Source organism: Gobius niger (genome assembly GCF_951799975.1).
Source record: "Gobius niger genome assembly, chromosome: 7".
NCBI classification, from domain to species: Eukaryota; Metazoa; Chordata; class Actinopteri; order Gobiiformes; family Gobiidae; genus Gobius; species Gobius niger.
In genome coordinates, this window is record NC_136858.1 from 29909433 (window position 1) to 30031328 (window position 121896).

The window sequence follows — 121896 nt, forward strand, 5'->3', positions numbered from 1 at the left end:
CGTGCTACCTACTGCACCGTAGTAGCACTGTATTAGCATGGTAATCGGACGGAAATAAAAGTGTAATAATTATAGTAGATTCACATGGAAAGAGCCAAAAACACGTAAATTATTTCTTGGTAATATGACCACCCCTCCTGGAACCGCCACCTTAACGTGGTGGAGGGGTTTGAGCACCTGAATGATCCGGGGGGCTCTGTTGTCGGGGGCTTCTTGCCCCTGGTAGGGTCTTCCATGGCAAACAGGTCCTAGGTGACGGGTCAGACAAAGAGCGTTTCAGAAGCCCCTTATGAGAGACAAACAGGCCCGGTTAAATCGTGACGCCGTTCTTCTGTGGACCCACCACCTGCAGGAGGAGCCATAGAGGGCTGGTGCAATGTGATTTGGGAAGCTCTAACAGCTGCCCCCACGACCCGGCAACGGAAAAGTGGAAGAAAATGGATGGATGGTAATATGACTAAACTTCACCTAAAACTTAGTATAAAGTCTTTAAATGCCCAAAAAACATTAGCTGTCAACCTTTTCTTTGTTGTAAAATGTAAAACAGGGCTAAATTCCTTATTCCACGTTATCCCTAGTAACTAAGCCCTTTCCATGTTGTAATGTAAAGTAAAGTAAAGCCTCATAAGTATATAGCAGAGATAATTGTTGATCTGTGAGCTAAAAGTTTGTGTAGTTAAAAGTTGTACTCTTTCAGTGAGACTTTGTAAGTCAGTTTACTCTACAAGAAAGAAGGTGTTTTTCTGAGACAAGCCGCTGTGAACCAAGCTGAACTCATTTGGCTGTTGAGTCATGGTGCCAGTCCAGCCGGGGGGGGGGACCAGCCCGGCACCAACATTTCCATCTTCGATTACTTTTCTTTTTAGTCTTTTTCCCCTCACACTGGCATAACCACAGCAATTTCCATCGCTGTCTTTTTTCAAATCACCTCAAAGAATATTGTTTAATGTCAATATAAAGTCAATTCAGCCTAATTGGGAATCTCACTTCTATAAATACACCTTCCAGTCGCAGTAACAACGAGAATAACTCTGGACAAAGTAATCCAAGAGGAAGAGAGTAGACATCAATCACATGAAGTGATTTTGATGTCTTTTTAAAAAGGAGCAAATCCATGTCCAAAACCAAATCAAGTGTTTCCTCTGTACGATTAGCTTTCGCAGCGCTGCGCCAGTTACTGTTCGGATGCGGATATCGACCCCAAAGCCACCAGTAAACCTGTTCCAGTTTAGGAGAAACCATCCCATACTGTGACCTAAAAAAGAGGCCTTCCCACCATTAGAGCAGCCAGTCCTCCAACCACAGCCTCCTCTGACATTCTCCTGTGTATTTTTTTTCTGTACAAACCAACAGCAAAATGGGTGCAGGCCTGCAAACTGTTTAGCAGCGCACCCATAAAAAGAGCAGACGGGGAGATGGAGCCTTAAAAATACAGGAATGTTAAGCGTTACGCCTAAGAAGATTAGGGCTCTCCTTAGTTTAGCACACAGCTTACTATCAATGTTCCAATGGAGCATCAAAGCTCGCACGGACTTCCTCGTCATTAGCCATGGCTTATCCCGAATGCCGCTACTGCTGACCCCTCCTCTCCCTCATAACCCAGCAGCAAAACCATCGCTCGGGTCGGCTTTGGGACCAGCGCAGGGCTCTGGCGCCGGATGTGGTGCCCCTAAAAGACCCCATTCCACTGTTATTGAAAAAGTTACACTCACTTACTCAAATTCACATGTAAACAGTGAAGGCACGCATGGTCTGGAACAAAATTGGCCTTTGTGAATGCGTAGTAAACTGTCAATAGCCCAGTGCTTTCCAGGTATTGTAAAAACCCTCCCTGGAAGAAGTATGAAAAGCGTAACAGCAAGATCTGATGGGAAAAGTTACATAGTCTTGGTCGTTGCCCCTTTTCTTTTTGCCTTTTCATTTGTTTACAAAAAGTGAACATTCCTCCACTGGCTCCTTTGCGTCTGGAAACCATTATTGTCAGTGCGTTCCTGCCAACTCCATTATGGGCATATTTACACACTCATAGCTCGGATTCAAAACAATAATTGCCTGTCTGGGCCAAACAATTACTCTATATATTGTGGGTAAAATAGAAAAGCTTTGGATGCTAAGCGGTTGTGGTCGCAAAAGACAATTACTAAAACAGAATTATCGCTAAAATCAAAATGCTGATGGATTGCATTGCACCTGGTACAACTCTCAGGCATCGGCTGCAGTGACCTCCTCCACTGAGTCAACAGAGCACAATTAGCCTTACGGGAAACGCACAGTAAGTAATGTTGAGTGAGGCATTCCTGTGCGCTATAAAACATCCATCTATTCAGGGAAACAAGGCCACGTCTGTCCCGCAAAGGCGACTTTTATAAAAATGCAAGGCTAACAGTGTACAGTGCAGAGTAAAGCAAACCAGGCTTTGAGTGTGTTTGCCGAAGGTGTGCGGCAGGAGGGTTACTCGGAAGGCCACCGGAGCGAGAGAGAGAGTCGGTGCACCTGTGCTATGTTTGGCCAACAACGTAATCGCACATCGGTCACGACGGGACAATGCTATCACTGACAATCTGCACAGTCACTCATATCTTATCGTATTGGTGCAGCTCAGTGAGATCCTGCACTGCAGCACTGCGGAGGTTCCTGGTTCAGGCAAAGGGGAATCAAACTGGAGGAGAGTAAGTCTATTGGAGCTACATGGAAAGCGGCCGTGGGTGATGCAAAATAAGGACCATTGTCATAGCAAATAAGAATTCATAGCAGAGTATTCTATCTTTCGAATAGTGAAAAGTTTGCAAAACCGCCCCCACAAAAAGGTTATGTGACTGAAATCCATTGACAATCCATCTATAGTGGCAAACCCCATAGATTTTTTTCCATTGGAGGAGCTGAGACATTTGTGGAAATCATACAGGCACATCAATGAAACTGCCGGCTAGTTTTCTGGCATGTGACCCTGAAAGTTGTGGAAGGGCATTATGAACTCATCCCTATGAAAAACTGGGATGTAAAAATGTATAGGAATGAGTTTAGACTAACAATTTAATTTAGTGCCTTCGCATTTGGCCTTTAATTTAATCATCCTATCCAGCAATCAATGTTCTGTGTTTTCCATGGACAGTTTGAGACCCATCCATCCATCCATTTTCATCCACTTGTCCGTTTCCGAGTCATGGGGGGCAGCTGTTGGAGCTGCCCATGTCACATTGCACCAGCCCCTTCTGGCTCGTCCTGCAGGTGGTGGGTCCACAGAAGGACGGCCTCAGGATTCAAACTGGGCCTGTTGGTCTCTCATAAGGGGCTTCTGAACCGCTCTTTGTCTGATCCGTCACCCAGGACCTGTTTGCCATGGGAGACCCTACCAGGGACACAAAGCCCCCGACAACAGAGCTCCCAGGATCATTCGGGTGCTCAAACCCCTCCACCACGTTAATGTGGCGGTTCCAGGAGGGGACAGTTTGAGACATTTCTTTATTTACGTTTCTAAATTGACACTGGCATTATTTACACTGAAATAACAATTACATTTAGATTCTGCAAATCTTAAAAACAAGATGACAAATGTGACACACTTCGGACAAAAACAGATTCTAAACCTCTTTGTATTTAGGCCAAAATGTCTCGCCAGCATTTACTCTGTCTGTAAAGCTCGGCGCTTTACTCTCAAAACCTGAGTCGCACTTCGATTAAACTAAGCCCTCTGCTGCACTGGGGAGGATCAGGCCTGAATAGCAGTGCCACATCGTAATGGCTCTACTGTATGTGCTACTTTACACACTTCAGAACCTGCTTTGTGCCAAATGTCTTCCGTGTGAGTAAAGCAGCGTATGGCACTGAACCTAAATGGGGGGAAAAGGGGTGGGGCTCGTAACCTATTGCCGTGGTGACGATTCACAGCCCAACCATTAACGCGCCGGACAGCTCCACACAGACCTGGCAACATGAGCTATAATGTCCCCACAAATAGTCCATCGAAAGCCCAATTTTAGATCCCAAGAAAACAGAAGGGATCGTTTTACACCTGAGCTGAGCTGGTGGCGGGCGATGACATCAGCGTCATGCCTTACCCACGCGGCGAGCAGCACCGAGCCGCTGAGTGAAAGAAACCAATGTCAAATGAATGCCAACAGCGGCCGGACTGTAGTTCCATATATTGACTTTGCATCATATTTACTCAGCTTTATATTAATCTTAAAAGCCCATGGGTTCGTATGTGTTCCCATGTTTCCCATATTTGCAACAAGAAGATTTGAAGCAGGTAAAGTGATAACAATTATGCCAGCGGTCCCTGCTTAAAATAACTTAAAACAATAGCAGTATTGTATTATGAAAATGATAATGATGTGATTTTGCTTCCTACAAATAATCATTATTTCACATTAATTATTCAATAATCAATTTGCACCTGCTCGCCAGTCAGGATTCTTTTGGTTTGTTTTTATATATTTGTTGAAAATACCAAGCAAACACCACAACAAAGTATCGTTCTCAAAATGATAGTTCTGTTATAGTCCATACTCCAGTCCAGTTGTAGTTACAACTCAATGTTGCTTGCGTGTAGGGCTGGGTACAGTTTTTTTCAATACCAGAAGTTTAACAATACTTTTGTCAATACCTATACTCAAATATTTGTCTAGAACCAGAAAACAGAACAATAATGTGTGGAAGAGCTGCAAATGTACAATATCAGGTACATCTCCAATGTCAAGAAATGCAAGAAAAATGGAAGAATAATGGGGGTAAATAGGGACAATATTGGTAATAAAAATGAGCAAAAATGAGGGGAAAAAATTGGGAAAACGAGAAATAATTGGGGCAAAAATAAGAAGAAAAAAAAAATGGAAAAATGGGGCGAACACTGGGCAAAAAAAAGGAAAATATGGGGCAAATTGGGAAAAAAATCTGGAAAATATGGGGACAATTGGGGAAAAATTGGAAGAAAAGAGGGAAAATCAAAATAATTAAAACGGGCAAAATTAAGAAGAACTGTGCTAAAGAAATTTTTCCGTATCTGCTTCCAATACTTTTATTTTTTCGATACCGTGCTGTTAAAGGAATTTGTGTTGTAAACCTATTCTAAATCAAGTTTCAGCTTTCACAAATGTTTAAATAAAAGTCACATCTTGGGTCATTTAGCGCAAATCAAAGATACTCCCAAACATTTCACTTTTGCTTTGATATTTTCACTTGGTTCCTTTGATAATTACATGCTGCTGAACTGCAGTAGTAATAATAAAGGTTTGACGGTCGTTTGACTCTTTTAGAAATATATCTAGATTAATTACAGCTATCGCAGCACACATGAAAGGAGAAAATATGAATTAATGAAACACATATGATCTGCAGAGTCGTCTAGTCATGGAAATTATTCTTGGATCGCTTTATAAGGCCGCCAAACCGAGCCGCATTCAGAGAGAGATTCAAACATGTGGGGTACGCTCCATATGAAAGTCTTTATAAAAACCCTATAGTGTGCCTCCTTCTCAGTTTCACCCGCTCCCCGCTCGCCTCATCTTGTCTTGAGTGTGCGCTGTGGTTTTGGCATGCCCCTGCACAGCTCTGCTAGTTCCTGTTGTGGGGAAAAGGGACTATTAGGCCCCTCCGCCGCTACAGTTCACAGCACAATTATCATAATTATCATTTCACCAAACAGAGCTATGATATGCCCAGAGATGCAGCCGCCACAGGGTTTTGAATGTCAGAGAGATGTGCCAAAGATGTTTCTATTTTGTAGCAGGTTTTAAACATAGTCCCTTCGGTGCCTTGGAGCTTGGGAAAAGTAGGAACACGCACAAATGTTTCGCTTCACTGGAAGAGCAACCACTGTGTCAAATTTATGGGTTAACCACCTCAGGTAAAAATGAATGACCGATTCTAAGGAAGAGATAAATGTGCACTTGGGTACCATGTCAGAGGAAGGAGGTTTTTGCATTTTTAAAGAAATTGCATTGGACATTGTTTATAAAAATGATAAAAGACTTTCCAAAACATTAGAAAGACTTGTAATCCCTTGAGGAACAAAACAGTCTTATTAAATTTAACAGCAAAGATCTAATGCGTCATCAATGTTTGTCTGTTTTCAGTTTATGAAATAAGTTACGTTGCTGCCGGGACATTGCAATAAAACCGCTGCCAGTCACTGTCTATGCTAAAGCAAAGCCAAAGAGCTAAATATTTGGTGGAACTGAATTAATTTCATTCTCCCATAGAGGATTTGTATTTATTTTTTACAATCCAATTCCTTTATTTGATGCATTTCAATTCATTTCAATACTTTATTGCAAAATGACAAGTCATTAGGGATTTGTGTGGTACAGTTACTGCGATGCAATATAGTCATAACCAACTCACACGAAAATTCCATAGCATGCTAGGTCAGTCTCTCTGCATGAGAGCAAGTTCTGAGGTGTTTAAGAGGTGAACAGCACTGGGGTATGTGCTGGTTTATGCTCTTGTATTAGAGGAATAGGCCACCATTTTTGCATACTGAGATATGTTCTTACCTTAGCTTAGACGAGTTCATTTGTACCTGTCTAGTCTTCACGCATGCCCTCAGTCACGCAAACACAGCACAGACGGCGTTAGCATATAGCCTCTCCTCCTCTCCTTTATAGCTCCAAATGAGGTGAAGAGCTCTTCCACGTTTTTTCTATTTAAATATGGTTTTGTAACACGATCCAAGTAAAGTTACACAAAATTAAACAATGTGGATTTTCAAAGCGGATAAAAAGGGTAACTATATTGTAAGGCGTAATAATACCAGGAGTACTTCGACATCCGCACATAACATCTTTCCCTTTAAGTTTTTGGCTGATTTAGCAAAAATGTGTCAACCTCAGTAATTTTGCGATATATTATGTCTTCTTGCAATAATATTGTGCCAGCGAATATTGCGATCATTTGCCGATGTACTAACCACTGGCTCCAAATCAAATGCAGCCTAGTTTTCTTGTCAATAAGATGCAGCAATTACTTTTTTCTTTTAACGTTTAAAATCATGAAATCAATCAGAATAAAAGTTCACTCTCTGAGCAACAAAACCATGGCACTTTTAAGCACTGTTGATATATTTGCTGTTGTTACATCTGCTTAATATCAGGACTGAACATGAGACTGAAAAAACGACACCTCAACATGGTGAAAGAACATTACTGGTCATTCTGTTGTAAGAAGCAGTGGTTAAGGATTGAATTCTGAGTAATTTCTATTGCCCTCATAAATTTCCGCTCTCGTCGTTGGTGGGCTCTTGCGAAACATTAAAACGTCGAGGAAAAACTGCTGATTCAAACATCGACTTCCTCAGAATCAGTTCACAGGTTCAAAACAGCGTCTGGTCTTCTCTCTCCTGTGGACGCTAAAAGGCCGTACAATGAGTCCGATGATTTATCCTCACACACACACGTCTCCTAAAGTCACACCTCCTTCATTTCGTCCCATTCCCGACTGTACCACTTCGTTTAACAGCACACTCCAACATACTTGTGGCAACTACAAATTCCCACTGAGGCCGCGTTTCCTTCATTAAGATATATTTCACTGGCAAAAAATTCTGGGTGCAGCCTGTTTCAATAAGAGCCCAGGGGACTCAGTGTGGCTTATTTATCAACATTAGGGAGGTTTTTGGAGCTCCGGACAGGTGCTCAAACCTGCACAAAACTGTGAAAAACGGACAATCCATTTTTACAATCCTCTTATTGTCATTTCGGAACACCTAGGCTTTGTTTCTCCGTGCAGCCGACTCACTGAATCCTTTTGGAAAGCTGCTTATGACACTGTTATTTAGAAAAGCTGATTTATTTCAATTATATGCTCTTTGAAAAGCCCATTTTTATTTGCTGAAAGGGCTTTGTAACTAAACTTTACTGACTTACTTAATACATTTTGGCCTGTATTAGACGGGACAATTCACGGTGAAAGGAGTAAAGCGGGGGAAACGAGCAAGTTGGGAAACAAACTCATAAACCTTAGGCCAGCAAAGTGCCATGCATATGCATTGAACCCTGCAGTCTTAACTTTTCTACGCTCCTGGATGGAACACGCCTTTCTCAAATTAATTCACAGAAAAGCAATATATATAGAGAAGAATTTCAAACCATTTTCAACATTATCTTGATAACAGTCTTTTGTGGACATGTAATCCACCCACGTATGTGTAAAAGTTCCTGAATCACTTTGTAGTTTTGTAATTTGATCCGCAAACTCCTCAAAATAGCTAAATCTGGTTTCCATTCAAAGCACTTAATTTAACTACTTAATGGTTCTCAGCACAGGCTCAGATATGTTTCTCTTCAAAAACAAACTCTGGCCTGATGTCTGCTGACAATCGGTGAACAATAGTTTCAAACATTCGCAGATTGTCAGCAGTTGGGACTGCGACATTTCACCGCTGAAACATCAGAAGAAAATTATGTGTTTTATGACTTTAAAATGTTGTGAAAATTTTGAAAACCTAGCAACCAGATAGAAAGCTTAAATGCAAAAACACTTCATACATGATTTTCAATTAAATCAAACACAACAAGGAATGAACCGTGAGTTACAAGAGCTGATCTGCACATGATTCAGGGTAAAGCAAGAAATTATTTAGGACATGCTACTGGAAAAAGGTGCATTATGGCACTTTTTATGCCAAAAAAGATGATATTTGTGCGTAGTTGACCTTGTAGTGAGCCTGTGTCTGTATGAGTGGTCAACATGGCGCCTTTATCACAACAATCACAGTGGTCACAACAAAGCTCCAGGATCAATTGTTTTGTAGGTGTTCTGGTGAGAGGGTCAGCAGAAGCAGTGAAAACCCTCCAAACAACTGATCCTGGAGCTTCCAAGAGACCACTCTGACGGAATGTAAGGGCGCCATGCTGACCACTCATACACTAAAAGGTCAAATATGCACAAATACCAACTTTTTTTTGCACATAAAAGTTGCATTATGCACCTTTAAAGTTTCTTTGAATCAGCTATTTTGTCAAGCAATTTGTTAACATCACTTAACCCAAAACCTTATTGCAGTTATCAAAAACAATTCTCACTTAAAACAAAGGATGTGTCTTTTACTACAGGTTCTATAAAAGATTTACATGCATAGCTTTTCTTGTTATTTGCACTACTTACGCTGGTGACTTTACACACTTTGAGATCACAATTAAAAAATTGTGTGCCAGTGTGTTGAGTTCTTTGTGAGTAAAGCTCTTCCCCGTGTTTCCACCATACGCCTCGGCGGTGTGTATGCAGCCCGTGGGTTACCTGTGGGGCTGAATGTGAGGAATCCATCACCTGGCCCAGGTGCTTGCTCCTCACCTGACTGTGTGGGTCACTGCAGCAGCTCATCCTGCTTCAGGCCTCTCCTCCTCCTGTCCAAGCAGCCATGTAATGGAGCTCTAATGAGGCTGTCACTCCAGCTGTCACTGGCTCCACCTGAGAGGCACATGTGAAACACGGGGCTAAAGGTAAAGCCAGTGGGCAGAAAGAGCAGGCGAGACAAGCCAGTGACAAATGTGATTATGTTAAAACCAGAAAATGAACTGCTGCTATCTGCTGCTCAGTGAAGTCAACACGAGGGATATTCACTGTTTTGACAGCTCTAATTTACTAAGTTTCCCGTCTGCTGCGCATGATGAGAGCAACTTTTCAAAACATGCAACGCGAGATCCTTTTTCAGGCTCTAGTTCATTTCTGATGCGCTGTGGTGATTTTATACGCACATTTACTATAAATAATATTTCTTCTTAATAAATAGGGGTGTTCACCAACTCCAATCTGTCCTTTACTTACCAGCCCCCTCTTGGTGTAAGGCTGCCTTACTGGCACCTGAGTAATTGTTAGAGAATTGAGAGAATTTTTCCTTAACGTTCATACTGATTCTCTCAATTCTCTAACAATTACTCAGGTTCCAGTAAGGCTCCAGGGAGACAGCCTTATGCCAAGAGAGGACTGGTAAGTTAAGGGCAAATTCTCTAACAGTTCATTTTTATCATTTTGCAAGAGAAAAGGTCTTAATCGTCTGGAGAATCGACAAATCAATTAAAGAGAATGTGCATTGCTATTTACTGGCTTATTACTGTGTTATAGTGTGAACCAAAGAGGGAAAAGTCATAGATTAGCTCAGTTACACGCCTATAAGGATACCAACTAATGCTATACATGCATTTTGAATATATCTTTATTCCCACAGAACCCTGAGCACAGATTCTGTTCATTCTACTCCAGTCACAGCTTGACGTTACTCCTCATCTCCACAGCGTGGCGCCAGTGAGCCTCTCCCTGAAATGTTTTTAATAAAGCTAAGTGCAGGGAAAGTCAGATGCAGGGAGAGAGAGTGAAAGAGGAGGAGGGAGAGGTGAGCAGTCGTCTGGCAAACCCTGCGATTTCCTGATTAGAAGCATGTGCAGCGGCCTGCGTACAGAGCTGACGGACAGACCGCAGCAGATACACAGACAGGAACAAAGGGACCTCCACGTATGAAACACCGAGACGTGCACGTTTGGCTCCTGCTGAAACACATTTGGAAATGATAGAGCGTATATATATGTTTAGGGAGACATGTCATGGGTGAGGGAGAGAGGGCGCCTATGCAACCATAACGCTGATCTGTGTGTTCACGCTGAATTGACCGATTCAATCACTCGCTGACAAAACGCTACCTGGGACAATAAGATAAAAATGACTGTATGCTGTCAGATTGAGGTAGTTTCGAGAGAAGTACTGTCTAAGAACACGAGACGCTCGGTGACAATTATCCATCTGCTGCTTCACTGTCGACATCTGCGTGTCTATTTCATCGTTGGATAGCCCCCGGTGTTCTTCTGTTCCTCTGTTCGATCAAATCAGCAATTTTTGTGAATCTCTGTGAGGCGACGCTCTACAACAATAAATTGAATCACAGTCTGTCAATCAATGAATCAATGAATTTGGAGACACAACACAACATATTGACCCCCTAACTTTTGGGAGGAAAAATCACCAGCTTTGTTATGTGATTAAATGACTTGAGTAAACAGATCGAGTCCAGTCATTGTTCAACAAGCTAATAGGTTTGCTGACACAATAGGCAACAAGAGGCCAAAACGACAAGTATTCCCAATGTTCAGCAACGATCAAGCTTCAGGGGAAATAGCTGCATAACACGAGGCTTCATATCAAAATAATCGTAATGTTTCAAGCATCAGAACTGGGCAGAGACCGGCACAAAATGACAACATAGCAACTGCTTTGTTCTGCAAGTGGTTTGCTGCGATGCCAAGGCTTTGAAGCCGACGGAGCCGACATATCGAGACAAAAGGCATAAAAATGTGGGGACGGACCATGACCCAAATAAAATAAATGTATTTTTTCCAAGCTTCATTCTGAGCTTGCATGTGGTTTGCGTTCCGAAGTCATCTTTCAGCATGATTTTGGTGTGGCCCGTTTTAGAAATCGTAAATATTTATACAGTGTTTGGGAGACATATTTCAGTCTTCCCTCACTGCTGTGGGCTTCGAAAACACACACACACACACACACGCTGACTGGTTTACCTCTGGACAAATATTTAAGGTCTGGGGGTGGTATGGAGCGCAAAAATACATTCATTTATGAGTGTTAGTGCAAGCCTGACATTATTACCGGCACGAAGCATTAGCCACAGTGTAGTAAGACACACAAGGGGAGTTTTTGCAAGACTGTACCCGAGCAGAGTGGCCACATCTGGGCTTACAGCGTCGTCTGCTTGTCCCTCTTATCTTGTGTTTATCGGGCCAGCCGTCACACAGACCATTACAAGCCCCTGTCACAACGTATTTATGTTAGCCCTGATTAATGGTCCGCACTCGCTATGAGAGACAAACAGCGATTGAGAGGGCAAAGGAACGACTTGTTTGACTTAAAAAAGAAGTTCACCGTGTCCCTACCTCTGTACCGTGACACTTCAGTCCTGCACCACTTCAAACGAACAGACGAGGCCGATGTCTGCAAAGACCTTATGCAAACAAGTTTAACTACCTGGAGACTGAAGCGAGTTTGTAAGTTACACAAAACTTTCAAGGCATGTTTCTAAAAGTCTGTGATTTCTTCCCTATGGCCTTTTCTTACCTAATGAAGCGCGTTATTGCAAACCATCACTTCAAATTGATTTTATAATGCAGTGGTGCCCAACCTTTTTTGTCTTGTTGACCCTTTGGACCCTTCAGTGGTACTCTGTGTACCCCCTACCTCAAGAGTGAAGTGAAAAGTAAATGTGTTCAAATAAACTAAAATACTCCCAAACCTATGCATTATATATTTTTTTCTTTCAAAATAATATTGACTTTCACCTTCAATCTCAAGGACTTATCTCCTGCTATGTACTTGAGTACCCTGAGGGGTCCCCGTACCCCTGGTTGGAAAACACTGTTATAAAGCATTTAAAGCAGTCAGTGCATCTTCGTTTCCCTCGTGGCTGATAAAAGCACTGCATTATCTAACATACAGGACTTGCAAACTAGAGAGTTTTCACTTGCTTTTAAAAACATTAAATATTCAAATATACTACCTTGGAATGTAAGAACATAAATCAAATTACTAACTTCTTGCTTTCTTCTATTAGCTATAATTGGCATTGAAAGATCTGACACTTTACACTGTTACAAGGTACTTGGCGAGTTGCATATTGTATTGTAAAAATAAAGAACTGGCAAAACAACAGCAGAATTTTTAATCAGAAATTATTATTAGACGTAATGACTTGATGAACCCAAAAAACAATAAATCTGTCAAACAGCACTTAAGATTTACAAAAGTGATTTACAAAGTAATCTACAGTGTAAAACTGATTTACTGTCTTGGAAACTTGTCCAGGGTTAACTGTTTAGCCTTGACAAGCACAAATCTGTAAGAAATATTATTGGCACCTGCAGCTAAGCGTGAAAGCACAACTGCACATTTGAACAAGTAGCTCTGTTGTTAACAGGGCTTGCCCAATCCCTTATGTAAACCTCAACATTCCCACAACCACAGAGTCCTCTGGCGCTCACCTGTCCCGGCCTGAAGACTGCTGAGAACAGCAGGAGGCCGTGAGGGATGTGCCACTTTTATCTCTTGGCTTTGGGGTTGCTATAAATACTTTGCCAACACATTGCGTTACTACGGCTTTGAGCAAGTAGCAACAGTAAAATTAATTGCAGAGGAGGACACACTGCGCCTCGACACGCCGCTTTATGCAGAGAGGCCCATGACATGTTGTGTACCATAGATCTCAGTTATCAGAGTGGAGGGTGACAGGAGCGGGCTGTGCCGGTCAGTACAGCTGTGTACACTTGGCCCCACTTAAGGCTGCTTTGCATTAGGGCTATTCCCTGATTCCCTATTGTGAAATTTGTTATCAACCAAACGACTGCAGGCTGGCTTCCATTAAACCCCACACTTTCCTCAATGATTTCCACTGTACTACCTTTCAATGACGTGATCGATGAAGCCTCTCCGCAAGATTTGGTCTGAAGTTTATTTACACATTAGAAGCGTCGGCAGGAGCTGACTTAGACGTTTCCCCTTTGCGGTGCCCCATCTGAAGCGAGACATGCACACAATCGGCAAAATACGCAATCTCTCATTTATGTGTTTATACGACATGTCACTTCTATCAGATCCACGCTCAAAAGTGTGAGACAATTCAAATAGAGCATGAAGTTGCCGGGCCTTATCTGCAGCGCTCATAGCAGTCATACAGTAAAAATGTAGTAATGCATATTTATGATAACCTAAACCTACATAAACCTATTGGCCTCTGTAAGGGTGATAAGGCATTGGCGCCCGAGCAGAGCCGATAGCACCCGACAGGATGAGTGATTGCGAGAGAGAAATGGCTCTTTCAAACATTTGACCAAACAGATAACTGCAGCTCTGTGCCAGGCCCTCAATCTCTCTGTGTCATGGCTTATCGCCGCCCTCCTTTAGCCATCCCGGTGCGCCATATTCTGATACTATGAGGTGAGAACAAGGCAGTCAAAAGTCACTATTACTACGAAAGCTGTGTGAGGAGGTTAACAAAGCTATAACCATTTTTTTAGTAGAAGAGTCACATTTGGTTTGACCTGTTGTAGACCTGTCTAAAAAATATTTTTAAATTAATTATTATCTGCAAATAATGTGCCATTGTCAAGTCTCTGTGCTGTCTAGTGATCATCAGAGTAACCATGTAAAACTCTTCCATATCAGTAAATGGCCACAGGAAGCTAATTTCATTGAGACAAGAGAATTAGTGGTGCATAGATGTGGTGGCGGTGACAGAGGCATTGTGGCTGGCGAGACTACGATGTTTCTATTCAAGACACTTTGATGAGAACCACTTTATATTGTCAATATATGGGCTTCAGAGTTACATTTTTTAACATTTTCTGCTGGTGGTGTGCTTCGTGATTTTTCAAATAAAAAAATGTGCCTTGGCTCAAAAAAGGTTGAAATACAATGGCTTAATATAGATGCTGCAGTTACTGACATGTGCATTTGTGCACTTAAAGAATTATTGGATGAATACAATATGCAGAATTCTACTATAATTATGTGTTTTCTGGATTAATCTAAAGAGTTTGATCAGATCAATCATGTAAACCTTTTTGACAAACTATCTAAACTTGGTGTCCCTGGCTATCTAATCAGAACACTTGTTTACTGGTACTCCTCCCAGGGCATGCAAGTGGAATGGGGTGACTCTGTCTCCGACTCTTTTAGGATCACTAACCCTAAAAGAGGGTTCACCAGGGTGGGATCCTGCCGCCTGGCATAAAGCCAGACTGACTTTATTTATGTATTTATAAATACATATAAAGACATTCTGGAATTGTCGTAATAGGATAAGATTTCCAAATTGAGACTTGAGGCGGGGCTAACAATCGCAGCTTGAACGAGAGAGCCAATCAGACACAAAGTGTCCTACACTTTGCATTTATGTCCTATGCCATGATTGGTAGTACTCCACAAACAATCACGGCATGCAGTCGAGTAACTGTTCTGGTGAAAGCCCTCATAGCGGTTTTCAGGTCCTTTTGCTCTCCTTTGTATACAGCGCAGGAAAAAAGAGGAACCTGTACAAGCCAAGACATTCATATGCAAGTGCAATGTTTGTAAACTGTAATGTAAGATCCTGTGAAGCAGTTATCGGCTATTGTATTTATTCATTTATGTGCACACATGGCATGTCGCTCTAATCCTATAAATGAAGGCTCTTGTAGTAAGAGCTCTGTCAGGTTCACATCTAAATTGTAGATGCACTGGAGATCCTGTCTATTTGTGTGATAAACTGTAAAATGTACTGTACTCTACTCTAGGGACTATGATTTTGTGCGTCTTAATAAAGTTTTGACAATAATATAACAATAATTTACTTATAAATAAATCCCTGCGTTCATAATACATTAGTAAAGTTAGGAATGAGCTGACAGTATCTCCCAGTGTCATGGTTGACAGATGTGGAAAAATTGGTACAAGGAATTTAAAGACATTCACTGTAGACAAACGATTAGGAGAAGTTGTCTGTCAAATAAAGTAAATCCAAAAATATTGACTCACGACGAGGGTTTAGTTAGCTGAGCTTTATTTGCTCAATGCATCACTTTAGTCAACCAGATTCACCCCATTCCCTGTCTATCACTGCCTCTATAAAATAACAATTAAATGTTGCTGTTCAAGACTTAATATGAACAGCAACGTTTTCCACTTAGACCTTAATTAAGCAGCGTTTTTTGACACTTGAAGTTGTTAATCATACAAGAGGTAGAGAAGTGTCCGTTACAGGAATGTAGTAAAAGCTCAGAAAAAACTAGTATAAAGGTGAATACTTCTGCCCAGAATGGTTATTTGCCTTACATCTTATTATCTTATCATCTATTTTATACCTTTTCTCACTCTTCTGTTGTTGTAGCTCCATTTTGGGGGGGATGATGACCACACAGCTGAGCCGGTCCCTCCTCCAGAGGCCCCACCTTGACACCGCCCCGGCCCCAGTGTCAGGGTGATTGAGAGGGGTTATCATCCCGGACACCTCCCTGTTCGTCTCTTCCTCCACAGAAAGGCCTGGGAAAAGAATCAGAGGTGGTGAGCTGTTTTCCTGGTTTAAAAGCAGTGGATGTAGCTCGCAGAAAACATAAACAACCTAAACACCATGTATAATCTTTATGTAATTGTGAATTGTTCAACATTAGAAATCTGTTAAATCAATATTAGATTTGAACTGGCCTCATCTGGGGACACATTAGTCATGTCGAGTCAGGCTAATTCAACAAATAGACAGAAATAGCCAGCTTTTCTCTCCATGTCAGTATAAGCATTAATGCATTGATAAAACTATTACAGCCAGTTTTGTTTCTTGAAAGGCCCATTCAGAGTGATTCATTGCTGTTCAATACGGTATTAGTCAACTATAAAAGCAGACTTAATACACACTCCTCCATCTGTTGACAGTTACTCATTTCAGGCTCACTTTGATGAATGTCGGGATTAGAGTTTCAGGCTAAAAATCGTTTTCAAAGTTTTCCTACATAGCTCTTCTGCGGCAGCATGGCAGAATGTGGACCAGTACAAAAGTCAGTGGATTTAAAGGATGGAGGGAAACCTTTGGCTAATTGGCAACAGCTGCTTCATTACTGCGATTAAATGAAAATGTGAAAAGCACTAAGTAGGTGGTAGGCAGATATAGGGTTTGTCCAGGTCCAGTGGAAGAAAAGGCATTACGTAAAAAAATAAAATAAAAACATGATATTTTTAAACTTTGATTCTGCGTTGCATCCAAGTCCTGTTTCGTTTTGAAGATAGCTGATCTAAAGCTAGAGTGTGTTAGCTCAAGGCTACAATTTAGCGCCAGTCAGATCAGATCACATGTGTTTTTTTGTGTGTTTTTATTTTATTTTTTTTGCAATAAAAATACAAACAAAACGGCATTCACTATATCAAATGATGTGATTAAAAGGAAAGGGTTTTGTCAAAGTTTTCTTTAGCAAAGTCTTACCTGGAGACGCGTGTGTTACTCCCCCTAGCAAAGCGAGTGCTCAAGGCTGACACCGTGTGGCCAACATGTGTAATGGAACAGAGCGTTATTGCAATAACAGTAAAATATATATGTGGAAGCCTGTTGAAAAAGATGAATAGAGGATTGATTACCATGAGTGCAACCGCATATATTGTACTTGTTAGGCCGGTGGCTCTCAGGCTGGGGTCAGAGGCACTTCAGGGCCCCCCAAAGCTTACATGAACACATTTGATTTTGAAAGGGAATCTCCTATGTATTTGCTTAAAGGAGCTATACCTGATTTTACTTCTAGAAATGGAATTCAATTTATTTTGTCCTCCTTTGTTATTGTAAACTCAAACGTTTGTGGGGAAAACAGCGTGCATTAAATTATATAACATTTGTATCAATGTTATGAACATCCAGGCTATTTTTCTACCATTTTTGTGAAAATGACCGTGAAAAGTGCAAGTTGTGAAATGCGCCGATTAACTTGTCCCTGTCAAGAATTTTGATGCTACAAATATATTAGTAAAGTTTGGAATTAGTTTGGACCACAACTAACATTTTAATTTAGTGGCTTCCCCTTTAATTATTTGCAGTCAAAAAATCAGGTGCTATAAGACAGTTTTTTTTTTTAGCTTACTGATGTACTAATTCTTATATGTACTTTTGCCTATAAACTACTGACCTATAACTTTCAATCTCTTAACCCCCACTTGAACCAAGCACATTTTCTCCAGTTTGGTGAGTCAGAGAAGAAACAGTAACACAAGAAAAACAAAACTGAAAAGTGATGAAAAGCCACAAAAAAGAGCGACAAAAACCTGCAGCAAATGCAACAACAAAGCCACACAAAAAACGACCAGCCAGACGGCGACGGCCAGAAAAGCGACAATAACACAATAATAAAGTGGGGGGGGGGGGGGGAAACACAACAAAAACACAACAATAAAGCAATGAAAAAGTGGCGAAAAAACACTGTGGGATTTTGGGATTGATAAGGGGCGCCGCGATGTCCTGGACTTTGGAAATGGCGGTGTTTTGCAGAACCCACTTTACATCCACAGAGTTGGAACTATCAAACTATCGGTGTACTTTATCATGTACGATATTGCCTTAATTCAAAGCAATCGGTGGGAACTTGTGAAAACTCCACCCACAACATTTACCACAAAAGTACATCTGAGTCTGATAAAGCACAGTGTATCTTTCTCTTTCATTGGCACGATGTTTATCTTTGTGCAGCTCGTATTCTGAAAAAGCAGAAATATCGTCCAAGAACAACGCTGTCTACATGTCAACACGCACACACAAAGGTCACCCGGCTGTGAAAAGAAGCCAAAATACACTTTACTAATCTGCTTCATCTTGCAATTTATTGACTATGAAAACTTCAAAACGGGCTGGAAACTTGAGCCGCATGCATCCCCCTAAGCATGGCCAATGTAATTTCCACTGGTGGTCAGGGGGAGTGAGGGAGGTGCTTGCTATGGGGAAGAGTCACAATACATTTAATAAAACAGTCTCAATAGTAACAGGCTATTACGATTTCAACCAAGCCAAGTAAATAGCCTTAGAAAACTATTGGGGACAAGATGTTCTACACACACTTTCACACATAATCTAATCTAATCATTTATTTCTTAATTCTAAATCTACTCCACTCTGCAAATCAGTAAACACGACCATATTAGTCCAGTGCTCAGGTCCCTGCTCTAGTTTCCTGTTGCTCAGGGAGTAAACCTTTAAACACTAGTGCTAGAGTGTAAACATCTCTCACATAGGGCTGTGCAATTTTTTACGCTTTTGATTATTACACTTAACGAGACTAGATGCTAGTTGGTCATTTTATGCTCACTACTGCCACCTCAGGTCTTATGCGTAAATGCAGCTTCTATATCAAGCTCATGCATGGCACTTCGGACCTGAAGTAACAACTTTTTGAGTGACAGTGCAGGAATTTAGAGGCAGTTGTGGTGACAGGTCTGGGCTCATTCTATTAGGACATGGCTGGAACATGTAGGGAGATGAAAATACATTTTTAAACTCTGTATAGTTTTAAAAACATTTTTTTTTAATTATTATTATTATTCAAAACCCCAAACAAAGACAAAAAAACAATACGTAACAATTTCAACAGTTACAATACAATTGACAAACTAACACCAATTGGATTACAAAACACAAAATCAACAAACCAGCACTTCAACACAATGCATTCCAAAAAAAAAAAAAAGTAAAAGTAATATATTGCCTTAATAAATGTTTGGTTGATGATGAGGATGTTCATCTCTTTAACTTATTTTAGAAAAAAACAATGATTAAGGATGCTTTCCCTCTTGTCCATCTGAAGCCATGGCTTTCAAGAGCATCTGGCATAAAACAAACAGCGCCGTGTAATGATGTCATCAGGCCGCGCTGCTCAGTTTACTTGTGCAGGTGTGAGGGCTGGCCAGCAGGGGGCAGGTGTGAAACAGAGACCTCACCTCAAATCGAGGCATACTTGAAATCATTTGTACTTTTATGACAGTTCAGAAAACACAAAATATTCAGCATTTTCTTGCCTTTTTGTAAGTTTTGTTGCCTATTTTTTTGAAACATTTCTTCCTGTAAAGCACTTTACTGTACAGGAATTGTACCCTACAAATAAACTTGCCTATACTCAACGTTTATTGGTGGTTACAAAACAACCCACAACTTTCTATTACCTAACAAAATAATCCTAACAAAATTGCCCACTTTTTAGTTATTTGTCGCCCAGGTGTGAAAATGTTCTATTAACATCGTGATTGCTTCGTCCTAGTCAAGAATCGTTCGTCCTGCATCGTGTTTCGAACTAAATCGTGATACGACTGCATCATTACTCCCCACAACAGGAGCTCTATTTATTGGCTGCATTTAGCACGAAGCTGATTTAGCCTCGATGACAGCCCATAGCGAGGAGTGAAAGATGATACGCATTCTTTTCTCCCCCCCTCCTTAAACTTAACTGCCTGCTTTATTAGCTGGCCAGTCTGGGACGCGACCGTTCATTCAGCCTGACACTTTTCTGTTACCTACATACCTCCTGCACGAGCAGAACGCATTTCAGCGCTGAGGAATTTATATCATTTTTGGAAAGAAAAAGTCTGCAGTGTCTGGTGCAGGGATCATCGCTCAAATACGGACTGCCCTTTATGGCTCGCACAGAAGTTAGGCCCCCTTATATGCAGAGGGCTTGAAACACACAGAGTCCCAGATAATCGGCCATCATGTGACGTGGAATGAAAAAGTCTCAGTAAGGTTTCCATTTAAAGACAGGAGAATGTGGATTAGGAGCATTACACAGACAGGCGCTTCATCTTGATTAGATATTTTTACATCCAAAAGCAGAGGGCCAAGCAGAGTCCATGTTCTTGATTGGCCTATAATTCTTTTTAAAGGAGGAAAGTCCACAGTTTTGAATAAGATAGACAGGGAATATGTGCTCCCAGTTTGGATATATAGAGAACACAGGCAGTCAGTAAAACCAAGGGGGCTTTTCAAACAATCTGAGGCATCAGCAAACATGCTTTTAGGGCTTCAAAACAGTACCTCATAAATATGTGGTTCGAGACCCAACATCACCAGGATGACAAGCCATGACCCAAAAAACACATTGCGGTTGGAATCTGTTAAAGTACTGTATTTTCCTACAGATTGTTATTGATTTCTTTATCAAATAATCATAATTTAAAAAGTAAAATCATAGTCAAAAGGACTTCACACTACTCATTTTAAGACTCTGGAGCTTTCTCAGTAAATAAATAAGAAGTGCTTCCTGGGAAAGGCCCCTGGCCCACTGAAAATAGTCCTGCGACTCACTTTGAGTCCTGACCCACAATAAATAGTCTTATAGTCAGAGATATCATTCACATTCGTTGTACAAAACTGTTTTAATCCCTTCTATATGATTCATTCCAAACCTTTCATGTCAAGTACCGTTTAAGAAAATATTTTGCTGTCTGAGTCAGGCTCTAGACTTAAACACAGACTAAAACAGGCCATACCGCCTTTGCTCTGCCTGGTCCTGTCAGACCTCAGAGGCTAAGCAGGGAGAGGCCAGGTCGGTACTTGGATGGGAGACTGTTTGGGAACACCATGAAGCTTAGTGAGAGAGTGAGTGGTTGGAGGGGCCGATGGCAAAGACTTGTTGCCTCACTTCCGTCAGTCTTACCCCAGGGCAGCTGTGGCTACAACAGTGGCGTACCTCCACCGAGTACGGAGTGAATGAATAACAGCAATACAGTGTAGCGCTTTGACAAACGTACTTACAGGCTTATAAAGCGCAATACAAGTGCAAACCGTTATTATTAAAACCCAACCAATCAGGTCTAAAATATGCCCAAACAAAATAATCCTCGTACCAACGCCGGTACCTGAACCACCCTTTAAAAAACAAAAACAATTGTGCTGCGTTCACTAGAGTATTGACTTTAGCCAAAACAACAATTGGTGAAAACAAATCTCTGAGGACTAAACCAAAAGTGCAGGAGACAGTGCGGCAGCCAAGCACTGGCTCTGATGCAAGCGCTTAGTTTGGGAATAATTGTGGTATACTCTGAGTCTCTGACATTTCCAAGGTGATTTGACCTCATTTAAAGCAAACACGAGTAAGGAAAGCTAAACTGTAGAAATTGATCTGGAGTAAGTTCAATTTAAGATCAGATTTCCCCAACTTTCATGAGCACAATATGCAACTTACAAGCAAGGTGTGTGAGGCATTACCAATCACAGGCCTAGCAGCAACTCAAGACTCGATATCCAACGGATGATTAAACATTATAATAAGCAAACAATGAAACAAGGCCATAGATAAATGTCCCTCTATAATATGGTTCAGGGTCTGTGTGGAGGAACGAGCCCGTCTTCAGGTCTCCTCTGTGGGCTTCATGTTGAGCTAGAGCTATATTGGCTCCTGCCTCCAGCGGCTTCGGCCCTATCGGGTTACCCACAATCCTCTGCTCGGCCCTCCTGGTTTCACTTAGAGCGCTGTTTCATTATTTCTGATTTATCACTGCCATGTTTGCCAGTCGCCATGTTTTTCTTAAGCTTGTCCTTAAACATGTGATTCATAGCATTTAATGATGACAAACCATGGCATTTTAGGGGGAGGCTGCTGGAGGTGTTCCCAGTTGTGAAGGATTAGGGGCCGTCCCAAGAGCTGCCCCATAAGACAAAGTGCCTGTAGCGCCTATGGACTGAACAAAACACATAATTACCGAGTCGTGATGTGTTGTTCAGCATTATAGTTACCCATGAGAACTGCATGTTATCAACAAAACATGCCATCCTGTTTTACAGCATTGCATGTTTTTCCTGGTAAATAAATGGATTAATTTGAGATGATTTTGATCACACAGAGTGAAGTCTCCTAAATGAGGGGGGGATTCAATATTTAAGAATATGGCACTCCCTCCTGACACGATTGGACTTTTGAACCCCATAATTATACTTTCCCTAAAAGCAATGCTAAACTAAAATATGTGTAGTGCAGGGCTCCACCAAGGCATTGACTCACAATGGCAAAGAAGCAGTGCTCGTTCAAGGACAAAAGTTTATGTTTTACCCCTTATGACAGAGATTGTTTTTTCTTACCTTGACACCTAAAAGCTCCTATTCGGTGCTTTAAAGAGACTATACAGAGTTTAAAAATGCTAAAATTATGTATTTTCCTCCCCCTATATGTTCCAGCCATGTCCTAAAGTGTAGAATGAGCTCAGACCTGTTCACCACAACTGCCTCTAAAATCCTGCACTGTCCGAAGTGCCGTCATAAACCTAATTCATATAGAGAGTGCAGCTACGCGTAAGACCTGAGGTGGCAGTAGTGAGTATAAAAATGACCAACTTGCATCTAACCCCTTTAAGCAAAGAAATACTAACTTTCTGTCAAATATTTTAATGTATTATCAGAGAATAGTGTACAAAACATAGCCACTTAAAGAGACTCGACGCAAGTTGGCCATTTTGTGCTCACTACTGCCACCTCAGGTCATGCGTGTAACTGCACCTTCAATATTAAGCTCGTGCATGACGGGACTTCGGACCCGAAGTAACAACTTTCTGAGTGACAGTGCAGGATTTTAGGTCTGGGCTCATTCTACACTTTAGGACATGGCTGGAACATTTTTAAACTCTGTATAGTCTCTTTAAGTCAAAATAATAAATTAGAAGTTTATTTGCACCCTTATCAACCGCAACCTCCTAATCTGGCATAGCACACATCATTAAATGCTTGCACGGTCGCCAAAGCTCCAAAACATGCACCAGTCTCCCCGTCTGTTGTTTGTTTTCTGAACACAGTTATCGTATCATTATCTCATCTGCTGTTGATTTGGAAACAATGCTCCTATTGATGAACTGAAGTAAAATGGGAGCTCGCAAAACTGCCCAGATGCATAAAGTGATTGGGACATAGACAAACATTAGTGACAGGAAGAGAAACCGAGCCTATTTCACAACTCTCCCCCAGTGCAACTCGCATTTAATCTGCCGGGGGCCTCGAGGGGCCATTTAACAGCTCGCTCTTTCCCCGGAAGCGTCCGGGTGGGGGCACATAGGAGCAAGGAAGGAGCAGCAAGTAAGGAGGAAAGAAAAGGCGCTTGGATTCACTCTTCTATTAGCATAATAGAATTAGCGTGCGCAACAAAAGCAGCATTAGTGCACCCATGGTGGCATTTGGAGAAGATCCATCTCTCTTTCCTCAAGGGCCGGTCCACATCGCTTCAGGAAAAGAGGGAAATCCAGTCTTTGTTCCTGCTTTTTTTATGGGACTTGCCAGTTTGCAACAAGGGCACAGATGCAGACATAGGCTCTGTGTGCAAGCAGTGGTCTGACCTGAGATAATGTCTAGATTAATGGTTCTCAGGAACAACCGGTGGAGCACAAGGGTCTCCCCGCGCACTCAGTTCAGTTCCATTCTACATGTACGCTAGGCAGCTCACATTTATTCCACATTATTAATAGGGGCATTGTTTGCAAATCAGCAGCAGATGAGAGACTGATACGATAACTGAGTCAGAATCAGAATGAGAAAACTTTATTAGTCCCATAAAGGGCAATTCTTTGCGGCGACCCGGCCAAACATGCACAAGGAGAGAAAACAAGTGCAACTATAGTTCACACTCAGACTGAGAGATTCACAGCGGTCCAGTGGAGGTGATTGAAACACAAGTATGAGTATTTAAGATGTACTGTGCCTCTGGTCCACGTCACCTCTCTGTCAAACACCATGCTGTTCAAGTCACATCAACGTATGTGCGTGTTTAGTACTTAAAGGTGCATTCTGCAACTTTTTATGTGAAAAAAAAAAAGGTCATATTTGTGCGTATTTGATCTTGTAGTGACCCAGCGGCTGTATGAGTGGTCAGCATGGAGTTTTTACTTTTGACCATGGTGGTCTCTACAACGATCCAGGATGAATTGTTTTGTAGGTTTTCTGAAGAGAGGGTCCTCAGTGAATTGCTCGTGGAGCGTCCTACAGACTACTGTGACAGAAAGTTCCGACATCATGCTGACCACTCATACAGCCGCTGGGTCACTACAGGGTAAAAAAAAAAAAAAATCCACATAAAAAGTTGCATAATGCAGCTTTAAAACTGAGTCTGCATTATTTTATTAGTTGATTTTAACCAATCCTTCTTCCATTTCCAAAATCAGTTGGATTTTCTCTGTGTGAAATGTGCATGTTCTCCTCCGCTTGGGTGGGTTTACTTTGTGTTTTCCTCCATCTACTGAACAGCCTGCACCAAACCTGTGGTGTAGCTCAACAGAGGAGTCCCCGTTCACGGCAACAGGGATTCCCACTGCTCTTGACAGAGCATCGTTGAAAGATGGATCAAACCACACACGTTAATATAACCTGTAAACCAGGGGTAATACTTGCCATTTTGCACCTATAAACCTAAACAAATTTAACCCAAATGATGTGGTCCACGCTGCAGTTTAACCTGTCCATCAGGACATATATCTACATAACTCTACAGGACAGTGTCAGACCTAACCCCTCCCCTCTCCCTTCTCTCCTTCTCTCTCCTGTCCCGGGCCATCCCCCTCCTCTCCTCCTGAACCCCTCTCCTTCTGCAGCTCTTTTAGATCACACTGTCCCGTCTGATGTAATGCGTTTACAAGTGGCAGCGCTCTTTCAGCTGCTTTGCATCAAACAGCACTCGCCGCCCGGAGTGACTGAGTGATGACCTAAGACTATTTCATCTGGATTTTTAAGGGTGTGATTTGAAAAATGGTGATGAGCAAAATTGCGAGAAAAAGAGCTTATAATTTTAGAGTTTGCTTTGTTTGATTGTGCCTGACAGAATGAAAAACAAACATGTTGATATGATTCAAGAGGAAATTGAAACACTTCTTAAGCTAGCTTTTGATTTATTATATTTTCCATCTGTAAGAAAAAAAACTTACTAACTACTAAAAAGTCATCCTGAATATAACTTATCCAACATGTTTCTTTTGAAAAAAATCAAACAAAAGACCAAAAACACTAGTTCCCTAAAAAAGCAACAACAAAAACTCTCCAAAATATTGCTGAATCAACCCCGTGCATGAAAAATTAAAATGGCAAAGTACAATATAAACCTGTTTATGAAGTCAGAAATATTTATTTTTATCCATTTTTGCAGTTATTTCAAATTGAATTTGATTAATTGCAGATGTGCTAACACCTACTGTATTATAACATGGGTTTAAAAGAATCCACTGATGGAAAAAAGAGAAAGTTGGAAGTGATTCAACCTTGCAAAATATACATTGAGACTCGGCAAACACAGTGTTTTCCATAGACCTCTGCTGCCCTCTGCTGTAGATATGGCAGGATAATACACTATATGCTCACTGCAGTCTGAGATGGGGTGGTCTGTGGTAGTTTTAATGGGGCACAGGGGCCGACACAATGGGATACATCATACTGATGGCTTGAGCAGACCTCTTCACTGCTTAAACAGAGGTACAGGATTCATGTGTTACTGCAGCTGATACTGTACTACAGCCTGGCAGGGCTTTAGAAAGACTGGCCTACAGCAATACCTTGAGTAAACACATTTGGAGTAATACAATATGTCTGACAAATGTCTGCAAAGGGGAAATTGAAAGAGTTATTATTGGCTTCTTTTGCTGCCTCAAGCTTCAACATGACGTGTCTGGCTCTTTTGTGAAATGTTAAATGTTTTATCCATAATTAGATTTACAGTCAGAGAGCCCTTACGGCACTCCTAACAGCAGCTTAGTCGAACTGAACAGAAACGATTTTGACAGTAATGAACAGAAACTATATTTATCCAATTATTCTGACTTTACCTTCTGAGTTATAAGATGTTCAGAAAATTCCCAAAAAAGTTCATAAAAGACGTAAAGCGGAATTGTTGGCATCAGAGTTAATAGATGTAGTAACAAATAGTATTATTGCAAATGCTGTACACTACCAGCCAAAAGTTTGGAAAGCGCTTTGGTTGTGGCTTGTGTCATATAAAAAGCGCTATACAAATAAGATGCTCTTCCCTTTTATTTTAAGACTATCATAAAAGACATAATAACATAGAAAATTATGTTTTAAACTAAAAAAGGTGAAATACATTCTTCAAAATAGCCACAAGACTTCACAATGTCGTCACCAAAAATGGTTCTCATTTCACAGACCAAAACCATTTCAGATGACGACCTTATGAAGCTCATTGTGAAAATGGCAAGATTAAAAGGTGGCAATTTTGAAGAAACATATTTTGAGTTATTATTCGTTGCCTACATGATCCCTATGTACATTCAGTTTAACATCTTCAATGAGAATCACACATTGTAAATGGTGTTGAAAAAACAAGTTTGCAAACCTTAACAGGTACTTTATTTATTGAGAAAAATATTCAATAAAAACAAGCCAAAATGTACATTGTGTTATTAAGCACTTACTTCACATCAGTATTTCACATCATTTTGTGATCAGACTGCCTGCCAAGTTTTACAAGTGTAACCCATTTGGTTGTTGAGGGGAGGAAGATTGGAGCACGCAACCTGTTTTTAAATGACAATAAAGCATTGATTGATTAATTGTTAACAGAGACACTGCAAGCTTTAGGCTAATATGATTTATGTGTTTAAAATTCCCCTCCTGGAACCGCCACTTTAACGTGGTGAAGGGGTTTGAGCGCCCGAATGATCATGGGAGCTCTGTTGTCGGGGGCTTCGTGTCCCTGGTAGGGTCTCCCATGGCAAATGGGTCCTATAGGTGATGGGTCAGACAAAGGGCGGTTCAGAAGCCCCTTATGAGAGACCAACAGGCCCGGTTAGAATCAGGAGGCCGTCCTTCTGTGGACCCACCACCTGCAGGAGGAGCCATAAGGGGCTGGTGCAATGTGATTTAGGCAGCTCCAACGGCTGCCCCCATGACCCGACATAGGAAAAGTGGAAGAAAATGGATGGATGGTCTTTAAAATTGATTCAGTTCAGTTCAGTTGGTAATGTTGGTGGTAGAATTAACAAGAGTTTATTGTTAATTCTGCCACATTTTGGCTAAAACACAGAGACTCAAACTGGTGTTACTCTTTAATGGGCCGACCCCAAAATGAATGACATTATGCTGAGCAATAGTCAATCAAATATATGGTACATTAGACTGAAGGGGAGAGTTTTTCTTGCTGGATGAAGCTGTCCTTAAAACTGTCCCTATATAACATTATTGGGAATGTACTTTCTCTTATTAAAATCATAACTTTTCCCTCGCCACATTATCATACTAGAAAACGGCTTCACTACATTATAATAGTTTGTGAACAGGGGGGACATAAATCAAACTAATTACATGAAATTTCTTTGACAGAAACATTTGTAGTCATCTGCAGCCATTTCTTTCTCAGAGCAGGCGAGGTCTGTTGACTTGTTAAATCACTCCCATTTTGACAGTGGTCCAGCAGCACACATGTAAAAACACACCTGACTTTGGGATGATTTACGGTGGCCATTGAGGGACAATCTCCAGTGAGCGCTGTCAGGAGAGCAGCCACAAAACAAAGCGCATGACTTATGTGTTCGGACTGCAGCGTAGATACAATTCAGTTTGATAAATCGACATTTCAACTGAACCGCTCGCCGGATGTTTTGCCTTGAGCTCTGGGGGAGGGAGATTTTGGGGCTGATTTGTCCGAGGGGCGCGTGGTTGTACCCAGAGGAGTGTAGTCCGAAACGGGCCAAAGCTCCAAAAAGTCCGCCCCTTCTCTGTTCCCCATGGTCTTGGGACAACACACAGAGGGGCCAGTGTGTGTCCGGTGCGAGTACAGGGAGGAAACCTGAAGAGAAACACAAACAGACGCTCCCCTCGCTACAGGACAACCCCTCCACAGGCAGCAGGACGGGCTCTGAGTGCTCACAGGAAGAGACAGGTTACTCAGGGATTTGACACTTAACTGGTTTGAGAAAGAAGAGCCTCAAACTGACTCAAGTTGGGTAGAAAACTCCAAATATGTGCTGTAAGAATAGTAGCTTGAAGGCCAGCTCTGTATAATGGCACACACTGTATCATGGCACATTTCGGTGACACCGTGACGATTTTCTCTTGCACTTGTCATCAACATCATCATCCTCGACCTTGAGCTGTGGATATTTCCCATGATGCTCCGGCACGCTGAAGTCTCTCCTGTCAGTGAACGGACACGCTGTTATCACACACCTGCCCGCTTTCTCTGAGGATTACAGTGTCAGATATAAAACATAAAGATACACCACACTGGAGACCGACAGACCCGAGCACAAAGAACCCATTGATCCACATTCACTTCTGAAAGTATTCACACTGAACATTACACAAGACTGTTCGATTAATTACAAAGAGATTAATGTGCCCAGGAGTCAGTCGCTTCATTATACTTTACTGCAATGAACGAACGAAATGCAACAACACTAAAGGTCCGGTGCCATATTGTTTTTCCTGTAGTAGTGGAATGACTACTATGTTATGTGACTACGACTGCGTGCATCAAATACGAGCGATCGCGATGTCGTCACATCCGAGGGCTGTAGTCTGCAATTCACTGTTTTAAAGGAACAGGCCACTGTTTATCCATACTGAAAATGTGTGATATGTTCTTACCTGAGCTTAGACAAGTTGATACGTACCTGGCTGGTCTTTGTGCGTGCCCGTGGAAGAGTGTGCTTGCTTCTAACTTCACCCCGTTTGGAGCTATAGGAATATGTTGTGAGAGGCCAAATGCTAACAACATCTTTGGTCGTTTTGCATGACTTAGGGCACGTACAAAAAACAGACAGTTACGCATCAACTCATCTAAACTCAGTTAAAAACACATCTCAGTATGTAAAAACGGTGGCCTGTTCCTTTAAAGAGGGGGTATTATGCTCTTTTCAATCACATAGCACCAGTCTATAGCGCACTACAATGATGACGAAACCTTCTGTTGGTCTGTAAATGCAGTAAATTAAAATAACTGCCTTGTATAAAATTGCTCTCTCAAAATGGCTGTAGCAAATGTCTTGAAATAGGCCTCTTTCCGACATGCCCCCTCCACACGCTGTCTGTGGCATCAGAGGGGAGGGGGTTCTGCTGAGGAGCAGTGGTTGGTTACTCGACTGGTGACGAAAGCTCGGAGGCGTCTCCAGGAGGTGGGGGCGTTCCTAGGAGGACTCAGGCAAACCTATCCCTAAAATTGCTGCCATCAGAGTTTTTACAGATTACTCAAAAATACGTGAATGTGCCAAGGCAACACTTCAGGCATGTTTTTAATGAGGGAGTGACATATTAACATGATGTAAAGCTTGAAAAAGTCAATTTGGCATAATACCCCCCTTTAAACAAATGATACCATGTTCACTGTGTTCACAAACAGGGCATTGCTTCCCTTGCACTGTAATATATTAGTATTTTTTTTCACAAAACAGGGTTTGAGGCCTACAAATGTCTTCTTATGAAACACTAACAAGGCACCAAGAGCCCCCCTCACCTGTGAGAGGCGTCACAAGAGACGCAATAGGAAACAAAAAAGGGACAAATGAGGTATCCGGGCAAGACTCGCAGCTAAGCCACACATGCCTTCTATCCATACTAGTGTTCTGGCTAATGTACGTTCACTGGAGAATAAATCAGATTAACTGCTTTCCCAGAAGATGGTGGAAGACTGTGGAGCGGAGGGAGCTGCACAGGAGAAAGAAAGGAGATGGATGAGCTGACCAGTGCAGGATGCCACGCTCTGAAACAGAGATGAACACAGTAGGCGCTGCACCGTTTCAGATGATCAGAGGAGCACTGAAGGCAACCAGCCAGGTTTCCTCCAGGTGCTTCAGTTTCATCTACCTCCAAAAACATGCGGGTCAGGTTGGCCCACAATGGCAGCGCGGCTCAGTCGCAGCAGCTCAGGACTAACACCCGAACACTATTTCATTGTACAGTTGTAAAATGACACATACAGTTCTTAGCTAATTACTGGATGCCTCAGCTGTTTGCCTGCCATTCACCAAAACACCCTGTGAAAATAGTGGAAATAAACAACAACAGTGATTGCTCGTATCACAAATATCAACCAAAATCTTGAAGTACTATCCATAATAACATATGAATACTATTAAATCCTACAGATCTAAAAATAGGGCATGACAAGGCCAAAACTGTCCCAGACGCACCATTAAAGAACATTATCTCACCATCACTCCAACCAACATGTGCCTCGACCACAAAAGTCATTTTACAGTAGTCTATTCCATCCGCGAGTCATTTGTGGAAGTTGATAAGAGTTTGTGATGGTGCGGTAATGGGGCAGAGATCCGGTGGGACCCCTATGCACCCTCCCCACCTCCCCTCTCTCTGAAACGCCTGCTGTTTCCAGTGGGGGCCAGCGTGTTGTTTTGAGGTTCAGGACATGGCTGGCTGAACACTGACAATCACTTAAATAGGATTGTACATGGAGACTGAAGCCCGTATAGTTTTAACATCGCCTGAGGGCTCTACGGGCGCAGTGCAGGTACGATCAGATGGGACGTGTGCGTTTCCTTCCTCCACAGTGTGAATTAGGAGGTGAAGTCAGGGGTAGACGGGTGTAATGGCCTGAGCACATGTGTCGGGGCAGAGGCGGGTAACACTCAATTGCAAACAAAGATGTGTTAACTGTGAATGTCATGTGGTATGTTTCAAAGAGGCCGCGAGAGTTTTAGAGAAACTTAGTGCAAACCATCTCAAAAACCGAAGCAGAGTTGTTGAGATTTGAGATCAGGTTGGGACTTGCCCATACAGCGGTCTGTCTGCCCCAAAGGATCATGGGAACTCAGTGACCCGCTGCTGCCTCTGCGCGCTGCACATAGGGGCACAGTCTGACTCCACCAATTCATTTACAACAGACTGTTAATCCTTCTGTACGGAGCAATGCAACACCAGCTCCTGAACAAAACTCTGTGCTCTTTCGTCCACGTCCAAATGTGCTTAATCTTGCTTTTCTTTCACCACGGTATTGCGAGCAAGAACAATCCCCCCCCACCCACACCCCCCCTCAACGGTGTTTGCCAGCGGGCACATGGAAAGGACCTTGAGTTGAGAAGGTTAGAGGGACATGGGCTGGCAAGGAGTCCAGATTTAAGTCCAAAAAAACACTTTAAGTGTTTGAAAAAGAAGAGGAGGGGCAGGTGGGCTGATGGATGAAAAAAGACTGATTAAGTGCTCAAGAAAGAGTACAATTAGACTCAATTCATCTCGTGTGTTGTGCATTGTGTCAGCTTCTGAAACAAATACGTGATCAAATTTAAGAAGCACAAAGCTGAGTAAATAAATACGTAAATCTACAATGACCACAAAACACTAATAGGTTTGAAATAGGTTTTCTTCTAATGACTTTATTTTTTAGTTGTTTTATGGTTGTGTTGTGCAACTTCATGTGGGTCATGTTTGCTAAATCCCCTAAAGTTGTGACCTTAGATCTACTCAGCATGTTAAAGGTTCACTATGCAACTTTATATGTGGGGAAAAAAAGTTGATATTTCTGTGTATTTGACATTGTAGTGACCCCGTAGTTGTATGAGTGGTCAGCATGGCACCTTTACTTTCCATCACAGTGGTCTCTAGGACGCTCCAGGATCCGTTGTTTCGAAGGTTTTCACTCCTGACGGACCCTCTCACCAGAAAACCTACAAAACAATTGATCCTTAAGTGTTGCAGAGACCACCGTGATTGAAAGTAAATGCGCCATGCTCACCACTCATACAGCTACGGGGTCACTACAATGTCAAATATGCACAAATATCACCTTTTTTTTACGCATAAAAAGTTGCATAGTGCACCTTTAATAATAATAATAATAATAATACATTTGATCTATATAGCACTGTACATTTCAACAAAACCTCAAAGTGCTAGTTGTTCATAAGCAGAGAGTCGCTTCTAACTTCACCTCCGTTTGGAGCTATAGGAATATACTGAGAGAGGCCAAATGCTAACAACATCTTTGGTCGTTTTGCGTGACTGAGGACACACAGTTCTTCAACACTGTAATATGGTCTTACCTGAGCTTAGACGAGTTGATGGGTACCTGTCTGGTCTTTGTGCGTGCCCGTGGGAGAGCGTGGTAGCTTCCAACTTCACCCCCGTTTGGAGCCATAGGAATACATTGGGAGAGGCCAAATGCTAAACACATCTTTGGTTGCTTTGCGTGACTGAGGGCACACAGTTCTTCAATACTGAGATATGTTCTTACCTGAGCTTAGATGAGTTGATACGTACCTGTCTGGTCTTTGTGCGTGCCCGTGGAAGAGCGTGGTAGCTTCCAACTTCACCCCCGTTTGGAACCATAGGAATACATTGGGAGAGGCTGAATGCGAACAACATCTTTGGTCGCTTTGCGTGACTGAGGGCACACAGTTCTTCAACACTGTGATATGATCTTACCTGAGCTTAGATGAGTTGATACGTACCTGTCCGGTCTTTGTGCGTGCCCGTGGAAGAGCGTGGTAGCTTCCAACTTCACCCCCGTTTGGAACCATAGGAATACATTGGGAGAGGCCAAATGCTAACAACATCTTTGGTCGTGTCGCGTGACTGAGGGCACGCACAAAGACCAGACAGGTACGCATCAACTCGTCTAAGCTCAGGCAAGAACATATCTCAGTATGTAAAAACGGTGGCCTGTTCCTTTAACTCAAGCGTGTGTTAAAAATAAGCTGCACTTTTCAAAACGGGCAGAAGTCGTTTCATGTTCTCTCATGTAAACACTTAGAATCCAATCATTTAACTTTATTCGTTCTACATATTCAGCTACCTGAAAATAATGGACTTTATATGCAACTTCCTAATTAGAAATCCCATTAGGCCGACTCACTTCAGCGCAGATTTTGGTCTCTCTCCATCCCTTCCACACCTCGCTCAGTCTCTCTGCCACTTTCTCTCCTGGTCCCGTGCCTGAATGTGGTGTTCTCGTCGGGGGCAGGTGCTGCATACTGATGTCCCGGGCGCTAAAGGCTGGCTTCGCTCTCCGGCAGTCATTCATTAGGCCATTACAGGAGCACAATCCGCTCGTTTGTGCGGCCTTCTGTCCCGGCACAAGGTTTTCTTCTGCTTTTTTGGACGAAACAGGCTCAGGCCAGTGAGTAAATGTGAGGCGCACAAAGGAGACCCCTGGCCAGAGGGCTGCGGCCAGCTGTTGGCGGGGCATCTGAGCGAAAAGGGAAAGCAATTAATCCCGAAAAACAGATCCAACAGGAAGTTATTCATTAGAGAGACAGTTTGATTAATGCAGCAACACTGAATCTCAATCTACCTGGCAGTGGGCCGGACTTTAAACACTATTGAGCGGTGATATATTAAGCTTCTTTTGGTCAGGAACTGTTTTATGAATACGAGTCTACGAGGGGATGCAGTTTTAAGGGGAACAGTGCCCTCTTGTGGTGAACATGTAGTAATTTGGAATAAATGGTTTCACTTCAATCTCTTAACCCCCGCCTGAACCGAGCACATTTTCTCCAGTTTTCGCAACCTAAAAGCTTCTTGAACAAAGTGTCAAAACAGTGACGAAAACAAGGATGAAAATACAACAACAAAAAAGCAAAAAAGCAACAAAAGAGCGACAAAAACGTGCCGGAAAAGCAACAATAACACAATAACAAAGCTGCAAAAACACAACTAAAAAGTTCCAAAAACATCATAAAAAAGCGTCAAAAAGCAAAGATACAAAGCAACAAAAAATGACAAAAAACAGACAAAAAGAGACTTTTGTAGATCTTAGCTTTCAAATGAGGCTCCAGTCGAGAAGCTTTTAGATTTAGGTGAAGCCGAACTGGAGAAAATGTGCTCGGTTAAACCACAAACTTGGAACTATTTCAAATTTAAAAAGGTGAAAATGAAGTGTCTGATTGTCAAAGAAAAGAGAACATTTGTAATAAAAAGGGGATATATTAATTTTATCGAGGCCCACGAGATAAAAAGGAGGGAAATGTTATGCTGTAATTACAGGGCCACAGATCAGTGGTCAATGCAGTCAAACATTCAACATTCCACTCTGTCTCACAATAAAATGCTTGTTTTTGAGGTTTTAATCATGCAGAATTATTAAACTTGCAGTACAAAATACTTTCTCTGGCAATGTTGTTAAGAAGCCTTAGGGTCACCATTTGGCCCCCAGGCTGCACTTTGGGCACCACTGCATTATACTAAGCATTCTTAATAAGAAATTACACAATACTTGTATACGGATTCTAAGGTTAAGGTTAAGGTACACTTTATTGTCCCCGTAGGGCAAATTGTCCTCTGCAAATGACCCATCCTCCCTCCTTCCTGTCAGAATCACCTGGCTGGAGGATTCACCTATTGCACATGTTTATTTTAAAAGGTGTTTTAATCTTGTGTAAAAATTTAAATCAAAGTAGTGCTACTGCCCTTATGACCAGACTGAAACTTTGAACTTGGAACCGGAGACAACTAACTGAACAGAAAACAGTACCAAGGATAAGGCTAAGGATGTTAAGGATGTTTTGTGAGATCAATAAAGGTTTATCTTATCTTAAAGGAGCTATACCTGATTGTACTTAAAAGGAATGACATTTATTTTGTTCTCTTTTTGGATATTGTGAACTCAAACCTTTAAGGGAGAAAATAGCGTGCATGAAATGATAAAACATTTGTATCAATTTTATTATCTTTCAGGCTATTTTTTTTTTTTTTTTTACATTTTTGTAAAAGTGTCCCTGAAAAGTGGTCACTTTTCACTTGCAAAGTGATCCTGCAAGTGAAATGTGCTTATAAACCTGTCCCTAATAAAAAAAATCAGATATAGGGCCTTTAAGGTGAATGCAAATATTTCAAACCATGCGAAAAAACAAATTTAAGTGAGGGTGTGTTGCATTCGAACAGCTATTTCAATCATAAACCTTGTCTAACTGGGACTCACCATACAAAGTCTGGGGGATAACCAGCGTTAATCATCCTTTGTGTAGCTAGAGATAACTGACAAATGAGAGGAATGCTTTACAAACTCTCAGTTAGTTAGTATAGTATAATTAAAGCTTTACTCTTACAGACATGGAACTGAAGCTCTTTTGTTCTGTTGTCCTCCTGTACAACTGTCCAACCACTGACGGTCTGGAGTAATGATCATGGTCGAACTTCACAAAACACCACAACAAATAATATTGTTAATAACATTTTAATCATAATCCATATTTACATAAATATTTTCTCTTGTTAAATTTCAGTTTAAAGCGTAAAGCTGATAGTAAACAATGAACCATGTACGTACAATAAAAATAATGACACTATTACAATTCAGTTTCTCAAAATATCCTGTCTAGGCATTTCTCCTCCATTGACCATACAGAAATATTTTGTTCTTACAGACGAGCAGCACAGGTTAATGACACTAGAGGCTGTTAATGTTCCTTACAATGTTTTTGATATGAATAATAAAGAATGATGTTTCGATGTCAGTAGATTGCACTGTGAGGGTCCATGTTTCTAGACCAAGTGTGATCTGGGTTTTGCCGTGGCCTAGAGACCAAAACAAAAACTAGGGAGTGTAAAATACAATGACAGGTTAGAAACTGATCCCACACATGTTTAAGTTTCAGCCTCCATAATCGGGACGACTACACAGCACCACAAATCCACTGCACCAGGTTTAAAGACCCTTTCGGATGTGAACAAACAGGCTGTGCACAGACAACAGGAACATTTCTTTCTAAACTTACGCAAAAATAATGAAATAATGGAAGATATGGCTGCGACTTTGGTGGCATTTTATCATCAGAGGAGCACAAACCAAACACATAAATCAAATGGGAATGACATTTTATTTCTTGCTTCTGCTTCTTACAGAGCTCCCCATTTTGTATTTGTGTTTGATCAACTGTAGCTGCTAAAATGTGAAAAAAAAAAAAAGCTGATTGTCAGTTGCCAAATCAATCTCTTTATGTGGGTAAAAGTGAATTGTCGATGTACGCACCACAACACATGCACAGCCATGTTGTTAACAATCCTTATACAAGTCTTCAGTGAAGAATACAAACACAGTAAAGTACAGACCTTTAGCTTGCAGATCCAACACTATTTTTCCACAGCTGATCCTGTATATTACAACCACCAATGGGACAATCTAGTCTTACAAAAAAAATCACACAAAAAAAAACACAAAAATAAAAAGGTGCAAGGACCCTCTCCAGTTTTAAAGTGGGAAATAAAAGCACAATTTGGACTGAGAGTGAGTCAATGCCAGACTGTGCAACAAGTGACTGCATCTCTAAAAACAGAGTACTTAGATGAAAGTGGATCAGGGTCAAAATCATCTCCAGATGTGCGCAAAATCACTGGTTGTGTTAAGAAGTGCAGACCGTGTTAATACAGCTGCAATAGAGAGGAATGAAGATAGTACACAACTTAGGCTTTGGTCACTTACTTCACCAGCGGCTGCAAAGGAAGTCATTCAAAATCACTCCAAAAGTGGCAGATTTGGTAACAAAAAATAAAATAAAAAGTGCAGTACAAAAGATTCAGGCATACGGTGTGAAAGTCGAGAGCCTTGTTTCCACCAACAGCTACGGCAGAGTCCAGTTTAACATGTGACTGATATGTTAAAAATGTATTGGCTTTATTTTTTATATGATGCTCTGTTGACTTCAGGGTAAACAAAAGTCCACATTCGTTTAGTGCTGGACTCAGGGCGACATATTTCTTACGTAGAATAAGACCTACTTAGTGACATATCGCCCTAAGGACGACAGATGTTGCTTCTATTTATAGGGAATACAAATTATGTTTTTATATGTGAGTCAACATGATTTTATTTGGCAGAGCATGTGCCAGGGCAAAATCCGTGTTTTTTATTTGCTTATGATTTCTTGTGCTTTACTGCAGATGATGAACCTATTTTTCCACAGATATGTTTTTGATAATGTGCATTTTATGAGGAACAAAGACAAAAACGTATGTACACACAGGAAAATTCAAGTTAATGTCCAAACAGAGCAGCTGGGTTTTGCATCACACCATGCACCATAAAAAATGATACTAGCTAGCGTATTACCGTATTTTCCGGACTATAAGTCGCACTTTTTTTCATAGTTTGGCTGAAGGTGCGACTTATACTCAGGTGGGACATGTATATCAAAATATATCATTTCATACGCTTGTTTTTTTCATACTGACAGCTGCTAGAGGGCGCTCTAGGCTTGTGTACCAGTATCTGCTACTCCTGCACCACTGAAGATTAAAAACAACGGTAATCAAGCAGCAGAAATAGCGTGGAGTAAGGGAGGAACTTGCGAGGGACTGGCTAAAAGTGGAGGTTACTCTTACTGCAATGAAGAAAACAAAAAAAGCAAATTGAGGGCTAAAAGCTACATGGCCACAGTTAGAGGAACGGGTTTGCAAACTGGTGCTTGAACAACGTGCTGCCGGAAGAGGCTTGTCAATGGTGCAGTTACGTCTCAGTGCCCAGATAGTTGCCACGGTTGGTGTGACTTATACTCCGGAGCAACGTTTTAGTCCAGAAAATACGGTAAATGAGTTTACAATTATTTCTTAATGTTGCTAAAACCCAAATGGGGAAGTAATTGTAATTTTTGGTGGAATCAAGGCTAAATTCAACAATTACAATTTCAGAAATGCTTTCAAGATTACATTAATGGTAAAAATAAAGCTTAGGAAGTAAACATTCAAAAATCAAACTCATAAAACATCAACCACACAACAATAATCGTCAACAACGTGCGTCCAGTTGCCCTTTCAGGCAATCTTAAGGAAAATTGCATTTTTTTTAAACATTGCATGCAAACACATCTGCGCACTCTCGCAAAGTGGAAACATCACACTTCAAAAACACATTGGAATCACAACCAGACTTCAGCGACGTGGATCTTTATATTAGTGGGAGGAGACGTGTCTGTGGAGGGTCTAACACAAGGGTTCATAGACAAACAGATAGATGGTGGCCTGCACCTTAAAGTAGTCATAGTAGAACATCCAAAAGTGTGTGTAAACAATCAAGCTGTGCAGGCGTAATGATTTAGATCAGTGGTTCCCAACCTTTTGGTCTTGCAAACCCTATGAGTCTTTCATTTCAACTCAAAGTACCCCTCACCTCGTGTGTGCAGCCAATTAATTAGAAAATGATCCACTAAACTCAGACTAATTAGCATATGACAGTGTGTTTTGTTCAAGATAAAGATAAAACACACTTTCCTTTTGACCTGAAACATTAATGAAAAGTAATGCATTGAAGAAAGTTTTGCTGGCTTGTAACGCACACAGGGTTTTGATTATTCACACACACACACACACACACACTGAGCGGCAATAAACTTCATTTTTCCAAACGTTATCCCCTTCACTCAGTGCTCTCCAAACCCACTTCCACCTCATCGTCGGCCAGTAGATTCTCCTGGCCGCCCCCCTCCCCCTGGAACAGCTCCTCCATCAGGGCCTCTCCTGCAGTACCGGCCCGGGACGCCCACAGAGCAGAGCCCTCCCTCAGCCCCAAGGTGCGCAGCAGCCGGGCGTAGTCCAGGAAGGCCGCCTCGATCAGCTTATGTGCAAAGGAGGTCAAGGAGAAAACTGCAATCTGCATACATTATGAAAAGTTTGGAAACGTTATGTGCTCTACCACTGCTGAGAACGGTTTTAGATTTGATGACGCGTGGGCATGAACATTTTATGCAACTGGGACCAGAATTCTGTAGATTGACCAACAGAACAGAATAATAAGGAACGGTGCCCCGCCCTAACCTACACAGAATGAATTATATATTGTGCATCTTTCCATTGGAACTTCCATCAACTATTTATTGGTCTATTGATTTGACCACTTGGGCCTGTCACAAGAGCAGGGGATGCTCTACCCATAGAAATGTGTTGATAGTTTTGCTCCAAGCTCGCTGCTCAAGCATGGCTCTTAAGAAGCTGAAGTGTTTTGAACACTGCTTCAGCTCTCACATGGGTTACAAAGACACGGAATTGCAGGCTGCCAACAGATAGAGGTACTTCTGAATCAAATTATTACTTCTTTCTGCTCCTTTTCATTCATGTGTTAAATGCTGTTGTTGCATTTGCCTTTTAAATTAATGAAAGTGGTTCAATGCTTCAAGAGGTTTTGAATACACCAGCTCTAAAATTAATCAAGTCCTAATTAACTCGCTAATATCTTAAAGCTCGCTCAGTTTTCCTGCTTGTAAAACAAATATATGAACTAATCTAAGCTAACCAGTACAATGAGTCACCCATCAGTGGCCATGTACTGCATCATCTTCAAGATACATCATCACTTAACATTTTTCTGTGATTTATCTTCACTATACTCCGTGTTTGTCTGAGAATTTATCCAACCACATTTTGTTGAGAAATATAGTTGGATAAATCTTGCCAGACAAGCCTGGTCCAGCGCGGCCCGGTGTAATTAATCATTGGCTGGAGCAGAGCCAAAAGTGACCAATGAACAAGCCAGAGGTCAACTCGTGCGTTTACTGTAGGCAATAAATATACTTCAACTATAAATATTGTTTTTAGGCTCGACGTTTAAGCGGCTGAGGCTAAACCAAGTCGAGACCATGGAATAGTAATAAACAATAAGATAAGATAAGATAAGATAAGATAAGATGATACTTTATTGATCTCACAGATGGAGAAATTGCATCTGAGCATCCCCTGCTCTTGTGACAGGCCCAAGTGGTCAAATCAATAGACCAATAAATATGTATGCAATACTAAGAGACTTGAAAATAGCATGTGCAGAACTGCATATAAAGTGCACACATGGGACCTAAATTACATGTTTTTGTATTCAATAGTATAATCTTCTTTAGTTGAGTGTTGCAGCACAATTTGTACTTTGTGTATTGTGGCACAAAAACATGACATTTCTAAACCTAAGGCAAGTGAAACTCTCACCCACTAATGGAGTAATATTTCTAGTGTGACTGAGGAAAAGGTATTCCCCTCTAAATTCAAACTATCAACCTGAAGTTTATTTATTTAATTGACAGGGACATTGCACAACAAATGTGTTACACAAACTAGCTATAGCTACAAGCTAAGTTTCATCTGTAGTCCCTGGGCAGAGGCAAAGTGACAGCAGGTTTATACAGTGGCCAATGAGCATTCTTGTTTAAGAGTCCATTCACAATATAAGATATAAAGCACCGGCAAAAGGATAAACATTCAGATGCAGTATTTACACTTGCAATTACAATTATATACAGTTTTTTTTTTTTTTAATTGTACCTTCTTACATTTGAACACTACCCCGATTAACCAGTTTTGTGCTAATGATCACAAATCATTGAAAGTGAAGTGATTCGCTTAAGTAGTTGCTTGAAACCTTCCATCTGTGTAAACCAAATAACAATAGTGAAAAAGCATTAAAAACGATTATATTTTTACTTTAGGCTCTTGTACAGCACTTGATTACTCACATAAATAATGACGAAACGAACATCTGGACTGGAGTTCACTTTTGTTTGTTTTTGAATTGGTATCAGTATCTAATTAAGTCCTTTTTGTTTAATACAATTTAATACAATGTGGGACATTTTTTGGGTGAATTTTGACAGCAAAGGGGGTCATAGTCTTGAACTGTTGAGTGTTGGGACAATGTGACCATTTTCTGTCGTGGACACTATTTTAAAATAGGCCCAAAGCGCTTTACAGCAAAAAAAACCACTCACCCATTCACACCCTCATTCACACCCCAATGTGTACACACACTGGAGGCAAGGTGAGTGATGTCTTGCCCAAGGACACAATGTACAGCTGCAGGAGCTGGGATTCGAACCCGTGACCTTTTGTTCATGAGACTCTAGTTCTCTTGATGCTTTGTGTTCCCATCAGTGTCCAAATCAAAACGTCCAATGTAAATGTAATCTGGACTTGCCAAGGCCTCAGTTTGTGATCATGTCATTGTGCTCTAATGGATTTAGTTATATACATGTTTCTCTCTTGAAAAACTGACTGGCTCTTCTTTTGTTATAAATGTTGATGATAGTAAAAGATAATTACAAGACAAAATGTTACACCCCTGACCTTTACTTTCATCTGTTTAGGCTTAAATCAAAGTCCATTGTGTAAGAGCTTTCCTGTGTTCACCGCTCACTTATAGAAATGGATGAAGAGAGTGAAGTGCTTTAGCCCTGAAATGAATGCTCCTTGGTAATGCCGTTTTTGAAAAAAGGATATTGGATGCGTCGTTGGCCTCCATCACCCCGTACTTCAGACAGGCCTCGATGAAGAGGGCGGCTCGATCAAACTGACGCATACTGCCCCGAACATGGACATAAGGGACAAAGAGAGGGAAATGAGAGCGAGGAGAGGGCCATTGTCCTAAACTATCATCGCTACAGCGGTGATAGGTGTGCGGCTAAAGCGGATGTCAGCCTTGTGTTCATGATTTACTGATAACGGTCTCTTAAGTGCCCGGTTATGTCAGTGAGACGAAGAGGTTGAAGAAGTCCTGCAGATCAATACTCGACTAGGACAAAAGAGTAAAAGAGTCCTTAGGTCTAGGGAGACACTGAAACTAAAAGCAAAGTACGCTTGTGTGGTAAGTGTTTCTGAAATTACATTTTATGGTACATCCTATAGTTCAGATGTTTGTGCTGTATGGTGAGACAATGTTAAAGTAAAGCCAAATATTATTGGAGATTGAGGAGAATCCGAAAATACATTTAATCTGGTCATGAAGTATACTGAACTAACCTCCCATTTGACGCAATTGTGCTACTTAAAAAAAGACATTGAGCATATTTACTTAACTAAATAAAAGAAGTGAAATGTACAGTTTTTGTGTTTATAGAAGAGTTAAAGAACGCAACATGAATGATCTGTATTTTGTATTGATAAACGTCAAAGCTTCTCGAACAGTTATAATCTCTTGAGAGGGCACACACCAAGGGTGCGGGTACACAAGGCAATGCTCGACTATGTGTCACGATTCGAATCTGTTGAATTCAAAAGTGCAGCCGCAGATATTAACACAAGAGTAAAAATATGGTAATTACAGTGATTACAAGGAACAGTCATTTATTATAAGGTAATATGATTACTAAAGCTAAAGCTCTAACCCCGTAAGATCACCAGTAATCATGGTTAGTGTTTTCCCTTGTTATCCCTAATTGTCATGAACGTCCATCCCGTTATAAAGGTTATTTCTGTGCTGTAACGTTAAGCGCCCTAAAGACTTAACTTTCGTGTTATTCTACCTCCACATGTCCTTTCACTAGGCCTCACTGCGCCTCACCTGTGGAGCATCTCTCCCACTTTGTAGAAGCAGCCAAGAGACAGCAGCACCAGGATGCACTTGGATTTGTGATTGACCTGAGGGGAGCAGAGGTGTTCGGCCCAACGCTTCAGGACGTCCGAGCTCTCAGAGGGGTTCAGACGCACCTGGCAACAAATTTACGCATTCATACATTCAATAAAGCTTCACTACCTAATGGGAGAGTCGCAAGAATAATCACAACGGAAATGACAATGGTAATTTAAAGCAGTAAAAAACGAGCAAACTTTATGTGTCTTCATGGGGTCTAAAGAGTTCAGACCTCTAAAACATTTTGCCATCACAAACATTCACCTATTTTGAAATATAAAGAGTCACAATACACCCTGCGTATTGTGAAATGTAACCACGGTCTAAATACTGCTTTATATCTAAAGCTTCATGTAGATGGATGTGTCACACAGCGTTACCTTCGCCAGCCAAGCAGCGCGGTTCCACTCCCCGTAGGTCTGCAGGTACCGGCACGCATCCGCCGCCTTGTCAATCAAACACAGCAGCTGGACGCCCTCTGACAGAGAGAGAAACAGTCGATGTCTTATACACGTGGGAGGGACCGTCAATATCGTGCACACAAAGATGGGTATTGAGCAGCTCTATGGCTTTAGAAACGGGATAGATTTTTCATGCTTTTCATTGTCTGTTGCAGTCAACCATGGCAGCTATGAACTGGAAAAATATAACACAGAAATTACATAATTTTGTAAAAAAGTCACAGTAGCAGCATTAGTACTAGAATGAACTGTGTGTTTTGGTTAATATTAGAGCAAGGGAATGTTTCCTTTCCTTTAATGAAGTGTACCTGCTGCTACTGTGTCTGCAGTGAACTGATTTTATAATGAACTGATTTCTGCCATCATTGTGCATGGTAGACAATAAAGTTTTTTCTATTCTATTCTATTCTATTCTATTCTATTCTATTCTATTCTATTCTATTCTATTCTATTCTATTCTATTCACTTCTGGGGATAAGCTAATCAATGTTACAATCTATTTCAAATAAGGGTAATAAATGGGACTTCATTTAAATTTTCCTGTTGGAACATTGACCACAAGCAGCAAATATAACAGGCCTCATTATGTTTTTATTGCAAGATAAATAAAGTTCTTATAATTGAACTCAAAACATTCCCAAACAACTACGGCTGTCACAATAATCACGATATCCACTTATTGTTCAATACACCTTATCGCCTACACATTTAATAGCATTTTTCTTTGTAAAACATAGATTTTTAACTGAAGCACATTGGATTACATTATATTTCATGAATTAGAGTTTAGAGCTTTAGAGTTGACAGCATCAAGTATCTTTAGAGTCAATAATATTGTTTATTGCGATAATGTTCTGCTTCAATATATCAAATCTACAGTGAACAACAGATGAACCATCACCTTTAGGACCAAGTGGTGAGTTTTGTTTATGTATATGTGAGAAAATACACTCCCTACTTGTGACTGGAGATTTGAATGGCAAAATATATATCAAAACACATCACAAACCTGCTAGTTTGCCATTCGCGATCATATTGGTGGCCACTAGTTTGATGGTGGACTGGGACGGCCCTGATGAGGTGATGGTGGTGACGAGACAGGCTTTGAGCGAGTCGCAGTAGTAGCTTGGGTTGTCCGCGCTGGTCTCCAAGAGTAGCTGCACCGCTCTGTCCGTCTGAGCGGCGACAGACAAGAGAAGAGGTTACGGAGAAGAAAGAAGCCAGGTAACCACAAAGACACATCCAACAATGCGGAGCGGCCCGGGGGGAAATTATGTTGATTATCTAGGCTCTTCATCTGGGCGAGACAATGGCAGTAGCTCATAGCAGGGTCAGAGGAGTCGGCTTATTGGAGGTATGCTCTTTCATCAGAGTGTTTCCTGATTGCGCCGCACGATAAGGGGGGCGCCGGAGTGGTGACATTGAACGCGCTGGAGGTGTCTTAAATCCCCAACAGATGAGGCTCTGGGGAGAAAGGGGGTGGCACTTATCCTCTCGCAAGCATCATTACCTCAGACAGCAGGCATATATCCTTAGAGCCATTATAGAGCGTGCATATATGCGCAGCTAAGTGCAGGGAGAGGGGGATGTTTGGAGGCACAGGCCCGTTTGTGATTGTAAATTTGTGGCTGGAGTTCACGTTGTAAAAAATAATCAGAGTCTGTTTTGAAACTCACATTTGGTGGGTAAAGTTGGCTTAAAATGGGATGTTTCAAAACAAAATACTTATTAAATCAAATAAATTCATGGGTTTCAGTTGACAAAAATGTCAGAAAACTACTTAAAAAGACACTTGTGTAGTTAATATACAACTTTGGCGGCAAAAGGATACAGTAGCGCAGCGGCTAGTGCTTGTGCTACACAGCTAGAAGGTCCTGGGTTCAATTCCCAACTGAACGGGGCTTTTCTGTGTGGAGTTTGCATGCTCTTCCCCTGTTTGCGTAGGTACTCCGGTTTCCCCTACTACTAAAAACATGTATAATAGGCCAGGATGAATGGAGTGTGTTTGAGAGTGTGGGACAACAGATGCAAATTAGCCCAACATTAGCCTTACAATCCGGCGCGGCGTGTTTACATGCATGAGTCCCATGTTTGTAAGGAAGAAATTTTGAAAGCCTTTGGGGAGCTACATGGAAAGGGCTGGAGTAATACTGGTCGGAGATCCTTGTCTTAAATTATGCTTTTATTCAGGCTTTTATGAATACTTTATACCATTAAGCCTTTGTACTTTTTGTAGTGCAACTAAAAATAGCGTACGTGCTTACAAAATATCATTAGTTAGTTAGTTTGGTTTATTGTCTCCAAGTGGACAACTGCTACTGTCCCCAGTTGTAGTTTTCACTGTAGTACAGGCAGGAAAGCACCAGGACACACACAACAATTGCTTGGTTGCAGGTTCTAGAATGTGATGATGATGTCACAGGGCCCACAGGGGGCCAGAAGCCAGTTTTTCCCTATTAACAGCAATACACTTTCACCAGTTGTATCCAAAAAGAAAATTTATGAATTACAAAAATGATCATTAATATCAGTCACTGGGTCCATGATCTCTCTGTACAAGATCAAAAATGTCCTCAAAAACTAAATAATTTTACCTCTATATAATATTATCGGCCTTTAGAATGCTGTGATGTCACCTGCAACCCAGCAATACATTACAGGCAGACAAAATATTTAATAGGTTTGATCAAGTTTAGTGAAGGACCTTATAAACAGAGGCTTCGTGGATTTCTGTGTGATAGCGTCACGTCCTGTTCATTTAGAGTCTCAACATAAACATATTTTTCTCACTAATAAATATGTAGAATATCTCTTTATAAAAATGGCCAAGCTTTAATTTTAAAAGATGGATGGAAATGTACTTAAATATCAGAAACTATCTAAACTATGAATTAACAAAATATGCTGTCAGTGTTACGTGTGAATCCTGTGGTGGTGCAGTACCTACCTGTCCCAGCAGGAGGAGCTGGTCGGCACATTTCTTTGTATGGTCGTAGCTGGAGCGCTTCACTTCCTGCAGGTGCACTCTGTCCAACTGAAATTTCTGTGGAGCATTAAGAGCGTCATGATGGATTCCCTATTTGCACACACTCAATCAATAAAAAAATAATGAGAAACTGTGTGTAAGCTCAGGGGAGACTAAAAAAAAAGGGAGAGATTTTGCGAGGAAAGAATGAGCCAAGATGAAAAGTGTAATTTAAAAAGTAATTTCAAAGTCTTTAAAATATTCATATTAAGATTGTATCGCCTCTCGGTCTGCTGTTTATTGTGTTTATCTTTTCCATTTTTTATGACATGGTCCTCGGTAAAAGATCATCGCAAATTGCTTTCAAACATCAAAACAGGAATAGATTTTCCCGGCACCGCATCTCATTTTCTTACGAGAGACTAGAGAGCACAAGATCCAATGTAACGCCGGCGTATAAAGTGAATAAGAGCCTGTGCTGGCAGTGCGATGGTGGGAGTTGTGTCTTTGTATCGAACGCGAGGCTTTTCTTTATTATGATGAAGCCTTGTGTGAGCTGTGGCCCTGAACATAAATCCTGCAGAAAGGGGCGGATTGAGTTTAGGAACTTGGAGTCGAGGGTATTAGTAATTATGGCCGGGCGGCTGCCACTGGAGATGCTTTATGACAACGGAGACTGATCCAGACAACTGTGTGAGTCCAAGAAAAACAAGGAAAAGGCGTATCCGCAGTGCAGAGTCAATAAGCAAACGGTACTGAAAAATACCACGATCACAGTGCGTTCGGAAATCTGATAATTCAGTCTGACGTCCTGCAACTATGGGCTGGAGATGGGGACTTGTTCGCTGTGTTGACAGAGAGACACGCATTGATCAATGAGGTGATATTTCAAACTTAGCAAGAGACAGATTGATGCTACAGCGCAAAAACACCACCACAGTAATATCGATCAGTCATGACCTTCGTTGAAATCGTTCGGGACGAGGATAAACTTTCAGCTGAGAATTTGTTGCCGATTGTTGTTTTGCTACTAAAACAAGTCGCATTTAATCCAAAGTGCTATGAAAGTAATGTAATTATATATTTCTGAAGACTTATTTTCAGATTTGTAAGTGTATAGCAACATACTGCATGCCCTCATCGTGTGTTATTAAAAAGTAGTAGTTTAATTCCTTGTTATTGTCGTCAAATGTAATAAATCAAAATGCATAATAGTGTTATGCACCATAGTTCTTTGATTGACTCTGATTCTATATACATTCAGTTGATGAATTGTGTTTTTGGAAAATGGTCTACCTGAAAGTCATGTTTGAGTTGAGTGCAGATGGTAAAGCCTAATTGCTTTTTTAATGCTCCACTTGGGAAAAATGTTTTGCAGCAGCAGCAGCGAACAAATACTTCATGTGTTTCCAGATAATGGCCAAGCATGTATTAAAAATGAAATGCACATCAAAGAGGATTTAACATGATAAAATTAAAATGACAAAATGTACTTTAAATATATATTTTACTGCTCTTACCAGTGATATAATTCTTTTAAATGGATTTCTATGATTCTTTTTAGCTTTTTTCCAGAAGGCTCGTGGGCTTCATTAGACAGGACATATCAAGGTGAACGCAGTTGAAGAGCAGGAGTTAAAAAAACACCTTTAGAGCCAGGACTTAAACCCACTACTACAATAGGGAGAGTAAAGAGCTCCGCCACATGTGCAGCGCCCCATCTATTCAACTTCGGTTTGCGAAAGAGCACTTGGACGCTCCACAGCACACAAAGTTGAATAGTTTGGGAGGAACACACAACGTCATGTGTGGACAAAAAATGGATCAGCACACCAACATCAAAACCCTATCCCCACTGTGAAGAAGCAGCAGGGAAAATCATGGTGTTGCCTCAGGGCTTGGACAATGTGCTATCATCAGTAGAAAATGAATTCACAAGTTTATCAAGATATTTTGCAGAAAAACCTGAGACATTCACAACAGCGTGGAATAAGTAAGTGAACCCCTGTATGTACCTCTTTACAAAATTGCTGCTGTTCAGTGAGATTCAGGCGGTGTACTTACTTATTCCATGCTCTCCTGTGAATGTTTACATGTTATGGCCAGTAAAAATATGATAAAATGTAAAGGTGGTGGGTGTGGTGTTTAGGTGCTATTAGTTTAAGCAGACACTGTTTAATCATTCTTGTGATTTTAATAAAGATCAGACCACATTTAGTGACCAATTTAGGCAGAAATGTGAGAAATTCCAAACAGTGTGGTACTCACTTTTTCCTCCCACTGTAGGTGAAAGCAATTGAATCAATACAAATTCTACTAAAACAGTTTTTAAAATGCCATTAATATATATATACATATATAACAACAAAGCATTACATTAGCTGACCCTTTAACAACGTCAATGTGTAAAGAAGGTGGGAAAAAAGACTTCAGTTTCCAAAAAATGAAAAATGTCCAACCTTCTCAAAAAACTCCACACCAAATGCAATCAATACAAAGGGGCAAACAGAATATACACTTGTAGCTCCTATCCCCTATCTAATTCTATGCTCCTGAAGCAACATTTTAACACAAAACAGTGAAGAAATTTGCACAAAGTGATGCCTCACCTTGTATTTGTAATAATTAGTGCTCATACTTGTTCCAGGAATCCATACCGAAACATTTGTGTTGTTGAGGTAGTATTTATAAATGCCATGGCGTCAATCTGCCTTCAGTAATTTCAAGTTCTGAAATTGTATTCTTGAACAAGGAAAGCTAATATTAGGATGCATTGATGTCTGGCACCGCCCGGGTGTAGAGTAAACTTTTACATCGAGTTTGGAGATGGAGAAAGCCCAATCAATCTTCAGCACAAACTTCTCCATCCCAGAGCAAACAGAGTGGATAATTAAAGTGAAAAACAGAGGCAGAAGGACTGGAGCGCGTTCAGCCATGTCATCTCAAAGACGAATGGGTCCAAACAGTGACGCAGCAAAACACAATGCTTGGATTTTAGACTGAGTCATTTCAATGCGGGGTCATGACACTGGGGCAGCAGTCAGAGAGTTGGTTACTTGATCAAAACACTACTTATTTATGACTATTACGACTTGAAAATGACAATGGAGATCGAGTTGAGAATTAGAGCTTGCACTTACATGTGATACAAGTATTACTGTAGTATTTCTGATATATAAATGTGTGTGTTGTGAAGAGAAAACCATCGTTTGTATTCCAGCTGTACAGCAGAGTGTATTGTACAGCGGGCAGAGTTGTTGACATTATGGCTGGCCGCGCTGCTGTCAGTTTGTTTGCGGCTTAGAGTCTCCTCCAGTGGTTTCTTATTGAGGAATGTACAACTTGTATTCAACAGAACTACATAGCGACCCAGTGAACTGTGTGGTGTTGTTTCGCACTGACCTGGAAATAGGAGCTCTCACAGAGGACGTCGTGGCAGATATCCAGGTGATTCTGAGGCGATGGTTGAGCCTCTTCATTTTGGGTTTCTCCCGTCGACAAATTGATCAGTCGGGCCTGAGCGAACGACTGCAGGTAATGGGACGCCACGGTCCAGAAGTGCAGGTCCGACTCGTCTCCAAATAACCTGAAATAAGGCACGACAATAACTCATTGGAAGAAAAACAAACAAACGGGCCACCTCTACATGTATAACCTCGGAAAATATTCGGTCTTACCATGAGCATCAGTAGACTGCAAGAATATGAGCCTAGAGAGCTTTTCTCAAACTGCGGTAAATGAGCAGCTTTAGTTGGTTCTAGTCTTGGCTTACATAAGGGAATATTTAAATATTGTTTTTTATGGTTTTTAGTTAGTCATTGTTCAGAAATAAAATGTTTGTCCCCCTATTTTAGTCCTTGTTAAAGGAATAGGCCACCGTTTTTACATACTAAGATATGTTCTTAGCTCACTTTAGTCGAGTTAATATATCCCCGTCTGGTCTTTGTCCGCGCGCTCTGTCACGCAAACGGAGCACATACGCAGCCTCTCCCACATGTCACATAGCTCCGAAAAAGCTCACGATAGAAGCTACCAAGCTCTTCCACGTGTTCCCTATTTAAATAAAGTTACGTGAAGTGTTTTCATGCGAAGTATATTTACCCAGAAATGTAGCATGTCGATTTTATAAGCAGATAAAAAGGGGTACTATATTGTGAGGCGTAATGATACGAGGAGTAAAACGTCCGCGCAGTAACTCCTAAAGGTTATTGACGGAAGTGAGCGGGGGAAGTCTTTAGGAGTTACTACGCGGACGCTGTGCTCCTCGTATCATTACGCCTCACAATATAGTCCCCCTTTTTATTTGCTTATAAAATCGACATGCTACATTTCTGGGTAAATATACTTCGCATGAAAACACTTCACGTAACTTTATTTAAATAGGGAACACGTGGAAGAGCTTGGTAGCTTCTATCGTGAGCTTTTTCGGAGCTATGTGACATGTGGGAGAGGCTGCGTATGTGCTCCGTTTGCGTGACAGAGCGCACGGACAAAGACCAGACGGGGATATATTAACACGTCTAAAGTGAGCTAAGAACATATCTTAGTATGTAAAAACGGTGGCCTATTCCTTTAACCCTAGTTTAGTTTGTGGTACTTCTTGTGAAAAGATTGCAAATGATGACAAACCCAGAACTAAACGAGTGCGGCAGATAAAAGATCAAGGACCCGATCTCCCGCTTGGCGTAACAACAGCTGGAAGTTGGAATCTTGCATACAAATAATGGTGCGCCAGTGCTTTTGCCGGAAACCTAAGGGCGTTGATTAGAGAGAAAGGGGTCAACTGAGGCGCGGTGTGCTACAAACAACGCTGACTACGATGAGCGCTTGCTGCTTCCTCTTCGCTCTCTTCTACATTAACATCACGCAAAGCCTCGTGCGTCTCATTAAGCGCTCAGAGGACGAACAACAAACTATTTATCCCACTGTGAGTTAAACACTGTCCGTCTAGCGAACATACATCATATTAAAGAGCGCGGAGTAAAATCTATGCCGCAGAAATCTGAGCAAAACACTAGCACACAGCTCCACACTCACAATGGCAGAAAATATTCCAGTCAATAGGAGGTAAAGCTTGGGGGAGGGACGATCATCATGGGAATCCGTCCAGCCCACTTACTGCTACAGGTATGAAGCTGCTCAGAGCAGATCCCTTCTGCGAAAAAGTCTAGTCTACGGTCTGCGTTTAAAAATGCAAGATCGGGCCGATCAAAGCCACATAGTCTGGTGGTCTTTTGGTAAAGCTTTAATGGCTACATGTCTCTCTTTTCTATCTCTAATATTCATTTACACTTGAATATAGCCTTAAAGAGCAAGAAAGGGAGGGGGGGAAAGACTGTAGTTTCAATAAGAACCTTCTCAAAAAATTCCACACTAAAGATCTACCCAAGTCATGTCCGTGCATTAACGGCCAGTAACACTGAAGCCCTGAAGCCCTGGAGCCAATGTAGCTATATTTACTCTCAGCTCATTCTTCGGCCTCTTCTTCTATGGTTTACAAGCACACGCCTTGCATCTGGGCTTCTACACAGCTGTTGCTAGGCTACAGACCAGACCACGTTAACAATGACATAAAAACCTGCGGCCAATAAACTCCCAGTGAACCACAAAGGTATAGTGCTAATTGAGGAGAAAAGGGAAAGGTCCGGACTACGCCTGTTAACTACAATTGAACCAAAAGCAGCAATTATTATTCTCGACTGGGATTTATCATGTAAAGAACCTGCTCTCTCTGTAGTTTCAAACATCTACAAGCATATTCTGCAGTACATGTGATTCTTGCAGTAGTTTAGCAGGACATATTTGAGTCCTCTCTCAAATGTTAGTGGTTCTGAACTTGTTAAAACGGTGCATGTCAACGCAGCTCTAAATGAGGACTAAACTAAACTATGCCTGAAGCGATACGGATGACTAAACAAGATCTAAACTATTACTACATATTGCCGAAAATCAGACATTTTTGCTAATTAAATAAAAAGAAGCAGAGTTTTGACGTCCCAGGTAAACCGTGTCTTAAATAGAAAAATGCAAACGCGGGAAGGGTTCTGCATATCAAGTGAAAGGGCTGCTCCAGATTTCGGATGAATGCTCTGGGGAGACGAGAAATGGGGCACAGATCAGAGCTGCTGACACAAGCTCACACTGTCATGCCTTTTGGAGAGGATTTACATCAAACTGTAGTTACAGCAAAGATACAGCCAATTATTTTGTCAGGCAACTTAGATATATGTGGAGAACTAAACCTCAAATGACTTTTTTGGGGATTACGTTTCTGTGATGTAGCTGTAGCAAATTCTAACGCCACTACGGCACAAACAACAAAGACAGAACGAGAAGAAAGAACATTTCTGGAATTTTCTTCCTTCTTTTTTTTTTTTTTATGTCCCAAAGGCGTATGCAAAGCAAGACCTCGTTTTTGACCTAATTTGTCAAGCGTGGCACATAGAGTTTCCTTTGGTCAGTATTAACTTTGATGGGAAGCAATACCACACAGGACCTAATACAGTGGGACAGGACCAAAAGGGTAGCTGGGGGGAAAAAAAAATGTTCATCAAAATGTGGCATTTAGAAACTGAAAATAGGGATCAAAACTATCACAGTACGTAAACACCAAAACTTGTCCCTAATATGTATTCACAATGATTTACAACACATTCTCCATCTGTCCAGTGGGCTTTATTACATGGGACAGCAGAAGGTAGATTGCATTCACATTGTACTGTAGAATAAGATAATGTCAGATAAAGGGCATGAGCCAAAACGACTCATGGGAGAAAGACTGTTTTTGAAAGTAATCTCCACACACAAAATATACAAGTGCTTTCCCAGATCATTATTGGTGAGGAATTAGGTCTCCAATCCTGCCAAATTCATCTTTTGGCTAAATGTCCCTTCAACTAATATCACGCAAATGTTTTGATTCCACTTTTGATTCAGATTCAGATTCATTCAGATTCAGACAACTTTATTTATCCCACATGGGGCAATTCCTTCTGAGCAGAAAAAAAAGCCATACAACCAAACAATATAAAAACAGCCACACAAAATGCATAAAAGTGGACCTCACTCATAGATTACAATCTGCAAAGCCTGAACAACAGGCAAGAGACAACCTCAAATTAAAGAGAGTTCAGGAGTCGTACAGCCTCAGGGATAACCATGGCCACCTTTTGGAGAAAATCATTTAATCTTAGTTATGTGGCAGACAGATGGCGTGAAACTAGGTCCAGAAATTACAAAGATATTAACCACAAACCAAGCCAAAAACATCCACATTTTAAAAAGCTGCTCTTAATTTATAGGAGTCCAGCTGAAGGACTTAAGTTCACTCTGGAAGAATCGAGCAACAAAGAATCGTCTGTTGATTAACTGTTGTCTTTCATACCTTAAGCTATTAAGCTGCTAAACAGTGATGAGTCTCATTTTAATCATTCATGTGTCGTCTTAGATCGATTATGGCTCCAGGTTGTTGCCATCGTGCCGACGTATTTAATTTGTATGTGTTAAGCCTATTCTTCCACGTATTGTATTTAAGAGATGAACGAATGTTTGGCTGGGAAGCTGCAAATCAATTGCCCCTCGGGAAGAAATAAAGTCTTCTGAATCAGAATTTTCACAGGTCGCATAGTTGCAACCTCAGAATTTGTAGCTGCCCACTTCAGTTTTAAACTATGGACTGTTTAGAATGATGTAATGCCACGTGAACGCAACCTATTGGGTGATGAGAGGGAAGATGCATGAATTCATGATGCTGAGACCGACAAATGCCTGTAGCCTGCTGCCATCGGTAATCTTCTGTAGTTTATTGGTTTATTTGATCCTTAGTTTAGTTCGAACCAGACTTAGCTGCTGCTTTATTCCATCTTCCATGTTTCTGTAATTTTCTTGAGTCAGTAGTTTAGAACTTTAGCCATGGTTTTGCTCTATGTTTGCGTAGGACATTTTGCTCATGATCATATTAGCGGGGAGGAAAACAAGAAAAGAAAAATGGTGGGGTTATGACAGTCCTGATCCAATCAATGGTATTTGAAAATCCCTTCTATCACGGTTTTGACCAATCTAAGACTTACTTTTGGACCTGATAGTATGGATCTACTGTAACCGTAGACAGAGAGCTACTTTTTACACAGGTGCTACCTGGTGTGAAAAGAAACCCCTGCTTTAGCAAAACTACACAACCCCAGTGTGTGTGTAAACCTCTCACACCTTTAAACCCCCCTGCCGTGAGAGTGACGTACCGTGACACCAGGAGGCACCGCTGCAGCAGGCTCAGCTCGGGGTCCAGGAGCACGCTCTTCATGTCACTGCAGAGACAATCAGAGCAACAGCATAACACACAGCAAGACACTGCACAGGGGGGAACTGAGTGACTATTCATCTGCCACAAAAATAACAAAGACCTTTTACAAAACAATGCATTTGATTGCTGAGACACTTGAATTGATTGATATTTTGATATTAGATTAGACACTTTCTTTGTGAGTCTGGAATATCTGATTCGGAAGTTGATTAAAAAGAATTCACTTAGTCAAAATGATATGATACAAAGTTCCAACTACACTTGATGAGTAAGGGTGTGAGCAGCATACAAAATAAATATCTTACCCAGAATGTGCTTTTAATGCTCAATAAATCATCCAGCTAATGCTATGGCTGTGTCGCACTGAGATGAAATATCTGATGGTGATTTTTACAGTTAATTCTCTGGTAGTAACAGCTCATTGTTTGGATTTTGGACTTCATTTCAAATGTCTTGATTTGTTTTTAATATAAAAAAAAAAATCAAACCAACTAGAAAGATGTCCGTGGTATAGAAATGCATATTGATTCTACAGACAAAAGCTTCTGGATTAAATATGTGATAAATATGAATAATATCTCTTCCTGCTTGGTCTACTATCAAGAAGCCGACACGCTTATACAGAAGTTTATACAAAAAGGCCATTGAACTTTTTCACACTTCCACAGCATCTTTCATGTCTGAAACGTCTCACTAGAAACTTTGCATGAAAGGGAATGAAAAGAACCACATGTTTTTCTCTGGTTCACAAGTCTTCAATGAGCGATAATGAGCAAATGACCACTCAAAACATCCACTTTGAACCCGTGTATGCATTGTTAAGAACAGGAAGTGAAAAATCTTACTTAGACAAAGAGTTGAGCTGTTCCTGTATCAGTCCTTTTATCTCATTCTTCTCGTTGTAGTCCCTGAAAGTGAGAAAATAGAAAAATCTTTAACTGAAATGAACCCACCTGACCCGAATAGACGTGTGCTGAAAACCTGCTTGTTAAGACGGTCAGTGATTTAAGCAGTGGGCTGTAATACATGCCTTTATTGAGACATTATGCTGAGGTCAGACAGTACCAAGCTAATATAAACTCCCCAGACAAACGATAAGATGACTGTGTGCGTGTTTTACAGCGAGTGTGGCGCACTGGGCTCACTTCAACAAGACTTTCATTACGGCCACTTCACTTGCTTACACAGGCAAATTGGGGATTATTTGAAATTCATAGTGATGAATGGTGCACTTGGGTGGTCGGCAGTATCTTAATAATTGCTTCTTGGCCTCTGCATTGAGTAGTGTAATAACTTAATAATGATGTGGTGCGGTGAGCGGAGGAGTAGTGGTGCTTACACTTGAGTGATGTCCATGGTGAAGGTGCCGGACCAGGGCTGAAGGAGCAGGAAGGCTTTCAGAGTGAGGGCAGCCCTGGGCAGCAGCAGGTAAGGACACCAGACTGGATCTACAGTATGAAGATGACATTTAAAGTCTCTTATCAAAGACTGGCAATGTTAAAGTGGAGTCATTGTTCCATCATTATATTGGTGAGTTGAATTTTAAAAAAAAAGTGACATGCAGACTGACGTGGAGCAAAAACACAAAAGTAAAATGGCAATATTTGTAATGTATTGAGCTGAAACATTTAATCTAGGGCTGTGCGTTAAATCCGAAATTAAGTATTTGGAAAGTACAATGCAAGATTTTTGTGCAAATTGATACTGAAATGGAGAGTTTGTTATTTATTTAAAATGTTCATAATTAGTGTAAAAGTAGGGCTGGGCAATTAATCGAATTTTAATCTAATCGTGATTTTAACAAAGGTCGATCACGAAAATCACGTGGTGCGTTTTAATTGAGGTGAATTGGCCAGTCCTGTCGCATTCTGGGAAAAAAATTGGACAGCGCAATGCTGCAGCGCCTGTCAGGTCAATCCCAGGGAAACACTCGGCCCAAACAAACAGGAGGCGCAGGATGGCACATGCGGTAGCTAGAGGAGAGGACCTGGTGATTTGACGTGTAAAATCAGCAACAAAGTTGCGTTAACTTGCAGGGCAAAACCGAAACACGCGGGGAGCCTCAGAGGACCAGGATGCGCGCACGGGGATGAAGAGTTTAAACCTTTGAGGATGGAACACTATTGATCGCTATTTAGACCATGTGGATTTGATTTGAGGCAGCGGTGGCATAGCTGGACTTCTAACAGTGAATTGTAAAGTTTGATCATCTTTTTTTTTACCAATAAATGCGTGGTTTATTCATTTCTTTATGTACATAATAAGTTGCCTATCTATCTATCTATCTATCTATCTATCTATCTATCTATCTATCTATCTATCTAGAAAAGATGAAATCAAATAATAATTTGAGATTCTTTCCTTTTTCATCCCCTTTATGTCGCCTGTTTTGTTGCTCTTTTGATGCTTTTTTTTGTTGTGTTTTTGCCGCTTTTTGTGAACAAACCAATCATGTTGCCTTTTCATCACTTTTGTGTCACCTGTTTTGTGGCATTTTTGTCACTCTTTTGATGCTTTATTGCTGCCCTGTCATCCTTGCTATTTTGATGCGACAAGCTTTTAAATTTAGGTGAAGCCGAACTGGAGAAAATGTGCTTGGTTAAGGCGGATGTTAGGAGAACCATGACGTGTGTTCTCATGATATATGTGGCTTTGCTCATCACTGAATGGAGAAAAACGAATTGCTTTCCACTCATGTTGGTTCACGTAACTCTCATTGCACCCACTGTCTGCATACACTGGTTAATGAATGACGCAGTAAAACGGGTAAATGGTTCCTCGATGTAAAGTGCTTTGAGCGCCCGGCAGAGGTAGAAAAGTGGTAAACTGTGATCATTTATTCATTTGACTTAAAGAAGTGTATGAGAGATCTCACCCGTCAGGTCCTGCTCGTCCATGCGATAACTGGCAGACTTCATGGCCATCTCCAACACCCTGATGCAGCCGTCATCTGAGGCCAGCACCACTTTATCTGAAGTGCACCAGTCGATGTCCAGAATCCTGTAGTTTACATTTCGCCCGATCCTCATGCTGCTCACCATCTGGACCTGCAGCAGACAGAGGACAAACAAAACACGCGCTGAATCAAAGATGGTGTTGTGCTTCTAATGCATAATTTATGACCGCAAGTTAAGTAAAGGCAATTTAGAGATAAAAGACTGTGTTATATATCCCAATCAGCCTTGTACTAGATTACAATGTTATCGATTTTTGGCTTCCTTTTATCATTTGTCCCTTTTTCCTAATACACCAACTTGAAGGACAAATTTCCTTTATACTTCTATACATTCTAAAAAAACATGACATAATGAGGAGTAAAGCATCATTTAATAGAAAAACAACTTCTCGAACCATGACATTGACGTGGTTTTGCTGTATTTTTTCCAAGTTTGAATCAGATGTACATTAGAGAGAAGACTGAAATATAAACTGTTAAACTAATGAAAGAATTCCTTGCATTTCAGACAATGTTTTTGGTGTCCAACTACAAGGTTTCCAGGTTAATACACAAGTATTACTCCATGGAGATAGGATTTTGTCGACTGCCAACTATATACCACTGCCAAAATGCCTGCAGCCTTTGCGTCTTGATAATTGCAACCATTCTACCATTTTTATCCACTTTCCAATTTTTATTCCATTTTTATCAGATGGGAGTGAGAAAAAGCCCCCTGTTGCTTGATTCTTCTCCAAGGATTTTCACAGGTGTGGGTGGGATTTGACGCGGCGCCCCGAAGTCAGGAGATCAGTGGAGCATTTCCGAGCTCCATCCTCCCCTGGCTTTACCTTTCCCCTTACTGTTTCTACACTCAAGCTGTTACGCCATCCCCCTGCAGGTCTGTGTTCTGGCTTTTCCGGCGGCATCTTATCTGAAGGAAACCTATCCATCCATTTAACAAGACGCTAGTGCTCCAACAGGACCGCCCTCCTCTCTCTGCCAGATGTACCATAATGTCCTGAAGCATCTATGCATGTCCACATTCATCTTATTTTACATTTAAAGCCTCAGTGGGCTCCCTCAGGAAGACACCGTTCAGGATATAGAATATAATAGTAAGTCTGGTTTACGACATGATATACAATTAGAAACTGGGGCAAATATTACACATACTAGATCATTTCACAGACTCTTTAAGAACACATGTTCTTTGAAAAAGCAACAGGCAAGAAAGTCTCATTAAACGCAAAGCTCAGAGGAGAAATTCACTTGTTACAGCAGCTCTTAAGACACACAGTAAGACACAGATTGTTAGAGAATGTGAAATCAATTTTCTAACTACCTGACTGTGTGTCTTAATAGCCTTGGCAGAAAAGTAGCCCTAGCAGATTTACTAACTACAATATCTCATAATCTGCAGTATAATATGCCATATAGGTAATGAGTTCGTGGTCAACCTATTCTTTCAACAAGACATCTTTCCCATGAGTACACTGCAGAGAATATCATTAGCTTCAAAGACACAGCTTAGCAAGTGATTCAAACCCCAGTGATTAGAGCACGGAGGAAACATATTCATTCTGCCATAGTAAATGTGATGAGGGCTGTAAACCATTGCCCTGAACCAGCAGACTGTTACAGATGCTCCCTGCTCATCGCGGTTATGGCGCTTAATCTAGTGCTGCACAATGGGGCTTCATCATGTGGATATAATGTCCATATGCGACTGCCAAAGCACTGGTGTGATGGCATTACCTCTTTGGTGTCCCACACCTCGGCTCCATCTGTGTACATCACCAGCAGTTTCTGGTTTCCTTTTCCCGGGGCAAAGCGGATTTTCTTCACCCAGCCTCTGTGCGTTGGTATGCCCCTGTTACACACAAAACACACTGACTTAAACAAATATTATGATCCATGAGCGCTCAGCTGCAGTAATGACAGAATACTATTTGTACTGAAGACATGTAAGTATGCAAGATGTAATTCCATAAAAACACAAGGAAAATATAGACCTTTGTTCACTGGTGTAACACAAGGCATTGCCCTAAACCTTAACACACCCTATAAAGAAAGGCATAATTGTGGTTTATGTGTAAAATCTAATCCAGGTCAATGTTAAATTGTGCTCTGTCCCTGTCTAAATAAAACCATACCATGTGACCTGCACTTCATCGATACACGATAAAGGTTTATCATCCCACGTAAAATTAGAGTAAGCTTATTTATACTCATAGGTAGAAATGGTTTGCAGTTGAGTGTTGGCTTACAATTAGACACAAAACATAAAACACAAAAAGTACAAACTATAAAGAAAATATATAGCCATATAAAATCATCATTAGAGACTGCCCTAGGTTTAGAACAAAACTAAACCACATACACAACAAATTACAAGGTGCAATAAAATCTTATTCATCAATAGAATGGATCTAGCAATAAAGCTAGTGGAATAAAGCTGGCGGGACGGAAAACAGCATGTTCAGTTGTTATGACTTAACTGTGAATGGAGCCGCTCACCTCACAATCCACCATTGAACTCCACAGCTTGAGGATTCTCTATACATATATCCGTGCAACTGCCCCACATGAGACTATAGCCCCAAAGAACCTGGCTCTCTTCCATATTAAAACAATTATGCTGTAAACATGTTGGCTCCGTTGGCTTTGGATAACAAACAAATTAACATGGCCAGATCCGCTGTGCCTACAAACCATGTTTATGCGTCCTCAAACACACCGCGGAGCAAGTGACGTCATGGCCATTTATTGATGAACATAATATCACAAATCTGTTTGCTGACTGAACATAGTAACCTTGCCATCTGAGTAAAAAACCTCCTGAATGGGTATAAGCAACAGAAAACTACTGCCAAAATCCCGAAACAGAAACCATAATCATTGTACCTTGACAAACGAGCTTTGAGATCCCAGAAGTTCAGATTGCCGTCCACATCCCCGAGCACCAGAGTGTCTCCTTTCCAGGCAATGCAGGCGATGCTCCCCATACTTCCCTGTGACACCAATCCACGTTACAGAATTACAGGGAAATAATGAAGACAAACTATGAGCTCCGTGTCTGTGCTTCTTACATAATGTTTGATGATGATGACAATCAATACAACACAAACAACAATTTCTCACCCAAATGTTTGTATTGGATTTTGAGTTAGATCGCTGTAAAATAAAATCATTCCAACAAGGGAGAAAATGTCAGAGTGAAAACTCATTACAGGCTCTGGAGGAGAACAGTGTGTTGTTTCCATACGTTATTAGCTCAGCATATTAGTCCATATTCAGCAAATATGAAGGTGATGGGCATATTATACCCGGCTAACAAGATATGAGCTTTAATTCCCTTTTGAGGCAGACAAAGTTGGTCAGAATCATGCAGTGTGAAAGTAACTTTGCCAAGTCCAAGTAAATGTGCCTGCTTTTTAATAATCTTGTCATGCAACTGAAGTCAAACTAAGTAAAGCATTTAACATTATTTGTGTCATTCTAATATTCAATGTTAAACAGTATTTGTGTAAGTTCTTGGTCGTTAAGAATGATCATATCAACAGTTATCAAAGGGTTCAGTTGTTGAGGATTCTTTGTCTCTCATCCAGGGCCAGGGCCAAGCAAATGAGTCACAGTGCTCAGTTTCACCACTGAGCTGAAAGAAAACAACCGGCGCTTTGCCAGATCTACCTCAGGAGGAATAACGCAAATCCTGTGCCATTTAAAAGTGATGGTGAAATACATAAGACTTTAATTGTTACTAGCAACATGCCTACAGTTCTAGGCCTAGCTTCTAAGCTCAGTTATCTTATGAAATCCATTCTTGCTGTGTGAATTATCTATACTGGTAATAATAACAACTCCTCTTTCAATACTCTTAATACTATTCATAATTTATCAACAATAATCTCAGTCCATTTGCTGTTGAAGACACACACAGATATGATTTATTCTAATAAATTTAACATTTAACAGACTCTGCCATCATAAAAAAGTGTCTGATTGACAAAGCCTGTCATGACAGAAACAGAATTGACACCACATAAAAAACACACCATCCAGTCTGTCAATTTATGATGGAGTGCAACATTAAATATACACAATTTCAAAAAGTGGTGACAGGAGTAAACAAGTTTGTATCCTCTGAGTAGGAGCCAGACAGAGAGAGCACACTAGCATTAAGTATCTGAGAGTGTATATTAGAGCTAGATTAAAGTTGATGGGACAAAACTTTTTAAGGGAGTTTCAATCAGTTCCTTGACAGGGAGATGAAGATGCTCGATCATCCTGAAAGCACCATAAACCTTTGGGCTATGCAAATCCAGCAGCAATGAATCTACAGCTGTCTTAGAGATAAGGCTGTATAAATGTCTGGGAAAACCTCCAAAGACTGTGTAGACTGTGTGCGGCATTTGAATAGAGGCTAAACACAGAATAGACAGACTCAATGATGGACTCCGAAATCAGATATTTGACAGTGGCTGTCCGCACTCTGCCAGTCCGACGTCTAACAATGTCAACAGTTGGGCGCCTCAAAATAAGTTACAGTAGCAGATAAATATGAAGGATAGGAAATAACATTGTGCCATTCTCCATCACAGCCCACGGCAGCGGAAAGTTTTACTACTATACGCCACAACTCAGTCTGGGAGCAATATTGAGCAAGTTATGAAAAAGATAAGCTTCGCGAGAGCTATAGCTCAGTGAAATATGTCCCATAACATGACTCAGTGTATGGTGCATTATGAAGAAAATACATCCTTGCATTATTATTTGACAACCTTTGGTGCTACTTTTGTAGTAAAATATTCTAAGGCTTGCACTTATGTTAATTACACTACAACAATACCTACAGTACTAAATAAAATATTTCTGGGGCCGCATGGTAGTACAGCGTTTAGCGCTTGTACTTCACAGCTAGAAGGTCCGGGTTCGTTTCCCACCAGGGACGGGGCCTTTCTGTGTGGACTTTGCATGCTCTCCCCGTGTCTGCGTAGGTTTCCTCCGGGTGCTCTGGTTTCCCCTAACCACTAAAAATACGTACAATAGGTTAAACCTCTGGCCAGGTGTTTGCTGGCAGCTCACTGCTCCTACCGGTCGCCCCAGCAGCATTGAGGATGGGTCAGGCACAGAGAATGAATTTCCCTACAGGGACTAATCAATCAATCAATCAATCAAAGTTTATTTATATAGCACCTTACAACAACACAAGGAAGACCAAAGGGCTTCACAGAAAGATAAAACAATATTAAAAAATCAATCAATCAAATAAGTGCGATCTAAGTCTTAAAAGCTAGTTTCTTCAATCTAGACTTAAAGAGGGACAGCTCTGTGAGAACACGCAGACTAAGGGGCAGGCTGTTCCACAGTTTAGGCGCTACAACCCTGAAAGAACGATCGCCCCACTGTTTGTACTGGGACCTGGGCACGTCCAGAACCATTTGATCGGCAGACCGGAGAGCTCTGCTGGGGCGATGTACGGTCACCAACTCAGTTAGATATAACGGAGCGAGACCATGAAGGGCTTTAAAAACAAACATTAAAATTTTGAAATCAATCCGAAAACGGATCGGGAGCCAGTGCAGGGAGGAGAGGACGGGAGTGATGTGAAGACGGGCTGCTGCATTCTGCACTAACTGTAACCGGTGGAGTGACGACTGTGGGAGGCCAGAGTAGAGAGCGTTGCAGTAGCCCAACCGAGAACTGATGAACGCGTGCGTTGCCTTCTCGAGGTCTTGGCGCAAGAGAAAGGGTTTAACTTTGGTCAAAAGGCGCAGCTGGAAAAAACTGGCTTTGACAACAGCATTTATTTGTTGTTTAAAGTTCAGCTCTCAGTTTAATAATTTATTAATAAAGTTAATAAATCTTAACCTTTATCTTATGTTTTAACTTTTGCATTTGAAATAAGACTACGGATGGAAACAAGCCATTAAGCCATAATCTAGTGCAGTGCATGATCTCTGTACGTTGTTTATGATCAAATGGGACAGATTTTTTCCTTATACAGCCAATAAAGAGCCGAACATCCCCAGACACTGTGGGCAGAACTCAAGGTTGACTTTTTACTATTATTCATATTGTCATACATATAGACCTAACACAGTGGTCGGAGAGGGTTTCCTCAAGGAATATTTGAATTTCTATAATCGGAGCATTCATGTTCAAAATGATGTCGGTCAGAGAATAATTGCTTGTACTTGGCCCCCTCACGTTGCCCATTCCTATAGGGGCTTGCCGCACACAATTTCATATTAAACAAATCCATATCTAGCCTTCAGAACGTGCTAACCTCAGTATGATTTGGCAGTAAAAGATTGGGCTTGTAGCTGGTGGATTTTCTTTGAGATCGTTCCGTGTCCAGTTATGCAAACATTGAATGCACAAAGCCTGTATATATATGTATATATAAGCCTGTGTATGTCCCACTGTTAAAGAAACACAACATCTTTCAGGATGGATTTTTACATAGATCCCGTTGAGAACTGAGAGGGTGAAGGAGTATGCGAAAGCACAATTTTAGATTTATACCCGACTGTAGAACTTAAAGTTTAAGATCAAGTAGATTGCAGAAGATTAGGTTGCTGTGCCCTGATATCAAAATAACAAAACTGACTGTTTGAATAAATGTTTGTCACTTTTGTAAAGACACTTTTTGCACTCACATCGGGGGGAATCCGTGCTCCGTCTTTGACAGTGTTGCCCTCCACTGTGATGTGGTACACCTGTCCATCTGTGTCTGTGAATACAAAGTGCTCTCGGGCTGAAATGGCCTGGCTCGTCTCAGACTTGCTCTCCGCGTCCTGGAGAAGGCTGCATCGGGAGAATCGCACAAACAACACAATGGAATTAGACACAGCTGTGGCTATAATTCCCTTAATTCTCAAAGGTGATGACAGAGCAAATGAAATAACACGATTTTTCAGTACATTTTGGACCAGCATTCGCAAAACCCAGATATAAACAACAGGGCTGCTTCACGTTTAATGAGAAAACAAGATAGCTTAGGCATGAATGAAACAAAACACAATACGCTTTTAATGACCAAAACATTGTGCCGGGCAAAGAGGGAAAAAAGTCGGCAACACAAAAAGGCCACACACTCCAGTATTTCTTTGGACAGCTTTGAGCTTCAATTACGGCTCGCTGCAGCATTGTTTTCGATAAGCCACGAAAAGCACCCTGGATGAAGAGTAAAACATCAGGTTCTCGTTTAAACACAAGTCCAGTCATTTCGTAAAACAGAAGATTGTACTGTGGCATTTGGAAACGCTAAAAAAAACCTCTAATGTATCTGCAAAAGTCTAGTGCTGACCTGATGACCGAGGACTCCACGCTGCTCTGCTCGGCGTCAGACACCGTCTGTCGGGCCATGGCTTCTCTGGCGGCGATTTGCTTCTTCTTCAGGCTTTTCAGGTTGTGGGACGGGGACCACTCCTGTTTCACACACACACAAACAATTCTTACTGATAAACCTGCGATTACTCTTCTCACCCATGGTCTAAAAACGAGCTTGACAATACACTGAATCTTCTTGGATTACCACAAACAAAACTATATTGTTAAAATTATTAGAGAAAGCTTGAAAACAGGCAAAGGGCGATATTTCTCTCAAAAATATCGCAAAAGATAATTTCATTCCAACAAGGATCGCCTGTACTACCACAGGCTCATCTGAAATCTGTGGGAAACACTATCAATTATTCATAACACTATATTCCATTTTCTCACAAGATAAAGCCCCATATTCTGAACAATGATTCTTTGTTGTGCATCAAAATGAATTCCAGTAGCGTCTCACTTCACCCATGTTTCTTCCTTGGAGCACTCAATAAACACCAAACAATAAATAGAAATACCAATGAAGAGTTTTGGAGTTTACAATACACTGTAGGAATAAATTGCACAGTACATAAAATACACATAGTAAAAGATGGAGGGGCACAAAGAGCAGTCATTACCCAGAGCTTCTAGCACTAATGTTGTATGACTTGGATTGAAATCAATGTGGGAATAAGACAACAGTATGGGTCTTGGGAAGGCCAGCATGCATTATTAAGGTTATTGCCGGGTTTATTCACGCCGCTGGGGGGAGTTTTACTGCCACACTGTAAAGTTTGTCCCGCATAACTCTTCTTTTATGAGCGTTTCTTTGGCCTAATGAAGCTGCCCGCCTGCGCTCTCCGCTGCTGAGTCTGGAGATTTTTTTAAGGACTAATCTCTAAAATTGCCCACACAAACACGTGAATGAGGAAGTGACACAAAATGCACAAGGCCATTAGGAAAGGGGAAATCATCGGTGTGTGTGTGTGTTATTGTGGCATCAACAGATGGTCTGTTTAAAAGGAAATGGTAACTGCTGATGTGATGCAAAAGTAGTACCTTTCTCGTAATTGTATTGATATAAAGGACATGATGCAGACAGTTTAGTATCCGCAAAACAAAAGAGCAATATATTAGCCAGTGACCGCTCAGACGGCAGGCCAAAGTTACCTAAAACCTTTTTTTTGTTGCCTATATGTGACCTGTATTTGATATTTACATGACACAGCCAAATAGGCCACTTTCAATACACATCTGATCTTCTGCAAAGTGACTTCATCAGACCTATATGTCATCAATACACTATGCCACTCATTCTGCGATAGTAGATGGGAGCAGGAAGGAAAACAACCTGTTCTCCCAGTTCCTGTTCTGTTATAAAAGAAGTGTGTGAAGTCTGTGTGAGGGAAGCCGTCCCCTCACTATCCACCGCTGTACTCCACAGCTATTTGTACAGACATCGCTACCACTGCCCCTAAAAAAGACTGTAGCCCAAAAACAACCAGCAGTCTGAACGTAGCTAGTTGTATAAATAAATGAGCAAAAGTTATGAAATGCTCTGAGTGAAGTTATTCCTGTCACTCATTCAGTGTTCTTTGCTTAGCTCTGCGTTTATCTAGCGACAGTTGGAAGGAAGTGTTTTCTATGCAGTCACTAAGAATCTGACAGAAAGTACAAGCAATGGGGAAAAATACATTATCTAAGCACAAAGCAGAGAGAAATGTGTCAAGATTGTTCATATTGTACTGTGCAAAGTATAGAGGAGCTCAAACTAAGTTGGTAGTTTGAAGATTGCAGCTTTTACCAGTGCCGTGACAGTGGGGAAGTTCTTGGCCATTTCCCTCAGAAGTGTCCCGGTGCGGATGTCCCACAGCTCCAGAGGCTTGTCTCTGAACACCACCACCAGGTACTGTCTGAAGATGGGAGAAAATGACAACGGGCTTAGTCAATACAAGGCAATTCACATGGAGGATATCGCTGCTCTCTGTGGCTCTGTGTGTGCGCTAAATGTTTGTAATATTAAAGAGGGGGTATTATGCTTTTTTCAATCACATAGCACCAGTCTATAGCACACTACAATGATGACGAAACCTTCTGCTGGTCTGTAAATGCAGTAAATTAGACAGAGGACAGAGGAAAAACAAAGTATGCAGTACTGATGGGACGTGTTGTACAGTATTACACATTCTTGTTGACACTTTATTGTCCAGCTGATCATCTAGTGCAGCTGTGTTTGAATGATTCCCACATGTAACAAGCCTAAATAAATCTCTGAAAGATGAGATTTGAAAGCTCGACTGTCTCTGTCAATTGGAGTACGGCGTAATTGTGCCTTTCACGACAAGAACCTCTGGCCAGTCTGAATGATGTAACCAGCTCGGGAGTGGGAAATTGGCAGGAAATGTAGTCTTTAACAAGCTCCCTGGACCACAATACGACACGATTCAGAGCAACAATCTCCAGCCTGCAGCGGCACCGCAGGGAAGCAAGGTACACAAAACGGTGCTCAGTGTTTAGAGGTATTTAACATGTAAACACTATTAGTTTACTAGTCAGTGCAAAGTTATGTGTCGCAATTAAGTAAACAAACAGCTACTAAAAGCATAATGTTGAGTTGATATAAAGGTGCAACAGAAAACAGAGACATCGTAACCAATGTTTCCTCTATTATTTTATGTGACTGAGCAAACACACAAAGTCCCCGAGCAGCTGCGAGTGACCTACGCACTATCAGAGGTTATGTGGACCACTCGCGCTGTGGAGCAAGCGCCCGCACACCGCCGTCTGTGCACCACCACATATGCTGCTTTGTGGAGAGGTAGCCTTGTTTTTTGGGATAATGTTCTAAATGAAGATGAGAGCTGAGATGTTTACAACGAGGGGCACATCCACTTTTTTTAGTCTGCATTTAATGGTCTACACGGCCTCTTTCCTGTAGAATTGAGCACTTTGTAAAATACAGAGCCCCCACACATGTCACTGCCTTTGCCCAAACCCACGGGCTGCTATACAGAGGGAGGGAGCAAACCACAAAGATGAATGGGGGTGAAGAATGAAGGGATGAGTCTATGACATGGGAGACACTGAGCAGGTCATGAGACACTTCCAGCGCCGTGAGGACTGTTAGTGCGTCTATTCACAGGTTAGATTATACTTCAGGCCAACATTTGAAATAATTTGAAATAAAATGTTCTTACTGTTTTGAATCATTAAATAAATGAAATCATATTTTGTGCTCAGCTTAGAGGGAACATTGATTCGTAACAAAGTCCACTAATTAGCTTGTCACTAGAAGGTTAGAGATGAATTACCGGAATTTGTTTAAAACTGTCAAAATATCGGATGACCTTATGGGCACTCAACAAAAACAAATGGGATTTTATGCAAGAATAGAAGAAAATGATCGTTTGACTGGAAAACGACATTGTTTTAATGACTGCACAGCGTGAATGGAATTTATGGACACTGGACAGATATGCTGATGCCTGTCAGATCTTTTGACAATATTCCATTACCATCAAAATGGACTTGATTTGTGGGAAAAATAACAAAATCCTTCAAAGTCACAAGCTGCCAGTCTTCAGTCTTTGAAAGAGAATAGGATTGGCTCTTATTGTACAAACCTTTTTCTACAGATGACAGTGAGTTCTTATTATTGTTATGATCAACAAATAAGGGTCTTATTTTAGGCATATTTGAGACATTAAAGGGAGAATAAATCAGTATTTATATCTATGTTTGTTACCTTTACCTAAAGAGGAAAGTGTCACTGAGATTCAGAATCTCTTTTTCAGGCGAGTCCTGGCCTCCTGTACCCGAGTGTTTCAGAGGTAAAAGAGGAGCATTCGGACAAAACCTACACCCTACGCAGACATGGAGAGCCAGGACCTTGATACAACTAATGCATCAACATGTACTTGAGTCCAAGCATTTTTATATTATATATTCACTTGAGTGAATTTACCATATTTCCAGTGTAAGAAAAATAACAGTCTGATATACAAAGATTTGGTTTGCGTTGGTTATAGAGTCTATACAGTATCTTTCCCGATACGCGGGGCTTTTTGTTTTGTTACGTTAAAGGGAAACAATAGCGCTAATGTTGTTTTGCTTTCGTAGGTGGTGCAGAGGCAACTTACTTGAGGTGAGACACTTTAATCATCTCGATGGGGGGCTCGTCGTTGCCTCGCTCTCCTCGGAAAGCAAAGCACCTGCCTGAAACGGAATGAGAAGGGAGGAGAGAGAAGTGTGAGACAGAGCAGAGGTATATCACAGCTCACGCCTGTGCAAAAAGATCCACCTCTCTTCATCTCACCTGGTGCTTTTTCATCTCTGTCTAAAGGGTAATGCAAAACACACAACACTACAGCAGGAGTTCACATCAGAGCTGCAAGATGTGGACTCACGAGGCAGTGGTCTTTCTTTTATGGAATAAAAACTACCCTGAGAAAGTTTTATTAAAGCTCGGTGAAATCTAGTGTGTTGCTATCAATCTTTAGCTCATATGTGACCATCTGATAGAAAGACGGAGCGGCAGATAGGAGATGTTATTTGTGCTGTGTGCTGTGACCTGAATCTCAAATGGCCTTGACAGATTGTACCCCACTTTGGCTCCACTCCACGACAAAACAATTACTGCAATTTTAGATGGGGCCGCAATTACGAACTATGGCAACCAGTCACAATCACACAGAGCAGGGACCGTGATTGTCATATCAGATTCGAGGCTCGGAGAAAATCAGAGGAGTCATTTATGAGACGGCAATCAAACGATGGGTTCAATTTTAGGGTAGTGCTGCTGTTGCTGCGGCTCAAAAGTCAAAAACGATAAAAGCCTGTGCACTGCTTTGTTGTATTTAGAGATGAACCAGGACCAATATTTCAGAATCCGGACTAATCAAGTGAAGGTTTGTGTAGCTCTGAGAAGTCTCTATAAACCTGTGGTCATATCATTACAAGGATGTAACATGCACCATTAACACTGTACACACAACTACATTAAGACCTGCAACTGCTACTACATAACTATCATAACTACAACTGCTGATTACATTATTGATGCATCAAATACATTCATTTCTACTTAGAAATCTACCCATCCTTGTAAGTCATGAAAGCATAGCTCCAGAATGGAAAGGGGGAGGTCCTAAAAATATTTAACAACACAGCACAATGCAAATGCCAGGCCAGGAAAAGTCAAAGAATGAGAATCAGAATTTTTCACAAACTAGGACATTTCTTTGGTGCAAACGTCTGCAAACTTGTGGTAGAGATAAATAGTAAACTATACAAACTTAAAGACTATAAGACTATAAGGGCATGCGTAAAAATAGATTAAGAAAAAGGTATAATAAATATGATCAAATGAAACTATCACTGCAGAAGAAAGTCTGTGTAGGATCTCAGTCGAACAAGAGTTGTCCATCTTCAATGAAGGTTCTTGAATCAGATATAGACCACAGGGAGGAGTTCAGCTTGGCTTAGTCCCTCCCCTCTAAGTAAGGCTCTAAAGAACATTACATTGGAGAAACCAAAGAAGTTTTACAGAAGAGGCTTTATCAACACAAGCACAAGTGGCCCCGCAGTCTGCTGTTCACCTCCACCTCAAAGCCACTAACCACACCTTTGAGGACAAAGAGGTCAAAATTTTAGCTAAAGAAAAACGTTGGTTTGAAGGAGTCAAAGAAGCAATTGTGCCCCATCATGGAATCCAGGGACACAAGTCGACTGACTCAGTTTCCCATAAATTAGCTTTTTTGCAGAATCGTTCAGTTGAGATCATGAAGAAGCCTCACCATGTTTTAGATAACAGTATTGGTATATTTAAAAGCCTTAAAGGTCCTATATCATGCAAAATCAACTTTTTGGTGCTTTTAGCCATGTTGTTATGCTATTTCCTTATCAAAAACACCCCCAGAGTGGTTTGTGGCTTCATTCACGCAGCTCTCAGTAATCCTCCTGAATCCTGCTCTCTGAGCAGCTGCTCCTCCCTCTCCTGGTGAACGACTGAGTGTTCAGTTGTGTCGTAACAGCGGAACGGAAGTGCTCGACGTCTGTAATGTAATGTCTTAATTCTATGCTTACGGCCTGATTTTAATTTGTAAAACAGCGTTTTCATTATTTCTGTCGTAAGAAAGAAACAAAGAGTAAAAAACAAAACAAAAAAAAAACAAAAAAAAGGATGCCCGAGGTGCTTCCAGGTCAGCTGTGGCCAAAACAAACACATCGCGTCTGAACAGATCAGTCATGTTTGCGCTGCAGCTGTGACGATGGAGCTCGTTACCTACTCTGGACACCTGTTCTTCATTCTTAACTAACGATAATGTCACGGAGAAAAAGAAGCGCGTTTGGCTACGAGGACGAGGAGTTTATTCAACCTTTTTCAAGAAGAGGCCACTCGTCTAGCTGTTTTTTTCTCCGGGATTCAGCGACTATCACCAAAATGGTGTTTTTCTGTGACTGTCACTGATGGATGTTTGGTGAACCTTCGCCAGAATCAAAGTGGATTAACTTTTATAACCAACGCGAGTCCCATAATGTAAACAGCGATGGACCAGAGCGGTGAGTCAATCCAAACGCGGGTTAGCTTGTGTGTTAGCATATTAGCATGTGTGTTAGCCATTTATGAAGCTGTGTTGCAGATGTCAACTCCGTATAACTGCATCGTGAAGTGACTTCACTTATTGCTGTTTATTTATATTACGGTAAAGTTGTATGCGCGGAGAGAGGGGGCGGAGTTAACTGAATCGAAGCGTTGTGTCTTCCGGGTTCGAAAAATACCTCCAGAAAACACTTATATTTATCACAAAAATGAGTGCTCCATAATGGTAGAGGTACAATATATCATATAAATGCCTATACTTAACTTTGGAATGGCTAAAATAGCATGATATAGCTCCTTTAATTCTCAGGCTGAAAAAGTCTTGTTTATCGGAGAAATAGCGCATCTCGTGGGGCCGTGTCATTGTGTGTGTGTGGCTTCATTTTTATGCAACGCTTCCTCGTGTGTGGCTGATGGAGGCCACTGCCGCTAACGCTGGAATACAACTGCAGAAGTTCGTTTTTCTGCGTGAAACCAGTGAACTTTTCCTGGCTAACATTTCCAGTGTAACTGATGATGCCCTGGCTGTAAGCACGCACAGGGCCCTGCTGACCATTTCGTTTCCCGAGCAAGCTCCTTGTCTCCGAGCGAGAGAGTTTTAAGACAGAAGGATGTAGCGCGGATTTGCATTACTCTACATTGAAAATAGCTGAGCGAGGAAACCGGATTTAACACCGCAGTGAACAAGTTTGCTGAGCAGGTGGTTACTTCAGACGGGTGAGTGATGTTTGCTTTTTTTCGCTTGCGACCGCTGTGCCATCGTGTCTGTTCGCTTTTTGATGAGGCCATTGTTGTGCTGTAACGTGGTGTGTTCAGTTGATTGGATTTGTTTGTGTTTTGTTTTTGGTCGTGGTAATATGTGTGTGCAGGTTACGGATAATATAACTTAGTCATTGTCCATGGCACTAATGACCGTGCGTACATTTTTCCTTCTGGTCATATGTGCCCAGGACAGATCAATAGGCAGGTAATTAGCAGTGATCAGCTGAGATTAGGGCCGTTAAGACTGAAAGTTGTGTGTGAGTTAGGTCGTTAGAACATAGAATTACAAAGCCTTAAATTACAAAGATGTTTACCTTCAGTGGAGAATAGCTCTTAATAGAGGGGAGGGACAAAGCCAAGCTGAACTCTTCCCTGTAGTCTTAATCTGACCTGTGGGCTGAACTGAACCTTAGTGCGCTGACAAAGCCTTTTGGATGAGAGCCGAATGTTAGACACTTAAACTACAGAGTACAGAAGATGACTCAAGAACCTTCATTGAAAACATCATTGCAGAAGATTATATAACAAATGCACCAGTCAATTTTATTATTCCAGCTTTTTAGTCTATTCCAGTGGTTGGTACCCAAAAGTTAAGGTCAATTTTATCGATGAAATTTGTTCTCTGCATTTGACCCATCCCCAATGCCACTTGGGCAACATGTAGGAGCAGTAGGCGAGGCTTTTCCAGAGAACATCTTTTGAATATTTTGCTTCCTTAAAAGTATGAAAACACTACTCTACACGACTGGTTTTGACCATGATTCCAGTTTTAAAGGTTTATTCGATGCCTAACTCAACAAAAGATTTTAGATTATTATTGGTTTGTTATAATACTCTTATTTAGGTTGGGGCTTGTGGTCAAGGATGACACCAGTTACGAACCACCGGTCTATACCAACATAATCTACAGCTTTTGTCACAGGTCAATAGGAAAAAAGGCCAATCCTGTTATTTTCCTCCGTAATCCGTAACCCTGGCAAGCAACTACAAACCTCTTGCTGTAACCTTATTATCAGCGTCTGCCCTTAGACCTCCTACATATTCCCACCTTTCCCTCCTCCAAAACAGCTATTATGCAAAGTATCAAGGTGCCCTTTTTAAACCAAGCAACAATGCCCTTCAGGTGTGGCACATTACACGCCCTGATGTGATTTTGGGAGGGCGACCTGTTTAAAAATGCAAAAGTAACAGAAGTGCCTGTGGCGTTGGGAGGAAGGGGTGACCTCCTAGTGTGGAGAGGAAACAGCAGTTGTGCACCAAACGGGATGGGATGGATGACACATAAGGAGCCAAGAAGACAACAGAGAAACAGCTTCTCTGAGTTTAGGCTCCTTTGATGATACTGTTCTCTGTTTCAATATCGACTTTACACAATGGGAGGAGCCTTGAATCCAGCCTAAAAGTGTTACTTGATATTGTTACTGAAGTTATTTGTTTGAATGAATGTAACTTTTGGCCAAATAACCCAACTAAATTGTAGAAACAAAAGTATAGTTGATATAGAAGCTACGATGGAGAGTAACATGAGTAACAATGTGGGTGGAAGTACTGATAAAACAGTAAAGGTGTACTATGGGGGGTACTATGAAGACTAATGGTAGGACTTTGCTGAGTACTTTCTATTCCACTACTTAATACAACTTAACTTAAACAATATTTTAAGTGATTACAAGTGCTAATTATCGTGTCGTAAATAAAATGATAATTCTAATTACAGACACCTCATGATTATCTGACTACAAAAATCAAGACTGCAATCAAGATGCAGATTTTCAAAGTTGGACTTGTTAAGGTTGGCTCCTTTAATTGTAGATTATGGAGAATTGGTGCGCCAATGGCACCTGTCATGTCACGCATGTATAAGTAATGTGCAATTACCATCCGTAAACACGATAAATATTTATACTGTATGTGAGGCGACGCCGAACAGGACTCTCTCATTTTCACTCCAGACACGTACCACACCCCCCTGCTGATGCACAAAGCAGAGCTCCCAAATTTATGAGGCAGAATATTCATCCCAGCAGCTGTCGTTATTGAGACGGGACACAGCCACCAGGAAACAGTTTAACTACTATATAGGGTCATCAAATAGTGGCATTGTCTTCCTTTACGATTAACCATAACTAAAAACCATAAAAAAGTAATATTGATATTGTACTTTGCTCATTCATGCTTCTCTATCAGACAAGCAGTTTTTTTTTTATGTTTGTTATGAAAGTAACACAAGCGCATATGTTTAAGGAGACCTAATAATCTCTGTAGAGTCTAGTATTATCTTTGCAATGCACATTTCCTATTTCCTAATGTTAATGTTTTGCTGACATAAAATACAAACATAGCAAATTCTCGTTTTTATGAAAGGGTAAAATATTCTTTCACCAAACACTTGCAGCATATTTCAAGTTTTGATTGCAAGTTACTCTGATTTTACCAAGTTCCAACTTCTTTTTCTCAGCTTTACTTGTGGCTTTTGTCATCTTACAGTTATATAAAAATTACTGTCTATCCTCCTCAGAGGTCACAAAGCTAAGTGTGAAAGCCTGTTACATTTCCGCAACACTAAACTCATCCCAGATCTATTACACTGTCTCTGCACTCAGCACAAATGAAATTGTTATTGATGTTTTTGTTCCAACTTTTTGTAAGACAGAAACAAGATCAGATGTCCCAAAAGTTACAAGAGCAAATACAAAGACAAGCTACAGAGGTTATGCATATCATACTGCATGGATACACGGCAAACACCAAAGTAAGTAGCTACAGTCTCAACATATAGACCAGCATTTGGACATGTTGTATTCTTTATTTACTTCACTTTCAAATGTCTCAATAATCTAGCACCTGAGCCGCTCAGTTCATTTATACAGACCATAACAGTTGTACAACCCACAGAGGAACACCTAATTTTTTCAAGTAATGGAATATACTTTGAAAGATTATTGCAAAAGCAGAAATTTGAGAGAAAATTTGTGTTCTGTATAGGCAACAATAGTCTTTTTTTTTATCAAACATAAACTGGCAGCTTGTTTACATATAGCTCACTGAAAGTTGTGAAATGTGCTTCCAAAAATCATCCCTATGACTATGAATAAACAATGGCGAGAGGAAAGATGAAAAATGGGCAGGAGTTCTGGATGTCTCATGCAGGAAAGGTTTGTTTATCATCTGTGAGGGTTCTGGAGACATGAACTCGAGACATTGCGCTAGTCCTACCATTCAAGTCTGTCTATGCTTCCACAGAAGAGTCTAGCGACAGGATACGACAGAGATAGTACAACTGTTCAGCAATTTTATTCTCTAACAATGAAGACTCGAGATTTTTTTTTTAAATATTTGGGAAAGGCCAATGTAAAATGTACGCACTCTCTTCCCTCTCTAAAGTGGATTGTTGACTAAACAATGGCGTGTCACAGTATGAACCACATTAGTTTTGTATCACAGGTAATGAAGTCAAAATGCTTCATAGCACCTACCAAAGAGAAAAAAAACACATGCTGTCACAAAAGCAAATAGGCAATTTCTGTCTTCTTTTAAAAAAAAAAAAAAAAACACACTCAAATGTTTAGTTGTTAAAACATTTCACCCACTCTGCCGCCTCTGAGAGCTGGAGCATCCTAACAAAGTTCTGCTTGCTCTGTAATTTTGGGGAGTGTGCAAGGACACCCTTGAGCGAAACGAAACAGCGCGAAAAAAAAAAAAAAAAAGACTCGACAGACTTTTAGGAAAACAAAGCGAATGACTGGGACTACTGCTTGTAAGACGCTGTTGAAAAAGCCGTATAGAATATGAAGTGGAGGAGGCATGGTTTAAAGCCGTGGTCGTGTCCTGAGGTAAAGTTAATCGCGTGCGGGTCTCACCTGTGGGCAGATCCACGTACTGGAGCTCGTTTCGCACCAAACCCATGTTGTTTGGGGCAGAAGTGGCAAAGGAAAGGAAACTGGTCAGGCTCACCCACTCGATGCCCCTGTGCAGAAATACAAAACAACAATTTAGTCAGAAAAAAGTGTTGGAAAAGGCAGAGATGAAGATACAAAACAAAAGATCAACAGGATGAAGGAGCTAGAAGACTGACCTGGACATGTCTGAACCAACAATATAATTATTTGGTTTGAAACAGAAATAGGGAAGAGAGATTAAAGATGCAGCACAAGGTCAGTATGAAACATGCATCATGGAGATTCTGGTATGTAGACATTAGGGCGATGTAGATATTAGATATTAGCAACGATGCACTCAAGCCCCGATTCACTTTTTACGTTCCCGATTTAAATTTTTTTTTTTTTTTTTTTTTCGATTTTCTTTACCTATTTATTTATTTTATTTTTTATCCTTGTAACAAACTAACTGTTGCCTCAGTGAGATAACTTTACATCATAAAATAAATAAATAAAAGACATGAAAATAAACAAATCCTTTTGACTGTGTTTTTTGTTTAAAGCTGCCCTCAGCTATGTCTTTTTGAATTTGTTTTGTCAGTAGTGGAGTAGTGAACCCTGATGGCTGCAATAAGATACGAAAATCTCATTGATCTTGTGTACAGCACACATTTATCAGAATAAATATGTAGCAAAGTAAACATTTTGAGACTTATATTTATTTGTTAAACTGCAACTCTCAAGTACTACAAGTCTGTTTTTGTTTTTTGCATTTAGAACTAAATTTACAGTGCAGAGACTTTGCTGATGCAATGTCAAATGCAACCATTCCGGTTCTGCAAAATGGACTAGCTGAGAGTGGCTTTAACATCGATTTTTTAACTTTTTACATCAATCCACATTTGAAACAGTTTAAATCGATTTTAAATCGATTTTCGATTCATCCCTAGTACATATGCAACCGTAAATCATGCAAGGCAGAAATGAGAAAGAATGGTCTTCACTGCTGCTACTGCTGTGATATTGGACTCTTCAAATAATATCACTTTTGAACTTAAGCATTAATAAAACATATTGTACCTGAATATGCTATAATATAACTAACAAAGCATTAAACCTAGACCAGGATTAGAAAAATACTTTTTGCTTCACGAAACCTCACCTAATAAAGCATCATTATAGAGTAGATTAAACTCTGGATCAACCCTAGTGGTTGTCTAATCTCCATCAATGAGCTCTCTGCAAAATCCTAAAATCCTTGATATGGAGAAGTGGGTTCAGCGAAAGGAGCACAGACTCAGCTCTAACGAGATTGGCAATAGCTGCATGATTAATTAGCTGATTTTTCTGCTAAATGTAAATGAGATGCTAAGCAGGCTGTGGCAGCGCAGAGGCCAGGCCCGTGGGTTCATTCTGATAAAACACATCTCAAAATGATCCTGCTTTTATCATTTGGATGTGGCACCAGTGTGGATTGCAGCATAATTTTGTTCCAGTCGTGTCAGTACCTGGACAAACATAAACTGAAATAAATGACAGCTGGGTTATGGAAAATTGGACGAGGGAATATTATGGCGTCAATGAAATGGGGATAAAACAAACAAACAATGTGGATTTTCAAGATTTAGAACCAAAAAAGAAACTTCTGTGTGTTTGTGCGGTGTGAGCATGTGATTAGGGGTAGTCGGAGGGGCCAATGGGGCAAATTACTGGCCTCAATGGAGTCAGTCTACAGGGCAGCTGTGGCTACAGTAGCTGATGACCACTGATTGCAACAGTGAATAATTAACAACAGTGAGCAAGCTCACACCAAAAACAACTCACATTTCTGCTGATGCTTGGAAGAGCCTGTAGACTTTTCTCATTAAAGTGAGTCTGGCTCTGCTTCAAACAAGAGTGTTTTCTCCAAATCAATGCCTTATCACCTTTAATTACTTCAATTAGAACTTTAACTAATCCTGGTTTATTACAGATGGTTAATGTGCTCTCTGTAAATGTCCAGTTGTTTTATTTCAATGGGGCTGGGGGGCTGCTGTTTTGGCCTTTTGATTTTGGGACCTTTCAGTGTGGCCCACTGACGGTAATTGGACAATAGATCACAGGAAGTTAACTACAGGAGGTGGGGGTGCAGTTTCCCACTTGTTGGCCCTAATTAGAATAAATAGTCTTTCCTTATGAATGCAAGCTGTCAATTAGGACCAGTTTAACAACACAGAAACCAACTGGTGTATGTAAGAATATTCCATAATTACAGACATGTGTTTTACGTTGGGAAGTGTACAATAAAGGGTAATGGTTAGAATGATGAATTATATCAAAACTAGCTGAAACCCGGCCTTCGGCCGGGCCACGCTAGTCTCCACATTTGATATTCGGAGATTATGAGTGATTACAAAGAAATGTCCAACCCGTCACACAGTTCAGCTGTAGACCAGTGGTTCCCAACCCATTCCAAAAACTATGGCCACTACAAATGTGTAAAATAATGAATGCTAAAAATAATTTCAAACAAACAGCAATTGGAGTGTTTGATGCACCCGGACTCCTTTCCTATTAACTACAACGACAATATGTTCGCTAAACTCAGGGAATAGAATTCAAGAGACAGTGGAATAATTATGGATAAATATTAGGGGTTCAGCTCTAACGGTTCGGTTCACGGTGCAGGACCCGCGGTTTGGTGCATGACGGTAGTGTACAATCAAAAAAAAAATAAGTAGGTTTTGAAATGAAATAGCCTAATGATCGTTGTTAGACAGTATTTATAACCTTACAATAAAATTGGCAATGCTTTCAAAGCTGCTTTAGAATCAAATGTACCTCTGGGCTCACAAGACGTGAAAGCAAAATAGAAAACAAATGGTCCAGCAGCAAAAAAAAAAAAAGGAAAAAACTACGCAGTGCAGGCCATGCGCTCGTTAAGTGGTAGTTTCATTTTCGCTTTTACTCACACGGAGGATAAATCAGTCGGAGCAGCGCGTGTGATTAGAGGCTCGTGTTTGAGCAGGTTTTGGGCAATGTTTTGCGTGTACTTTTTTTTCGGAGACAAAGCTTTGGAGACGGAATACGGTCAGCACCAACCACGCACAAACTCACTACTGTCGCCAGACTTCCTGGAGTTCCCAAACGGTCTCCCATCCCAGTCCTAACCAGGCCCGTCCCTGCTTAGCTTCAAAGTCGGTATGGGAAATAAACATGGCGGCGCCCAGGCGGCGGCCATTGAGATAGCGTTTTCTATTATAGATATATAGGTCAGTTTTAAGTTCCATCTACGACACAACGAAAATCTAGAAATAGAGATGGAAGCGCTTCAGTCGTAAAATAAGAAATTAGTGAGTGTTTACTCACAGCATTACTCAAACTGTGTGAATGAAGTGAATTTATCTTAGTGATTTATATAACTGGTACCATGTACAGAAAAGATGAATTGTACTAGACAGTAGCACTAGGAGCTAATTTCCTTCCGCAGCCTCTGAGACAGACAGGAACTTAAGCACGAACATTGCAATTCATTATATTTGCAGGCCTTGCAAAACTGGATTTAAAAAAAAGTACCCGTCCCATACACCCATGTTTAAAGTCTAACTTTTTTATTGAAGAAACTGCAGATTTTCCTAATGGTGTTTGGTTTTTGTTTCGGTATGGTACATTGGCCATTGATGATTGATCTTGCTGTTCCGACCATGTGACCAGATGTTAATAGGACAACCTTTCTAAGTGGTAGAGGGGCCATATCGATTATAATCTTTATTAGCAATATGGCATTACTAATTTAATACTATTGATGTGCTAACAACATTAAAACGTGGTTAATGGCTCAAAAAAGGCTTTGCACAACATGTCTTTTTAAGGTAAGGTAAGTTTATAGAAGAAGCAGCCTACAGGTGCAGCCGCCATAGATGCATTTAAAAGTATAATCAATGATGCTTCACGTTGTACATCTTGTTAAATGGCCACCACGAAAATGCACAACATTTTTCATAGGGCAAAGTAAAATTAATAACCACACACTGTATACAGGACAAGAAATCAATAAGCCCATTCACTTGTAAACAGTGTGACTGCAGGTGAAACTAATAACATTTTACATCAGCCTGACAGTGTGAAAGCCCGGAGCACCTCAGTCCTAATAAAGACAAAGTGAAAACAACCATTAACCACTCAATTAGTGACACTCGCAAATGAAAATGTTTATGAATAATTTAAAAATGGCACATTAATTAGTAAATCATAAATGAGGTGCTGTATGTTGTTGATGTCAAGAGAACACTTTATTGAACGTTGAATTCCATTTTATTGTTATTCGTATTCATACAGCCGTGTACAGAAGAAGGACATTGGATAGTATGGGAAGAAAGATTTTGGGGTGGTGGAAAAAATTAAAACAAATGGATGCAATTTTCAGACAAAAAAAATGCAATTGTGATTAGATTTGAAATTCGTGTTTTATAACCAGGCATTCAAATCTGAGACAACATTGAAATGCAAACTGCTGAACTAATAAAAGACTCATCCATTTCACAGCATGTCTGTCCCTGCTACGCTGTGCCCACCTCTGCAGCCGTGCATGCGGCGAATCAGGAGCGCGCGGGTATGGAAAGACACGCGGTGTTAAACATTCAAAACTTGCTTATTCTCAGAAACCCCCCGAGCTGCAAACCCGCTGTAAAAAGCGAAACGTAACGACTTTGTATTGAACAGACAGACGAGCCACTCACCCTTTTATTCATTCACAAATACCCAAACTCAAGAGTGTTGGGTGGAGTCTATTTTTACACAAACAGTACATGGTGGCGTGTACATGGTGACGTGTACATGGTGACGTGTACATGGTGACGTGTACATGGTGACGTGTACATGGTGACGTGTACATGGTGACATGTACATGGTGACGTGTACGTGGTGGCGTGTACATGGCGGCGTGTACACGGCGGCGTGTACACGGCGGCGTGTACATGGTACGTGCACACGTGTGTGCGCTCCCATGTCCACGTTAGCGTGAGCCGGTGTTGACCCACTGGACACAATCTGAGTGTCACATAGAGGAGAAAACAGGCTGCGGCTCGAGTTCATTCTTATTTTATTTTTATATTTTCATTTAGGCTCAGTCCCAGAGCTATCGTCAAATCAAACCAACGCAGCACATAGAGACTTAATCTTCCATTTACTAGATAATAATAATAATCTTTAAAAATACATTTTGGTCTATATTTGTATTTACCTCCCATATTTTAAGTGTATGTGCTAATTGAAAAAATAAATTAGGTCCAAATGTAGAGTAAATGTGTTATAAAAAAGTGTACTATACCATAGCCTCCATCAAACCTTTTTTTTCCTGGGTTCGATTCCCACCTGGGCGGGGGCTTTCTTTGTGGAGTTTGCATGTTCTCCCTGTGTCTGCGCAGTTTTCCTCCGGGTACTCTGGTTTTCCCTACCACTAAAAACATGTACAATAGGTTCCCCTCTAGGGAAAAAACAGCCTTCTCAGAATAATTACAGTCTTTGCTATTTGAAAAGTGCAACCATTCAAATATAGCAACTTTAATTGTTTGATGAGACATCTAAAAATCTTATAAGATACAAAACAATTATGCCGTGTACACCGGACTTAGAAGCCCACATTCAACCCACCGCATGTAATAAAATCAAGATTAATTTTGAGCATTAACAGTCGAGAGAGGACTGAAATATTAATTTTTAAACTAAAATACTGTATAACACATAATATTTGCTTCTTATTCAGATTTTCTATTCATGTCTGTTTAAGTCTGTAGGGAGCGCACACGGTAGTAAATATAACCAGGGCTAAAAAGCCAGAAGACAAGACAAAGAGAATAGTGGAGGAGGATGCAGAAAGAAACAATGATGAGACAGAGGCAAAGAAAAACAAAAGGACGTTCAATGAAAAATGGAAACGAAATCAAGAATGGCTGTTAAGCAATGACGCAAAGCAAGTAATGTTCCAACAGCCGCAAATATGGTGATGAGTCACTACCCTGTGCAGTTTTGATGCTTTGTCACTGTTGACCTAATGTGTGGTCTTTATCAGGTTATGTTTTGCACTGGTTTAGATCTGGTATTCTCTGTTGCACTTTTTAAGCTGTCGTTTAGACATGAAATTCTCTAAGAGTTTGCACTTCTGTTGCTGTTCTGTTGAGTAAATGCATTATCAGTGGTACTAGGACTCATCTATGAACTTGCTACAGTACTACATAAGAGCAATACATTTAAAATAAGCAGTCTTTTATTATTGGTTTCTTTTATATCAGGTTTTAAATGTAGATGTATTATGTTTTAGTTGGTGGCTAGCATCTTTTGCAAACCAATAGCCACAGTGGCCGGTGACCAAACAAGTTAACATCAAGCCCTGAATACAACTATATCTGGTTTTATTCGTAGCCTATAGGATGACCTACTTCACAATAAAATAGTCACAGTTGGCCGTCTTTGTGATCAGTTCCACAGCCCCTTTTGACAATGAGACAAACACTCATACACAGCAGGGAATTATTTTTCTTCGAGACCCTGCTCTGACAGTGCGGCGTAATTATGCGGATGCCAATTGCCTCTGCAGACACTAACGAGGCCGAAAACAATCAACAGTAATCAATGTGCGTCTGACTGCGGACCGCTGAGGTTCATTCGACCTGCCATTTCACAGTGAGAGGCTCCCTACCAAGAGCAGAGAGACTGTTTACTGCACAACCACAAAGGCCGCCACAGGACTCTGCCGTAGTGAGACTCTGCTTTTGCCAAAATTAGACGTGATGGGGGGAAATCTATAATTAGAAATAGCTCCAGCCTCTGAAGCTAAAACTAAGACTATACTAATAATCAATGATTGTGAAATAAGCATGGTGCAGATCTAAAAATATATGTAAAATGTCAAAATATTATTGACTACTTTTCCCTAATTCTCTGAAGACATTGATGATTTCCTATTTCTCTAATTGCATAAAGACACACGCAGCTGGGGAGAAGCATACACTTACAGATTTTAAGGAGTCAAAAATGCCAATTACACAAGAATTTACACTGACTATGAAATTATAAGGTGACCTCCTAATTTTAATATGAATCTGTAAACTGTAACAACAATGACTTGGGGCAGGGGTGTCAAACATATGGAGATGATTTAATCCGGCCCTGTAGAGCATAAATTGTATTGAGTATGTAAAAAGAAAATGTAATAAGTAATTTTTAAAGATTAACCAGAACGCTTATTCTTACCACTAGGGGCATTACATTTAAAAAAAAAAAGGAAAGAGTTCCACAGGTGTCCAGCAGAGGGCACTGACATAAAAAGAGCTCAGGATATGAACAACACATTACATAGCCACGTGATAAATGGACAGTCTGCCCCAGGGCAGTTGAGGAACTTGTGACACAGGCTTGTAAAGTGCAATACAAGTGTAAGCCAATGATATTAATGAAGCTACAGTCAAGTTGGGGCTTTGATCAAATCACAGCTTATTAATATTCATTTATTGGAAAAGATTTCTCTATTATCTGCGGTCTGTGACCATGGGAGCTGAATTTCGGCCGGCGATCCAAAATGAGTTTGACACCCCTGACCTAGAGCCTTAGGGAATTGTGTCAGCCTTCCCGTATAATTGTCATTTGTTGGCCTAAATGAGAATGTTGGTATATTCTACTCTCAAAACACGGCTGCATCTACGAGGAATCATTGGCTCTGACCTCGATCAATAAGAAAACTTGTACAAATAAAAGCTCTAGGAGGATTCCAAACAGCTTCATTTTTCCATTTTCCATAAAAACCTTATGACTTGGTCTTCTAGGAGGCTGGCAAACTTTTTTTTTTACTGCTATATACACTCATTAACTAAAATGTCAAAACGAATCAACCCTGCCATTTTCTAAAGTTCAATAATCTCAATAAAACTGCCCCAAATGTCATATTTCGAGGTCTACGCTCGCTCCATATTAGAACAATGGAGGTTCCGAAGATGAGCGTGATGATCCCAAACTGTTATTACACCAACAAACTCGAAAGCTGGAAGCATTGTTGCGTTGCTTCGGGAGTTGCTCTTACCTGACTTCACAGGAGTGCACGCTGAGTTCTTTGTGGAGCAGCCCACTGGTGAGGTTATAGCATAGCACGGAACCATTACTCGTGCCTGCAACACAAGACAAAGTGCGGGGCGTGAGAAATGTGACACGGCTGTTGAGAAAGGAAAGGTCGCCGCCTGCATCCCCCCAGCCTCCGACAAGCCCGTGCTCCCCTTGAACGCAGCAGCAGATATGTGGACACAGGCAGTACGTCAAACTCCTGTCAGTCAGCTCGCAGCGGCGGAGCTCACGGCACGTTTTCACACCGGCCTCTGGGACCCCTCTCCTCCGTCTGATTAAATACCAGCCGTGACATTTAATACTGACGGGAAACTGCGGCAAAGTGAGTTTTATTAGGCACTCAGACTACGATAAGCACAATTTTAAAAATACAAGATACGGTTAAGGGGGTGAGAGTTGCCACAGGAGTAAACGTAGAGAGCCATGGAGTTTGAGAAATGCAGGTGGATCATTTAAAGGTAAAAAAGAAGAGCGGTTATCTTAAATCACTCAACTGTCTTCACTCGAGCACATCCTGCAGCAATAACTCCTTTATATTCCATTTCAAATCAGATTTCAGACGACTCAATAAAATGAATATGAGGATTCTTTGACTTTTATGAACAAATTATCTTCATAGAGAGAATATAACATTTAAGACATTATTAAAATTTTATGTAAAGAAAGCTTTCATCTAGATTCCATAACACTGACACCCTTATTTGGTTGTCATTACATTATATTTTGAATTCCAGTGAACAGTGAACAACAGTGGTTCAATATCCAACAAATGGTTTGACTCCCGGGCTGGGCGGGGCCTTTCTTTCTGGGGTTTGCATGTTCTCCCTGTGTCTGTGCGGGGCCCAGGACTCCCTCCAAAAAAAGAGATTCTTATTCTTAGTGGGACTTTCCTGTTTTAACATAAAGGTCAAACAAAAAATGCTTTCCATCACGGCCATGGCAAATTTAAGGTCACTGTGAATAATTGATTTGTTCTGTTCATACATTGATGAATAATGTCTGTTACTTCATTTATGTGCAATGATTAATTCCTCGAATGTAGGGTGGCAAATTATGAAGAAAATAATGCAAAATGCAAATCAAGTTCTGGACCGAAACAAAAGGCAAATTGGAACTATGGCTAAAACTGTATGAGACCATTAAAATATGTTTTTCTCCGGCCAATCGGGGCGTTTCTGTGGGGAGCTTCCATGTTCTCCTGTAGGTTTCCTCCAGGCACGCCTGTTTCCCTTAAAGGAACAGGCCACCGTTTTTACATAATGTGATATGTTCTTACCTGAGCTTAGACAAGGTGATGCGTACCTGTCTGGTCTTTGTGGGTCCGCTCAGTCACGCATAATGACCAAAGATGTTGTTAGCATTTGGCCTCTCTCTGCATATTCCTATAGCTCCAAACGGGGTGAAGTTAGAAGCGACCAAACACGCATTAACTTGTCTAATCTCAGGCAAGAACACATCTCAGTATGGAAAAACGGTTCCTTTAACACTAAAGACAAGTACAATAGGCCAGGATGAATGAGTGTGTGTTTCATGGTATGAGCGGTGGACGACAGATGGAAATTAGCCCACAGCTACAATCGGGTGCGAAGTGACCATTAACCTCTCAAGCCTCACCTGAATGGAGCCCATTTTCTCCAGTTTGGCTTTAAAGAGGGGGTATTATGCTTTTTTCAATCACATAGCACCAGTCTTATAGCACACTACAATGATGAAGATTGAAATGCAGTAAATTAGAATAACTGCCTTGTATGAAATTGCTCTCTCAAAATGGCTGTCGCGAACGTCTTGAAATAGGCCTCTGTCTCTTTAAGAACCTCTGACCCTTTCCGACACGCCCCCTCCACACGCTGTCTGTGGCATCAGTGGGGAGGGGGTTCTACTGAGGAGCATTGATTGGTTACTCGGCTGGTGACGGAAGCTCGGAGGCGTCTCCAGGAGGTGGGGGCGTTCCTAGGAGGACTCAGGCAAACCTATCCCTAAAATGGCTGCCATCAGAGTTTTTACAGATTACTCAAAAATACGTGAATGTGCCAAGGCAACACTTCAGGCATGTTTTTAATGAGGGAATAACATAATAACTTGATGTAAAGCTTGAAAAAGTCGATTTTGTATTTAAACCCCCCCAAAAAAAAAACAAATGACACAAATGTACCAGAAAAGCTGCAATAACGAGACGAAAGGTTAAGGTGTGGTTAAGGTTGGTGGGTAAGAGGTTAACGTGTACTGTAAATAAATGCACCTATGTATGACAAGCACTTGATACATAAAGTTTGATTGATTGATTGATTGATTGATTGATTGATTATGCCATTGAGATCGTTTTCCCCTTCGCTTTATACATTAAGTCATATTAGCTCCATTATGCTTTTTTATACATTACAAATAAAGAGCCAATTAAATTCTAATCATTGAGCACCGACCTTGGTGTTAGGCCTGCAGTCTGATTATCTAATTACTCTGAGATTGAACGCATGTATGTTCACTTTGCAGCGGGCAGCTTGGAGACAACCCCATGCTGGCTGAACATCTGGAGGTGGTGATAGGCAAAGCTGCGCAGTGGGCAGCAATAGCCCCGCATACGGAGAACAGCTGGAAGGATCGGGCAAACAGGAAGTAGGTAGGTGGAAAATAAAAATTCAACACATCATTTATACAGTGTAATTTCACTCATCAACCCACGGCCATGGGACTTTGGGGAGGTAGCACACAGTTCAGCTCATTTGGTTGCTAAAGAAAAACAGTTAAAATCAGCTTGCTTCTAGGGAAAGTTTTGTAATGAGAATTTGAATGATTACCAACAATATGGTGATCACAAACAGACAAAAGTGGGGTGTTACTTTCTTACCAAAGGGAATCATAATTCCTGGGCAAAGCTAAGTGAACTGCTCGGGAAGTTTGTGTCAAATGCATCAAAATTCATTGTTTTCAAAAGAACCTTTATCAAGGGACTAATTAATTCAAAGACCTTGCATGCTGCTGGGTGTTTAATGTATCCAACTTTTAGGAGAGACAGTTGAGTTTGTTTTGTGTCTTTTTCTAAAGGCTGCACAATGTAAAAACCACAACGAACTCATATACTGTCTTAGTCTGATGTTAAGAAGCAGGAAGATTTTGTCACATTCTATTACAAAGAGCGTGGGTGTTTTTATTAAGGTTTTCATTTCATACTGCAAAAAGCATCTAATCATGGTGGACCCAATTTTATTAAAATCTTGCAATAACATTTTGTTTGAAAACACTGGTTTGATGAATGTCTTTTGTTTCACCTCAGCTCCACCGGGGAATCAGAGAAGCAGAGGAGTCTGTGCATCTCAAACGCAAAAAGGCTTTGAATAGATTTTTGTGATCTCTGAATATAATGGCTATTTCCTTTGACAGATCACTGGATAGAAGAATGAATTCATCCTATAATTATTCTGTTTTCGACCGCCTGCTCCAGTGGCTGCACTTCCTTTACAATGTAAATGATATTTATAGTTTCTGCGAAAGAATCTGAGAGGGCTTTTTTTGTGAAGCTTCTGACAAACAAACAGTAATGGTTAAAAAAAATCAGTTGCATTAAAAAGTTTAGGTTGTTGATGTGATGCTTAGTTCAGTTTCTGCCAGTTACTTCCTGTAGGGCCCCCACTCCAAACCGCACAGCTGTTTGCATGAAGACTAATGCAACCCCTCTCCATTTATCCAGGTCTGTAACGGCCACAAAGATGATCTCATAAAAACCCCATAACAAACCGTTACTAGTCCCCTACAGACGTGTTATTGAACGTTTCCTAAAACTTTTCATTGTCCAATCTCAAGTTTGTTTACAGAGAGGGACCTTACCGTGCCTTTCTTTTTGCATTTGCTGCATCTTTTACTGAAACACAAGTCAAAGAAAGGGGCTTTAGGCTTTGTGTAATGGAGCTGTCAGGCTCACAAAAGATTACAGGTTTTTAGACAGGAGGGCAGACAGCGCCTGTGCGCACCGAGGTTGGCTGCACACCTTCTATTAGGACCGGATTGGAGAAATGGGCCAAAGAAAGAGCGGTCTGACAGAGGAAGTGGAGAGAGATAAAGTAAACAAAGACTGAATCATGTCCATCTGTAGTGAAGCTGTGAGTGGCAGTTTCAACCCTCTCTGTCCGCACACAATCAGGGTCGACTTATCTCTCTCAGAACATTGAAGGTAACTGGAAAAAAAGAACTGATTTTAGTTTCTTCACTCCGCACAAGCTGGTAAAGAGCAGACAAAGAGATTTTGTGTGACTTCACAATGTGGTCCAATTATTTGATTATTTCTAACAACTATGAATGAAAAAAAGCAGCAGTAATAACTTAATAATGTAATGTCTGCCCCGATCAACACAAAAACATGAACTACTCCAGCTTGTCCAGTTGTCAATAAAGACGCTACACAGTTGTAATACTTGAGCAATATAACAACACAAAGGCGATGTGCCTGTGTTGTACTTTGAAGTCCAAACGCCATATAAAAATCACATAATTTTCAAGGTTAAGGTATAGTTTATGGTCTCTGAAGGGAAACTAAGAGAATTGTGTGGTACCTGACTGGATAATTACCCTATTATGCATGTTTTGTGTTTATGGGGAAAATCTGGCCCTCATAGGGTTGCACCAAGACACGGAGAAAACATGCAAACACCACAGAGACGGGCTCGCATGGTTGAGGAATCAAACCCAAGACCAGATTGCCTCTGATGGAGTGAAATTATACATTCGTTCCAACATTGTGTGGCGTCTACCTTTAAAACACTCCTTGGTACAAATAAATACCCAAACAGATTTTTTTCTTTCTGCCCCGTTAATAAACAGACACAAAACAGTCTCTTCATCTAACCCTGCACCTTGCATTAGTAAAAACCTCTCCTTTCATCTCCCCCATAAAAGCCCGACAGCTTTAAAGAATACCACACATTGGGGAAAGAGACGGGAGTAGACGGGGAGTGTCTCGCCAAGCACTAACTCGCTGGGGAAGCATTGATGAGGTGTATTCTGTGGCTCAGAGTCAAATACAAGAGGCGACAGATGCCGGCGGCGGCCACAACACCTGCCACGCTCCCCACATCCGCATGATTACGGAGCCACTGACAGCCGCCATCACGCTCAGGACGGAGCGCTACAACGATACGGCAAGACTGACAGGCTGAGTGCAACCCTTACACCTCAGACTAATTACAAAGGTGGTTTGTTTACCATTTTCTATAGCGCTATGATTTAAGCGCTAATCCCATTTGTGCCACTAAAATAAATTGGTGATAAATTAAACATACTACCTACTGTTTTCCATTAAAGCCAAATTAGGCAGAAAGCCACGGCACCAAACTCGCTCCTCATCCAAAATCACACACAATTCCTTGCTTTTTAATTTAATTCAAGAGAGTATAACTAATTTACAACTGCAACATTCATTACTTCAAATTACAGCTCTGGTATGTCTTCAAGCTTCAAGAGTTTTGAGTTTCCTAGGAGAATGCATGAAATTAACTAATATTCTATGCTTTTTATTCAATCCAAAGGCCTGCATAGACAGTAGTGCCAAGCTCAGGAGCATTACCGGCTATAATGATGGCAACTTGCCAAAGTGTTGCTAACTTGGGAAAAGCTTGTGATTTATCAAAGCTTTCTCATGTGTTGATAAGCAAGACTAGACCCGGAACATTTTCTTAATGGCTCAATATTTCAAAGTGTTTAGTAAAGCACAGCAATTTTTGTAATTAGCTTGGTTCTTGGGCAAACACGAATCATCATAAATGACCCGCAGTTCTCCTTGGATTATTCTGGAGGGAGTCAGAGCCCCAAGTAGTGCGAAAAGGTCTTCTTTTTCACTGATTTTACAGCGGGCTTTTATGTGATTAAACATGTTCCCTGTACACAGTGAAACAGCTCTCGTGACCTCCATATAAGGGATAATCCGATTTAAGAAATTGGCTCTAAATTTAACACGACACTCTGGATTGTGTGTTTGTTTGTTTTTGTACTAAGAGCTAAAGCCTCAGGACTCTCCCGTCACCTTTCAAACATCCCTAATGTGATTATCAAATCCTAAAATTCTATTCACAGCCCTGCTAGGAGGAAGTGGAACAAAAGCTACAATCTGATTCAGCCACTGGACTGTTTAACCACTTCACATTGTAGATTACTGTGGGGACTTGACAAATCATGTGCATTGAAAACTCTGCCGGGTCGTTCCAGCTTTCACATCCAGGAGCGCCATCGGGGGCCAGCGGAGCACAGTCCGCCCCAGACCATCTGCGTTTGACGGGCTGCGGTCCCACACTGCTGCTGCATTCACACTCTTGATTGGGAGAAACAGAAATTGCAGCTCTGTGTTCAGAGAGAGCGGCGCTGAAAGGGCTCAGATTGGAGAGGGGGCTCTTGGTCTCTCCGTTTAGTTCCACCAAGCACATCAGACAAACTTGTAGATTGCAGACAGCGATGGTGAGTGTCCGTCTGAGCCACTCAGAACAATTATCAAATGGAGCAATCTGGTACTTGCATTTGAGGCCAATCTCGTGTCCCGTCCCCTGCTATAAAAGAATCGTCATCTCTCAGCAACACAAGGTTGTCTCACCTGTTTGTGAAGAAAAAGAAATGAAGCCTCAACGATCCAGGGATAAATGATATTGCCATGAAGGTTTAAACGCTTGAATCTCAAACATGTCAAGTCTCAAAAAACTTGGTATGAGCCTCTACTCTGTTTCACTTTTTGTAGTTTGCATTGTTTGCTCTATCTCGCAAAGCAGAATGAATACATAAAATTGATACCTGGATACTTGCCGATACTAAAAACAGTGATACTTGTAAAAGTCATGATAGTTTGCTGTGCTTTGCTTTGTATTCTAAATAAAATAAACAAAATGTAATCGATTTAAGACACATTATTAGAAGGCAGCATTGAAGTGAAACCCATGCAGCATAAAGACGTAAGTATAATGGCCCTAAAGGTGAATAGCTTTGCATTTGAGAATGTTTTTAAGCACCATTATTAGAAAGATGAGAAAATAAACGTTAATTAAATCAAATGTGAGGGTGTGGTAACTTCCTGATACACGTCTATGAAATGATTTATACTGAGCCTGTGATGCCGGCGTGTCCTGTAATGTGGACATGACGTGCCTTTGTGTAACAACAATGCCTCTCGACGAAAATTGCGGAGGGCTGAAGGTGATATTATTTATCTGCACGTCTGCGGCTGGGAGGGAACCATGTGTCTGTGTGAGCTATGATTAATTTATGTGGACCATGTCAGGGGACTAAGTGTAGGCCATTTTTCAGCTTGACAACTAAACTCGGGCTCTGCGGCTCAGGGAAAAGAGCCTTACTATAGCTTTAAATGGATTTTGGTGCAGGCACTTGCAAGATTGGCACAAAGAAGGGTTGCACCATATGGGAAAATAAAAAATAAAAATGTCTTCAAGATTGCGTTAATAATATTATTGTGATATTTTACTGAACAACAACAACAACAACAGTAATGGTAAAAACAAATGTAAAAGCTTAGTTTTTTCACTAAATAGAACTTTTGCACATTCTCCAGTGACCTAACATTTTTGTTTTTACAGTCAGTCAGATGGAAAACCTTTGTGATTTTGCGACATACTGTGGCCCCTTGTGATATGGATATTTTGTGGCATAATACTGCAATAACAATATTTCATTCTTAATTTGGAATTCAGCAACACACTCAGAAATGCATGCATGATTCCTGTGGCAATAATACACTCCCGCCATTTTTGCTTCTAAAACAAATAAATCCAAAGTTCACTTCCAGGGCTCCGTCAGCCGTTTTAGGGGAGTAATAATGCCAGATTATTTTCTCACTTCAAGTCTAACTTGTCTGTGTTGGAGAAAAGTGTCTTCCAACTGCAACTAAAACCAATGCCCCGGTTTTCTCATAGGAACTTTACTTGACATTATTTTATATTCAACTTAACAGCCGTTTCGAAGGACAGCTTCACTGGTCAGGCTGGAGGAAGCTGAAGCTGAATTGAATTTCGGGTTTGGAAGTATTTTATGAAGCACATTATAATAAGTGTAATCAACTTCAAAATGATGGTAAATATTACTATTGTCCATTGAGCCAAATAATTTATGCCATTACAAACTTCACTTCACCATTATATATGAACTTTATCAACTTTTTAAAGACTGAAAGAGAAAAAGCAGAGCGGGTCAGCCGGTTCAAAAGCTGAACTCGTTAGAATGCAAACAAACGGCTCTGCTCCTTCAAACAAATGTACTAATAATTACACTATTTGGAAGGAGAAAATTACATGCTTTTTCAGATAACTTTAAGATGAAGAGAAGAGAGTCAACAGGTTTAATGGTGTTGTGTAACCCAAGCAATTAGAGGGAAAAAAACTGGCTTATGCACCAATGTCTTCCATTTTAATTTTGCAATAACTATGCTGCAGTTAGCTGTACAAATCTGCCTTATACTGAAGATAGTTAATGTTTAAAAGGTCTCTTACCCGCCTTGTGCTGCTTTTCAATCTGAAAAGAACAGGCGTGTGTTCTGACCCGTACTTTGCCCTCCCCAGAAGTTGGTGCCCAGTGACAAATGCAAAAACTATAGTCCACTAACATTTCATAAATCAAAGGGACAAACGTCTTTCCCCCCAACACCCAAAAGTGTCGTCTGGAGAGACTGCTGTGATGACTAATGACCAGAAAGGAGGACGTTTTGACAATAAAATAAAAACGATGGGGCATTGCAGTGGAGGCAGATCTCAGGAGAACAACCTTGTTAATATCCTTGACATTTGTATCCTAACAACATGGGCACTGTAAAAATAAAGCCTATGCAAAGTCATTGCAGTACATTTCAGTGATGAGAGAGAAGAGAGAGAACCATTCAAACAAAGTGCACTTATGTAAAACAATAAATATCATTTAGCATATTTACCATCCAAGAATCTATATTTTTTTTATGGATTTATGTAGAACTTGATATTGCAAAAACAATATCATTAAATATTACTATGCAACATTGGTTAGAACGCTGGCTGAGAAAAAGAATTTATATAAGAAAACAATACAACATTTTACTAACTACTAAATTAGGTCTTCTGTCCTCCCACACGTTGGCAAATGTATGTGCAGTTTTGGTCAAAACAAATCGTTTTTAAAAAGACTGTGGGTGGGGAGGAAAAGTTTTGGTATACACTTACTCAGTGCTTTTGGACCAAGTAATAAAACAACGGAATAAAATCTAATTAACTTGCACATAACCTTAGAACTCAAAGATGCTGATTGTGTTTATTTCCCACTGCTTCCGTGACGAGTCCTTTGTCCATTCTTATGTTTAAAGATACCTACCTACGGCCAGTAAGGGCTGGTAGTGGCTGATGTTTTTGGTGGTGAGCGGAGGACACATGCGGAGCGCGAAAGGGGGCAGCGGGAGGCCAGAGAGGAGACCAGTCAGCAGGAACTTCAGCTGCACCTCGTGTTGGTTTGAAGACAGGGGAGGAGTCTCACCAGCAATCAGGGTCTGACCTAAAAAAGCAAAACAAAAACAAGATTAGAAATTGTTCGTTATACAGGAGCCTGTGCCATCTGCTGTGAATAGATTAAATCATTCCATGCTATTTCTAGGATGAAAACAACTTTCTTCAAGTGCAGTCGACCGGTTGAAGTCCAGGTAACAATTAAACTCATATTTGCTATCATAATTAGCAGAAATACTACAAAAATCACCAAAGTATCCATGGCAGCCTCTCTACTGAACTCTTACAGATTCCCATTTATGCAAACAACATACAACTGTAAGTTTAATTTTTTGCATTTTAACATGACAAAGCAAACAAAACACAGAAACATGTGGATAAGCAAAAGATATAGCCAAGCTATATTACATTAATCAATTGGACTATTAATGAGAATTTCTGACATTTGACCCCAAAACATATAGGAAGCTTCAAGGAAAATAAAGGGTTCCACTTTAAAACGTCTTTGCATTTAGGGACAGTAGCTCAGTTGGTGGCAATGTTTACATAGTAACATTAACTTGGTTGGTGATTCTATGGTCATTGGTCGCCAAAAGCAGGATATGGCGTGCTCGGTGTCGACACACAGTATTTAAGCACCTTCACAATCAAGTTAATTAAACGTTCTTGCAAATTGACTAAAAGATGCTTCAGCAAAAAAAGAAACTGTCCCCTCCATTAATCTATGCTGCAGTTCTCCAAGTTCTCCAAGTTTATCAATTAAGATGGATTAGGACTCAAATCACACATTTTATCTGATTTTGTTGATTTCATACAATCACCGCCTCAAGCCTTTTGTCCAATCACGCTTATTATATTGAACAGATTTTGACAGATCTATTTAAAGCCTAATGCTTATGAGGATGTCTCATGTTTAATTTGCCAGTTATGCCCCTTTGATCGTCGTCGTTTGAGCGTAACCCACAGTTTAATTGGCAGGAGTCGGAAAATCCATTTCATTCCTCATCATGTTTTATCTTCTCTGTTTAAAATGCACGGCGGCTCAGGAGACAATGACGCGAGATAATGATGAAACTACAAACAAACAACATAGACACACGAAAGTCAATGGGTCATACTATTGTTTCTATAAAGCTTGCTCATTGTGTTTACTAGGAACTAATTTAGTATGTACACCCACATAGCAGCCACAAAACTTTCACATTACTGCTCTTATCTATTATCGAGCATGTACTGAGATTGGATGTCAGGGTCTCAGGGTCATAACGATCTATTTTAGCTTATCCTCTGCAATCTAGTATCTAACGTTACTTATTTGATAGGGAGTAAAATTAACACTGCTCGTTACATCTATAAATCTGTTCTTGGCTACTTGACAGACAGTTCTACCCACGTTTTCATCTCCACATCTAAAATGAGCTGCCCCTCTAGGCCTGACTTTGGCTCCGTTCAACTTGTAGGTCTTAATGCCAAGTTCATCAAGATTTTGAGGGGAAATTAATAGTGGTGCGCATTAAAAATGAAATGCATCTTGCATCAGTTCCCCCCCCCCCCGTGAACAAAATACATCCCAAAGAGACCAGCACTCAAAAGAGTGTGCAAAACGTCACATTCTGTGCACAGGATACGAGCGATCGCGATGTCGTCACATCCGTTGGCCGTGGTAGGCATTTTACATTTTCATATTTGATAAACATTTTATTAAAATCCTATAATCTGCAAAAACAATGTCCATAAACAGGGCATTGCTTCTCTTGCGCTGTCACAGATCTATCATTTTATAAAACCGAGTTAGAGGCCTGTATGCATCAGCTGCCTACCAAACATCCGGCGAAAATTGCGGAAGTAAACAATAACAGCGATCGCTCGTATTGTAGACATTGCTACGAAGCCAAGAAAACCTGAGGATTTTCATGTGGACGAGAGCCAGTTTTTTGGATATGGCCTTTTGAGGTAGTGGCAGCAGAGAAAGGTTTAGCTGTGAGAATGTGGGCGTTGTATTCCTTATCACAGAATGACATTTGTATTGTGTCGAAGATGGATAGGTTGGATGGATGCGCCCTGACCAAAGATTAGATAAGAAATTGCAACTTCGGCATGAGTAGTTACAGTAGGAGGAAAATGTATATAAACACTTTGGAATTTCTTACATTTCTGCCTAAATTGGTCATAAAATGCGGTCTGATCTTTATCAAAATCATAACCAAACCAAATTAATATTTACTCTGACTTTCTTGCTTCATTGATTTCTGCCTCTATAAATACGATTTTCACTAGAGACCAATTAACTGTCATGTGGGTGGTTATTGGGATTGACAAGTTAAAGCCAAAGGGCAAATTAATCAATCTTTAAAACCGCATTGTGAAATCAATAAATAATAATTTCACCTTTATCATTTAAACCTTACCAGCTCGGTCATTTGTTCATTTATATTCTCTCACCATCTACATGCCAGTCCAGCGCCATCCTCACTATCAAATTTTAACTAGCTTCTATCAAAATGCACATCGAAACTCCAGTACCCTGCAGGGCCGAAGCTTCACAACACAGGCCTCTATTCACCGACTGTCATTCAGAACTGTAGCTTCAGGCGGTCACCGGCCTCAGTGCGCATCGTGTGTGGCAGCAATACAAAACCCTCCCTACATTAGACGCACTCTGCCTCCCAAAGGATCTCTTCCTCTTGGACTCCGCTCAACAGCAGAAAATGAATAAGTTATAAAAAAGGCACATCATTACTATTTTTTTACTCATACTTGAGCAACTGGGGGAAGAGGCAGAGGACGATAAGAAGAGATTGTAAGACATTGCCAGCAAAAGATTTGGAAGATGCCACCGCAAGATGTAAGGGGCAACAGCTGCACCTAAGGGGATGAATGCGGAAGTGCCCAGTCAAGAGAATTACTGTACTTCCCTGTTCCTTTGTAGACAACAGCGGACACACATAAAACTGTATCAGAAAGATGCTCCGAGGGCCAAAACACAAGAGACACGAAATAAACTTTTTTTTTAACTTTTGTCTGTGGAGTTTCTGAAAAGTTAAAGTCGAGGAACAGAGTGTTAAGTGAACTTTTATAGCTTGCAACTGGACGGGACAAGGACGAGATCTAAAATGTCCTCCCCACAATGCTATTCCTTTGATCAAGATGACACAAGCATTTTTTTCTGAAGGGATACTGCGGTGTTTCTTGGGTAAAAGGTGTCACAGCAGGATGTCAGATGACTCAAGATTGTGCAAGCATAGATTACAATTACGACACGCAGTAGTACTAAGGGAGGGTCTAAAGGCAGGAGACACGATGCAACTGTTATCCCCATTTTCAGAAATAAATAGGTTAATTTGTTATATTGTTTTGTTTGGTTGTTTGGCTGGTTGTGAGATGGAACCGAGTATCTTTTACTTTACAGGAAAGTACTTCCTACGGTAGAGTCCATGAGTGTGTTACATGACTTGGACTGTGGGAAAGCGTCCTTCACTTCCTCTGCGCTGTAGTGAACAAGCTAGGTCTTTATAGCAGAATAATGGCAAAGTAGAAACTGGAAAAGCGTCTCTGTTTACAATTAAATCACTCAGAAAAAGAGGGAGACCGGGTTAATGTTAATCCATTTAATTCAGGGAACTCGGCCAATAGTTTGTTTTGACACTCCGCTTGGAAAGTCAGGGCTCCATTTTTAGAAGGAAAATGACGCATGTGTTTTTATCAAATAAATATTTATGACACATCTAAACGAGTCCATACAATTTAAATAGAAGCAAAAAAAAGTTACATAAATTAAACAGAGTGGTCCCGAGGGGGGTCTAAGTCAACACTTCAGCTTCATACCGAGCGCAGGAAGTGGCTGGGCAGGGGCTGGGCAGACTCCCATGGAGATGTTACGCAAAGCGTTGGTCACTCCCCATAAAGCTGGAATATTTTCCGCTACTGTGGAGGGTGTGCTGGTGTTTTGATCACGTTTCTGCACCGTGGAGTTTGCCCTGTGCTCTGTAATACTGGAGCTAAAGCCCGACCATCGATATAGTCGGGACAGTGGTTAACTCACAGTGGGAGAAAGTTTGTAGTTTGTCCTGCGAGCGCTTAATAAGGAAGCAGCTGTTGTAGTCAGCGCTGCTTGCAGTGCACCACGCCTCAGCAAGCCCTTTATTTCTCTGAGCGACGCCCTCAGGCTCCCGGCCAAAGCACTGACGCATCGCCTGTGGTCTACACAAGATTCCAACTTCGTCTTGAGCAATGCTGTTGTTGCGCCAGGCGGAAGATCGGACCCAGTATATTTTACTAGCATTTTATACCCACTTGCCTCTTGTCTCTCTATTTTGTCCACCTTATTATCTTGCTTCCAAACGCTGACCAGAGCCTGATATCGTTGCCATAGAAACATACATTCTGTCTGACAAAAAACAGCTCTGAAATAATTTATGATAATCAGAAAGCTGACCTTGCATTAGCCTTTCACTGAGCAGGGAGCGCAGTCTAAAATGCTTTGAATGTTTGTGGAGATGGTAGAAAACTTCCCTATAAAAAGATATTTGTGTAAATGTCGCTCAGTCGTGAAAGGGTGAACCTACTTCCGCTCAAAATCAATACAGGCGGCTACTGTCCCTGGGCAATGCATTTCAGCCACATTAAACTTTTGATAAGAATTTCTCAAAAAGTGTATGGGAATTGTACTTGAGATTGGTGGAACTTTTTATTTCAGACTGATCATTGAAAGTATAACTAAAGCTGTATTCAGTATTAGCATCCCCTTCTTACCTATCATGCTGTTGAGAGACAGATCCTGAATCCTCTTCTGGTTTGGACCCAAAGGAGCACCACAAAAAGCCACCGGGGAGTAGAGTGGAGACAGGCCGGAGCTGTGGGGCAGAGGAGAATTAGCAAATGATAATTAAACATTATTCATAATGTTACGCAATTCATGAAATGGACGGGCATAAAGGTTGCTGCTAAAAGATGAACTTGCCCCAATTCACAAAACAAAATGACGGCCTGACTGAGGAATTATGGTGCATTAAGTAATCACCAACTTATAATGAGGCAATTCTTGGACTGAAATTGTTTTATGGAAAGCTAAAGCAAGCGAGTATGAATACGGGACTTATTTATTGTTGTTTTGACAGATGAACGCACAAGTCTGTTTGTGAAATAAAAATAAAATGATCGCTCGCTGGTTTATTGGTCATTATTCACACGATTATTGAAATGTTTATCGGCTAAGAAAGTTTCTGACAGATGATGAACAACATGCTATGAATTAAGATGCATGTATTTATGCACAAAAACACTCTTAGAAATAGAGTATTATAGATTAGAAATAAATGATTGCAAAAGATCACAAACCACAGACAAAGCATAGTTGTATGGCTCGGGTCACAGTATGGCCACAAAAATAGAGAATCCCTTTTACAATACAGAATCCTGTTTAACACTTCTAAAGCAGAACTGCACTCTTGAAATTCTCTTTTAAGATCAGTCACACCACAGTACTATGTCCTAAGGCTGCTACATGAAAACATCGGGAAGCATTTTATAAATAAATCTTGTCCAAATCTAACAAAGTGGTTTCTCCATAAATAGCCCATCTGCATTTATCTTGAAACGCTCAGCTCAAAGTGACAACACTGCCTCGCTAAAGAGTGTAGCTGGAATTATTAGTCATGTCAGTACACACGGCCAGAGCCAGAACCTCCTTTAACCGTTTGTTTTAAGCTTTGTGTGCCAAACAGACAGACTGAACGGCAGAATGCTAAACACAGTTTCAGAGAAGGATTTGAATGCCAATTGAGTTTGCTGGGAAAAGACAGCTGGCCGCATCAGTGCAGCACTGAAATCCAGGATTTTAGTCGGTTTATTTTAGGAAAACGCTAAAAAACAAAAGCAATCCTTTCTTTAGATGTCTAACAATAACCCGTCTTACAAAGAATGGAAATTGTAAGCAGCTTCAGAATTTCTATAAGTGAGAGAGAAACTAGTTTAAAACAAGACCTCAAGGATTGTCCAGACTGCACACTTTTCAAAAGAGAAGTTTTCAATAGTATCGGGGCTGAAGAAAGACGTAGCGTATGTTTTAAAGGTTATTGATTGTGTGCATTGTGGCATGTTAATAATGGGTGCATTGTTCCACAGCAGTGATAATGTGTAATATGAGATATGTGATGAAATACAATTAATTTTGTGATAATGTTATTGTGTATTATATTGTGACAATGACTCAAAAAAACAAATCTATAAAATTAAGTTACGAGTAATTGCTGGTACATCTTCTTCCAAAACTTCAAGAGCATAAAGGGCATGAATGTGCAAATTCATGTTTATGAGACGACACTTTCATCCCAAAAGTTTTGTGATAAATTGCTTAATTAAAACTTCTTGTGAGTCTAAACTTGAGGGCACACAGCGCTCCTCTTCTGTCACAAACACATCAGTAAGTCACAGGCTTGTACTCATCTTAATGGCAGTAAAGTGCACCTCCTACCTGAACAATTCAGCGGGAAACCAAAAAAATAGGTCAGAGGATTATCCTGCTTTTAAGTCACTGAGTCAGCTCACTAAGTATCAGAACTTTAACTAAATCCTCACTCTCTTCAAGGCTGTCACGCACCTTTGAAGTATAAACCAAAATGACAAAAACGTGAATAAAACCATATGCAAGGTTGTACTTGGGATTAGCCGAGGTCTTGCCGGACAGGGCTTTGAGCTCCCACAGCATGACTCTGCCGTCGCTGACCATCAGGGCCGCGTTGTTTTCGTTGATGGGGCAGATGACCATTCGATACGGGCGCACAGTCTTTGTCACTCTAATGGCATCGCACTGGGAACGCAGGTCATACACAAGCTCCTGCACAATCTGCTCCGGGTCTGTGCGAGAAATGAGAAAAATAATATGAATAATTAACTACATGGAACAGGAAAACAAGACAGTAGCCCTCAGCAGGGGTTCTCAAAACTGTCAGGCCGCTAGTCCATAAAATCACTAAACCGACCGCTTTAAATCAAAAGTACATCAAATTCAGTGTTCAGAAATGTTGTCTCAAAATCATCTTGCTAACCCCACTTTACGTCCCCCCAGCCTTAAAGGGATATTTCATGATTTTTGACATAGGGCCTCATTTCCTAGTTATCCGGAGTGTTGCTAATTTCTGGAGATTTTTTTTTTGTGATTTATGCAGTTCTTCTGTTTGGAGAGTTACGTGGCGCTAGGCTAATGCAAGACTAGCGCATTTCTACGATTTCTATCAGCTAGCCTGCATTAAACAGTCTGACAGTCTGATGCTGCTCAAATATAAGATATTTTAAATGCAAAATGTTTAAAATTATTCTATCGACACAGACATTTATATGGTTAGTCTGGCGTTATAAGTGATTTGCCTCAGGTGCACTGTGGAGCGGATCAGACTGTTTTTAATGCATGGTAGCTGCAACATAGAAATGCAATAGCCTTGCACAAGCCTAGCGCCACGTAACTCTTCAAACATAAGAACTACATGAAGTACACAAAAAAAAAATCTCCAGAAATCGGCAACACTCTGGATAACTAGGAAATGAGGCCCTATGTCAAAAATCCTGAAAAATCCCTTTAAGTACGATGTGAATATTATTTTGACTAGACTGTCAGCCAAGATCAGCATCTTAAACATCGTAAAGTGTTTCGTGATTCTGCAATTTTATTCTCTAAGCAAGACACTGTGACTTCCAGAAACGTCCACTTTCATTTGTTCTGTCTAGAAATTATAAAAGTGGAGAAAGACTGTGAAAGACTACACACTAAGAAAAGTAGAAGCTCAAGGAGATAAGACCACTGCCAAGGCACTAGTCGTGTCTTTTTCAGACCTGATGCGTCCTCTGTGGACGTGGAGCGACACACGCGCAGAGTGATGCATCCGTTTTCATGAAGGCAGTAGAGTGCGTCCCGTTGAGCACAGGGGATCACCTAAAATACACAGAAAGAATGAAACAGCTGGTGCCTTAATTAATAGCCATTAAGAATTTGATGAATTCTTCACAATAAGAAAAATGACCAGAGCCGAAAACAAATACCATGATTTTAGCCTGGAAGGATTAATAATGGGTGGCATTAGACTGAACAGCAGGAGGTGCCCCGGGTTTAATGGCACTATTATTAAACGAGTAATGAATTTGTTTCACCAGCAACCAAAAGCTGAGAATGGATTAAAACAACACCTATTCCAGATAAGGCGTAACCAACAGACTGAAGTATATATTGATAATAATGGACAAGTGATTGGCAGCTCAAAGTAAGTTTTTATCACAGCATATCCATAACTTGTTCATGGTATCTTGCACTTCCTTTTCCTCCTGCGCAGCTCTCTCCGCGCCACAACAGGCTTTCACCATCTTCTGGGAAGAGCTTAGTAGTTCATCTGTTGTATTCTACAGTGGGTGTCCATTAGCCAGAACAATAGTTGGGATAACAGATGTGTGAAGCTTAGCTGCAAGTCTTGCCCGGATACCTCCTCGTTTGCCCCATTTTTATTTCCTGTAGCACCTCTTGAGATGCCTTCACTGTGCTGCAGTTGTGGGGGGGCTCTTGGTGCCTCTTTGGAGTTTCAGAAGAAATTTGTAGGTCTCAAATATCTCAAGCTCATAAGCTAGCCGTTTGTTAACTTTTAAAAACCTGGGTACTTCGTGGATAGTACAGACTCTGCAGTAAAAAAAGAAAAAAATCAACTGAACCTCACAAAATTTGCAGCAAAGAATAAGAAGCCTGAAGACTGATTAAAAAGTGGTCTGGACTTGGTTGAAGGCTAACTCGCTCGTTACAGCAGAGGCGAACGGACAACTGGTTATGGAAGAACTTATGTTCCCTAAGGATTCAATGTATTTACTGCAGATTCATCTTTATTCATGAAAATCAAATATTACAGTATTGGCAAAGACATCTCTGCTGAGTGCTATCAGTCTTTCACAGCAGCCAGTAAACTGCTCATTTTCCAGACAAACGCTTCTTGCATGCATTGTTATTTTATTTTATTGTTTTATCTTTTCCAACAACTTTTGTGCATGTTTCCAAGCTGCTACTGTAAAGGATCCACATTAATCCACGTTTTCTCTGTCTCTCTATAGCACTGCGTCTCCCACTCTCCAGGATGAGCTTTTCCCGAAGTTGTGTGATCACTCATGCAAATTGGCTGCATGACAAGTGCTTTATAACACTTAGTGGAGAGCGGCTCGGACCTGGCCCGGCTCGGACGGCTGAATAATAATAAGTGCCCCCTCTCAAGCTGCGACTTTGGGGCTAACTTCGGGACAACAAAGCCCTGCTCTGTACCTTCAGTTAAACGGCAAGTCAAAAGATGAAAACTAAATTGCTGCCAAGACACATAAATTATGATTTATGGGGGAAACATGAGCTGTTGATAAAGTGGGAGAGAAGGTAAGTCAACACGAGCAGTAAAGTTAAGTGATTATTTTTGACGTTTTTCTCAAAATCGTTATAAAATTCTCTAAAGCAGTACTTTCTCGGACACAGTGCCACTTCCATCTTCCCATCCAGTTAAGTTTAGTCAGGTACACTCAAGATTACAAGTACTTTTATGACTTTTAAGAGCAGAGCAGGCAGCAATTTTCTTTCCCAAAGTAAACATTGTGTGACAGTTTTGGCAAAACAATCGTCTGAGTTTTAAGACATTTTGTTCTTTAGCTCTGTGTGGGAATGACACATAAGGCAAAAAAAATACTTAAAATGTAAAGGCAGAAAAACCCACAGGCAGAATGGGTGAAGCTCTTCTACACAGACTTAATTTCTTTCTGATAATTACCTGTAGATGAACCAATAGAAACTTAACTGAAGCCTTGATTACATCTTATGAATCTTGCTGTACACATGTTATTCAAATACAACAAACAAAAAAGCCTATTCTGATTTCATAAGCAGGTTATTGCAATACTTCACTGACCTGCACATGCAATTGCAGGAATACTTCTTTGAGTGTGGCAGCGCTTTCTCCAGGACTGACTCAACAGCTGTGACAAATCCTCCATCTAACATCCTTCTTGCATCAATCACATTTCAATTAGGATTCCAGACGGATAAATGGGTGGCAAAGGAGCCCAAAGGTCAGACATACTGCTGGCTTTGGCATTGAAAAGTGCAGGGGGCGAGTGCTACGTTTTTATCAGGACTGGGCCAACCTGCTGAGCCACAATCAGACAGACATAAGGTGAGAGGGAAGCGGCGGAGAGGAATTCATCATTTGCAGAGGGAGGAAGACGCTTGCCCAAAGGGGAGGCTTTTGAAAACTGATTTTTTTTTTTTTTTGAAAAGCACTTTCAGTAATTGAGTGGTAGCAAAAACTATAACTGTGGTTCATTCGAGGGGGAAGTAATATAAAAAGTAATAAGCCAACGATCAAAGGCAAAATCCTGGAGTTTTGAAATAAGAGAGCAAAATGGTACCTATATTTATCGCACCTGCAGCAACACGCTAAGCTAACTAAGCTGTTTTTGCAACTCTCAAATCCACAAGGTAAGCTTCTTTTCGCACAAGTACAAAAACAGGAGCAGAGAGAATATTTTATAAACTAACCACTGCACTACTTTGCCCTTTTAGGATATTTTCAGTCATTCAGTCATCCTGTCTAACCCTTTCAACATTTAGAGACCACGAGCGGGCATCTTGGATACTAGAGGTTCAGCAGTGCGTTCTTAAAGCACAGTGACAATCCTGTTTCATTACCTGTATGAAGGGCACCCCCGAGCGCTCGATGGCCACCACCCCCACAGTCTGGCTCAGCTCCAGGTCCAGGATCAGGATCTCTCTCGGGTACAGCAGCAGCATGTGGTTCCTTTTGGACGGCAGGTAGGACAGCTGCAGGCAGTCGTTCAGCGTCACAGCCTCGGCACTATAGAACACAATAGGAGAGGGCTTATTAAGATCAAAATATTAAGATGATGGGGCAGGTTAAGGCTAGGTAATAAGCACTCCTGCAGAGCTCCAAGGAAACTATTATCATATCAAATTACACCTGCCAACACTTTAAAAGAGCAAAAGTCTTATTTCAAGAGGACGCGTGACTAAGTAAAAAGTCACTTCACATCTTTGTGCTTGTCTAATTATAGTAGTGGAAAAAACACTGGTTTAATTAATGTGACTTGTAATGTTTGATGCTAATTTAACACACTGAGTGCCAAAAACGGAAAAACTCGGTCAAAATCGGTCCAAGGGCGGTTAATATTTTTGGTATTTGCCTCTTCCCATAACGTTAATGCCCGTCCAGAGAGGAGAGAGGAGGAAAGAGTCGGAGAGAGGAGTTAATCAGAAAGGAGAGTGTTGCATAAAACCCCCGTTATCTCCGTTTCTAGAAAAAAAATCTGTGATTAGCCTCGGTTTAGCTTAGATTTCTCAGGAACCGAGGCACGTAGAATTAAACTGTTTCCACATACAGAGAGCTTAGAGACTCACCTTTCAAACGAGCCACAGTGTGTGTCCATAGCTATAACATAGAATATTGCTGTGGTGCCACAAATATCATGAAAAATTGTGTGGATTGTTGGCACTCAACAGCTAAACCCCCAAAACAGCGCGGCACTCAATGTGTTAACATGAAATACAAAAGTCACCTTTGGGAAGATTTGAGTTTAAGTTGAAGTGGTATTAGATAAGAGATATTATCAAAAGTTTGTTCTGTAGACAGGGCGACGGGGGCGACAGTGGCGCAGATAGCAGACACCATCGTTGTGTCCTTGGGTAAGACACTTTACTCACCTTACCTCCAGTGTCTGCGTACACTGGTGTATGAATGAGAGTGTGAATGGGTGAGTGGTTCCTTGACTAAATTTGAGTGCCTAAATTGTCTCATGTACAGCGTTTTTTGGCCATGTCTGTGAAAGGCTCTATACAAATAAAGCTCTTCTTCCTCTTCTCACCACAGGAGTGAGAAAAATCTTCTGTAGATGGAATCTCAGTAGATTATCCTTTGTCAATAAAGTTTTCTAGTGTCATTTCATTTTACAAATATTTTGGAACACGAAAATCGTCGTCTTCCTGTTGCTGCGTGTTGTTGGTACGGCACTAAACGTTAGGGTGCATTACACTGCAAAAATAAATAACTAGATTAGCTTAAATGTCTCAATTAAAGCTTAACAATCCAAATTAAGATGTAGTTGGGTATTTGATATTATCTAACGTGTTCTGAGACGTCTCTGACTTTGCTTTTGTGAAAACTGCTCAAAACTAAATATATTTCCTCAATTAAAGTCATTTAAGCCAATTTTTTATTTCACTTTTTGGAGTGTACCACCACCGAGTATAAACTTGTCTCTTTTGGATACACCAGGAGATCCTTAAATCCACACTCTAACTACATAAAACACTGCTCAGATCACAAGACTCAATCCCCTGCCTTCTCAGCCACACTTTTCAAGATGAAAACAAGATTGACTTTTGTAATAAAATGCCAAATTGTTCAGCACTTTTACACCTACATTAGGCAATCAAAGCGTTAAACAATGGGGTGCACATCACATTATATTAAATTAGAATTGGATATATTAATGAATGTGAGGAAATTGCATTGTTATTACTGCACAGACCGCCATGATTAGAAAGGTTGGAGAGGACAAAAGGCAATATTAATGCATGCATACACCCTACATTCAATAGTGTGAGACAATAATAGAACTCCAGATGGAAACAATAGAGCAGATAACAATGCTGAACACAATATACGCAACACAATAATGTGTCCTTGATTCTTCCACACTCCCTGATCATTATGTGAATGGTAAACACTGTAAATCTATATCAGCTTTTGCTATATTTGTTTATCAAGTCCACACAAGATTAAATATGAGGAAAGATAGAATGAAAAACAAGACTGGCTGAAGGTCTAGACCCATCAATCACTCTCGCCCTCTTCCCTCCGGCCACAAAAAGGACACAAACTTTATAACGCCTTCGTGATCATTACCGTCCAGAGAAAGACCTGCAGATAACGGGGACTGGAGGGGGAGCACCTTTAAAAGATGGTGCCCTAAATCACAGCGTTAGGAGCCACAGAAACAGCTTACAGTGGGCAGAGGCAGAGACAGGAATATCTTAGAGACATAAAGCACAGGATCAGTAAGAACCTGCGTCAGGGCTTTGCGGCTCAGGTGCAAAACAAAAGAAATGTGTCCTCGGAACAAATGGAGGAAACCTTGAATAACCTGATCTCTGCCGAATACAAAGATGTAAAAAGTTATTAAAACCTAGCATACTGCAATGCGGAAAAAGCTTTAAAAAGTCTCTTTGGAAGTAACTTTAGGAATTTCTTTTGCATGGGTAGGAAAATCTGCTTTGTTGTGAACTGGCTTTCGGATTTTGGTGGATTTGATTTTTTTAGAAACTGTCTGTATTTTCCGCATTTTACAGACGCCAACAGGTATTTGCTGTCTGTTGTGAGAAAAAAGGTTTGTCTAAAGAAAAGGGCCGGATTACGCCCCTGGGCCTGTTGTTGCCGACCTCCGCTCAACAGGATCCCTTGGAAAGAACCAGTACTTTAGCCGGTGCCTATAGGCCTGTCACAATAACAGACTTTGAAGTTCGATATATTTGAGCCACGGAAATATTGCGATTAACATATTTTGAAGACCTTAACCCCCATCTTAAACGCGCACATCTTCTCCAGTTCAGCTTTATCCAAATCTAAAAGCTTCCTGACTGGAGCTTACAGCCATTTTTGTTACGTTTTTGTTTTTTTTAGTCTGGTACTTCTTGTCACAAGGATGATGTATTTTCATTCTTGTTTCACACTTTTAAACTCCATATAGTCCCTTTAATCTTAAAATATCCAACTATAAACATGAAATAAAAGGTTGGGTAAAAAATAAAGTATTACATCAGAAAAAATGGGACAAAAATTCGAATATATGTACAGACGATAAATATTGAGTGCAAAAATTGAACGTTTATCTGGCCTTTATTGAAGGATAAATCAATATAATAATTATCGTGACAGCCCTACCGGTGTCCACAGAAGATAAAATGAAAACACTTACATTTTTATTCTTTCAATCACAACAAGCCAGCTTTGTCATTATAAAAACTATATAGAAGCCAACTAACAGAAAACCTCATTACTATGAAGATGGTGGCTTCAAAAACATGTAGTATAGTGTGTTCGTTGCAGTATGGATCCCACTGAGAGGATAATTACTTTTCTTAATTATGGCTTTAAGACTTTGGTAGAAGAGACCACCAGCAGCTGAAAAATCAGCAGGAGAGGCCTCACCACAGTAGACTGAATACACCACTGTCAAAAGACAAAACAATGTCATTTTAGGATGATGAAAATTCAACAAGCCAGAGTCAAGAATCAGCAAATCCTTTTACACTGAAAGCTATACCCAATGTCTAAAACAAACTCCAAAAAGTTCTGTTATTTTGAGTAAACGATCAAGGAAGACTTTTGTCAGACCCAATCACTTCCTAAACTACAAAAGAATCTTGAGGTTTAAAAATGACAGCCCTTGATAAAGTGAGCTTATCATTTCCCAGATCACTGGCTGCAGCAGAGACTGTAATTTGTATGATATTGGGTTGAACTCACCAAGTGTCTGCTGATAGACCGTATGGGCCACGCAATATCTGAAAACCTCATCTATCATCGGAAGCACATCACAAAGGAGAGAAAAAAAAAAACCTTTACATAAAACCAAGGATTTTCTCTGGCAATTAGATTTGACAGATCTGTGCTAGAGAAATGGCTCTCACATAATAGAGAATGTTGAAATGGTAAAGAGAAAGAAAAATGAACTAAGATGAGCAGATTAATGTGGGCTTGTCATTAAAAGTGCTACAGCAAAATCAACATTAGGAGATCTTGGAGACAGGGTGAATAATATCGAATCCAGGTCTGGAAAAAAAAATTTTAGACGTTATTTTAAGGCAACCTCAGGTCCGGGGGCCACATAATAATCCACATTTGAGTTGTTTTGGCGAGTTAAGATGTAGTTGGGCTTTTGACCAAGATCATTGAGATTATCTATTACTGACTATTCACTTGTTCTGGTAGGTTTCTGACTCGTTTCGATACATTTAGTGTTTATTTCAAGTAATTTGTATTTGCCAATGGGGTAAGAACATTGGCCTTGTCCCATTGGCAGCTCCACTTTCTTGCTCTGTAAAGCACTTTGGTGTGACTGCCGTGGTTATTGAAATGTGCTTTATAAATAAACTGACTTGACTTCTTTCAAGTAAGATTTACCTTACCTTAACTATAGTCTGTGAAATGTCATCCAACTAGCAAAGTAAACTTGGTCTGATCAGGAAAAAAGCGAGTAAAAAACCCTCAAAAGGACCTCAATTCACGTAATTTAAAAGAGACTAGATGCAAGTTGGTCATTTTATGCTCACTACTGCCACCTCACGTCTTACGCGTAACTGCAGGTTCTATATTAAGCTCGTGCATGACCTGAAGTAACAACTTTTTGAGTGACAGTGCAGGATTTTAGAGGCAGTGATGGTGAATAGGTCTGGGCTCATTTTACACAGGGGGGGGAAAATACATAACTTTAACATTTTTAAACTCTGTATAGTCCCTTTAAGTCACTGCTTAAAGCCAACTACTTTTTGTAGTGTATTTTTTACACTCGGTCATATTTAATGTCATTTATTGGCATCTGCAATAATTACTCGGGGTTTCAATGGTGAGGTTCGGCCCTTGGTGTTTTGGAGGTGATAAAATCTCGGCCCAACACAATACAAAGTTGCCTATCTCTGCTCTAGATGGTCGGAGATCTTAAACTTGAATCTCTTAAAATCAAGAATATTCAGAAAAAGTGCTGAGCCTGAGATGTGTTTTTAGCTTCACTACAACTTCAATAACTCCACACTGTTTAATTTGATTGATGTTTTGCCATTACAATCCGAATTTACTGTAGAGAAAGAGATTGTGATTCTCAATGGGACTTCGTGGTTAAATACACTTTGTGGGGTGTACAGAGAGAAAAAATAATCTGCATAGGTAATGCTGCAATATGTCAATGTTAAAATATCATTTATAAGCCTATCTAAGTTCATAATAAAAAGGGCAACAGACATACTTAGAAACCAGCAAATTTCACATTTAATTTACAGATTTATCCTTCTAATTAAAATATGCATTCCTCAGAGCTGTCTATAGAGCCTTGAGCCGTAGGTTACATACAATCTAACACTATCACACTAAAAAGAAAAACATTTCAACATTCTCCCAGTTCTGTAATGAGTTGGTTTAGTCAGTATCACATGTACAAAGTGAGTCCAGCTTCGTTTCAACGTAAACCCATTAATCTCATATTAGAGCTGCCTTTAATCATCGCCGTAAATCCCAGACGTGATGAATAGTTTGTCCCTCTGCTGCGTTCCTCCAAAACAAATAAGCTGTCACATTTTGCCGTCGACAGATTAGTTTTCTTGCCAAAAATGAGGCGAGCGGCAAATTGGAGAGTGTTTAAGAAGTGCAGACCTCCGCGCACAGCGGCTGAGTCAGCATCATTACTTTTAAATGTAAGCCAAACCCGACCTGTCGGGGGCATAGTCAAAAGGAGGAGGACATTGAGCTGAAATGCATACACTATACTAATACTCTCTGGTGCTGGAAATCATTTAGGTATACAATCCAAATTCTATTCACAGTACAAGTGGGGAATTACCTGTTACACACTCAAATTTTACTCTTGATTTGATATAAAATTTCATCTGCCCTTTAATTATACAACCCTCTTTTTTTCAAGTCACTTTGTCTCATAAAATAATATTCATCTTGATTCCTTTCCATATCACTTTATATCGTAAAGTTCAATGCATTCACATGAACATGTAATGGTAAATCTGTATTTTTAGAAAAGGTCAGAAGACTATTATTATGATGTCTATTTTTTCCCCATTCCATCCATACCAAGAGTTAAGATTAAATGCCTGCGTTTTACCTGATTCAAGTCCATGCCCTTTTAATACAATTTTAAACGAGGTTAGCCGTTTCTATTTGTACCATTTATTTATTTTTCATCCAGTATATTGCCCTATAAATGCTTTAAAGTATAATTAACTGATAAAAACAACCTGAGTCCTTGCTTCAATGGACTTTCAGAGGATACAACTTAATCGATTTGCGTTGACACACACAGTCACGTAGCGGAATCAAAGATAGATATACAGTAACCTTTAAAGGCGCAGATGCCCTGAGGCTACAACATGTCCAGTCTGATTATCCCTGACAAAAACACGAGAGTAATGCAACAGCACGGACTGTCACTTAGCATAATAAAGCCCCTTATAGAAGTCAAAATCACTATGAAGATGCTCGAGGAGGCATTTAGATACATTTATGCAACATAAATACTAAAGAGACAAAGTAGATCGTTAAATGATTGTTATTGCAAAATCCATGCTGCCACAATATATTGCAAAATGACTGAGGTCTGACAAAGAAAGAACGCATGGGAACTAAAAACAAGAATGCCAACCAATCTAGGTTGACGTTAATGCAAGGTACTGAGCTGAAATTGTTTTGTTAAATATTGCAATGCCATCTCCAGTAGTAAATAGTCATCAAAACTTTCCTCATATCCTGCAGTCACCACACCACTTCATCATAACATTTACACAAACTAGGGTAGAGCAGAGCCAGAAAAAAAATTCCTTATTCAGCAAGATGGATTATTCCGACAAGCCTCTGCAATTGCCATTCTACAGCTCAGTCCAAATGTCAAAATGTCAGAAGAGAAACAAGTTATTTGTCCAAAGTCCAAAGGCAAACTGAAAGAATGCCATTTATTTGCGAAAGGAAACCAGACTTTGAGAGGCAGCCCTCGCTCTCACTCCTGCATAGATTCTCTATTAGCCCTGGTGCTTTGTCTGGACAAAGCTCTGTGGTCACTTTGGCTCAGGGCGGTACGTTCAAAAAAACAGGAGCTGTACTTAAAATGAAGCAAGTCGAATAAATCATTGTGCTGCTTAAAAATGTATGACTTGTATTTCAACATATCCTGAGGCGCAGATGATTAAATTTCTAAAACTACAATCGATCACCAACTTTGTTTTTCCTTTAATTACATAATAAACCAGAAACACACAGCAGTCTATACTCACGTGGGTTTCTCGTTGGTGATGAGCACTTTGACCTTGTTGAGGGCCTTCTTGGCTCCAGTGGGGGCCGGGGCAACTGCCGGGGCAGGTTTGGTGTGGGCGGGACTGGCGTGGGGACTGGCGATATACACCTTTTTACCGGCACTTCCTGGAGGTTTGGACGGGGAGAAGTCCGTGATGAAGACGATCCCTTCGCTGGTGAGCACTGCCAAAGAGGTTCAAATAAACATTAATAAACATCACTTAGTAGCTTTATTAACAATTTATCAATTTATGGCAGTGTTTCCAATTACTACAGAAGACTATAGTTGCACCCCAGGGGTCAAGCTTCTCCCCCATATTAAATAAACAAACACATTGGAATAAATTGGGGTACAAAATTATACTTGTTTCCTGTATCATCATAAACAAATTGCAAAAAAATCAGACACAGGGCCTTTAAAAATGTAACTATTAAATCATGTGCATGTTTATCAGTAAATTGTCCAATTGAGCCTGTTTTTAATCACATGATCCACAGCCACAAAAATAGTCTTTCAGTGATTGAGTATCAGCCTTCTCTCCAGCCTGTCTTTTGAGAAAAGTTTAACCAATCAGTATCCAGATGAATAAGTGCTATATTTTAAGTGGTTTTAATCAACTTACATGCCATATTAGATGGGTCAAAGGGGTCAAAGGAGAAGGACAGGATATTCTCTGCATAGCTCTTCTTCCAGAGTTTGGTGCCTGTGTCTCCATTCCACAGGATGATGTAGTTTGGAGGATGCACTGCCAACAGCAGGTCCCGGGACGCATCCTGATTCCACAACCACTCCAAGTCTGGAAAAGACAAACAAGACAAGACAATGAGGGCAATGACAAAAACTGAAACGTCTGAGCCAGAAACGTCATTCTTTATGCCGAATCGCACAAAGCTTCGCCACTTGGCAGGAACAGCCTCTTTCCAGATGGCAGAAGGATGGATCGAGTTTGTTTTAAGCTCATAAAAAATTAAGTCAATCAAATAATTACTCAAGGAAAATTCAAGTACTTGGTTTGCAAAAAAGAAAAAAAAAGCACTTTATCATCTATTAATAGGCCCGCAAATTCGGTTTTATCCAGGCAAATCATAACAAAGTAACTTTATACTGCAATTCCCTTAATACTAAAGTGCAGAAACATAACACTCATTACAACCATTTATACAAAAAATAAATAAATAAAAGCTTTCAAGAGAGATGTGTGGCTGACCTTGTATGGGTTTGGAGTGCTCCTGTATCTCACAATGGGCTGTCCCACTGACCACGTCCCACACAATGATCTTTCCCGATGCGTCTCCCGAGGCCAGCCGCAGACAGTAAGGAGAGCTCAGGTTGTGATAATAATTTTCTCTGGACCACTTCACCTGGCATTAAAGGAATAAAGACATCTATTATGTGGAAGGCTTTAGTGAAAATATGTCCCTTATGGCAGTTTCTTTAAGACTGATCAACGAGGAACACTTTTTCAATTGAGGGTTCATCTATCCATTTGAATGAATGGGTTGTAACTTTGCGTTTCCCAGTCAGTCGGGCAGGACACGATGGCTGTTTCTCAATTGCGAGGATCCGTCCTCCGTTTGGCCACTTCGTTGACGTCCTCGGTGGCGGCTCCTCCAAAACGGAGCGGAGTGTCCTCTCACCGCCGCCTTTGAGCTCAAATGGAACGGCCTCCGGAGCGAGCGGCTGCGTCAGGTCACGTGTCAATCTATGCTCATTAAAACAACTGTTTTATAAATAACAGAGCACAGGAAACTGTTTATGTGGAACACAACTTTTTTTAAAGTGAGTTCAAACTAATAAAGTTTTGCGAGAAAAGAAAAAAGAAACTATGCTGCAGTGCATCATGGGTAATTTCAGCTCTCCGAGGCAGCGGAGGATCCACAGCTGTATCCTTCGTAAATGAGCCAAACGGAGGAGTCGAGCTGCGAGGGGGCGAGTGGTCCAGGTGAAATGGAACACCACTTGGCGGCGCCGTGATGACGCAAATGACGTCCGAAGTGGTCGAGACGCCGAGGATCCTGGCAATTGGGAAACAGCCAGTGTGGTCTAGTGTGGCCCTTTGTTAAAGGGCTAGATGCAAATTGGTCATTTTATACTCACTACTGCCACCTCAGGTCTTATGCGTAACTGCAGCTTCTATATTAAGCCTGTGCATGACGGCACTTCGGACCCGAATTATCACCTTTTTAGTGACAGTGCAGGATTTTAGTGGCAGTTGTGATGAACAGGTCTGAGCTCATTCTACACATTAGGACATGGCTGGAACATGTTGGGGGAGGAAAATACATAATTTAGCATAAACTCCGTATCGTCCCTTTAAATTAAATAACACAAAAAAATATATATATATATATAAATTAATATTTAAATATGACTTCCACAGGGCTTAGCATAAATGTTTTATCACCAAGCATGCATCTCATGAATATACGGTAGGAAGCGTGCCTTTTATAGTGGCCCATATTCTTTCAACGCTGTTGTTGTTTGAGCAGATCATGAAGAATGGCTCATTGCTGTGTCTGTGCCGCCTTACAAGATTAAAGTGTGCTTCAGAGTGAGAAATGAGCGCTACAGATTGAGCCCCGGTGTCTGATAATCACCGCTGGATTTATTGGACCATTATTTACCCTTTTACACAACACACAAACAATAGCCCACCTAAAGCTACACTAGACCTCTCCATCAGCGGTAGGGCTTACGTTATCTGCTGCAGTGCTTGATTTAAACACAAGAACTGCCAGACTTATGAAAGTAACTTGGCTCAAGGTGACACAGCGCTAACAGTAATACAAGCTAGGGAGAAAAATAAAGATAAGGTTGACTGTGCGTTTGTATTTGGAGAACATCAAAGGCAAACATTAAAGCAATGGAAAAGCATCCATTATCTTAAAACATTCAAATGTGACTTCAAACACGGTCTTGACTCAAGTGCCCAAGTCATTTCCTGCACTAAAATATGGCATGTAAATGACACGCTACAGTTGGGCTATCAATAGTCCATACCTTATTGCAGACCCATTTAAATCTATTAAAAATAAATCAAATAAAAAATACCAGAGAGGTGGTCCATTTGTCTTAAGTATGTCAAATATCTAAATGCTTTTGAATATTACAGACATCAATGTTGTGCCACTCTTTTATCCCCACTTAAAATATATATATTTTTGGTGGATAAAGTTTATTGATTTTTTACAGGTAGTGGACATGATGAGGAATAATGAAATAAAACTAATTATAATTCCTTTGCAAAAGAAGCACATATTGCACTGTGAATTTACAATATAGACAACATTGATATTTACTGACACATTTATATTAAATGTTTAAATTTCATTTGAAAAAAATATATCTATCTCACCTTGACAACGTTGGCTTTATGCCTCTCCAAAACCTGAATGGTCTGTGAAGTCTTTGGGTCAATGATGAGGATGCTGGAGTGACATCCCTGAGCTATGAGCCCCTGCCAACCCCTGGACAAACACAGAAGCACAGGTAAACCAGAATGAAGCTCTAAACAAGAACCAAATTATGGCACATATGAAACGAGGGCTGCTCGATTTCAGGGGAGAATAAAGTGAGATTGAATAACTGTTGTGAATATCAATATTATTGCAATATTTTACGGCACCATTTTAACCTAGTAAGTTTCATTGACAAATATTACAAGAAATTAAAGGGTGTTAAATCAAGACCAAAATAAGTCTAAATGCAAACTATACTATTAGGAAATCATGACTTGAAACATTTTCAGATTTTTTGTTATGCTGTGTTACTAAAAATGTGAGACTCTCAGTCAGATGAAAGGCTTTAGTGATTTTGTGATATATTGCAATGTAGTGCTACCTAATACTGTGATAAAGATAAAAGATTTGCTGATATATTGTGCAGCCTTATTTGTGACTTATTAAACTTGCTATAGACGACTGCTACCAAATAAGATATGCTGCTAGCTATAAAAAGTATATAACAAGTGGAGATGTGACAATGCTGTTTGCAATAAACCACATCACATACAAATCAATGCACCATATGGATGACTGCAAGCTTCAAAGCAACCTATGAGAACCTATTGATTAAGATCCAGTTTTTAGTTTATGAAGCCAGACAACACAAAATCATTCAAACGCTGGTGCCTTCGGTGCAAAGCTAATAGGTGTGTTTGAGATGAGCCAGACGGACGCAGTTTTGACAGCCGACTGCAGACGCACGGTGCATGCCGGTTAGATTTCTGTCCGACTTGCTCCAGACGGGCTCTGATGTCACGGGCACGTGGGGCACGGAAAGATCGTGAGACCCCAACGAGAGCAGCCGACTTGATCAGCCGCTGCATCTCTCCAGAGGCAACTGCAGCGGCTCCACGGCCGCGTGCATGATGGGAAAACTCCCACCTGTCCGTGGCTCACGCTCAGGTGATTGGATACGAGTCTGTGTGATCAGAAACGTGCTCCTCGCCCCCTCCTTTCTCCTCTTTAGATCTGAACAAATAAACTATGACTGAAACTATTAAAGTTATGCATCGCCCCTAAAATAGAGCTCATGTTTGATTCTTTTCAGAACAAACTAATGATTTAAAAGGACGTGTTTTATCTCACAAACTTGAACAAACAAACGAATGGGAAAGTTTCCTCTGATGAAGAATGATGTCTCTGGAGTAAAGGAAACAGAGCAGGAGGTGAATGACTTTTATTTAGGATAAACTTTAAATGAACGCGATATCTGAACGAGACGCTGCGTGATCTGAGGCCAGTCTCGTTGTTCTCTGCATGTGGAGGGTCGGATTGGCTTCAGACTTTTTTTCTCCGCCCCCGTTGCGCCGGCTACTCTCGCCGATCATCCAGGCGAGCCGCAACGGCATCTCAAACACACCTAATGTCACAAATGTAGGGCAATCATCATGCCACATCACATGACAGAGGGTCCTTCCTGCATGCGCAATACAACTGGTACAACACAATTCTCGGCATTATTAGGCATTTCTGCGTTGCCTCCGCTTTCACTCAATGCATGCATGCCATACAAACAGATAAAAAGCAAAAGCCATCACACGAGCATCATAGCCATCCCTGCATCTGTCAAGATCAACGAGCTAAGACATGAAGCTAATCATTTAGCAGCGGTTCTCACCAGTCCACAGCGCTTTTATTCTGCAAATTGAGAGTGCCAGTCAACGTCCGAGCCGCTAGTTTGATGTTGACCGTGTAAGGAATCATTATTGTGGGTTAGTATCCACGCCACATCCACGATTATTGTCCAATTTGTGGTTCAAAACAGGTAGGTTAAATGAATCGCCTCTGTTGTCAATTCCAAACAGGAAGTACTGGTGTGTTTCAAAATACAGCGCCGTAGGGAAACAAGGATAATTGCAACGTTCCCCCTTCTATGTCATTCACATAATCATTCCATTTTTTGTCTTTTACATTTCGCTCAGAATTATTCCAGATAAAATGCAATATTTACAGAGCTTGCATATACTAGTGCAGAAACTATCCATACAAAAGCATTGAAAATACATTCACAAAACAGACAATGCCCTTCATGTAGAATCATAGGTTTTCCATTTTCCATGTAACATACTGGGCTATTAATTATAGAATGGAGCTATATTAGCTTATACAACTTAAATACTGTATGTATTTACTAATTTGATTATTTTTGTCGGACAGGCAGGTTGAGCGAGAGTCAGTCCAAGTAGGATCTAAAAACCTTCAATTTACTATTTAAATTAGGCTACTTTATTTAAGATAAGATAAGATGGTACTTTATTGATCTCACAGATGGAGAAATTGCATTCGATGAGAGAGCATCCGGCAGCAGCACCCATTCAGTGCGCACCACTCTTTTTTTTTTTCTTTGGTGAAAGATCGTTGTGTCGCGGCCGCCATCTTCACTGTTTTGGTCACAGGAGGAGCACTGGTTGATGGGAAATCCGTAGACGATGACCACGGCGGTGGAGCTCTTGCGCTTGGCCACGATGTTCTTGGCCACACAGGTGTAGTTGGCCGTGTCGGACAGACGCGCCTGCTTGATGATCAGGTTGTGTCCACGGTGATGTAGAAGTTCCTGTCCTTGGCCGGGTCGATGATCTCGTTGTCCTTCAGCCACTCCACCCGCATGACCTTGGAGGATGGAGAAACTGTAGCTGCCCTCTGTCTCCTCTGATCATCTGAAACGGTGCACCGCCTCCTGGGCTTGTCCCCGTCTCAGAGCGTGGTGTCCTGCACTGGTCAGCTCCACAGTCTATCAACATCTCCTCGTTGGTCCCTTTTGTTGTTTCCTGTAGCTCCTCTTGTGACGCCTCCTCCGTGCTGCAGGTGTGGGGGCTCTTGGTGCCTCTTCACTGTTCAGTGTCTCAGAAGAAGATGTTTGTAGATCTCAAATGGGTTTAGCTGATAAGCTAGCAGTTTGTTTACCTTCAAAAAGCTGCTTTCTTCAGGACCATTTTGGACTCTCAAAGTAAACAAATCCACCAAACCTCCACAAAAACACAGTAAAGACGTACAAAAGTATCCAGAAAAACAACGTGGTTCGCTGAAAAAGGCAAACAATTCACTGAAAAAGGCAAACAATTCAGATTTCAGACTTTCTCAATTAAAAATCATTGAAATAGCTATCTGACCTTGTTCCTACAAATGTGCATGTGTCAATGGCGCCGGGACCCGATTTAAATTGAACGTTCCATCCCCTTACAAATAACAGGGAAGCCCGGTGTCCATACTAACGTATTGGAAGGTATGTTTGGTCCTATTGGTGGCATTTGTAGAATTTCTGTGGTTTCTTTATCATTGATATAAGATGATATTCAGTGGCCATTGGATGTGTATCCGACCCCACAAGCTCAGAAGACGCTTTTAGACACTAATATGTATAATCTCACATGGTCTGTATCATTCTTTAATAATTTCTAACTAGGCTTTGACCTCACCTTTATGTGGTCGATGGGTTGACAACAATGAAAACATCTGGATTGTTCATCATTTGCAATGTTTGGTGAATAATGCTAACGACTATAAGGGGAAATACATTGAGCAGGCAAACAGACTCTGAAAGGCTCCCGGACTAGCCTACTTGCTAACTGCCCGCATACATTAGGATTGAACACCGTTTCTCCTTTTTATTTTTATGGTTAGTTCCCCCTAACATGACAGATTTCTATGGTAACGTTCACTTCAGAACATTCCATCCCCAACTCTATTTAGGCAGACTAATCTCTAAGGCATCCCTATTGTTTGTTGTCTCTTTTCTCTCAGCTCTATTAAGATTTACCTTGACAGGGACCAGCGATAAAGATGGGGGATGGATTCTGGTTCTCAATTTACTAAGACTATCTACCCTCCACTCAGACAACTGTGAACTGGGCTCAGGCGAGTGACGGTACTATTGCCCTGGTGCCCCATTGTAGTGAAAACTGTACCCCGATCCTAGGTATTCTCAAGAGGCTCGTAGCGCTGAGTTGGCCAGCATCCCTAACCAGCGGCCTGAGAATGACTCCCAATCAAAAGGCTTTGAAGAGACATGTGCAGAAAGACGTGACGGCTCCTCGCGTGCCCTCCAGGATCCATGCCCAGCAAAATCAGACTTCACTCCCCTCGCACCAGTCTACGGCGAGGGACGGCGAGCAGGCCCCTCCATGGCCCCCTGTTTGCCCACCTCCTACCAGCCTGCAGTGCATGAGGGAGGAACTTGGCCTTTTCAGCTTCCAGTCGACTCGACCGTGTGGCCCAGACAGCCATAGGAGGAGGGCAGACACAACCATGGAGGCCTGTTCTGCATCACTCGCCGAAGACTGTATATAAGGGAGTGGAGTCTGGTCTTGCTGTGGCAGGGAGCCAGGAGTGTACGCAAGCAGCTGCCACAGCTTCCTGTGCATGTCTCTTCAAAGACTCTTGGTTAGGACACACTCTCAGACTGCAGGTTTGGGATGCTGGCTGACTCAGTGGTCCGAACCACTTGAGAATCTGGAGGATCGGGGTACAACGTGTAGCCATGGAGGCTCTGCACTGAGTATCCACAGCCCGTGTGATGAGAATGTGGGAGACGGGTTGATAGGGATCTTGGTGGAGGCCTGTGTCATGCATTTCAGAATGAGACTGCTTGGGGCGAGGCTTGTTTGTAGAGCCCTGGGAGTCCCAGACTCTCTCCCCATCGTCACTTCCAGTTCACCCACGCCTGAGTAGAGGTAGATACTCTTAGTGAATTGAGAGCCAGAATCCATCTTCATCACTGGTTTTTGTTAAAGCAAGTCCTAATGTGAGTAGAAATCTCAAATCTCTCTATCTCCGAGCTGAGAGAGAAAGGAGTCTGCATCACATCTTTAGGTCTTAGAAGGTTTCACTGAACCAATGTGGAAGAGTCTCTTCCGTAAGACGTGGCCACTTTCTTCTTTGTCTGTTCTTTTCTTTCTTTTCTTTTTTTTTTTACATTTTATATCTTTCTGTTCATGTACTTATCATTTGTGTTGTTCTTCAACCCTATAGTTTTACACAGGCTGTAAGTTCAACTGGTAACGTTGAACTGGATCCCTTCATGTATCCAAACTTCACACAGATCTATCGTATATACCTAAAGTAAATCTAAGTTAGATTAACAAGTGGGGAGTTAGCTGTGATCTTGGGGTCTCAGACGGCTTCACTGAACCACTGTGGGAGAGTCTCTGAAAGTACAGAAGAATTGTTGAAGTGGAGCAATGAAGGAATCTTTTTGTGTGTATCATAGCATTTCATTTGTGTGGCTTAATTACAGGGCCATTTCTTATCAGAAAAAAGTATATATCAAAGAGCCACAATGAATTTAGTTATACAGACCTTTGCCACTCCGCATAGGAAACTAGATTATCATAAAATTCAAAGCATAAACAAACGTCCCAGCGATACCAAACATATTCTATTGCTCAGCCACAGCCGCAAACAGAAATATGTCGTCCTGTTACCTCAAAACCTCACATCAACTCTAAATTGTAAGGAGATTCACACTGACACTCAGTTCAGGAAGCTGAGAATACAAAAGTACCTACAGGGATTTTTCATGAGAACGCTTTGATTAATGTGATACTTGGGTTTTCATTGGATACAGAATTACATTTGCATCGCCATCCTGGTGGAGAAGCTGCCAAGAATACTTCCTGAAAAAATGTCCGCTGTGTATATCGGTTTTAAGTGATATTAAGCTGTTACAGTGAGCTGTGTGTTGATCATCGCTGTAATATATAGCCATCAAAAGTTTTCAAGTGTTGTTTTGTTGACTGGAGATGGAGAGTTAGGTTTGTTACAACATTAGCCTGACACAATGAAATTTACAATCACATCCATCAAAATATTTCAGATCCCTCCGTTTTGCTGAAATGCCCCATTCCCTGTCTGTCTGCAGTTTTACTTACTCTCTAGTGACACTTGTTTGTTGGCTAGAGGCGTAAACAGGTTAATTTCAGCTCACGCCTTTCGCCGAAAGCCCTCATAGGACGGCCATTATTAGAGCGAGTGAGGGGTAATAAATCAGGCTTTATTTGGCTGTGTTTGCTTCCTGTGGTGGTGAAGTTTGAGTTCAGCTGCTTTGGCCGATGGGACCTCAGGCACCAGAGTGTAATAATGCCTTGGTAATGGAAATGGAGAGTGCACGTAATTACAGCTTTGGCTGCGAGTGCACTGGACTGCACATAGACTACATCAGCTGTCTGCAACCGTCCCAGAGCAGGGGGTATATGCAAATGGAAGGAATAATGAAAAGGCTATTGTAAACACTTGGAATGTGTTATGGTAAAAAAAAATCCCCTTGTTGCTATTAACCTCATGCCAAATGTGATTAAGCCTTAGGTCTAATTAGGTCTGTTTTATTGTAATTTCTTGGGTTGTTATTTTCATTTTTGGTCGACTATGTGACAATGATTCTGTATCCATAAAGACCAACCCCTCCTTGAGCTGCCACCTTATCACGGTAGAGGGGTTTGAGGACCTGAATGATTCTATAGGAGTTATACTGTTGGGGTCTTGGTGCCCCTGGTCTCCCATGGCAAACAGATCCTATAGCTGAGTGGTTTAGAAGCTTCTTGTGAGGATAGACAAACAAGGACAGTTTTGTCTCCCAGACTGGCACTGCATGGTGACCACTGGGCTCAGCCTGAAGGAGCGTCGTGGAGCTACCCACCACCTAGGGGAGCAGCCATAAGGGGCTGGTGCCGAGATAAACAGAAGAAGGACGGATGGATGCATTAATTTTGCAGCTGCTAAACGTGGTATTTATTTCTGTATGCCTCTTGAGAACTTTATAAATACCATTCACTTTTACCAATGCCTTGTTATTGAAAGCATCATTTCTAGTTGCTGT

At 40.9% G+C, this 121896-nt stretch overlaps 1 protein-coding gene across 1 annotated transcript; it reads right to left on the bottom strand.

Annotated features, from left to right (window-relative positions):
• Positions 1-37845: 37845 nt before the first annotated feature.
• On the bottom strand, positions 37846-116898 carry wdr11 (WD repeat domain 11). The gene is made up of 29 exons (XM_079559709.1): positions 116704-116898; positions 114938-115049; positions 112790-112943; positions 112205-112378; positions 111563-111764; positions 104186-104351; positions 101320-101419; positions 100149-100347; positions 98245-98345; positions 93365-93541; positions 84009-84093; positions 75938-76044; positions 68854-68929; positions 66519-66627; positions 64707-64828; positions 64057-64204; positions 60299-60405; positions 59150-59264; positions 57332-57503; positions 55796-55904; positions 55302-55364; positions 54395-54460; positions 49560-49743; positions 46140-46235; positions 44202-44367; positions 43112-43209; positions 42663-42808; positions 41600-41682; positions 37846-38962 (listed from the first exon to the last, which is right to left on the bottom strand). Exons 1-29 carry the CDS (start codon positions 116787-116789, stop codon positions 38763-38765), a joined length of 3723 nt encoding a protein of 1240 aa, XP_079415835.1. The 5' UTR covers positions 116790-116898; the 3' UTR covers positions 37846-38762.
• Between the last annotated feature and the right edge of the window lie 4998 nt (positions 116899-121896).

Bases quoted from the DNA above. Each gene is read 5' to 3' on its own strand.
- wdr11 (XM_079559709.1), bottom strand. From the start codon at position 116,789: ATGATTCCTTACACGGTCAACATCAAACTAGCGGCTCGGACGTTGACT. The intron at 98,346-100,148 runs GTACAACCTTGC...TCTGCCCCACAG, and splicing joins AAGACCTCGGCTAATCCCAA to CTCCGGCCTGTCTCCACTCT. The intron at 68,930-75,937 runs GTGAGACCCGCA...ATTCCGTTTCAG, and splicing joins GTACGTGGATCTGCCCACAG to GCAGGTGCTTTGCTTTCCGA.